At 39.9% G+C, this 117,720-nt stretch overlaps 5 protein-coding genes across 6 annotated transcripts; 1 reads left to right on the top strand and 4 right to left on the bottom strand.

Annotated features, from left to right (window-relative positions):
- Positions 1-358: 358 nt before the first annotated feature.
- On the bottom strand, positions 359-10,470 carry CLDN11 (claudin 11). The gene is made up of 3 exons (XM_005146885.4): positions 10,087-10,470; positions 7,190-7,354; positions 359-1,535 (listed from the first exon to the last, which is right to left on the bottom strand). The coding sequence occupies exons 1-3, from the start codon at positions 10,310-10,312 to the stop codon at positions 1,303-1,305; spliced, it is 624 nt and encodes a 207-aa protein (XP_005146942.1). The 5' UTR covers positions 10,313-10,470; the 3' UTR covers positions 359-1,302.
- A 3,720-nt stretch (positions 10,471-14,190) lies between these two features.
- Positions 14,191-34,171, bottom strand: SKIL (SKI like proto-oncogene). Its single transcript, XM_034064127.1, has 7 exons — positions 34,054-34,171; positions 31,393-33,331; positions 25,488-25,585; positions 23,826-24,064; positions 23,376-23,617; positions 22,140-22,364; positions 14,191-19,251 (listed from the first exon to the last, which is right to left on the bottom strand). The coding sequence occupies exons 2-7, from the start codon at positions 32,497-32,499 to the stop codon at positions 19,090-19,092; spliced, it is 2,073 nt and encodes a 690-aa protein (XP_033920018.1). The 5' UTR covers positions 32,500-33,331; positions 34,054-34,171; the 3' UTR covers positions 14,191-19,089.
- A 5,392-nt stretch (positions 34,172-39,563) lies between these two features.
- On the bottom strand, positions 39,564-68,509 carry PRKCI (protein kinase C iota). Its single transcript, XM_005146881.4, has 18 exons — positions 67,884-68,509; positions 60,415-60,536; positions 56,416-56,505; positions 55,047-55,097; positions 53,813-53,898; positions 52,331-52,471; positions 51,419-51,473; positions 50,645-50,703; positions 50,086-50,262; positions 49,448-49,545; positions 48,379-48,465; positions 47,590-47,725; positions 46,363-46,450; positions 44,834-44,959; positions 44,648-44,727; positions 43,565-43,654; positions 43,162-43,277; positions 39,564-42,152 (listed from the first exon to the last, which is right to left on the bottom strand). Exons 1-18 carry the CDS (start codon positions 67,997-67,999, stop codon positions 42,065-42,067), a joined length of 1,806 nt encoding a protein of 601 aa, XP_005146938.1. The 5' UTR covers positions 68,000-68,509; the 3' UTR covers positions 39,564-42,064.
- A 4,530-nt stretch (positions 68,510-73,039) lies between these two features.
- PHC3 (polyhomeotic homolog 3) lies at positions 73,040-106,701 on the top strand. The gene is made up of 14 exons (XM_031047095.2): positions 73,040-73,187; positions 73,924-74,082; positions 75,478-75,555; positions 77,413-77,571; positions 79,759-79,857; positions 82,574-82,814; positions 84,260-85,134; positions 86,802-86,952; positions 88,032-88,285; positions 89,122-89,278; positions 93,692-93,806; positions 95,274-95,424; positions 95,516-95,747; positions 98,592-106,701. Exons 1-14 carry the CDS (start codon positions 73,062-73,064, stop codon positions 98,744-98,746), a joined length of 2,952 nt encoding a protein of 983 aa, XP_030902955.1. The 5' UTR covers positions 73,040-73,061; the 3' UTR covers positions 98,747-106,701.
- A 226-nt stretch (positions 106,702-106,927) lies between these two features.
- On the bottom strand, positions 106,928-110,239 carry GPR160 (G protein-coupled receptor 160). Of its 2 annotated transcripts, none has more exons than XM_005146879.3 (2): positions 109,930-110,239; positions 106,928-108,531 (listed from the first exon to the last, which is right to left on the bottom strand). In XM_005146879.3, exon 2 carries the CDS (start codon positions 108,476-108,478, stop codon positions 107,459-107,461), a length of 1,020 nt encoding a protein of 339 aa, XP_005146936.2. In that variant the 5' UTR covers positions 108,479-108,531; positions 109,930-110,239; the 3' UTR covers positions 106,928-107,458. The 2 variants fall into 2 exon arrangements, with proteins under 2 accessions (XP_005146936.2, XP_030902956.2); XM_031047096.2 differs by lacking the exon at positions 109,930-110,239 and adding an exon at positions 109,619-109,822.
- Positions 110,240-117,720: the final 7,481 nt, after the last annotated feature.

Here is a 117,720-nt window from a genome sequence, read left to right as displayed (position 1 = left end):
CTCCAGCATGCCCAGGCAGGACTGGGGGTACATCTCCACCACGCGAGTGGGTTTCTAGGTCTCGCCGATATGAAGGGTACTGCAAGTCTGTACCACTGCTGTAAACGCTACTGGAGCATTGAAAGAATGAATGGGTAAGGCAGTGGTCAGTACCATGCAGGAAGAGTAATCATATTTTAAATACTTAACAGCAAAAAAGAACAAACCAAAAAGGCCAACTGAATTCCACAGCAAAGTAGAATCTGACACCTGAAACTGCTATTAAATATATATATATTCAAAATCATTGGGGAACCCCTGCCATGGAAAAAGCTAACTATGAAACACACAGCAAGGAAGGAAAAAAAGAAGCCAGTGATTGCAGGTACTCTGTTATTAATGTACAGCGTTTCACTGAAAGTACAAAGGCATCATCAGTATTCACCAGAATTGTATTGTAACAGGTACATTATAATGTGTGTTAAAATGTGCTACTTTAATGGTGCAAGACAGAACACAAATTTAGAGGAAGAAACCAAAAAGAATGTAAAAATACATTTTTAGTAACTGATCTGTACAAAGGAAAAAAAAAGGAAAAAACAAACCAAGAGTACGGGGATTAGAGCCCCCAGAGTCATTTAAAACTATATAGAAAGGCACTGTTATCTACCATGTAATTAGGACCATTGGGTTCTGTTTCCTTCATACTGATGTCCGTGGGGGTGGGGGGAAAAACTGTTACTGAAATGATCAAACTCATACAAAAGTATTTACAGAGAAAGGCAGAAAAATCCCCCTACTCTTGTTCCAAAAGAGAAACATTTTCGCAGTTGGAGAGTACAGCCTTCTTCCCTCTGGGCCAACTGTGCCAAAAGCAGTTGACCTTGAACAGGGGAAAGCAAATACTGACATGGTGGGAGAAACTCCCAGAGTCCTTCTAACAATGGGAAAGTGTCTCTCTCATTCTGCTTTATTGCTTTAAACTCTCCCTTTTATCAGCGGAGCTGGAAAATAAAATAAAAGCCCTAACACCCCCCATGGACAACCCCAAACCATCTGAGTCTTCCTGGCTGCAAGAAGATGGGGCAGGAGGTCAGGACAAAATGAGGAGGACCAAGAGGTAGGGCTGGCTGCAGCTTTCTTTCTAGAGAAGGGGGGAACAGATGGGGAGACTAATGCTTCAAACTACCAGACATTTGTGCTGCTTTTCTAAATCTTCCCCTGGGAGCCTGACAGCGGTGTGTGTCAGTAGAAGCAGACCCAGAGCACACCAACCCATCAGCCAAAGCATCCGACAGCAGCCGTGGGACATCCCCAGGATGCTTACACGTGTGCGCTCTTTGCATGGGTAGGGGAGCTGGATCCCGAGGCGTAGTAGAAGCGGTTTTCACCAAATGTCTGGGCATCTCCTGAGCAGCAGACGATGACGCAGCCCCCAAAGAGGCAGAGAGCAGAGCCGATCCAGCCCGTGTACAGGGAGTAGCCGAAGCTCATAATAGTGGTCTCACGGTGGGCACACACAGGAAACCAGATCGTAGCAACAACACCACACATGGCTGGGGAGAGAAGGAAAGGTAATGTCAGGATGTAACCCCACCATGGGGACATAAAGCACGCCAGCAGGTGAGGAAGGCTCTGCAGGACAGGGGATGGAGAGAAATCCCATCCCTCCTCCCTTCCAGTCCCATGGTGGGACTCAGGAGCATCAGCAGCAGGACTTGGTCCAAGAGAGCTCTGAGCAGGAGGCAGGATAGAAGTCTGGTCAGAGAGGGGTTAGATCAAGAGAGAACAGTCATCTCTCTCACACACCAACAAACAAGAAATGAAAACAACTGCTGCTCGACACAATCTGATATGTTTATTACAAGGGAAACAGATTTGTTCCCTAAAAATATCTTTAAAGGGAAGAATGAAAGTCATCCCTGAAAACGATGCTCTGAAGAGCTGCAGAATTAGGAATGGATTAGATATGAAGCAAGACCACAAAAGCTGTATGCATCATTGAGTAAAATCAGTGGCTTAGAGTCAACTGGTTTAAATCACTGTTTCTGCATGAACTCACATGCTATATCCTCAGCCCATGTCAATCAGCATCACTGCAGTTGCTCTACCGGATGGTTGTATAAGCATTAACAAAATATCCCAGAACTTAGCTAGGCAGAGCAGGGTTTATATAATAAAAGTAGAAAATGGGCAGGGACAAAATAAGCATCAAACATTTTTGGGTGTTTTGTATGGAGGAAGAAATGTCTTACAACTCCGGAAAGCAGATTCCACTTTCCTATGGAAAATTTCCCTACACCAAGTAACTGGGACAAACCCAGCAAGGCTATCCAAGAACCCTATTGAGTTGAATAGAAATGGGACCTGAAAGGAAAATGGTGTTCTACCTGCAGTCAACAGCAGGTCAAAAGGTGACTGCAGACTTCAAGCTCTGCTTGAAATTCCAAGTTTTTTTCCATGAGAAGCAGGAAGGCTGCCATGGTGGTGCTGTGAGGACTGCTAGGCAGGTGACATGTGAAGGACAAACCCTTAGGACAGTAAAAGCAGGTTCAAATTCAGCACTTTGAAGGCAGCCAGGCTGGGAACAGCAGTGTTTCAGTGTGTGGCACACATACAGGATGCTCCAAGCAGAGAGAAAACGTGCCCTGCTTTGTGCTACACAAGGTCACACTTGTTACCCTCATCACAGGTCCTACCTCCATCCTGCAAAATCCCCACATATACTGAGGGCAACAGGAGTTAATGGTGTTAATCACCTCACAGAAGCAGGTCCTAAAATAATACTCCTTTATGGCCTGTACATCCGAGAAGAATTAATCTGTCAATATTTACTTGCCTCTGGGACAAGCTGCGCAGGACTCCATCCTTGTGGCTATCAGAGAATCAGAGCAAAACAATAACAGGACTGTGGCAGTGTTACAGATTTCCACCGACCGTGTTAAAAGGTATCTGGAGGCAGTGTCAAAAAGTTAAGGTTGCAAGAGAGGGGAAAAAAGGGATGAGATTAAAACTAAAAATTGTTTAGTTAAAGCAGAGAACAAACCAGAGCTGCTGGCCGGTACAGCAGAAAACCCATCCCCAATAGCTGCAGTTATTGTGAGAGAAAATATTTTCCTATGGAAAAGAGAAGAACATTTGAAGGATGCTAATAAAGCCAGTAATAATTTGGGACCTCCTCAAAGTAAGGGCCCCGCAGCTTTGGAAGACATTGCTGGAGAAGGCAGGGAGGAGACAACAGCATTTCCCCTGTGTGTGGATCAGTTCTGCAAACTGTTCATGAGCATCAATTTAAACAAAAATGTATCAGTTGGGAAGCCACAAAGCATTCTCATGGGCTCCGGGAAAAGAGCTTCTTTGTTGCCCAGAAAAACACAATCATCTTTTCTTTTTCTGTCAGCAGTAAATGCATATATATTTATATTTACATCCACAGACTATAAGAGCCTTATCTATACAGACTCTCCCCCACAACACAGGACTGAAGAAAACACACTGGAGCGCAAGGAGCTCTCAGGGATACTAACACAATGGCATCTCTTATGCCTGTGGCTCAGCTACATGTAAAACCACCTTATTTTAATGCTGACAACACTAGAAATCTGTGAAACACAAGCCAAGGACTTTGCATGGGTTAGTTTGACCTCTGTCTTTGGAGGCTACCAGCTGCTGTCAGTCACCAGTGACCCCACAGCTCAGCAAGAGGAATGCCCTGAAACAGGACCAGATTTCATCACTTTGCATAGATTAGATTGGGCTGTAAATTGTCCAAGAAGTTGTGAAAAGGACAGTCTGCAATTGCGGTAGTTCTTGGTGAACTCAAATTTTGGTCTAGCTGTATCACCAGAGAAGGCTGAAAAAAGGTTGATTTACCAGGAAACCCAAAAGGATTAGAAAAGGCATTTTAGGGCAAGTTTCAAGTTCTAAAATAGCTGCCTACATGGAAAAGGTGTTAGAACAGAAATTATTACCCCTTCTCTTTTGTGCTAATGCAGACACCCTTTGCCTCTCTCTAACTAAGAATGTCATCAGATAGTAGAGCTGCTGTAGTCAATATAGTCTAGCAGAAGAGTAAGATAAGGTCTGCAAATAGAAGGAATATTTTCTCTCAGACAGAGAAGGTTAGTTGGAAAACCAGGCATAGTTTGGGGCACACACATACTGTAAAGCTTGCCTGCTTTATGCAGCTAGAGAAGGCAATCCTATAAAAGCCACTGCTTCTACCTGTGAAAGCCATTTCAGTAACACATGGTATGGTTAACCTTGCTCCATCAGATCACTGGGAATCCACAGGGATACATCTCAGGCTTCCAGCATTTCTAAGTCCTTTGGACCACGAACTTGCGGTAGCTCAATCCATTGATCTGAAACTCTTAATGTTCTACGTTACAGGCATATTTGAATCAGAAGGAAGCACACACACACAAAAGCACAGAAAGTGCTTGCGGAGGTGGGGGAGATAGAGCAGGATTACTCTAACTCAGTGGACAGTGAGGCCCTGCCAAATTCCTTTAACAGTAAGTAAAAGGCTTTCTGCAGAAGAATACTTATCTTTCACAGCTACATTTAATTATTCTGAGCTGCCTCAAAGTCACACTGATTTCTCTTTCAAAGCATTTGGTTGAAGTAATAGATATCTGACATTTTTCCTTATGTTCAAGGCATTTTTTTATCTTTATGGTTTTACAAGGAAATCTCATGCAGTGTCCAGGAAACCTAATCAATAGCCTTTATTTAGTTTAAGATATCGAATATGGTTGCTTTGCAGCAGTAATTCCCAATAACTAACCTATTTTTAATCTGTGTTTTCCAGTGTCTTGAGTCCCTCACCTCCATTAGGAAAGTGCCTGCCTTGTTACCAGCAGGGGGTCCTCCCAGATTAGTATCAACAACACAGGATGGGCCAGGGTTTTTCCATCAACACTAGTGTATGAAATGTTTTCATACCGGCTCAGAGCAAGCCTCTGCTCATGGTTGTTTTCAGCAATAAATCAGTTCTCTTGGACAGGTACAATCAAGCAACGACATAAATACATCAGCAGGCAGGATAGGAGGGTCTGCGCACAGGTTGCTCTCTGCAGCCTGCTGTTATCAGTGGACAAAAAAATCAATGGAATATTTGAAACCATTGTTTTTCTGGCAAGTTTTCAGCTTTTTTCCTGTTCTTTTTTTTTTTTTTTTTTTTTTTGGCCGCATGCTGTGCTTCAACCCGTTTTCCTTTTTAATACATTTCAATGGTAAACCACCACCTCTCTCCTAAGCAATCAGTTAAGTTGGCCACGGGGCCAGCTCCCCTGATCACATCTCCTCTCCCCATTTCTGCCGTGTTAGGTAGTGCTTTGGGGTTTGTTTTCATTTAACTAGAGCTCTGGGTGTTGGTCTCCACTGAGAGGAAAAGGCTGGAGCCCATGAAATTGGGGAAAACCATGAATGAGAGTTCAGTGGCCAGAGGGTAAATAAGAGTAACCCAGGGCATATTACTTCAAGAATATAATGAGTTTTAAGTCAGTATTTTGTCTTTTGAAGCCTGATTCATGCTTATTAGATGCTCTGAAATGGTAGCACCTCATTTTGCAGATAATAGATCATTAATCAGCTTAAATAACATAAATGTCCCAAGCTCTGTACGTTATTCTTCAAAGGGGCTGTCTTGATCAGCCTGGAAAAATCTGGGGCTTATAAAAACAAATGTGGGTTGGTTTGGGCTTTTTAAGAAAAAAGGAAAATAAAACCAGAGAAAGAACCCCAAACCTACACACACACGAGAACACCCTTCTCCCCCCCCCCCCCCAAAAAAAAGCCCTTAAGAGCAAAAGGAGCTTATTTATTCTTCATCTGTGGACTGACAGAAAAGCGTCACTGCAATTGTGACTAAAACATTGTGACTGGGGTGCTGTTCCCAGCCCAGATCTCTCAGAACATCAGGAACATGAGCAAATCACTTCACCTCTAGATGCTTTAAAACTCACAGGCGTAAAAATCAGTAAGAAGTCCAAATCCAACCCAAAGAGCACTCATCTGCCAATGTCTCTTTCTTTCCTCACAGAATCTACTCAGTAGCAGAGCAGACTCCTCCAGCACTAAAATTTCAATCACAGACAGAAAAAATAAACCACTTTTTCTTTCACTTTGCCAAGCCCAGATACGTGACTCAAGGCTTTGGGACAGGGATAGTCACATTCCAACAGCTCTTTAACATAGCTGTTCATGATCAGGACATCAGGCCCTATAAAGCTGATTTTAGGACTTCCAGTTGCGGCAAGGTGCCCTTATACCCCACTAGCATTGAAAGGGCCCCTTGGTCTCAGCCACTTAGATTTGGGGTGTACTGACTCATACTAACAGTTTCTCACCAAGACACCAGACAAGGGACTGCTTGCAAGGAAGGAGCATCCAGAGGACAGCCCCTCTGAGCACACAGCTATATCCAGTGCCCACTTGAAGAAAAATAAGGAGCAGAAGAAGAAAGAAGATGGGCATGATGTCAGTGCTGGCTGCCAGCAACCAGCAGAGCCACACAAAGAGGCCACTTTCCCTCACCCCTCCTCCTCTGCCACACAGACGGGTAAAAACAAGGCACCGCAGCCTGTTGCTGAGATGACGAGGCATCAAGAACATGCAGGTGTTGCACTGGGGACAATGAGCTCCACAGTCTGTGCTGCTCAAAACAAGCTCCTCCACAAGCATTATTGACGGGAAGAAATTCCCAGGGGAACTTGGAGGCCAACAGCAAGGCTGACCAGAGGGGGCTGGGAGGCATAGGGGACATATCATCCCTCTTCCCAGGTCCGTGACACCTCATTGCTCCTTCCTCTGCTGTTTCCACTTTGACCTGGCTGTATCTGTGGTGCCCAGGAAATTCAGAGGTTATCTATTCCCTGCAAACACCTTGGAAGTTTAGACCCTTCCAAATATAACATGGCTTCCACAGCAAACCAGCAAAACCAGTGCCTCTGGCCCTGCCTGAGGACTTCACAAGACAATACACAGTAGGGGTTCACAGCCCTCCCCTGCTTCACTCCCTGTCTTTGTTCTCCCATTCCTGTTCTTGCCTTTTGTTCACACTACAAATTGCAGCGCTGCTGGAGAGCTCCAGGATCAGCCCAGCCTTGACAACCATCCTTTTAGGTGAACATGCTCAGCCAGCTTGCACTGTGCCCTCCTGGCACAGAGGAAGACCTCCAGCCCTCCACACGCAGGGACACCTTACCCAGGAGGATGATGAGGATCCCTCCCAGCTGGGACCGCCGGTACTTGGCAGCTCCAGGCTCATGACCCATCCGGATGCAGGGCAAGACTGTTATCAGCAAGAAGATAGCAGGAAGACCCAGGACAGAGGCAGCAATCATCAGTGCTCGACAGGCTTGGACATACCCTGTTGGCAAAGCAAGGAAAGAGGATATTGGTTATTTGGCACAAGAGGAGACCTCCGGAGAAAGGCTCCCATTTGATTAGCTCCCAAGACTTGCACAGATTATGGGGGACAGGTTCAATCCTTTGTGTAAACATTAAGTCTTCTCTAGGCATAGGCAGTGACACTGCAGTGCAGTGGGCAGTACATGAATACAGGATGTGCAGGATCAGAATTTTCCAATGAACAAATAGCACTGCCTGGAAAACACAAACTCTCCCAGCAAGACACTGAGAAATCATGGAGCTGGAATATAGATGAAGGGAAAGCAGGAGAAACAGCTGAGATGGAGGTTTCCTGTATCTTTTCACATAGAGAGCTTTGATTAAATAACAAGAGTTTAGATTCCAAGAGCAGCTTGCTTTGAGCAGAGGAGGACCAAGTCATCCGTAGGAGAGCTGAATAGTTACAGACTAACCACAGAAACAGTCAGGTCCATGAGATACCACAAGTAGCTGCCCTGAGAAGTTGAGGACTGCTGACCTGGGAGGAGCAGGGACACTCGCCATGTCCCAGTACTGCACCTCAGGATTCCAGCCTGGCAGAGGAGTTTCAGAGGAGACCCATGGCTTGAGCCAGTCACTGGGACATCTCTTCCTTAGAGAGAAGAAACAACCGCACTTTGCAGAGGTGCTTGGGTTGCCATAACCAAGGGCCACGATATTCCTCTGCGTCCCTATGGACATCACAGGGTCCCCTGGCATTCCATCAATTACTGCCTCTCTCCTGCCTGTGCCTGAGCAGCAGCAGCAGCTTGTCACAAGGCAGCAAGGAGCTACAGGACCCAGGTGCTGTGGCCACAATGCACAGGGCCATGATGTTTCTATCACTGTGTGAGGGTCTATGTATAATAATGTCTTGTTTAAAAATGTTTTTTTATATAAATGTATATACAAAATTTTATTGATCTATATAATTATAGATACTATATTACTTTTATATATCAATAAATAAGAACAGGTCATTACTTGCATTCAAAAGAAAAAAGAGCAAGTGTCAGATTTGCTCCAGTGCCTGGTGAGCCTCCACCAGCTCCCACGACAGTCTCGGCAAAGAGAGTATGCTGGCTCTGTTTCTCCTCTCACTAACAAAATGAAGCTGCCACATGCACACGTGGAGTTTTGTGATGCCTCAAACAATACCAGTGAAGAGAGGCCTCAAGCAAGTCCCACTGACATACAGGTAAGACACCAGGAGTGAGGATTTTACTGTTCCTGGAATTACAGATTCTGTGTATATTGAATATTTGCTTGACTTTTGCAACAGAAAACTTAACAAAAGAAGTTAACTGAGTTCAGGGCAAAAAACAAGACCTCAAACGAAGGAGGTGACTGTGCCCAGTATGGTTCCTATGCAATCAACCCCCATTAGAAGAGAATACAAACATCCATTTTAAAAGCTTGACTCAGGCAGTGAAAGACTAAATACATTTCAGCGATCAGGCACACCAGGATAAATCTCCCTTTCATGGAAAGCTGTGGGTATCAAATAGGTTAGAAGCACAAGCATTTGTCTTGTGATTTGTTTCTGCTGGAGAGATTTGTTTCTGCTGCTGAAAGACCTGTTTACTTATTCATTACATTTCATTCAACTGTTTCTTCAGGCGAGCTTTTTCTCTTTCTTCTCTGCTGGATCATACTGAGCAACAGTAGCAACAAGGAAGGCAAACCTACTAAAAGAAAAGTATACACACACACAGAAAGGGAGAACAGGAGCTAGTCTGAGACATTCAATATTGCTAAGCACTGTACGACACAGAGTAGGCTCTGTAACAGAGAGAAATTCAGGACTCATCTTTCTAAGCTCTTGCGACATTATTTTCACAGCAGTTTAAACAAATAAACAAGAAAACATATAAAAGGACAACAATGAATGGTTAGCTCTACCCTGTCAGCTTTCTAAGAGGCATCTCAGACATGCTAGAGGAGGTGCAATCTAAAACATATCAGAATGGAGAAGCACTGCAGAGTTAACTGATTGCAACGGGTGAGATCACCAACTAAACTTACAGGGACAAGATTTTGGCATGCTTAATTAGCTCAAAAGATGCATTAATATTGATTAAAAACCTCTATTTTTGCTTTGCATTAAATTAAATGGAAATTACTATATAATTAGAAAAGATCAAGAAAAACTAAAGAGTTACTTCTGTTTGCCACGTAAAAGTTCTGTCTTGCTTTAGAACATGTGGGAAGCACAAGACCATCAAGACTAATGACAATGTTCCAAAAGATTAAAAGCCATAGCAGCATTAATAATAGATGCTGAAAGATTCATTATCCTCAAAATCACTCCAAGGAATAGAACCTTCACATTTGTAATAGTTCATCATCATCTAAAAGCAAAACCTGAAACACTCCATTATACCTCAATATACTATATACGTTTTGCAATGCAATCTATAGCTACAAGATGCGAAAGGGCAAGCGCCTAAGAGCAATGATTAAACTTTAACTGGACCTTAACAGCCACAGATAACTGATGATATCCAGTACAATTAAAACTAAGTATTAATTTAAGGAACTCATATTAAAAGCTATTTTTTACATTCCTTAGTGTATTTTGTGAACCATCTCCTGCGCTGCTGAAGTTGAAGGAGCTTCGCCATCAACTCCTCTAGCAGCAGGACCTACACTGCTCAGAGTAAGGCTTTGCTCCTCACCTCCAGCAGAGAAGGGGAGGTCGGGCACACATACCTGGCAATATGAGGATGTCCACGAGGGGCTTGCAGTGATAGAGACCTGTTGCCATGACACAGTCTGCCCACAGCCCCTTGGACCCCAGCTCATCCATTTTCCTGCAGGTGGTAATGGTGTAGCCACAAGTCACCACCCAGTCATTGGTGGCTGTTGCCACAACCACCCCGATCCACCCTATGAAACTGCAGACAAATCCAGCCAGGTGCAGGCAGGTGGCCACCATGTCGACCTCTTGCTGGGGCAAACTGGACAGGAGAACACCTGAAGGGTTTCAGCAAAGCCAGCTGGCAAGCGTCCTGCTGTGGATCCGGTCTGCTGGGACTTGCTGCGAGCTGGAGGGATGGGGGTCTGGTAGGACGAGGTCTCTGATCTGCTGCAGGCACTCACTGCCACTGCCAGCTCTATCCCTGGGAGGGGTTAGAGCTGCCTCCAACCCTATAACACATGGGAGGAGCAAGCGGGGAGCCCCAACTTCTGCCAGTTAATGAAGAGAGTCAGAGGGGAAGGAGGGTGTGGAGAGGAGGAGATGCAGAATTACACCCACTCATGCTTGAAAAACAAACCAGGCTGCTTTATTCAAATGCAAACAGCCTGACTATTCAAAATACAGCATCAAGGGAGAAAAAATAAGGCAGCATTTTTGAGTTGAAGACAAATGATCACACTAGTACCTCTTAATGGAAAAATATAGGGCAAGAAGTACAGTGGACAAAGTTACCCAAAAGGTGGAATTGATAATCTCATCAAAGCCATCAGCACGGCTGCAGTAAAAGGATAAAATCAGTCTTGAGTTTTTCCTGATGTTTTCAGTAACTGCAAAAACATAAGAGGCCATCACTGTACTCTCTGCTTCTGCCTGGGGTTTTAGAAGTATTAATTAACACTCATGGACTCTCAAATATGTGTTTAACAGCACCTATTTCCACTTCTGAGTGCTAAAATTAGAATGAGATACTTTTTACTTGGATTCATTATATGTGTGAATTTTAGTCTATTTGACAGAATGGGGAACAGCTACTTCAAAATGTCAGGAGAAACTTCACAGCCCGCTCTGCATCAGGAGAAATAGGCAGGCAGGGTATTTTCCTGTCTTTACTTTGTGCTTTCACAGACACATACATATGTTAGCGTGTGCCAGCACATTCCTAGTCACTGCTGTCCTCCAGCGCTTCTGACTCTCCGAAGGGAACCTTGGATCTACGCAGATGAAACATGCCTGGAGAGACCACTAGTGGAGAGCTGTTCCACTGCACAGAGGAAGGGCGAAACTGGGCAAGAAAAGAACAATAAATTTGATTCATTCCTAGAGCTGCTCGTGAAAAAAAAATACTGGAAGCAACATGGCAAGATATTTTTATTGTTTTTTATTCTACTCCAAGTGCTGAGAAAGAAAACTATCTTGCTCTTATCCAACAGTGTTTTATCCCACTCTTTAGCAAATAAAGTGAAAAACATCACCAATATCACCCTGAGCTCCGTCACATATTCCTTACAGTCAAAATTCAGGGACATGAGGCGACAGTTTTGTTTTGTCACAGCTGTGGACACTGGAGTTACAACATAAATAGCTGAAAATTACCTTTGGAGAGTAGCTTTCATAACACATAGGAATTTAACCGTTGTTTTTGTTTTATATTGTGGGGTACTCCTTACCTGGCTCATGGCATTTTTGTGAGGCCTTGCTGCCAGCTGGCCTTTCATTGGCTTTCCCGATGTAATTCCATCTTTCTATGAAGCTTATTCTTCCACTGCACCCACTTCAGGTGAAGCCTATCACTCCTCACAGTCGACCACCATTTTTCATGTTGTCAAGGGTTTGATTCTAGATCGATTGAATCTTTCCCCAAACAATATTCCTGCTTACTTGTTCTTCAGGAGATACACTAGTATATTGTAAGGACAATACACACAAACAGACACATTCCTGCCTCTCTCCTTTGCTGATATAGCTCGCATTTTTTAAAGTGTAGAATTTCATCCACCTAACTTTAAGTAAGAATACTTACCCACTTTGGGATGAGCGACCCCAACCTCTGTGGTCTAACAGGAGTGTCTCCACACAGTCCCTTTAAGTTAAAACCCATGCATATTCTCTGAAATCACACTTAGTGTGAACATACTTCAAAGCATTTTGGGTTTCTTCAAAATACCAGAAAATTTTGCAACATCTTGATACCCCATTTCACTCCAAAGCTGAGATTAGAAGCATTTTATATGGTGAGTGTGCCAGCACATCCTAATGCACAAAAAAAAGACTTTTGTAAATACTGAGAGATATTAATGTGCAGGCCATGGGCACATCCTACCATAATTCAGTCCCCTACAGTTATGGTTTCATTAACCACATAAGCTTTTAACACTGACATGTTTTCCTTCATAAATGTATTTTATTTGCCAGAGTGTGCAGCAGTTCAACAGGCAAGAAGTAAATTTTACGCGTTAGTAGCTAGAATAACTCAACAGTACTTGACCTGGCGCCCAGTCTGAAATATTTCATTAACGTGGCTAGAGACAGGAAACATTTACTATTTTGTCACTGTTATAAATACCACCGACATTTAAGTAAACAGAAGTATGCTACAAGTGAACGATTCACAAGATCAATAAAATAAGAAACAAAGAATGACTTCCTAGCCATATGCTAAATAAACTGATACACTCAGGGAAATACCCTTAAAACTTGCCATTTTAAAAGCTATTCATTTTGGCAAGTGTGAACAACTTAAATATCAATCTTTCTACCCTGTCACCCCAGCAGATTTCCCTTGATCAGCAGCATTGTTTTCTCTGACAAATGATATGCGTTTCAATTAGTCATACTTACACAAGTTATCAACACCCTGCGGCTTTTTCTCATACAAAATGACTCACCTTGAACTTGCATTTTGCAGGTTTTTCACCCTGTTAGCTTCAACCTCACTTGAAAATAGAGCAGGATAAAAATACAACATGGGATGCTGAAGTCAACAGGTTTAAGTGAGACAGCTAGCTGTTAATTTTCTTCCACGCTAAGGGCTGAGATCATCAAAATATTACAAAATTCATCTTCAGCCTGGTTCATTCTGCTCATTTCTCTCTTCAGCTGTAAAACACAGGCAAGTACATAGTAGCAGTAAGGGTTTGTGATAATCTGAAACACCATCAGGATTTCCTGCATGCAAGAGCAGTACCTTGAAACAAGGACAAAGTGGTTTTGGTCTGATTTGAGAAGGAAAAAAATCTCGTGTATGTGAGCACACTTACGTATCTGTCAGGAAAAACCTCTTTGAATAAAATAACATAGAAAATCTCAAAAATATCATTTGTAGTAAAAATTGTAATTTTTACTACAATGTGTGTGTGGGGGGGGAGGTTAAGTGACTAATACAGTATAGCTTGCTGTTGTAAGTGGTGGAAGCTTAACCTAAATGGAAGTCCCATTCACACATAGCTTATAGGACTGCTCCCACTTTCCTCCTGGCTGCCTCCTCTCTCCTAATTTTCTGCTATTTAGGCTCCCTGATGGTACATAGAAATATTAAACAATGCAATCATAGCTTACAAATACTAAGAACTCCTGAGAGTCACTGTCGGGCATGTTTTCTACTGGGGTACTTTTTCAGCCAATTCAGTAGAATCCTCATTTCTGATTTTTAACTTTGTATAGTCTCCGCATTTTATCTGGTGTGATTTTTTTTTATCTTGTTCATTACTAAGCTATTAAAGGTGTGAACAACTCAAACATAGCTGGAATTTCCAGCAGCAACAAAAGCTGAGCACCAGAGTACAACCCAAATATGCAACTGGTTGTACTTACATGTACAGACACCAAATTTATGTCAAGATACACAGAAATCTTACTGTCAATAATCTCTTTGTGGAGTCGTAAGAGCTTTAGGAGTCTTCAATGGACTGACAAAGAGGGCAGGCCATTGTCAATTTGCTAAATATACCCTTTAGAAAACCGAGACCTGCTGGCAGGCAGTGGGAGCTCTGCAAAGAAGTCAGTGTAATCAGGGTTTAATTTACTGTGTCCAAAGCAAGGAAGAGTCTGTCTGTGTTGTTAAACACCTCCCAAGAAGTCAAGTTTAGAAGTCAGTGTTTAAAGACATCACAGACAAATGTTCTGACATTACAGTTCTTTATTTTTTTGAATCCACAATCTATACAGGTATTTACAAAGCATGAAAATGGATAACAGCACAAAATACAATTGAGGTATAAGCTAAGAGCACAGTATGTCATGTTTCAATAAATATAATTTAAAATTTGTAAACTAAGTGACCAGATAGATGCATCTTGTTTACTAAAACCATATAAAATATCTGTTAAATCTCACGTGAGGTAGAGGACAGTTTTGTGTGTCATGTAATGCAACCACAGCAACTCTTAACAATATGACTGTACATCATTGGCAAAGTACTAAAAACTGTTGAATGCACTGATCATTTTTCACAGGCTTTTACTATGGTTTCAGAATAGCCGTCCAACATGTTGCCTTGCGCTAACACAAACTGTTGTTTTGCAGCTACTTTCTGTAATTTGAGATAATTACATATTGCCACGTCAGCATCAATACGTTCAAGAGTATGAAAACACAAAACCAGATTTTGTCAATCACAGAAAGCAACATAACGGCAACAAAGTATTTTAGACTGATTTTTTATTATTTCCTAGAATTAGTTTAAATACAGTACAGCTGTGCTTTCCTTTAAGTGAGGTATCTATATTCGAAGGAAAAAAAATCAATTGATAGTTACATTTAATCAATTTTCAAATAGCAAAATTTTATACCATTTGTTTGCTGTGCTTGATGAAGTGCTTAGAACTCATTTTTCAAGCATTTTCCAACTGAACCACTAACCCTGAAAAAACAATTTTCCAAGTAATGAAGACACAATACAACATGGTCGTGCAAGTTGTAAGCAGTAACTGCTATCACAAAAGCTAAAAGAAAATTGGTTGTCTTTTTGAAATATGCAACAAATTGAAAATTCTACACATTTTCTGTAATGAAAACCGATGAATACACAAACTGCCAACATAATGAGCAAAAAGAAAATTAAAATTTGCAGCTTTCTTCTGCTTACTACTGACAGCTTAAATAAAGTTACTGAAATATTGTAAGCACAGATTAACAGGTAGGTGTAATTATGTCTTTTGTCAACTTCACCACACTATAGGAAACTGTTGTGTGGGTCAATTACATGAATTAAGTGCAGAAAAAATACAAAGTCGTTATCTTAACTGACAATCAAAATATATATTTTACAAACAAGTGAATTCCAGGAAGCTGACCATGTCAGCATGGCAAGGCCAACTTCATACCTAATCCTAGGAAACTTTTCCAAAAATCTCTTAACACGTTCTAGCTATCCCCTCCCCAACAGAAAACAAGAGTGTATGAAGGAAACATTGTGACTTCTAAAATATGGGCCAAGGTGTATTCTTTCAGGCCACCAGTAGCTTTATGCTCCCACTCAACTTCTCCTACTTCACTAATTGCTTTATGCCTTTACTATATACAAGTGATTTGACACCTAAGCTATCAATATATTAAATATAGAATAAAATTAGTTTAAGAATGTAAAACATAACTACATTTATCTAAATACTCAAACTGAACAATATGATTTACAAAAACTAAAACACAGACTAAGTCTGGAGATTTAGATAAAAATCTCTTGTCTCGGGATACATCACTACGCTGCAAAAGAGGGTGCTTTCAGACTGCTGGAATTGCAGGAGTTTTTCAGCTTAGGTTTTCTTGTTGATTGAAGTACACAAAGCAATGTGAAAGCTCTCTTTTGAAAGAAATACAGGAGGAAACTAGCTATTCACCTTGAATCCTACTTACTTTGTTCCAGAAGGTACACTAGGCAACTCTGATCTCAGTCTGGGTATTTAATAATGCAACTTTCAAGATTATAGACAATTTCAGGATTTTTTCCTACAGGTTTCACAACACAACTATTCAGGAAAATTACTTCCTGCCTGAAAGATCAGCAAGCAATAATTGAAGACAAAACAAATATTAATACAGAAAATGAGCATGCTATGACTTAAAGGGAGGGCCTAATGACAGAATTAGTTTCTGCCATTAAGTGTGTACTTAAATGAGGGCCCCTAAATGTGCATTCCAAGTTCCTATATTAGGCTGTAAAATAAACCATTCAATGTAACTAGCATAAGGTAGAGAAAAAAAGGTCGACAAATTTGTTCTAGAACTGATACAGCATTATTTACAATTTACTAAAAAACTATCTTTCAAAGGCTGTGAACACACAAAATCTATGGCACATTTATGTATACATTATTACTTAAAATCAGTATAAAATTAAGTCTACACATATGAAAATTGCTTACGTTAAAGAGCCTGAAAGTAATATTTAAGAATTTTAAGAGTATTACAATAATTTAAAATGTATTCTAACTTCAGATGACCTAAATGGAGTATTTACAAAGCTACTTTTATTTTAATAAATGTTCTATCAGCTTTTTCAGCCAGATGTTTTTAAATTATTAGGAGGACATATCCATAGCTGGAATTGCTAAAAATTCATATAGCTGCTTCAGTTCTTGAAACAGTGAAAATTATGGACACCAGCATTTTAGTAGTCTACAGCCTAAGCCAGTTAACAGCTGGTTGATGCAGAGTAACCTAGGCTATGCCACCACTCTGCTGCAATTGTCACTGCTGAAGATACACCAGTGCCAAAAGGGGAAATTTGAGCAGAAGTTACATAACACAGACAAGACCTGAATGGAAACAGACTATACAGTATTCTAATATAATAGTTCCATGAGGATTCCATAAATTAAACAGCTAAAATATAAATACTGTGGTAATTTAGTTACTGCAGCTGTATTAAACAAGTCTGCATGGCCTTACCTTTACTGACAAAGAAGTCTGGTTCAAAACACTGCTAAAGCAAATAGAAATGCTCTCTTTTACTCCTTTAGTAACTCTCAGCTGAAATTTTTCTGTTTCCTAGGACAGCATTTTGCTTCTTGCCCATCTAACTAATCCAACATACGTTCAGTCCATCAATGACTACTTCAAGCTCCATTCCCTAACAATCACTTTTATCACCATTCTTGCCTACTCTTCCTCCCTATAACCATGGTTTTGGTGCTTGTTACAGTAAAATATTGTGTTTCTCAAGCAAGTGGTCTGTAAACAACTGGAACCATCTACAGTCAGCACCTTTCCTGCCAAACCATGCTGCAAACACAGGCTTTTCCCTTTTTTTTAAGCAAAAATTTAGAGATGCAGGGAAAAAATGTAATAGTTTCTGATCAACACTGACAAAGAAAATGGTTTGTTTTTTTTTTTCCATCTAACCTGTTTTAATCATCAGTGTAAATTTGACACAGAGCTCAGAAACAGAACTGTACACAGCTATAAAAGAATCATTCTGTGACTCCATGGAAATTTATCACCTCATTTCTCATCCACTTTAAAGAGTTGTGCAATTTTACCTTTCTCTGTGATATTCAGTCCTGTCATACCACTGAAACAGAAACAAAAGTCAACTCAAAAGTTTTCAGTTTTACTAGTTAGGGGGAGATTAAAAAATACAAAAAACCCACCACAATGTAGGCTTTACTAGTGGTTTCATCCCAAATTAACTGAATTATTAAGAGAATGCTAAACCTAAGCACCTCAAAAACAGAAGCTGAAGCACAGGTTAAAATTACATAGTAAAATGCTAGAATTACTAAAATATTCCTAATCACTGACATATATCAGCTAATGTCTGTCAGCTGTATCAAACTTTTTGGAAAGAAGTGCAAACAGTATTTCTTCGTCCAACTTTGTAGTCATGCGTTTAATTCACTAGGAACCAGACTTCTGAAGTACTCAAACATTATATATACATAAAACAGCAATTCTGTACAATCACACACTTTCAAATGTTATAGCTTAACAAACATGCTGAATTTCTTAATTCATGGTAACACTACCATGCCATTCAAATACAGAGACTATCAAAATGGTTTTCAAAGTGCCGTATCTCAGAAGTTTATTTTTAAGCTATTATCGCAATGTCAGTTAAGGCCTGTTCTATGTAATGGAAGAAAAATCCACAAGTTGGCAAGAAGCTCAAAGTGTGGAGGCTTATAGTAGGAGAGAAACTAATACATATTTTTTAATAGATATTACTTTTCTTGAAAGCTTTACTATCTGAAAACCAGTTAAGTCAAGCTTCCTCAGTTTGTAGAAGGAAAAGCCCCACCTCTAAGCTTTTTATTAACATTGCTTTCATACCTACTAAATAGAAGAAAAAAAGTAGTGAGCTTTAAATTCCCAAAGATTCCATTATAACTGTAAATTTTTTCATTTACAAAAACACCCTAGAATTTTCTTCTTCCAGCACGGCAAGCAAATGCTGGCTCTAAAATTCTTTAGATTATTAATGAGTTGTTAAATAGAAAATACTGAAAAATCAGCTTGACTTCACACAATGAAATGATGGGAAAAACTCATGCTGCTATATCACTTTTGATGATACATCATCTGTCTCTGGAAATTTTGAGTATTACCTTACATACAGAAAGCTGCCTTTACTTTCCCCAGTTCAAGAATGAATAATTTACACTGAAACCCAAACTACTTTTGTCCTTGAAGAATTCAAAATGTTTTAAATGTATTCTTATAGGTAGATGTGCAATTGATAGCAAAATAAAAGATAACATATATTTTAACAGACAATATTAAAAGGTATAGAGTCCTCAAGACTGCATTAGAAATAGACAGAACTGGTCACCCTAAATCAAGAGGTTTGCATTTTTCATTATTTGAGAAAAACACCAGTACAAATAAATGCAGATTTTCATTGGTTAGGAAAATCTAAAAATGTACACCTATCTATATTTATTTATATATATCTTCATCTTGACTTGTCTGGGAAATACAAATTTGCAGAGAATACTTCTCATCACACTAAACTGCTCAAAATTCATTAAAAACCAAAACACCCTGTTTGAAGGACTCAGTCAAGCTTCCTCTTTCAATTTCTATTTTCCTTTCCCATTCTTTGAAGATTTCAAGATCTGCAGCTTCAGCTCCTTTATCATCATTTCTAACTTTTCTCTTGCCTCTCGTTCTTGTCTCAGTTCATCCTGAAGCTCTTGTCTATCTGCCTCTGCATGATCCAGTCTCTGTCTCAATTCTGCTAGCTGTAAGAGACAAAAAATGACAAATTTTAGCAAACTTATTTGTAACATCAACTATTCACTTCAAGACACCACTGATGACTACCCTATGCATCAGATGAAAGGACTTCATTCACCAGTTATTTATCAGCTCCTCTTTTACTGTTCTCAAGAATCATGCAGCATACTACACCATTAGCAAGTAACATCAGTATGTAAAGCTGCATAAACATCATATACATATAAATTGTAGTTATATTAACTGTCACACTAGACCATGTAATAATACATGCACAATCTGTTAGGAAAATTGGCATTATGTCAGAATCAGATGTTTCACAAATCACAGAATAAAGAGCACTTTTCCATTTATTAGCTTCTTTTACTGACAAAGTATTACTCCTTTATTTCAAAGCCTGAATACACTTCTAGAACAAACAAAACCACCAACAGTGTTTCAGTACCCTTTAGTATAAATAAAACAGACTTACCATAAATGACATTCAGAAAACCTTGAACATAACGCCTGTGCATTTATATGTGTGTTCAAATATGAGTCCATGCACATTTTTTGGTGAAATGATTCATGTTTAAACACAAAAATTAAGTAGTATTTTTCATCTTTGGAGTACAGTAAAACTTAAACTTCCTAGTTTGTCATCAGAATTTATTCACAGCGAGGTCTGGAAATGACTGATGAATTTTTCAAGTGTGGGAAAGTTACTGTCAAATTGCTTATCCATATACTACCAGCAGTTAAACAGGGAGGAGACTGGAAATCAATTCTTTTCTCTGCCACTGGTTATAAGGAGTTATTTCTTAAAAAAAAAAGACAAAAAGCCTCACTGAATCTAAAAAATTCATCTGCCTTTATGATAGGTATCTATCTGATATAAATCATCAGTCAGCTCATGAGAATGAAAGACGCAGGAGTGCGCAGGATCACTGGTGCTCACCAACTGCTGTAAAACTGCTGGGCAAAGGAACTGCTGTGCTGATTTTAGAGACATATTGCATTCAGCAACCTTCCTCTCCACTTGTATTATCCAAAATATTTAAATGGTTCTTCATCTAACCAGAAATACTGAGGCAGTTCTTAGATATTAATGCAAGTCTTTTGACTCCACTACTCTGATGAAGTAAACTGCTGCAGTACAATAATGCCCAATGCCTACATGTTGCAACATGTACATAAGCATGTCTCTGGCTGACTTTCAATTTCCAGCTCTAAGGAAAGGGTTCAGTTGTGGTTACACTACTTCAGTTGACAGGGTAAAGCAACAACTAAACTACACAATTCATTAAAGAAGTCAAGAAAGGGGAGAGGACACTTAGTGCATCTTCAGACAGGCCTAGAAAGAACAGACATTTAAGCAAGTTGCAAACCCCAAATTACTCATTTTGCTTAATGTAGGACAGGGTTCCTCCCAATCCACAGTTCTCGGGCAGAAAAGGCAGCCTGGGCAGCTGCTTCAAGACATTAGATGAAGGCTTTTTTAAAATGCTGTACACGCAGCTTGGGGAAGTTGCCTGTTGCCAGGACCTCTGTTTAACTTGGGTATTTTTGACAACTGCTTGGAACCTAGGGTCCAAAATCTATTGTAAGATGTGATAAACAGAGAAAAAGGCTCGAATTATATGTTGCCAATAGCTCTATCACACAGGTAGTAACAGAGTAAACTTTCTTGAAAGGAACATATTTAGTTTCCAAAGTCTAACTTCAAAAGAAACAATCAACCAATCTCTGTGGGGAACAATGTATGATTTTTATCCTCTGAACAAAGTAAGCTACACAAGCCATATAAAGCATGCTATACATGATTATCTTCATAAATTAGAACATGTTGGTACTTGCAGTAACAGAGCTTGTACCAGATGTTTAGTAAATCAGGCCTTAGAGAGGATTATTTCTGGCAGCAAGGCCAGGAATCTGTAGAGTGGGATGTCATCAAATTAAATTAATGAGAAGGATTTACGATTCTAGTCTCTGCCCTACTCCCCAAAAATACCAAAACCTGTCTCTCAAGTACTGCCTGTTTCTTAGTTTGAGACAGCAAGAACAGGAAATACACAAAGCTACAATCAAACGACCACAAATCTTTCCTGAGCTGAAGTTTTAGTTTTGTTTACTTCTGAAAAGCTGTGAAGACTCTTTTCCTGTGACATGGTACAAAATACATCACTGTACATCTAATCATAATTGCAACTGATTTTGAAGACGCATTCCAAGGCTCCTTTGGGCATTAACTATGTTTTTCCCATTGGAATAGCATGAATTATCTCCAACTTATGCTGGAAGCAGTAATAGAAGTTGAAAAAAAGTGAAACAATCTCCACAGGTTTTGACATATAAACCCAAGAGGCAGGAATGAGAGACAAAAAATGGAAAATTTAATTTCCAAGAGAACTCTTGCCTGAATGCTTTGACAAGAGCATAGATGGGGGCTCTATCAGACAGTGCAGAAGATTATACCACCAAAGATCAGAAAGAGCACCAAGGTATGCTCTTTATCTGACAAAAAGGTGGTTGAGAAGTTTGGATTTGTTTTTTAACATACAAGGAAGAAAAAAGAGAAATAGCTTATTTCTATAGCCGAGAATAGTTAACTCTATAATACGGGCAAGACTACACACATTAAAAACACAATTTGTTTTAAATGAGGAGTTAACAGAGCTTAGGTTAAAGATTATTACTTTGTCAATAACAGCACGTGTCTTTGCAAGCTGCATTCTACCTCAGTTTCAGTCAAGGAACAGGGAAATAAATATTGCTGTCACTGTGACCTATTTTGGTATTCGTCTATGGTATCAAAACACACAAAGAAGATGAAACCTGAAGGTGGCTGAGCAATAGCTTCACAATTTCCTGATATGTTAAATGCCATTTTTATGAAGCAACTTTCCCTTCTCACCTGTGCTGCATATTCGGCTTCTTTGTCTTTTTCTAAATTGGAGTCACAGCTACACTTCTGCTTCATCACTTGGTCCAGTTTCTTCTCCAAGTCTCTCTGCTCAAAATAAAATTCTTCCATTCTTTGAGCATGCTCTGTTTGCAGACATTCAAGTTCTTTTTGTAAATTCTGCTGCTCTTCGCTTAGTTCCTTCATAGATTTAGAGTTGCTTAACAATTCCACTTCCTGTCAAGAAAAACCAGGATCATATACACCTTGGCTCTAAGATAAGGAAAGTACAAAGCTGCATTTAAATGTGTATCTGTAAACAATGAGGCCAAAAAGGGCACATTTACCTACTGATAACAATAAACTGATAATGGTAGGTATCTCCTTGATGACAGCCTGGAATTCTGTACCAAACATTTCACTTTTAAGAAATTATTTATAGACAGGACTTCTAGAAACAGATTCACAACTACCAACAATGAACCTCAGAAAGCAGCAGCACTGATTTACTAAAATATACTCTGAAGATGTAAGAAGTACATTGTGATAAAACAGAATAAATGTGTTTATTTTTCCATTAGCATCCTGGGATTTTTTTTTTAATTTTTTTTTAACTTATTTAAAATCTTTACCTCCAACAGCAGAACAACTTAAAAATAGCAGCTCTAGAGGATTCTGGTCTATGAATGTAAAAAGCAAAGACAGTGTATACCTTAATCTAGAAAACAGAAAAGAGGCAGAATCACAAATGAACACCAGCTTCTAATGTCATCTATTATTAAGAAAGGCTAATAAAATCCTCCTAAAAACAAGACTTATCAAACAGAAAAAGGAAGGTGGTATTCTTTTTCATATAGGTCAGCAATAAGACCATTTCTAGAACACTGATGTCTGCATTTTTAAAATCTTGAAAACTGAGAAACTTATAGAGGAGTTAAGCTATATTTGCCAAAACACTTAAGTACTTGGGAAACATTCTGAAATTGAAGAATAAATTTGAATAAAACAAACAAAAGAGCTGCTTGAACACAGTTGCAAACTGAAAAGACACCAATTATTAGTTAACTCAAATCTAATGAGCACAGGGGATATTAAAGATTTGGTGTCTGGATTCAAGCTGGAGGGGAAATTATCTGTGTGCTTTGTGTTTTTAAATGAATGTAATCTGCAATACCGATCTAAAACCAGCCAGCCAGTTTTCTGACGTCAAAAGTAAAAAAGCAAAATGCACTCAGATTGTCACTGTACCATTTGAAGCTGCTGTTTTCTCTGCAAAATAGTATTTAGTTTTTCTTGCTGTTTGATGTAGGTTTTCATTACTTCTTCCATAATCCTTCCCTTGTCATCTTCACAACTGATGTCCTTCATGAGAGTGGGGGACAAGGTTCGTACATCATTACCTACTTCAATACGGCTAGAATCTCGGGTGATTCTGGAAGAAACACGTTCAGATCTTCCACCTCTTGCAGAACGAGTTGCCACAGGTGGATCTGTAGATAAAAGAACAACACAGCATAATAATCACTGAAAATTAAACTTCCAGAGTGAAGAAAAAGCAAAGAAAACAGAAGATGATAAAAAGGTCAAAACCATTTTTGGAAAACTGAAGTGACATCACAAAATAATAGCTTGGTGTTGAGCTTTCCAAAATGATATGGTATAAAAAAAGAAGACTCCAATGAAATTTTCACTACTCACCTAAACGTTTATGCTGCTCCACACCTGCTTTCAAGTCAATTTTTTCCTGTTCTTCCAGAGAAAGGTCTGGATAGGAGGCCGCATTTTTGTGCTTTCCACTACTGAGCTTTCTCTCTGACTGTCCAGGTGAGGATTTAATTATTTCTGAAGCTCTGACTGCTGTTTTTGCAACATCCTTACATTGTGATGCAAGAGATACATTTGGGGCAACCACTTTATCACACATATAAAGGTAGTAACTGAAACAGTAGAACAGTAAAATTAAGGAAGAAAGGTAAGACATAACAGACCATGACTAGCAGAGAGCGTAAGTTTAACTTTATATAATTTCAAACTGTAAAAGCTTCAGTGAAAAATAAGCACGCCCTTTTAAATTTTTCCTATGCAAAAGGAAATCCTAACGATTCACTTAATCTTCACTGAGTAGATTATCCAGATAAGGTTTTGGGACTATCAAACAAGAGGATTTTCCAAACATAACTGATTAAAAAAAATGCATAGAAAATCATGTGAAGTCTTCACTTACATGCAAAAGGTGAAATTTTCTGTCTCTAGAATCCAGACTCTCCAGCATTTTCATAATCTTTATATTAGCAATGGAGGATGGGGTAAGTGATCAGTGTACTGGGAACAACATTCTAAATAGCAAAGTTGCGTGCTGACAGTGCTGGGGTATTATCTGAGACCAATGCTGGACCTCCTTTCCCACATATACTGAGCAACACATCTGTATTTTCACAGCTCCTGGAATCCTGGGAGCATCCTTGTGTACCACCCTAACCTAGTTACTAGCTTTTAACTAGTACAGAGAATAAAGAGTACCAAATGTGCTAAGGTTAGGGCCAAAACAATCAGCATCACTATGCTGGAGTTCTCATTGCTGTGTTCAATGCCTCCCTTTCTCCTAGTTCTGAAGGAAGGCACCAAAAGAAACAGCAAACTGAAGGACCATGACAGAAGTTCCACCATTCATGTGCTTGCGTGGGAACTGGTTTGATGTGTGTGTGTTGCTCTGATGCATGCTGCTAGCCAAAAGAGTCTGATCTCACCCATATACGGTAAATGCACAACCACACAGGGAGGAGGGGAAGAGCTATGTTGAGAAAAACTTCCCTCGCTGATGCAGATGACAAACTGTGTACTATGTTAAGGAAATGCACTCGGTTTCTAAAACCAGGAAACTAATCAACAGACAACTCAACCACAGCCATTGTTCCAGTGTGAAGAAAGCCTTCAAACACCCTTTAAAAGTCTTTTTTTGAAAGGGAATTAAGTTGCACTAATGGCAAATATGCCTTATGCATATTTCCACATGCATGCACTGTATTATAATACAAGAAATCAAAAATTACCTTTGGTCATTTCTATTTTGAAAAGGGAAATTGTAACAACATTTCAATTGTATTGCCTACTGAAGAACACTCACAGATCACAGCCTGAGTCTTGTACCAAAACCCCCCTCATAAGCAGTTCATTAATATTTACTCTTAAGAAATGCATAAAAAGCTAGGATTCAGTTACTCCTGTGAATTATCTTAGAGTTTTCCTAACTATTTAGGAGGCAAGTACATTATTTTCATTTTGAATTATCTTTAAGTCCCCACAGCTATTTAAATACTTGTCCATACACTGCTTATAGTTCTACACAGGAAATTGAGTTACCTTGGATGGATAAAGGAGGGTGGCTGAGGATCAGTTTCTGCTTCCTGCTTTATCACTGGATACCACTGGGATAATTCCAGGGTCTGCTGTGATTCTGCCTAAAGAAAAGAAAATAAATTGGTAATTGGAAGATGGGTACATGTTACCTACATTTTCATAAATGTTCCTCAGTGAAATGGCATTTACACCATAAATACATACACACTACAGATTTGGGGTAGTGGAAAATGGAGCACCTTTGGTATAAATGCAGGGTGACTCAAGCCACTGAAGTTTCCTCCATCTCCAGTTTCCCATGTTAAGCAAAGTAGCAACAAAATTAAAAGAAAATCTTTCTACAAACATATACAAAAGCCCTGCTGAGTTTCAAGAACTCTGCCAGGGGCATGCTAAAAATGTTTGGGAGACACAGAAAGCAGAAATTAAGATTCCCAAAAGGTGGTAGGAGCCTTCTGCAATAAGGTATCCACATCATAGTAAACACTTGCCAGATACATTATTACAAAATGAAACCTGTGAATAAAATGGAAGAATTACTGGTGTTCCAGACACAGAACTGTCTTCAGTTGTCACAAATTCTTATTACCTTTATGACAGAACTGGGCAAAGTTGCTGCAGTAACATGACAACTCCATTCCCTTTCGCAGTAACAAACAAATTAATTCGGGTGCATCAGAATACATGATCTTAAAAAACTTTTGTGCATTTTGTATTTGGATAGCACTTCTTGTTCTGTTTGTCTCAAAAAATATTATTTGAATTACTCTTTAGACAAAGTTACAGGATACCTTGTGCCCCACTGCAAAGTTACTCTTAATTTCAAGTGAAAGGTGTTTTGTCATATACGTAAACACGACACATAGCTAAGAAATTGGTTCTTAATTTCACTGTATTAAAATTGCCTTGGGAAGCAGGTTTTGGTCTAAGGTGTTCTTGGTTGACCCCAGCCAGCAGCTAAGTACCCATGCAGCTACCCCCTCATACAGGCAAGAAAGCTCCTAGGTCAAGATAAAGATGGTCTAATAGAGAGTATCTCTTTGGTCACAAATCCAAAGCACAGCACCATATGGGCTGCTACAAAGACAGTTAACACTACTCCAGCCAAAACCAGTACTTTTTGAAAGTTGGTCAATTAAGAAAAAAATTTAAAAAAAAATAAAAAAAGCCTATAAAGCTGAAAAATAAACTCAAACAAAAACCCCAAACCAACAAAATACCCCCACAACAACAACAAAAAAACTTTTTACTGTATCAAAGATATGTTATCAGGAAAGTCTGTATTTATGCACACTGAAATAAACTGTCACAGAACTTCATCTATGGCAGGCAAGAGAGCTCCCCGTTACACATGTGTGGCTTGTACCAAGGTCTGTAGAATCAAGGCCCACTTGACTATAACAGAGACCAAATCACACCTACAATACTCTGGTCAAAACTTCCAGCCCACTAAATTGAGTAGCAACGAAACTGAAATTTAACTCCACCCCTGCAGTTGCTCAAATGGGTTCCAACACAAAGAGAAAGGAGGGAGGGTACAAGGAAGTTAAGCTCCAAAACAGTAAATTCATAATCAAGCCTTTAAGTAACAAAGATTTGAGATAAAGTTTATCATCTCTAGAAAAATGGCCTCATCCTGACACTCCTGAAGTTTTTCTGCTTATTCAGATCACTCTAATAATTTAAATAATGTACACATGTTCTACTCATCCTGCAGTTAGTACATAAGTAACCCAATTTTTCCTTCTGAATCACATTTGCCCATTTAACAAGTTTATAGATTTACATTTGAAAATGTCTATTGGGTAATTGTATTTTCAAGTTATTTGGTCAGATTTTTGCATTCCCACCTATTTCAAATGGCAACTAACTTTACTGTCTACCCATTAGTGTGCATTTTGCTAATGAATTTCATAACATGAAGTCAACTTTTTACTTAGGAAAGGAAATGAAAGGTAGCCATGAATAAGCATGAAGTCTTTTTCTAATTCTATTCTTTCCCCATCAGCCAGGTTAATAAAATAACGCATCTACTTCAATATATACAGGTATATTACATTACCTAACAATCTGTTTAGTGTAGATACTCTTAAAGACTTCTGTAAACAGAATACAACCAAGTTGAATCAAAAGACTTCTACCCAAACTCTCTGGAAGGGCTACATGAAAAATGTCTTAATTTTCTTCTAAGCTAGCTGAACAAAGCTGCTGTTTAAGGAAAAAAAGGTAAGTAGTGGTTTCAGCTAATCATTAAGCCGGTAGTATTAGCAGAGATGGGATTTATAAAAATGCTCAGGAGAAATGTCAACTATCCACACTGCAAACTTTTCCACGTGCAGAGTGACCAACTCAAGGAAGTAGTCTGAGAAGGCCAAGTTTTAGTACAGAGCAATTATCAGAAACTGTCACAAAGTCAAAGTGAATGAAGATCTGACAGCACAGACGTTAGCAGCAATCGCGGCAGCTGTTCTGTTGAGAGCAGGTGGATGTTACACTGCAGTCTAGAACTCAACCGAAAATGAGAAACTCAGTGCCAATCAAGCATACAACTTACAGCCTTCTTATTAGCACAAAGAACAGAAATGAGTTAACCTGGTAAGTACACTCTATGCTCTTAAAAAACTGAGAGCAAAAGCCTGTTTGCACTGTGAGGTGAATAAACTCAGTGAAATGCTAAGGATAAAGGCAAGGCGGATTTAGGATGCTCCACAGACTACAGGATTTAACTGATAATTTATTACTACTTTATAGACAAAGAAATAGCCAAAGGCAACAGTTCTTCCTGGGCCTTCCACCATAACCTCAAAGATACAGCAGCCCTTCAGAGGCTGGTAAAGGTGGTAAAAGTTAAGGTGGTAAAAAGGTGACAGAACAGTAAACAGCACATCCTGCAAACAGACTTTACTAGGAGTGTAAGAAAAGGTAATGTCCACACATTGCACCTGCTACCCCTCTCACACTACAGAAATGAGGGACAGAAAAGCTGACTGAAGCAGCCCAAGCTGCCCCAGGCCAAGAAAAGAGGCTGTGCTCCTACACTGCTCTATTAAACTCTTCTTTTGTACTTTATGGATGAATATTCATGAGACAAGAAAAAAAAACCAACAAAGAAAACAACCCTCTGACACCTTCATCTCTGTTCAAGTTTTCAGTTTCTCTTATTCTGATTTCATATGCTGTTTTATAAAAAAGAACTATACAGGTCTGCAAGGGAAGACTAGCAAGTTTTTGTCTTTCATTTGCACCACTCCAGTCAAAAGCACTGCTACTGCCAACTTCAGCTGGGTTTTTTTCACCTGTACAGAAGAGATCTAGCAGGCTGAAATCTGCTACTGTGAAAAGTCGAATTTTAAGTATGAATACAGAAACCTATTTTCACTGATGCATCCACCATACTAGAGTTTAATACCTACACTGGCATTGCAAGGATAAAGACTGTCATGCCTTTATCAGATGAGAAGCAACTTCTCCTTGCTATTCAGTCAGGTGAAGTTCCCAACAACTGGAAAAAAGGAAATATAACCCCCATTTTCAAGAAGGGGAAAATGGATGACCCAGGGAATTACAGACCAGTCAGTCTCACCTCTGTGCCTGGCAAAATCTGGGAGCAGATTCTCCTGGAAGGCATGCTAAGGCACATGAAAAACAACAAGGTGCTTGGTGACAGCCAGCATAGCTTCACTAGGGGGAAATCCTGCCTGACCAATTTGGTGGCCTTCTATGATGGGGCTACAAAAGTGATGGACAGGGGTGGAGCAGTTGATGTCATCTACCTGGACTCATGCAAACTTGTTCAACATCTTTGTCAGTGACATGGACAGTGGGATTGACTGTGCCCTCAGCAAGTTTGCCAGTGATACCAAGCTGTGTGGTTCTGTTGATACGCTGGAGGGAAGGAATGCCATCCAGAGGGACCTTGACATGCTTGTGAGGTGGGCTGATGCCAACCCCATGAAGTTTAACCATGCAAAGTGCAAGGTCTTACACGGGGGTCGGAGCAATCCCAGGCACAGCTACAGGTTGGGCAGAGAAGAGATTCAGAGCAGCCCTGAGGAGAAGGACTTGGGGGTGTTGGTTGATGAGAAAATGAACATGAGCCAGCAGTGTGCACTCACAGCCCAGAAACCCAACTGTATTCTGGGCTGCATCAAGAGGAGCGTGACCAGCAGGTCAAAGGAGGTGATCCTGCCCCTCTACTCTGCTCTTGTGAGACCTCACTTGGAGCATTGTGTGCAGTTCTGGTGTCCTCAACATAAACAGGACATGGAACTGTTGGAACAAGTCCAGAGGAGGGCAACAAGGATGATCAGGGGACTGGAGCACCTCCCATATGAAGACAGGCTGAGAAAGTTGGGGCTGTTCAGCCTGGAGAAGAGAAGGCTGCGTGGAGACCTCATAGCAGCCTTCCAGTATCTGAAGGGGGCTTATAGGGATGCTAGGGAAGGACTCTTCATTAGGGACTGTAGTGACAGGACAAGGGGTAATGGGTTAAAACTTAAAAAGGGGAAGTTTAGATTGGAAGTAAGGAAGAAATTCTTTACTGTTAGGGTGGTGAAGCACTGGAATGGGTTACCCAAGGAAGCTGTGAATGCTCCATGCCTGGAAGTGTTCAAGGCCAGGCTGGAGAAAGCCTTGTGTGGCATGGTTTAGTGCGAGGTGTCCATGCCCATGGCAGGGGGGTTGGAACTAGATGATCTTGAGGTCCTTTCCAACCCTAACTATTTTATGATTCTATGATTCTATGAACTTACCTGCACCTTCAACTGATTCAGCATGTGGAAGCATGCCAACTTGGATGGAAATTTTCTGCTGAAATCCTTTCCTGAGGACTGGCACAACTGTAAAAATACTTATTACTACTGTAAGCCTTTCTGCAATACTAACTTTTCAAAGGTATACCCTGAAAGGTATAAACTTACAGCACACCTTTTTGGGCTCAGCCATCTGGATTGCTCCTGCTGCTATTTCAAAATCCACCACAAAACATCTTGCAAGCAAAACTGATATATGATCAAATGAGTAGCCATCAAGCAGACATATAAATGCCAAATACACTGAAAAGAAACACAATCATGGGCCAAAAACCACTTAAAATCCTCTTAACATTCAGACTATACCCAAAGGATTGTACCTTCTATGAATGGAAACATGTATGATGTTCAAAATTTATCTGGTGCTTATTATTTAAAGTAGGAGCTCTCTAGGGGAAATGTGGTATTTTTGAACCACAGCACAGACTTGCAGCAGCATTTTAGGAAAAAACATGACATCTATTATTAACCATTGTCAAGATACCGGCCTACAGCTCATTACTTGGGCTGCTTAAAACTCCCTCTTTTGGGCCTATTTCTCTATACAAGTACTTTGAACAGAAAGCTATTGCTGAACAAGCAGACTTTGGGCTTCCAAATAGCAACTTATCAATGCACCATTACCCTGCTCATAGTCATGAGATGGGTAGCTAGCAAGCCAGGTCGTCATACACCATACATGTCTGGAGTAAAAATGACAAACGTAGAACTAGTTCCTAATACTTGATTTTCAAGCTCCTTTCCGCTTTGCTCAGCTGCCGCAACACATACCACACAAAGCACACTCAAAGGTCAAATGGGAGAATGAAAATTTCCACAATAGCTCTGAATTTTCCAGAGACCGTGTACCTTAGAACAAGAACCAACAAAGCCAAACCAGCTCAAATTAAGTTACTTACAGCTCAAAACCGAAAGAAATTACCGCACCTTTTAATGAGAAATGTATTTCCATGGTGAAGCTCTCCCACAAATTTAACTTAGGCTTGATTTGACAAGTATTCCCACTTGCAAAAGGCACTTACAACGTGCTTCCAAAACAAGTATTTACATGTGAGCAAAAAGAGATTTAGGAGTTTTACAAGAGCAGGTGAACTTACTTTGGACCGAGCTCTTTTCTGATTTTTTTCGCTAAATTTCTCCTTCATTTCCTCCAAGAGATGCTTCAGTTCCCGCTCCTCCGATGTTCCCAAGTATTTTTGGTTAATATGCAGGTAGCAGTGCCACTTGGACGATTCAAATCCCCAGTGACAGGTCCTCTTGTCCGGGGATCTGTGCGAATGCATCACAAATGTCTGGGGTGAGAACATCCCATAGCACTCCAAACACTGGATACATGGATCATCAGGCGCAAGGTAGAACTGAGGTGCAAACAACCCCTGGCACTTGCCCAGGCATTCATGCTCTACTTCAAAGGCACTGCCAGTCTCTTTCAACTGGGCCAAGGTATTCTTACCAGGGAGAAAACTGCCATTTTGTGGAAAAGTGCGAGGACGCAGTAAAGCATTGCATAGTCTCTGAGCATCAGTCAGCGTAATTAAACCACAAGATGGAGCATTAAATGGAAGAATTCCCAAAACCTTCAAGATATGAAGCTGGTCGGAAGTGCACCTCGAGCAGTATATATATAGTTCATCGCACACCGTGTTGATCTGTTGCAGTGAGAAATCTCGGAGAACCGAATTCAACACTTGAGGAAGGCAAAGTCTTTTTTCTCCTCCAACTTTAAAACAAGAGATGGACTCCCCCTCCAGAACAGTCTGGGTGAGTTCTGTGGAGCTGTCCGGAGGAATGAGCAGCGGACCAGATAGTATCTGCGGTGACGGAAGAGGCAAGAAAACAGCAGGTGACATACTTTCCTGGGAATAGCGAGCTGAAAAGGCTGCTGGTCCACCAAGAGAACTTTGGCTGCTGAGGTGGAACTGTGCCAGTGTGTGTTTCAAACCTGGATTTAAATTCAAAGGCTCAGAAAGCGAAGTACTGTTTGGCTTGGCAGTTTCCCCATCAGCCTCCACAGGAGTTTCATCATATTCGTCCAAGTTCTCCTTCTTTATGGTTGGCAACTTATTCATTACAACTTCAACTTTGCCATTTACATGCATCTCTGTCATTGCTTTTTTTAATGGAGGACTTCCATCCTCTTGAATCCCACTCCTTTTTTGGTCTGAAACCAGACCTAGAGGGAAGTTTATTTGCGGGCTTTCCATTGCTGAACACCAGAAGTTTAATTAATTAAAGTCTTGAATGTGCATTTTCCTGCTTGTTCATAGAAAAAAAACCCAAAGTCAAGTGCTCTTGATTACCAAGCTCAGATGCACCAAGTTTTGCACCCCTTTCAGTAAAATGTTAGTTCTTCAACCTCCAGAGGTAAAAACTGTAACACATTTTGCACATTGTGCCATAAAATCAATAAAGGAGCGCTGCGCAAATTTTTCTAATTGAACAGTTATTTGTTCAATTTTCTAAGATAAAAAACCCATGCAATATGTATAAAAAAGCTTCCCTTCATACCCTTCCCACTGTTTCACACAGTAGTCTAGTACAGCAACTCAGTAAAAAACAACGTGTTGACGCAAGTGTGCATCCTTGATCTTTTTTCCCTGTAAAAAAATATACTGCCTTTTCAAGTACGTCCCTGTTTAAATATTAAAGTAGAAAAATGGTCTCGGTTCAAAGAACGCCGATCTTAACACAGCTGATCCAAACCATAGTTTAAGTTGTATGAAAATTTAATTCGGCACTTTCTGCTCCTGAAGATGAAACACAACCTTAAGGGTTTACTTTATTGTGCTGCCAACTTCATGATTTCACCGCTGCCACGAGAGTTACTATGGCAGTTCACAAATAAATCCCCAAATTAAAGGCTGGTCCAAATCGTCGTCAAAAACTGAACGTCCTTCGAGAGTCACCTTTTTCACAGATGTCACTGGTTTGTGTCAGAATTTTCCCACCCCACGTTATTAGTAATGGAGGCAGGATCCAGGCCATCGGCTCAGTGCATGTCTGGTGCTAAAGAAGAGGTCAGTCCTTCCAGACAGCCTGTGAAAAGGGGAACAGGTCAGGCACAAGCCACTCCAAGACACGAATCTGCTCGGTCGAAAGGGAGGAGATACCAGTTTCCCAGTTAACCGCGGGAGACCGGCGCGCACGGAGCTCTGCTCCGAGACCCTCAGCCCCACCGCCACCCCGGCGGAGCGGCACCGCCGGCGCCAGCCGCAGACAACTCCCGGAGCGCCGCATTCTCCGCTGGGCGAGCAGCGGGCGGGCTGGCGGAGGGGCGGCACCGGGCCGGCTCTCTCCCAGCGCGCACACTCTGCAAGGACGGGGGCTCCGGAGCGACGGGAGCCGTTCTCCATCCCTCCCCTCCGCCTGGGAACCGACGCCTCGCCCCGCAGCCCCTTCCCGGAAGGGCCCGGGACACCGCATCCCGCCGCTCGCACCCTCCCGCGCCGTGACTCACCTCAGCCCCAGCGGCACTGCTCCAGGCACAGCTCTCTCCTTCTCCCTCCCCCTCCCGCCGGTCTCGCCGCTCCACCGAGTCCGGCTCCCCGGGGGCACAGCCCGAGCCGCTCCGCCGCCCCTCTCCCCACCTCCCCCTCGCTCCCCCGCCCGCACCCCTTTTCCCCTCAGCCCGCCGCCGCTCCCTCCGCCCGCCACCGCCCCATCCCCCTCAGGCGCTCCCGCCCCTCCCCCGCCGCGGGGCCAGCAGCGCCCCCTCTGTCCCCCCTCCCTCCGCCGCCGGTATGTCCCCAGCTCCTCACCCGTGGCGGCAGGGCTCCGGCACCCGGGGAGCGGAGCAGGCGCCGCGCACGCACCGCCCACCCGTGACCTCACTGCGGAGACGGTGGCGGCGGAGACAACCACCGAGACGGCGGCGGCGGCGGCGCGCGGGCACGAACTGCCGGCAGCGCGCACCGCCCCCTCCCGCCGCCGCCGTAGCTCCGCCCACTGTCTGGGGCAGCGGCGGGAGCGGCTGCCCTTCCCCCGCCTGCTGTCGCCTCAGCGCCGGGAAATCCTCCCTCAGCTCGGCCCGGCTCGCGCCCGCCGCCGGCAGGAAGGGGAGGCATAAAACCCACAGAACATACAATAACGGAGTCACTCATGCCGGCCGTAGCTTGCCGCCCCACAGCCCACCAGGGCCAGACACAGCCGCGGCCGCCCTCCCGCCGTTACAGCCCCAGGGGTTGCACGGGGCCGGGAGCGCCCGGGGAGACGGCGAGGCGCCGAGAGCCGGGGGGGGGTGGGGATGGAGAAGCCATGGCAGAAAGAGGGAAGGAGCCACGGCGGGAGAGGAGGACGGAGGCCCGGGAGTTGACGGGCAGCTGTCAGGCGAACCGCTCCCCTGAGGCTCGGCGACGTCCCTCAGCGAGGGTACCGCAGTTACTGTGCCTCAGTGACTGCCCTTCCCTGAGCGCCTCCCGGCAAGCGTCCCCGTGAACGGTAGTGTCCGCTCTGACACGCCATTGCTGCGGTATGGGGGAGAGTGGGCAAACATGATGGTGTCTGTCCCCGACGCAGTTTCACAGACCTTTCCTTCCAGTCGCAGGCTCTTCATACAGCATCGGGAGTGAGGAGACGGTGAAGCACAGAGGAAGGTGTCAGAAACATTCCAGAGTCTGGCTGGGAAACAGTGCAATCAGGTGTGCAGAGGCATTTACACGAGGGGCTTCTTCCACTTCGGCCTTGTTACTGGAGGAGGAAGATGCTCTTAAAGGATTGCTTAGTACAAACAGTTAATGTATGACAAGTTTCTTCTGTCTGCAAGAAGTGTAAAGCTTTTTGGTTTGTCTTTGTAAAGACAGCGTTTCAGCTGAGATTAAGGCCCAATGCAATTTGCCATTGCCTTTTATCCCGTAGAGTTGTATGTTTTGATGCGATACAAATATAAAAGCATAGCACATGAAAATTGGGCAGTTGAACAACCAGGAGGCACCGCTTAACACTGGCCAGCACAGCCCCCAGGGGGTGGGCTCACTCCCGTGCCACTTCCTAACACCATGCCAGAAGGATTGCCACAGAGCCCACAAAACCTGCCTTGCTGCTGATCGAGAGAGGGGTTTGATAATGCGTGACTTCACACCTTTGATACAGCTTTTGCTGATGGAGGGGCCGTTGAGAATCGCTGCAAAGCTGCTTCTCGAATCACCTCTTAACTTGCTTTTAAAACACCACATCAGTTGTGGTATCTAAGACAGTATCTGCATTCCTTCTGATGATGGTTGGACAAAGAGCTATCTGGGTTTGCTGATGCTGGTTTGTGTGCTGGTTTTCCCCTTGTTGCTAACCTTAGATGGTCACATTTGTAGGTAGAAGTTATCCTCTCTTCACAGCAGCTCGTGCAATCCTGGGGACTTGTGACGCTTTACATTGCAAAAATAATAAACTGTTGATAAGTAATAGAGTTATATATATATGAAAAGATAGATAAGTAAATATAAATAGCAGTGTATACATATGTGTGTATATATATATATATATATGTAAATAGCATTGCCTGGGCTTTTAATGGTAACTCTGTGATGGCAAAGACAATAATGGTTATAGCTGCTTTTTAAAACCTAAAGAAAACCACTTGACCTTTCTGTTATGAAAGAATTCAGGTATAGTTGAAGGAATTGTAAGCTGAAATAGAGCACGACTTCAATTTTTATATTCAGTGGAAGGTGTGTAAGGACTATCATGTTACTATTGCCATATTGCAGCAGTTGGACAGAAGGCTTTCCTATAAATGAAGGGGTACCAAAAAGAAACTTTAATTTTGTCGAAGGATGTAGACCTCCAAATTAAGTGTACTTTTTTTAAGCTGCTTGAAATTAACATTTCATAGAATGCCTGTAAAAAAAAAACTATAACTTTGCTTTTCACAGAAGGAAAGGCATAAACTTCCCATCCATGTAGACCAAAGCAGAGGGAAAAGTGTCCCCAAAACTGCAGAAGAATCTTAGAAATACTGGGTTGTTTGGGTTTTTTTTTTCTCCCTTAATAGTTAAGCAGACAACACAAGGCAAAGCAGTTTCAGTACAGCTGCTAGCGTTAATGAAAACATGAACTGTTTTTGTGCAGGGCAGGGAGACAGAGAAAAGTCTTCCTGGAAATCAAGCATCAACAGGAATATGCAAAAGTACATGTTTGATCTCAACTGTGTTTAAATTCTGTTTAATTCTTAATTCTTCTGCAATAAAATGTTTGAGGGTAGGACAACAAATAGCTGTATGGAAAAATTAACACCTTTGTGAAGAATACCAGCACTTACTAAGCAGATACCCAGTTTGTTGAAAGGCTACAACAGTACAGCTAAATAAAACAAGTTCCAGATCCACAAACGAGCTTTTGGAGCTGATCCTGAAAGAACTTCTTCCTAGTATTTAATCTACATCTATCCTCTTTTCTGGACATTCCTCTCTTCTTCAACCTTTAGGAGTTTAGGATCCAAATAAAAAATAAATCTCTTCAAATGCCAGTCAGTGAAACACACTGTCATATTTCCATTTTTAATTTATTGAAGAAAATGCAAGATTTATTACACCAGAGCTGGACCAATCTATGGATGTAAGGAATGTACGTAGGCAGATACATTAAATCTTATATTACACCTACTGAGGTCATAGAAGCTTTCACTGGTATTATTTAATTTAGGGGGTTCAGGTTCTGCTGCACATTATCCATTTCAGGTTGCAAATTGTGGTAGCTATTGTGCTGTAATGATAGTGTTGCTATAGAGCTACAATAATCTGGCAATGTAAGACAAAGTTGGTAGGTAGAGGACTGTCTAAAAAAAGACGTTAACTCTGCCTACAACTTCTACTGTAGACTGTGAAAAGCAGTTCCAAGGACACTGTGCAACTAAAACTCAAGTTACAGACATTTGCAAGATGTAATAAGTTAAGCTAACAGAGCATAGGAGGAATCTTTCTTTTATTATTAACACCTCTGTATTTTTAAGAGGTGCTGACACTCTTTGCAAGTGTACAAAATTAACATTCAAGTTGGTCTTAAGATGTAATGCACAAATGGCACCTTCACTGGTTGGTTTCAACACTTTAGGTTTAACACCAAGGCAGCCTGTACTCAGTTTTTGTCTTTAAAGTCAGCTCTAAGGAAAAAAGAGTTACAATAAAAAAAAAAATAACTTTACAATTAAACAGTGACTATGAAAGTTTCATTCATAAAAAAAAAGAGGGATAAGTAATAAAAATATGGGAATGTATATAACTTATTTCATGTATTTCCAAAATAACACCAAGCAGGACACACTCAAAACCAGACCTCCAAAATACCATTAAATAAAAATCGTGTGTTTTAAAAACAAGTCCTGCCTTCCCCTCACACATACCCCTCTGAATTCCTTGCAGACCATCTCTGACAGTCCCTGGGGTCGAAACCTCTTCCACTTGCACATTAGGAAGAGGGGCAAATGAATCTGCTTTCCTGAGTGCAAATAAATTCTTTTGAACTACTGCCTTCACAGTGAAGTGCCAAATACCATGTTAAAGCAAAATAAAATTATCTTTCAGTTGAGCTGGTTAACATAGACACAAAGTTGTTCATCAAACTGCTAAGTGCATAAAGAATTTTGTCACAAGTTTTAGAAGTAAGAGTCAAGTTGCATATTGATGAACACGGGGGGTGTCTACAGAAAGAAGCATTTATTTATTTATTTTTAAGCCGTTCCCATAAACACTCTGAAGATGCCAAAAAGCACAATTTAACACTGACCATACAACAAAAATTGTGCATTTTATTCTCTGAAGATACCAGATAAAGCAAAAAAAAAAAAAAAAAAAAAAAATAACCCCATTTCTGTGGCAGTTCTTAATGGTAAGTTGTAATACTTAGGAGAATGCTTGTGAAGTCTCCTTTGATATTAAATAACATAGGTAAGACACAGTATTAGATACCTGATCACAGATCGTATACACACGAAAAGTTGATACATTTTAGCATGTGTAACATCTTACAGGACAAGCTACTTTAAAAGAGGGTCTGTACAAAACAGCTAATGAAGAACTGTACTTTATCTCTTACATCTGAAATCACAAATTCAGCTGCGCAGCTGGACACCTCGCTGTCCAACACAGGAGGGGTTCGGCTCACTTTGTTAATCTCAGAAATCAAATGCAGACACAACAGGTTTCTGCTTCCATTTACACCTGACAAAGCCCACCACCTCCAAAAGCCAGATGGATCTAGGAGGTAGATGCTTCCCTGCTGTTAATCATCGGTGATTAAATGGTAGAATCACACATTTCAAGTATGCAGTTCAGATCCCTTTATCATAAACAGAATTAAAAAAAAAAGAAGTCTTAAAACTCTAACAGAACTGTTCACAAGAAGATGCAAGATAGGGTAAAATCCCTTTTCTCTTTCCACCTCCCTCTTTCCAGGAAAATTATAATCTACAGGCAATTTCAGATAACTTCCTTGCTTAAACTGCTTATGCCATCCATCATGAAGTGAGGATGCATGCTTAGCAGTTAAGGTATCAAGTATATATATAGATTACACAAGCTATTAATTTCTTTTAGAGAGTGTCTTAACATAAACAATTGCTCAGACTGAGCCGAGAGCAGTTGGCCACCAAACTGAGCAGAAACAAGAAGCGTGCGTGGGGGGAGGTTAAGCATTTAAGATATGCAACCATCTGCAGCATTTGCCTAGGACTGCTGATACACACTTTTAATAACAAGCCAGATTGCAAGAGGAAATCTCTTTTAAAATATAGATACGATATGAAATACAGATATATGGAAATAATGGTAAGTGCCCTTGCCTTCCATGTCAGAAATCTGAGCAAACACAGGGGAAGGAGTTGAAGAAACAAAGAAAGAAATCATGCAGAAGTAAGCACAGCAGAGAACGTTGCTCCAAATCCCTGGCTCTGGCAGCTGAGATGACGTCTTACAAGTTCCAGCTGAAAAAGGTTCTTGGTCAAGCAAGCTACAAGTATTTTACTTGAAAGCTTTCTGTATCTATGCAGCTGACTGAAGCCTTGCTGTTTTTGTCTCACCACTGCTGTTGGAATAAAAGAGAACCTACAAGGCAGATGAACATAAGGCTGGCAATCCACATTAGAGAGGGACCAGCGTTCTAAGATACATTTGGGGAACGTAGGCTGAGTGAGATGTTGCTTAGGTTGCTGTGGTCATCCCAGTGTTATCTTCTAGAAGAAATTACAAGATTAGAATAACTCTCCTGTGACTTGGATAGTCAAGGGTCAGATGACAAGCAAAGCCCATCATTTCACACAGTTTTAGAAGTTAACACACAGAGGCCTAATACAAATATTTTATTTAAAGTAAAAAGTGTGCACAAATAAAGGGAATGATTACACAACATTCAAGACCATATTCCATGTGAAACAGGAAAATAGTAGTAACAATATTAACTAGCAGAGTACCCATAAGAATCCAACTCACATACAAAAAGGAGGTAATTCCACATATATACATCATGCTCCTGATGCAGACACTTTCTCCAAAAGACAAAGCCTACGGCACTGGACTGTTTACACTCAATGTCCCTTCTGAATATTTGACCATTGCTATATACTTAACAATAAAAAAATAACTGTTAATATCATGGCACTTTGAAGAAAATTAAGGTTCAAAAATGGATTTACAGTCATTTAAGATGTCTGTCACTTAGCAACATTCTTAATGGTTACACATGTACATAGAAAAAGTACATCCTCTGTGACATCTGTAAAAAAAAATTAATTTCTGCTTTAAGCACAGAAGACAGTGTTTTACTCCATTACTCTGCTGTGATGAATAGCAGAAATGCCCTTCTTTACGTAAAACCATCTTAATACCCCATATGAAATTAAGCCACTGTAGAGACAAGGCTTTTCTTGTTTGCTTTAAATAACTTCCAAGTTTAATATCTAACATTAAGTCCTGATGTCTAAAACTAGGCATGCAGGTGCAGAAGTCAGAGGCTAAACAATCACAATTTCAAACCTGCATGTAAGCAGTTCACTTGATATGAACTAAATGTGCTGAAGTTATTAGCTGCTCTTTAGAAGTAAGTTTACTGCAATATTTTGCATTTGAAAATATACAACTTGAATTTAAGGAAACCTGATGTTTAAGTGTGGAGGATCAATGCTTTCCTGAAACTGAGGCCCCTCCAATCACTTCCCAGTTTTGAAAAACTGAGCCTGATACTTAAAGTTTCCCATTCACACTGCAAAGAAAAATATCAACTAAATACTATGTACCATGACAGTACTGTGCATTTGTGCAATCTCTCCTTGAAGCTAACATGCAAGTGAAAAAAAAAAACGTACACTGCAAGATTTGTGCCATGGATTTACAGTGTGGCCATACAAGTATTTTCAAGGAGATGCAATGAGCAAGCAGGTTTCTTAGAAGTTTTAGGTAAGGTTTGCTAACTTGTGCTTACAGATACTTAGATCTGCTTACAGTAACACTCAGCTTTCCTTACAGCTCTTACTCATATAACACAGACTCTTTTCTTCAGTGTCTCTTAATCCCTTTTCCCCAAAATAATAAAAAAGTGGTACATTTGGCATTTCTTCAGCCCAAGACATCCAAAACTATTCCTTAAGCATTAAAAATAAGAATCATCTGTGCTGTATATTACACTGTTCACTAACCTGAAATGTAAGAATCACACCTGCCAGAAGTCCTAGTTTGAATGGTACTTTCAACTGATTCCAATTGTTTTCCTATTAACTTTGAGTCTATTACCAACATTCAAGGTTTGATTGTGGTCATAAACCGCCATCTGCAAGTGGAGAAGTGAAGGGAATTATTACAGACAGCACCTTTCCCCCTCTACCCCCCCAGTGTGTTTTTTCCACTGGCAAAGTGGAATGAATTTCCAAAAGCGTGGCAGTAAGATTAAAAAAAGGAAACAATGCCCTTATCTAGGCAGTGGCTGTAACATGTGCAGCTCCGATATGGTGCGGACAGGAAGTATAAAAGCAAGAAGTAATAGCATGATGTTCTATGTCAATATTAGCTGCCCATTACCACTAACCTACATGCTACAGATTTTAACTTTTCAAAAGTATTAAGTGAATTCCATTTATTTAAACTGACACTTTACAGCATGGACAACCCTCACTGAAAGGGACAGGCTCAGAAAGGCACTCTGCGTTTCAGCGTGCTATTCCTAGCATGTAATTTTTGAGCAAAGTCTATTGATTCTAATAATCATCTCCTTTAGAACAGGATCAATATATCCTGTGAAAGCAGCCATTCTTGACCTACTCAGTTTAAAAACCTGCTCTCCTTATTGTCTTTTCAACTTGAAGGGCAGTAACACAGCTCTAAGTTCAGAAGAACAGGAAATCAGATATTCAGAGAGGAGAGATTTAGGATGACGGAAGTCATAAGGTCTTACTTCTCTTGCTGGAAAAATGGAAGTCCTTTAATGATATTTTACTACATCCCCTAATGCACCTTGTGTTCTTAAAACAATAAGAAAATTTTCCTTTATCAGAACACTGTATTGGCAGATTATCCTTTTGTGCAGTCTGGAGCCCCAGAAACCAACTGTGATCTTAAAGTTCAAGTTTGGCAAGACTGTTGGAAAGTTGAACATTTAAAATGTGGCAGCTGAAGGTTCAGCATAACAACTGTCCTGGACGAAAATTAATACAAAAAGAAAAATTAGTGAGTAATTCACACTACATGGCAAGGGTAAAATGTTCGGTTACTCATTTTATGCAAGTGCATCCAAATGAAGAGATGTTTATCCATGCAGAAACAGAGTAACAATTGGCACAGTCCAGAAGTGGAGAATTCAGACACATTCCTCAGCTGACATCAGAAGAGGATTTATATATTCAAAGCCTTCAAATTCTGACTGGTCAATCTTCTTCACAATGTCACTGTTAAGATTAGAAAACAGGCATTAGTTCAGCAAAACTAAAAAGGTAACAGCATTAAGTGAGTTGGTCTTAAAATTTAGACCTATACAGAAGATTGCAATTGAGAAAAACCTACTTTTTGTCCCTCTCTGTTTTCCTCACAAAGCAATCTACAATGCTTGCCATTTTGAAACTTCTAAACCAGTAATTTTCGTAAAAAGCTGAATAGAATGTGATAGATACTGCATCTGCATCAACAACTTATCTAAATTTAGTTTGTACATTTTGCATTTGAATAGATGAAGAAGGAAGTTGGATCTCAGACCTAACTAAGGTACGTACCTAACATTTTATTTTCACTGTTTGTGTTTCTGTATTACATGAACGATATACAAAACCCTAGAAAAAGTCCTAAAATGCGAAAAAGTGGCTCTGTCAAACTAGAAAGGTCCTTCCTTTCTCATCCCAAATCGGGGCCCCTCAGGAGTAAGGAACCACAAATCCACTGCCAAATCAAATGCATTATCATGCATTTTATCAAGAGTTTATCAGCCAGCATAATCTCACTTGGCTAACTAATAACTTAAAATGCCCAAAAAGCCAAAGCATCGGGTCTTGTTCAGAACACCCAAGATGAATTCAACTTAAACCAAATATTCTAGAAGTATCATGGCTTAAAGTACTGCAAAAATAAACCATTTGACAAAACAGGTCTTTTCCTTCATGTGTTCACTTCTTGCAGAAGATACCACTGAAACTTGTAAAATAGCACTTTACCTTTCCTTGAACTAAGATTCTTTATAGCAACTTTCCCACTGCTAATTGGTTTTTACATCTTGCCAGAGTACAAGACTTAATCCAGCCATGCTAAGTCTATCATGAAGACATATAATAGAATTTTTTCCAAACTAACACAAAATTATATTTACTGCTTTATGTATATTCTACGTGCTACAAGTAGAGCTGTTAAATGAAGTTTTACAACTTCTTCACTGGCTTATCAGAACTTTTTAAATTCTACAGTACTTACTCATCATCTGGAGTGAGTTGTACAGGTTCATTGGTGAATTGGGAATCAAAGTTATCCAGACCAAATTCTCCAGATATATTTGGTTTAAATGGAGGCACCACTTGTTTTTGCTCCATCTAAGAATAAATGCAGTTAGTGACACCAAGAATGAATTACAACGTGTGGAATTATTTTTAAACAAGGCTGGAAGTCACTGTTAATTTTCTTTTGTATACTTTGTACAATCATTCTATTAGTCTACTATACTTACTGTGTGCAAAATGGTTAATAAAAGATTCTGTGTTATCATTGTGATACATTTTAAGTTAAGAGCTTAAGGTTTTTGAGCTTAAGTTCGTCTCTGATCTCAAAACAAGTTGTTAAGCCATCACTGCATATGAAGAAAATAAGTCAATTCACATACCAGATCCCAGTCAACATTGCGAAAGAATGGATGTCCCTGGATATCTGCAAATCCTGTTTGAGGATGGCAGCCTAAACGTTCCTTTGGATCCTGTGCAAGGAAGAAAATATTTCTAAATGAGTGCCATGGCCTACACATGAATAACACGCAAATGCTACAAACTCCATGAGAAAGAAAATACCAGAGTTAGAAGGGACATTGAAGAACTGAGCTAGCGTTTTTTATTTTGGAAACTCTTTCAATTTACTGTCTGAAATAGATATGAATATATAGAAGCCATTAATTGAAATTTATATGAACAATCATGCTATCTCTCTCCATTTTTACTCAGACCTGTTTAAACGTAGTGTATCTTTCAGAGCAAACTTGGTTAGATTACAAGTGAATGTGTTCCTTCCCTGCTCCTCCCTGAGCAGACTGCACCAGGCAATCACACTGGAGGAGTAATTGCAGGTTATTGATAAATACAGTGGACAGAAGGTCATTTTAACAAAACAGTGCCACCTCCACGTATGTGTATCACATGCTATCGAGGAATTGAAACTGAAGCACTGTTCTTGAAAATATTACTTTCTTAGAATAATATAACGAAATCTATTTTCTCCCATGCCTCTTTCTCCCCAGCATGTTACACTCACTAATAAAGGCTAGGACTAGTCCACTACCACATATGCACCTTTTGACTGTCGGCAAGTGTATACAGCTGCTGCAGTTCCCTTGACAAAGTCATCAGAAGTTGTCAGAGTGATTTGCTGCTTCTCTTTAGGAAACAAGATAAACCTGGTAAGTTTGTCCAGTTCCCTAAATTAATCACTTGGAATATTCCTATTCCTTTCAATTTGAAATTTACTCACAATCCCAGCCAGAGAATATAGATTACAACACAAGTATCTAGAACAGGTCTACCAGCTCCACTGAAAGTCTGCGTTAGGTTCACACCTTTTCTACCCATTTTTTTTTTCTACCCAGATGAAGTATGTGTGCCTATGTATGATGCCTACACATCAATTAGTCAACTGATTAAAAAACAAAACAAAATCAGCTGCTCTTACAAAGTCTCAAATAATCCCATTTAGCTCTTACCTTATTAAGGAAGCTCTTTAGAACACCTGCTGCTTTAACAGAAAGGGATCGGGGAATTCGGATCTGTTTTTCCAAAATTACTGCAATAAAACAAGGTTCTTATAAGCCTTCACATCTTTAAAGTTTGATTATAGTTAAGTAGAAACAAAGCCCTAGAAGAGTAGAAACACTACTCAGGGTACTTACCTTGGAAGAGATAGTCTTCTGTGTTCTGATCAGGATTGTCAGAACTCCCAACAATATCAAATGGTGACCGGCCCGCCATCATTTCAAACATAAGCACACCAAGTGCCCACCAGTCTACACTGAAGCCTAGAAGTCAGAGGAGAAAATGCCACTTAAAGCATTTTGGAGCAAAAATGCCAATGCTGTGGGGACTAAAGACAAGCATGTTTTGAGAAAAAATAATGATTTAAAAAAATTTAAGTACTGCCAGTTTTCTGATTATCCAACTAAACAGGCAGTGATTGTTGTCGTGGTTTAAATCAAGTCCATACACAGCTCATTCATTCACTCCCCCCCTTCGCTCCCCCAACTCCCGGAGAGTTAGGAAGGAGAATCCAAAGAATGTAGCCCCCACGGATTGAGATAAGAACGGTTTAATAGCTAAGGCACAACACAAATCACTACTGCCATTACTACTACAAATAATGATGATAAAGCCAATAACAAGTGAAGAGAATATAACACCTCACCAGCCACTGACCCATAACTCACTCCACCCTGCCCGACTAAGCATCGACCGTTACCTCCTCCATCCCCCCAGAGCTCCAGCCCTCCCGGGTCTCTCCCGGTTACATCCTGGGTATGATGTGCTATGGTATGGAATACCTCTTTGGCTAGCCTGGGTCAGGTGTCCTGTCTCTCCTTCCTCCCAGCCTCCCCTCCTCCCTGGCAGAGCATGAGCTGAGAAAAGGCCTTGAACAAACCGAACACCCGAGCAGTAACTCAAAACATGCTTGCTATCAGCAATCATTCTCAGCCCGAAAGTCAAAACACAGCACTGCACCAGCTACCAAGAAGGAGAAAAATGACTGCTACTGCTCAAACCAGGACAATTGTACATGATGTTACTTGGTTCATTATGTGCTCTATAGGAGGGGATGCTGTACAAAGAAAAGGAAATGCAGAAAGTTCAAAAGTTGATATTAGGACCTTATCAAAGGTTTAGATAATATTTAAGCTAGGCATTACTAACAGTGCATTATCCAAGGCAGGGGACAAGGGGGAAGTATGTGATTCTTAATGGTAGCAAGACAGTCACCTATGAAGCTAAGCACAACTACTCTGCTATTCACTGCTAAAGAAGAATTCCAGTAGCTAGGCTGGGGCTGATACAGTCTGGGTGGCCTAGAAAGTCTGTGATAAGGAAGATGTGAAGCCAGTCTGGAAGAGACATCCCACAGGAATAAAATGGTACATTTTAAACAAATTCTTTCTGTTGTCTTGAGGTTTTTGTTTGTTTTCTTTGGGTTTTGTTTTGTTGTTTGGTTGCTGGGATTTTTTAAATGGAACAAGATGTTAACAGGTTTTACAATTAAAGAGATGTTCTCTGCCTTTCCTTTGAAGGGTTCACTTACTTTTTCAGACAGGATGCTTAATTAAGAATGATCCCGTTTCTAACTGAGATTTAGACTTTCTACTGTTGAACAACTTGAGTCAGTTGTAAGAGACAAGGTAAAAGTTACATGGTCGCAGTGAAAAATTCAGCTTACCGTAATCCTCTCCCCGGAGAATTTCAGGTGCAATATAGTTTGGAGTCCCACAGAATGTGCTGGTTGTGTCACCAGGCCTCAGGCCCTCCTTTAAGAAGGAGGGAAAGAAAATACTTTACAGTTAGCCAAGGATCACACATTCCTCTGCTAAGAACCTGATTTGGAATTAACTATCCAGAATAAACTGCTTTTGTTTATTCAAAATTAAACATTTTTTAATTTATTTATACATATTTTATGTTTATTTATGTATTATAGTTTTACTAAAAAAGTAAATATTCATCTAAAGTTGCAGGAGGATGGCACATACCTATTGATGACAACATCTTTTAAGCTTTTCAGTAGTAAGCCCCACCACCTCTCCAATGATAGGCAAACGGGAATAACTAAGGCAGGGTGGAACAGCTTACATGACTGAGGTGTTGCAGTGGACAGATACAAGGTTTACAAAGAAGAGCATGGGATGCAGAATGGGGAGGAAGTTACCCAAAGAAGTTCTGCAGTCTTCATCCTTGGAAGTTTTCACAGACAAACTGAAAAAAGCCCTTAATAACCTAGCCTGATAGGACAGCTTACCCTGCTTTGTGCAGGAGGGTGGATTAGACATCCCAAGGCCTTTTCCAATCTGTACTACTTTATGCTTTTCATTTCCTTAGCCAAGTTATAGCATTTAAAATAGTTCTAACAGGTCAGCATAATGGCAATTCATGGCAAAGTCAAACCTGTGCTCCAGTGTCTTTGTAGTTTTGAGAGAAAAGGGGAAGTGTCATATATCCTCAATGGGAGCAAGCGTGACTGATACATTTCAACATCTTGCTCCTCTTGAAATCAAGCTATCTTGCTCCATCCCTGGCAGTGTTCCAGGCCAGGTTGTACAGGGCCTTGAGAAACCTGGTTTAGGGTGAGGTGTCCCTGCCCACAGCAGGGGGGTTGGAACTGGATGACCTTAAGGTCCTTTCCAACCCAAACTATTCTATGATTCTATTTCAGCCTGCCCCTCTCGGTCAAGTCAATAAAGCACCTTTATAAAAATCATAAACATATGTAGTATCTGTATTTAGGCTATATACTTATTTCACTTCTATAAATGGAAGAAAGAAAAATGCCAATCTGCAGTGTGTATAAATTAATATCTTGAAATTTTACATTTTTAAGTGTCTGCATCTTTTAATTTATGACAATTTCTTAACTGTTGATATTATTGGTTAGCAATGAACTGGAGCTTACCTTGCACATGCCATAATCTGTGAGTTTAATATGCCCTTCAGAATCTAGTAGCACATTATCCAGTTTTAAATCTCTATAGATTATCCCTCGTTCATGTAAATAGTTCAAGGCTAGACTGATTTCAGCAGAATAAAACCTAGTGTAGAAAGGAGATATTGATTACTCAAATAATCAAAACCCAAACCACAATAGTCTTTGTAGTGTGATACTTCTCTAAATATAATCACATGTATTGTTATTTTTCATCAGATAAGTGGATAAATTGCTTATAATTATACAAATGCTTCCATCCACAGTCACTTCAAAAATTATTTTTAATTAATATTAGTGTCTACTGCAATCATTCCTTTCATCTCACCATCTGAGATGAAGCATATGCACCAAAAACAGCATTTGCCAGGACAGCTGGTAGTGGTTGTTTTAAGAGAAACACATTTGCTGTCACATCATTAGAAATTAAAAAAAACAAAAACAAAAAAAAAAACCAAAACCAAAACAGCAACCACAACCACAAAAGCATTTTTCTAGAGAAAAAAAAAAAATCAGAATCAGACTGAAGTCATGTAGGGTAACGCTAAGACAAGCAATACTGAAGAGGTTCCTATTTCAGTTCCTCCTTGAAACAAAAATATCATAGGTTGCAACATTAAAATGAGGATGCAGTTTCCTACTTCCTAAATCCTTAACATCTGGGGAGGATTTGCTAGCTCATCATCATAATCTCGGCACTACCACACTGTGCCAGAAATTGAACTGTTTTGCTGTAAAAAAATCTGAAATTAGACATACCTGGCATGCTCCTCTGGCAGCTTTCTCTGTCTCTGCATATGAAACATTAGATCTCCTCCATTCACATACTCTATAACGAAGAATAACCTGAAACACAGGGGGTTGATATAGGCTGAAAGAGGTTTGAGATGTTACAGGTCTGTTACTGAACAATGTCAGTTCAGCTCCTCCCACCTCTCTGCTAACATGGCCAGTTTCAGCGTTTGGCCTCCCTTTGAAGAAATTGTCCAGTTTAAAAGTCAAATATATGGAGTTTCTCTAGATAATTCCTTTATTGCGAAAGAAAAGTAAGTAGACCTTCTTGCATTCCTCATCCATTAAAGCTACTCCTTGCCATTATGACATATGTAACGATATAAATAGATTCACATAAGTTTCTGTGCACAAACCAGAACATTTTTTTCCAATTTTCCATCATTATCCCTTTAATCTTCTTTGTTCAGAGTTAATACTATTGGTATATTACAAACACTTCTTCTCATTTCCCTCCTCTAGCTTGTCACCTTTTCAAACAGCAAGAATACTGTTTAAATATGTAACTATATTTTATATATACTGAAAGTCATTACTGTATAGAATAATAATTAATCTACTGCAATCTCTTCTACATATAAACACATAGAATAACAATTTTCATCTCTATTACTCTGTTTTCCTTTTAAAAATTCAGATACTGTTTTCTGAGTCTTGCTCAGAACCTCACCATCACACAGTCTATCCCAGTATTTTTTGTACTTCCGACTTCTCTCCCTAAACTTTTTTTTCCATCCATTCCAGGCTCTGTCTTCTACCTTACATTCTTAAGCCTTTTTTTTTTGTATGCTAGCTGCACCTCTCTTCCTGTCCAGAATCCTTCCCATCACACCTACTGGTAACTTTGCATTCTGTTGCATCTTTGCAATCTGAAAAGCTTAGATGATGAACATGGCCATTTGCTCATAAAATGCTACGGTACATTGTCTTTCACTACCTACCTAACACTTAATGATTCAAATAGGCCTTTGAGGTGCCTAACAGTATGAAATATTTTTCAAATAAGATTATCTTCTTATTATCTTACGACTTTTACCTGCTTTCTGTCTGGAAGCAAGAGTGTAGTCCAACAAGAAAGGGATGATTTGAAGCCTGTTCAAAGACGTGTTTCTCTGTCTGAACCCAATCAATATCCTATTTATTTAAGAAAAGTGACATTCAGAAAAGAACTGTTGCCATTCTTAGGTTAAGTATGTATTAATGACAATTAGCAGAAAGATATTCAAGTGTTTTGCTGTCCTCATTTTACTTAAAAGAAATTAAATATATAGTTTTCCAATGTGAAGTAATACAATGCAGAATACGGGGGGGGCTGTGGGTCTTGTCTTAAGCATTCTGTACTTTTAGCCTCACTGTGTGACTACACTTGTGAATGAAAACACACTCATCTATAAAAGATAAACTGGTGCAGACAGATGCAAAGTAGCATTAAAAAAAAAAAGGGCAAAACAATGGTAGACAAAAGTAAATACAAAAGCTCTTGGACAGCAAACCACAGACACTCAACTCTTTTCAGGGAAGCCTAAAGAAACACAAGGGAAATCTTTGGTAACAGCTTGTGTTCAGCAGCGTTATACTGCAATTTCTGACAAATTTCCACTAATCTCCCAACTTGAGGGAAATACTGAAGCTCTTTGGAAGAGTTGCCTGATTTATTGTAAAAGGCTTGCCTACCTCATCATCATTGACAAGCTCTTTCTTCACCACTTTCATTGCATAAATGCGTTCAGTTTTCTTCAATCGAACAAGCAGTACTTTAGCATAACTGCCTCTTCCTATAACTCGGAGCAAATCAAAATCCTGAAGACCCAGACTGGAGGAAGCTTTACCACTTTCTCTAATGCTCATTGCCTATTGGTAAAGAAAGATACTTTAAAATGAGTAAGCAAGTTCTCCAATTTTAACAACTGCAAAAGTCAGCATTTCCAACAAGAACAGCAAAATTAATATAAGCATGTAATTCAATTAACACTTGTTATTCTTAAAACTGCTTTGTCTTGGAGAGGAATGTGAGGGGAATGAAAGGAGGCAGAGGAGACTTGGCATGCAGAAAACAGATGAGATTGAAGGATTTTGGAATACTTCCTAAATAAAGCACATCTCAACTCATGGTTCAAAATAAAACAGCTTGTAAGCTGTTCATTTGTGACATATTAAATTAGGAAAATATTGAAATTGACAGACACAGGCTTTAAGGTCTCTGAATACACATTGCGTAGTTAAGATACTTTACCTCTTTTTCTTCACCAACATGGTCCAAGCTTTCATGACTTGAGGGATTATATGGAATAACTAAAGGTGCAAAAAAACCTGTTAGACCAATGTGACACAACAGTATTTTCTTTTGCCTTGAAATTTCCACACAAAAGCTCAGAGATATACACAGTTTAAACACTTCTATTACAAGTATTCAAAAATGCTGGGTTTGGGGTTGTTTTTTTTTTTTAAGTGCAGGAGAGTAAACCATCATAATCACTCTTTCCGAATACTGCATTAGCAATCAGTTATGGCTAATATAAAATCCTGTAATTATAATTGGAGATCTCTTCAAGCTCCACACACAGAGAATCTTGTGCAGAACAGTGGTCTGTTTTTTAAACTGACCATCATCTATATCCAAATTCAAACATTAGGCCTATCACTCTTATTTCTACAACAATGAACTTGTTTGGCTACAAATCCAGTGGACACACTGCTAGTTCTGCTAAGGGGTTTTGTCTGTTTGATTTAAAGTACATGGCTTACTGATGGTAACATTTTGACAGCCTAAATTCCTCCTTTTTAGCCATGTTTCTTAAGCTGGTAGGACATGGAGAACAGGAATTTTTGTATTTATACCCCCCTTATCATTAAGAAGAGGGATACAAGTCTTAGTTTTCTTGTTCTATGAAAAAAGTAAAGAATGTTTTTAAAAGTAATTTTAAAGTTATTTTGTTTCATTTTGAAACCCAAAGTTCATGTTTCAGAAACTTACAGTAATTTAAAGAAGGAAAACTATTCATCTTACCTGATTCTACGTTATCTGGATGCACTGATGACGGATCCATAGGCATTATTGGCTCCTGCAAATACAGACAGGATTTTTGTATTAGACTGTCCAAGTATAAGAGACATTATTTTAGAGACAATAAATGATCCCCAAAGAATATAATCTGAGCTACGTTTAAACTTGTTTAATCAATATACATACTCTATATATGCTCTAATTCATATTCAATAAAAGAAACCACTGCAGGACTTATTTTACCAATTTTCTGGAACTTACGACATGCTTCCAGAAGCTGGTGAAGTGACAACTTAGGACAACAGAGAAAAGAAGTATAGCAGATGAGAAATGAGACAGAAAAGCTCAAGTACTTCAGCAGTACACGTATTAGTCAAATGAGTTCACAAAACGTAGACTTGTAGTTGTTTGCTTTAAATATTAAGCCAGGAGCAATAATCATCTAAAATTTTCTGGGGACTTAAGAACTAAAGGTGATTGGATTTCTTGGGAGAAAAGACAAAACCTCTGCACTTCATCTTCCTTTTCTGTAAAATGAGAAATAATCTAATAATTTAACAGATATTTAGAGTATTTCACCTGTACTTCACTTCAAAGATGTAAAACAATGCATGTGTATATATAGAATGTGTGATGTGACAGAGCAGCAAAGAATGAGATAGACATCACTTCTAAGCTTATATTAGACGCTAGAAAAATACAAGATGTGAAAATTAGATTCCTGTCTTGCCACTAAACTGCCTTTTGCTATGTGAATCCCACACTTACTTGCGAAGTGTTGCTGTAACCACAAAGAATGATGTTTCATCTACTGTGATTATTTGCAGACTGTAGTTCAAAAACCATTAACATAACATGGAGTTTGGTTGGTTGATTGGTGGTTGTTATTTTCAGGACAACTCTTGTTTTACTTACCGGTTGTAGTGTATGTCGGCCACATTCAGTACTGACAAGTTTGTGACACTTCTTGTGAACAAGTAGTTTGCAATTGATGCATTTATATCCTTGGCGACCCAGGCCCCATATTCGATCAGTGCAGATGGCACAATGAGCTCTCTAGAAGGACAAATCAACAAAACCAATTAAAGAGCAAAATTAAACAATGAAAACTAATCAGCCAGATTATCATCAACAAAACCCATGGGACAAGAGATCAAAGAGATCCCTGCTAACTTGCCACTATACCAAGAGTGTCTATCTGAAAACCTTGAGAACATGCAGATACAATACACAGGAGTTCAAAACCTACAACTGAACAATAAGCAGCAACTGCCATTCAGAAAGCCTGCATCTACATGGAAAGGTGCAGGCATGGCCAGCCTCTTCTGCTGCACACAGCCCCAGGGAGGCATGAGCCAATCAACTCCAAGTCAGAACACTGCAGCTGAATCAGTAGGCTGCTGTGACTGAGCTAATTTGCTATTCATCTCCTCATCTGTGTAGATGAGTTCTTAAATTTGTACAGAGTAAGGTAGGAGAGCAAAAGTTTCAACACATTAAACCACCAGATAATAGGACATGGGAAGATTGCTGAAGGACATTCACAGAACAACTCAAAGATCCATGAACACAGGGTGCCTATGAAAGCAAAAGTAGAAAGTGATTAAGCTATGGTGCCTTGACAGCCTTTGACCAGGAAGAGCTTGAAAAAAAAGATGGGGGGGGGGGGGGGGGGAAGGGCTTAGAAGTTAGATATGAAGGATGCGCAAGATAAAATTTAGTGGAGGCAACCTCAAGCATTAAGCACACAATACACTAAGCTCAGAAAAGAAGGAAAGATTATTGAAGTTGTCAAGGAACCTGGCTTATTCCAGTATTTTGGGTTTGCTTTTTCTTGTTCATTCTTCTAAACATAACAGAAAGCCTTCTTGGCCCTCAGCTAATTGTATTTGACCATTGCTTCTTGAAAATACTACGGTTTTTTATTTTCAGTTGACTACATGCCATCACAAGCAGGCTCTTTGGACAAACATCGCAGTTTTCTAGTTTAAACATCATGAAAGAAAAGTCTGTGCAATGTAAGCAAGCTCAGATGTTTTTAAGCCCAGAACTGAAAGAACTAAAAATGTATTTTCAGCTCACAGCCATCTGATGCCAGTGTTCAAGTCTGACCTCTGCAAAGACTTTAAGGGAACATAGGAGCTTTTGTATAATCAATATCATGTTTTCATAGTACATGTAAAGTGAATTGCAACCACTTCATTTTTCTATTATAATCATTACTAATTATCACAAACTTAAGTTTCCTGAAACTACAGGGTTACCAAAAGTGTAGCTACTACAGACAAACAAGAATGAGAATAAAAACACCTTAGAATTTTTCAAGGAAGTGACATTGTAATTACAAAAGTAAGACATCCCTGGATCGTGGTTTCAAGTACCCAACAAGAATCTCACCCTGTTAAATCGTTTGGCTTGGAAAGTGTGACCATTTGCACAATAGAGCTTTCGCCACCGGCGGGCACCTCGGCGATAAATGGATTCTAAGAGGAAAAACACAATTATATCCATAAAAATAAAAACACAGAACTACAACATCTTCCCGTGGAGGTTTCTGTGTAGAATGATTTGCAGAGTACATTTTCACTCCTGTACCTCACAGAAACACAGAGTAATGTTTCAAGTATCTTTTTTATTTTTTAAGTTTTGGAGCAAATCTAAAGCAGAATATCCCTATCAACTCTAAATTTATCCTGCTTTTCCAAAGTTAAAAGTAATAGTGACTGAAGAGAAGTGAAACTGCCTAAACAATACAAACACCTGTGTGCAAAGTATGCACCTATCTTAGCTAAACTTGAGGAGCTGAGGGGAGGAGGAAAGAATGTGCATTTCAGCAGCATGTCCTTATTGACAAGATTGGTTGCACAGATCCTCCAGTGGTTTAGATCCACAGCTGCCACTGTTTGGTTTTGATTTTTACTCTTTATTAGTAGAGACATATCAGGAACCAAAACTGAAAACTACAATATGCAAAACTACACTGAGCTGTAAGTCTATTTCTAATTCATCCTGCAACCTCGCTTTTTCAGAAAAGCAGCATCACCCATACTGCTGAAGTTAACTTTTAAGCATGCACATTCACATTTGTCACACATGGATGTCAAGCTGACAGATGTTTGTGTGTGCGTAGCATACGCATGCTCTTTTACAAACCTTTAAGACAGAGGGAAAAATCACCTATATCAGTTAACATAACTTGAGAGGTTTCCAGAGAATACTCCTGGTAATACCTAGACATCAATTTAAAATTAATTAAGTGATCTCTAAATGGCGAAACAACAAGTCATTACCATTGGTAATGTTCACACTAATCAGCCAGCAATCTGGTAACTACCAAAGACAGAAGTAAGATAAAAAATTGTCACAGTAGAAGAGGCAAAAGCAAGGAAAGCAGAGTGACATGGATAGTTAACAGGAATGTGAAATGCTTATTAACAATGATTCAGAAGTGATAAACAACATTTAAGTTTAGCAAGACTTCTATTCCTTTTAAATATTTAATTTGTTGATATTTGATTATTACTAATCCTAAGTGTAGGATAAAAAAAAAAATCACAGAATATCAGTATTTCTAAAAAATGAAACCTGAATTCTTGATTTTTCCTATTTTTTAACTAAAAAGCCTACTTACTATCTTCTCCAGGACAAGGCATGCCAGGCCGTTCTGGTACACAAGGGAATACTGTAAGACAGACATTAGCATCTGATTAATTTTTATTCTGAGAGTAAATAAATCTAGGTTAAATACAACACTTCTGAAAGCCATTCAACCATTTAGGAATTCGGCACATACTACATTTTAACAAAACCTTGTGCAAAAGCAAGTGAGCTGAAAAGCTACCACAAAACCCAGTTGGCTGGACAACGCAGTGACATACATGAGAAATACGACCAAGAAGCAGAATAAACCAAGTTCTTTCCTAAGGAAATTAAGTGGAGAAAAGTAACAATTTTGGTTTCTCATGTGACTAATCATCACAGTCAGTATCTGGAAATCTTGACTATAAACTTACTATATTACAGTGTCCGAACAGCTACATATGATCTTGTCTACATTAGCCTTTTTTTTTTTCATTTCAGTTTATTTAGCTTCAGCAGTATAACTGGCCAGAGTGCACCCTTGTGCTATTTTAATAAGAAGCTTATCAAACACAAAAATAAATGGAAAAACGGCAGATCAAAAAGCATGCTGATGTAATATATATGGAAAGAGTGAAAATATATATAGCAAAAGATTACATTCTTCTTCGACTTTTTAAAAGTCTGTGGGTAGCTGAAAAGCTGTCCCTTCCTTCCAAATGAGCTGTGAACTAGATTTTTTGCATCCTTTTAGAGAAGGACCATGTTAAGGCACCCTAGTGTAATGCCCCCACTAACGTGTGCTTTACAGTGATCCTCTACTTTTCTGTTATTATCTCTGTTAAACAAAAATCTATCTTCTACTTGTAAAAAGATAAAAACAAAATTTACTGCAGAAGCTACCAAAATAGGTGTATAACCTTGAAAAATAAAAACTGAGCTATTACACATAAAACAGGGGCACAGTATTACTAGATTCAAAACTGTTTCATTTTAGAAAAATCAAACTTTTGACTAATCTGGCATCACAAATTGAGCTCATCAACTTTTTTTGCTAATATAGGTGCTGCTCTAAAGCACTTACGAACAACAAAGCATAGGACACTGTCCTGTATCTCTTCCACTATTCGTTGCCAGCATGCATACAAAGACACTTGGGATGAATGAATGAAAGAGACAGGGTCTGTCTTTCATTAATAAACTAACAGGAAGTATTTTTTCTTCCCTTAATTTAATAAAGGACAATGACAAAGTGCTGACAGCAAAAGAGCACAGCGCGCGCTCTTCAGCATCCTCTTTGACAGAATGTCATAACAGGCTTTCATCGAGGAAGCTGTCCAAAAGATGGAGATAAGTCAAGGTAAAAATTCCACTTATTCACGGTAGAAACAAGAGAAGCAATATATTAAATGTCACCATACCATGAATTAGAAGCTCAGAATCCTTGTTTAGTTCATATAACCGAAAGGCCTCTTCTAACTCCAGCTGAGAAGAAACTGTACATGGATCTCCTGTAAAAAGGAGAGAAAACAATACAAAACCCAATCCAATTAGTTCTGTACCACTCAACACTTCTCTCACAGCTGGATCCAGGACAATTAACATAGGAAAACAGAACAATATTCTCAAGTATAGTAGCATTTACTTGCAATGCTGTTCAGAAAGAACACCTGAAAATACAGTCATATTGAATGATTTCAGGAAAATAAAAATATGAGATATTCCCAAGAAGCAAGCATATCATAATCACAGAACACCATTGGTTTGATCTGCTAGAAGCATGGTTACACAGTGTTTCAGTACAGGAGATGCAGGTTATCTTCTTGCACCTGAAATCCTTCTAAGATTCCATTGTATTTTGTGGATTTTTAATTAGAACTGAGTCAACTTCTGTTTTCACAGCTGCTTCAACATTGCCAAAACTTTAACCAGGAGGTGCAGCAGCAGTCTGGCTTCCAGTCTTTCCTCAAACCTCAATCAAGACATTTGTCAAATCATGTAACTTAAATGAAAACACTATTTTTCTGATTTTTAACTACTTTCACCCTCACAGGACTATCTGAAGGAAAAACCCCTAAAGAAAGGGCATTAAGGCAAGGGAAAAAGCATTGAATCTGAGTCATCACAGCCCCAAAGAAAGAAAATACTTCTGGCTACCAGTTCAACTTTCCCTCCTCCATCCACCTACACAAGATGATGTCTGTGTGATTTCTCTTTGCCTGCTCATACTCCAGCATGTCAGCAGAACAAGCTTCTTTCTAGCCAAAAATTCGTATGACAAGACTACTTTCACATAGCATTTCCAGTTTTTAGCAGAAATACTACTTTCCACACCCTTAAGTGGTAAATTGGTTGTGGGAAACTGAATTGGAGGGAAGCAGAACAATTTCCATCTCAGCTGAACTAGATCCAATGTGAAAGTTTTACCACTTTGAGTCTCTAGACAAAATCATGGTTTGGCAGTTAACTAAAAACAGTCTATTAACTATTCTCTTTGTTTTGTACTACAAGATACCAACATTAATACAGGTGTTGTTAAGGCTTCAGTGGAACCACCCCCTTAGCAGGCAGGAAGAACATTTAAACTCATCCTACAGGAAGTTTAAGTTAATTTTTGTCTCTAATGTATACATTCTTTTCTATTGCTAAAATATTAGCAATAATTTTAAACTGCCCATTCGCAACATTCTGTCTTTATTCTTTTTTGCGTGTCATAATCCTCAGAATGAATCTCTGAAGGTAAATGTAGTCATTTTTCACCATACCACTTCCCCCCTATAATTTAGCCTATCTGGACATCAAACTGCCTACTCACTGCACAAACTTATACAGCATAGAGCACAGGGGAGGAGAAGGAACAATTGTATCTATATCTACCCAGGCTGTCTACGAGAATCAACAAACCAGTTTTTCTTCATTTGTTTCTGACACCTGTGCAAACAGCTTCGTGTTTCTCTCTGGCAGAAGAAAAGGAGGCTCTCAAGAACACACAACATATTCGAAACTAGAAGCAGAAGGTGTATAGACATACGCTTTCAACAAGTGAAGAATAGTAGTACAAATTTTGCAGCCAAAGACAGCTGGGATAAGTGTCATAGGAAAACATTTACCTTCCAGTTACACAGCTAGAAACAACAGACTGAACACAAACATAAAGCTAGCGTTCATCCTACAGGCCATTTCAGAAGACAGGCAAGACAAACTGACTGCATACAGGTAAAGTAGAAATTTGTCTAAAATTAAATCAAGTTTGCTCTACTTTCCAGTTGCATCTGAGCATTTTTTGAAGTGATTCCACTCAAATTAGGTCTGCCTTGTTTATCACTCCCTCTATGAAATAAAAGTAGTTATTCATGATGCTCTGCATCTTGCAAAGGCTAAAAAGACATTTAGCATATGACAAATAAAAACCCAGGTGACATGGCAAATCTGGTTACATCACACCTCTGATCAAGGAGTTTAGTCAGGAATTAGCGAAGAGATGGCCTAGACCATGTTTCTTGCCTTGTTCTATGCAAAGCACAGGTAGTAGCATAACAGGTACACAGTATACGTATTTCTTTGTGCTATGACTAAAGAGTAAACTTCAGCCTTAGCAAAGAGGATGTGCCACAGGAACTCTCCAAGAAAGACGATTATGGGTTTCTAGAAAGAATACCAACTGAAAACACTGAAGAAAATCTGGGAGAGAGGAAGAGAGGAGGCAGGGGTCTTGGCAAGAAGCCATGCATTGCAGATGCAAGAGTGACTCATAATAAAGTTGGGGAGATTTTTTTTAAACGCACTCCTTGTCACCAAGATTAACTTTTTCTCCACTGACATTAAACTGGAAGTCAATGACTAAGTTAAACAAGGATTGTTTGTGAAAACTGAATCCTATGACTACATTGTTTTCATATATTCACAAACTGCAATGTTCCTTTTGAAAAAAACAAAACAAACCTCTCTAATTAAAGAGCAGAAACTGAGAGAGAACAAACTGCTGCTTCAAGTAAATTACTGACTCCACACAAAATTTTCTATAAATGTTTTATTAAAGCAAGATCTGTGCTTCTTACTAGGACTGATACTGCAGACTCTTCAGTGAGATGTCTATCTTCCTCCTGGAGATCAACCAAAGCAGCCAGCTTATTTACTATTTACTTATTACTGTGAAGTAAATGTTCAATCCAAATAGCACCGCTACACAGTTCAGTCATAAACACAGTTTATTTTACCTTACTGCATCTGCCTGGTATAAACAACTTTGGAACAGCAAGAGGAATAAAGAAGGAAAAAAAAAAGAAGGCAGAAAGAAAGAAGGAAAACCTGCTGAGGTTCCCAAGAGTACATGATCTTCAACACACCTGCCCATAGAGCACTTCCAAAAAATCAGCACTGGTCCGTGTTTAGCTTTAAGCTCTGACTAAACCGGCAGTCACTCAATTTTGAATAGGAAAGCCCTGAGAAGGGGAGGAAACAGTTCTATAAGTACCATTTATGCTGATCACTGCACACAAATACTAATCACTGCCAACAAATCACTGCACATTATGGCCTTTTATGTATTGCATCAAGTCCTTAGCATGCTAAAATAATTCAACAGCTATTTCGTAATTTAGATGTCTCTTCCATATAGTTCAAAACTGCATATAGAATACACCAATTCCACAAAGAAAACAGGAACTACAAATAACCTTTTCAAAAAATTACTAGTGTATGCACACAGCTCAGCTGGACTACATCTCTTAAGAGGAAGGGAGAACAGACTCTCAGCTCTTTTTTCATCTGAGGTAAACTCTTACATGGATAACTTTAATGCTAGAGATGACAAAAGTTCTCAGCCAAGACTGTTACTGCGCTTTGATGAAAAGTTACTATGTTATCATTTGGACAAGTAATTCCTCTTTTAATATTTTGAAAGAATTTTATTTATAGCTATGTGTTAATAGACTTCAAGTTGCTAAAGTAACAGCTCATACAAACACTCAAAATATAATGGTTTTGCTTACACATACAGTTCGGCTATATATTAAATTGTGTCAGTATTTTAAATAAATACTGTAATTTGCATAATTTAAGGTTAGTTTAGATCTTTTTCAGAGATTTAAGACTTAAGGGAAACCACAGTCATCTTTAGTAGTATAATTCTTTCATAAGAAATCGTAACACTGAATTCACATTTTGATAGTCACTGAGGTTTTATTCTATTAAAACAGCATGATACACACTAAGCAGTTTGAAGCCACAACCTTTTCATTAAGATATATTTACAGAGGCATTGGATAACCATTCTTTTTGGAGTCAGTTATACTATTTCTAAAAATACACTTATGACATACATTTCGTAAGTTTATCTTACAAAGATAGAGGGAAAGGAAAAGATGAAAGAGAGAGGTAGGCTAAATGGCTGAACAACATATTGATCAGCATTGATTTACCTTCTTCATCAATCCATTTCATGGTGAAAAGCTGCTCATTGTCAAACGAGCACATGTCTCGAACTTCACTGCATAGTCCCTCAAATGATATGGAAGGTTCAAAATAGGTTATCATTATATCCCTGAGAAAGAGAAAAACAAATCAGTGAATTTTTGTAATATGTAGCACTTGATCATCACCTCTAACACTTTTCATGTACCACTAATATAAAACCTATCCCTGCTGTAGCCCCTAGAGAAATATTAGTCAAGCACATAAGTTCCCTTCCTACAGCAGTCAGGCTCCAGGTTGTTTTTATTACCAATTATTTGACATTGATTCCTCCAGGTATCTACTTAAGAAAAGTAAGATTTAAATGTCCAAACAGTTGAAGTGAGTTGAAGCAGATATTAACCACACACATAAATGAGATACATTACATACCAGTGGAAACTGAAGAATGAAATGCTACAAAAATTGTGAAGGACCTTATTAGCATGTAATAGCTGGGTTTGTGCTTTAACAGTTACTTTGTTATTAGCAAAATGTTGTTAGGAATGTACATGTGTTCAGCTACATTTTGATTATGTAGATGTTATGAAAAAATTAATGAAAACCATTAAACAGGTTTCCTAGCGGACTGGGGGAATGTTCCAAGTACTGAAATTGCCTTTAAAAAAGGAACCCACAACGCTTCACTGCAGTGATGGGGAAGAGTTAAAATCTACTACTTTACTGTTATGCAGAATAGGTATTTCTGTTATAATTAAGATTAAAAGCTAAGTTAACCAGGTGTTTAAAATGTGTTAACATATAATGCTGACCCATTGTCTTGGTATTTGCTGGGCCTTGAGGGGGAAACAGGTGACTCAGGGTTGCAGTTCTTCAAGAAAAGGATTTCAGAGATACAGTCCAGAGGAAGGCAGAAGGCTGTTTACCACACTACTCTTCAAACATCTTTTATAAGCCAAATATGTGAGCTATGAGACTAATCTCTCCATAAAAAGCTCAGCTAGTTGGGTTTTGTTTCAGTTGGAGCCAGCCACCAGCAGTATTTGGTAAGAGGTGAGAGGGGAAATATTGAAAAAACTGGCAAAGCTTCTAGCTGGTCAAAATTTACATCAACATTCCTGCCAGGCTGAAATACACATATACAGCAGGTTAAACACCTTTAAATCATCCTGTGTGCTGGGTGGACTGGTGTCAAGGTGGTGACTTAACATGACATGCTGTGGTCACTGAACCTGAACCACTTTCAGGAGTGGCAGGGAACACGCATGATAAACATACCTGCCTGAGGCTCTTTTAAGCTCAGCAGCATAATTAAAATAAACTAGCAATTTCTAAGCACTCAAGAACAGCAAACCTACTTCTGGATTTAAGAGCACAGAGTCAGTGTAGTTACAGGAAAGCCTCCAGTAAGGAAGGCAATGAAATGACCCCTCTTCAATAACCTAAATAAAGCAGTCAAAAAGCTGCTACGGTATTTGGTTAAGGAATCGCTCCTCCTCTTTTCACACAAGAAAAAAAAGGCAAAACAAACCAGTATTTGGATCCCAGTATTTAGACACAGTACAGCACTTCAGGGCAAACTGGGCTTTGTTTGAAACACCTGACTGTGACTATCCCACAAGGCAAACCGTGTTGTCCAGTAAAGGTTTCCCTTCACATGCTCTATCAAAATGCACCAACTGCAAACCCAGTGCCAACATTTGTCTCTATGAACAGAGGTGGATTTAACAGTGTGTTACTGTTACCGACACACAGGCATCAACCAAAGACAAACCCACGAGGCCCTATTAGGAGGCAAAGTCTTAACCTGTATTTCCTGTTTTTCAGGGAAGGAAATGAGGCACTGCTTACTTAGTAGCTTCACTGATTTTGTGCTAAAGTTTACTATCCCTTCATTTATTTATATTTTAGTGCAGATATATTCACTTTGGAATATTTGCCTAAACAAAAGTTAAGTTCTGAAGGGCACTGAGAAGTCAGAGTTAAGTATTTCAATTACTGCAGTTCATTTTGTGGTTGAACTAGTATATAATGAAACAGGGTATGTTAAAGTAAGTGGTGACTACATGACTTATTGTCAGACAAGCAAAGAGAGTTATGTGACAGAGAATAATCTCAAGAGACTGTCATCACTGATTTCTAGCAAAAATGAAGATTAAAAAGTATATATATATTAGCAAAGACTATTCATCAGGTTTTCAAACTTGATGATTCAAGTTCATTTAAAATAGATTTATTTGTACTTCAGTGAAGAAAAAGTCACAGCATACCACAGTGAGCAGCCCCGTATCTGTATCTATAAGGAGAAACTGAAAAACCCTTTTCCTATTTGTTGCTACTTTTAAGTAGCAAAATAGTTGCCCTTCGAATAAAAGGAAAGTTCAATTATTTCAGAATTTAAGCAAGTTCCCTAAATTATTACCCTAATCCTCAGACGGGACATGTATTAAATTACAGGACACAGGACAGTTATTAAACCCATATGGAAGATGTTACCAGCTCTGTTACACCAAACACTAATCAGGCTTTCGGGGATCTCCAGCTAATACCAATATGAATATGAACAAGGTTCCATAAGCAACGTGTAGCACACTTTTCCCAGAGATGTGAAGCCAGCTTTACATAACACAGAAACTGAAAGATTACAGGTTTTCCTATGAGCTTTATTTTGCCATTTTAACTACACTGATAACGCTGACATTTTCTGCTTTCAGAGTACTTTCAGAGTATTTCTGTTACCACATCTTTGCATAATTTGGTGTTTTCCACTCTTCTTGGACCAGAAAAATACACTGATGATGTCTTCAACAGAAAAAAACCCTGTAATCATTCAAGCTAAGACAAAGTCAAAATTCTACTGAGAAGAAATTTGGCATTTTAAACAAAAATTAGGAGGCCAAGTTAAAGAACAAAGGAAAGTTAATGCAGACCATAGCCTGCTGCCTTGCATTAAAAAATACAAAATGTTTTCCTTCACAAAGACATGGGCAAACATAATCTTGACAACAGCCCTTTCTTCTTATGAAGATAAGCTTATAGGCCACTTTTAATAAGCATGTTTGTTATAAAGCTGTTCTAAAGCATAATATCCTTATTTGTCTTCTCATGATACACACAAGGAATTAGAAGAAAATCCAATTAAAGCACACCCTTTGCATCACTACATCTGGATGTGACAACTCTTACTACAGAAGCACCACAGTTTTTAGAACTTGTTTTAGGACTATTATAATAGGTCTTAATCAGGGACTTGAGAGTAAGAAACATGCAAATAAACAAGACAGTACTTGTCCTGAATTACTGTCACTTAGCATGCTGTCATTTATATCTTCCATGAATATTAATAAAGGATCATTTTATTCACACTAATAAAAGGCCTGTGTGAATCCCTACCCTGCAAATCTAAGAATCAGTAGAAGATAAACCATAGGAAGACTGAGAAAATGACAAATCTAAACACAAATGCTACAAAACAAGTTTTAAATATCTCTAGAAGACCATGAACCCCATCACTATCTTCCTGACCTTTCCTGAGATCAGTTGTCCTCATGCCTTTTATTTTACAGATCATACAACAGTCATAATATCCCTTAAGCAAAAAAAAAAAAACCAAAAAAAACCACAAAAAAACAACAAAAACCACACAAACCCAAACATAAACAAACAAAACGCAACCAGAACAAAAATCCCAAACACCAATGCCAACAGTTAAATGCAATTCAATATCTGCATCTCATTTTTCACTTCTGAAGTTAAACTTCTGAGAGAACAATCACTGTAAAAACAGACATCTCAAACTGCCTGCATCCATGATCTATTTCTGGAAAAAGTTTATCACCAGAAAATCAAATCAGTATTGAAACAGCAAGAAGGGGTGAAAATGTGTTCAGAGGCTTAGACCAAAGCTTTCCCAAGCTGAACACTTCTATGGAGAATCAGATCCTCAACAGACAACAGAAGACATTGAGCTGAAGAACTGATCAAGAGGAAGCATAAAGGATGTGTAAACTCAAAAATTCTTAGAAAATTAATTTCCTGGATTTAAGTTTAACATGTATCATGAGAGAACTGTCAGGAGCATTCTTCCTTTGAACCAAACCAAACAGAAAACAAGCAAAACACTGGTAATCTGTGCCTTTAACTATATTAGAAGTCTAACCTACATTACAGCCTACACAGAGTAAACAAAGAGAGCAAAATCTACATTGGGCACTGAAAGCATGCAAGATAGCAGTCCTAATCATGACAGAAAAATGGTTCTTCAAGTTTGTTGCGTGGTTTTGGTTTTCTTTTTTTAAATCAACAGTGTTAATTCTACAGGATTTCTAGAGCACAAGCAGCGTATTACTCCTATCTGCTCTCTACTACTACCATGTAATCCTGCCTTAATCATAGTTTCTCATATTGAACTGGCAAAAAAGCATCTAGAAGAAATGAGATAAAAGGTAAACTTGGATTAATATTAGAAAGCTTAAATGGTTTTAATTACAGATGCTGTTCACCTTTGAAGCAGCTACACTTTGCTACTGTATCAACAAAAAGTAGGTAAACGTCAGTGTAACCACAAATCCCTAAGAACTCAGTGTATTAATACACTGTGCAGATTACCGTAACTCTTTAAAATTGATAACACTGTTTCCAGCATTTCAAACAACCAGCCCCCTGAGAAAGATAAGCACGGCTTACCGAAGAGAAGGAAACAGGCAAACAAACTCAACCTAATGCCTTAATTTCAAATTCCTGAGAATTCCCCATCCCCTTACTGTCATCATCACTGCTCATTTTAGGAAAATTTTCCTTCCTGGTTTCACATATTTCATTAATTAAAGAATTACCACTGCACAGCTGAATGAAACAAAGGCCTTTCAAAGTGTTCTTCATGAAAGCTTTTGTCTTGGCTGAGAAAAGCAATTAGGCTCTTGGCCAGCCTAAGCCTGTTTTGGGGATTCAGGTTCAGCTCTTTGCTCTAAGTCAGTAAGCAGGCATCTCAGGCCCCAGGCGAATATCCCAACCTATCAGATTCCCACTATTTCAAGAACAAATCTGTGCTTCTGAGTTACTGAGTTTTCATTCTTTAACCAGAAACTCCTTCCGGAAGATGAAAAGACCTTCCTGTCAAGATTTCCACAATAACTTCTACAACCTACTTAAACGCTTCTATTAAAATGAAATTAAGGGAGATTAACATTTCCTGATTAACACTATTTCCCATTAAATCCTCTCTCCAGCTCTAATCTTGAGACACGTTATTTGACAAATGGGGAAAATACTGCCTTTAATAATCAGCATTTGGAGTCGCAGTCTCCAAGCTGCTGCAGTGTAAGTGCAGGTGAAGTGTTTTGCTTTGATACCCACTACCTGATAGATCTTCTAAGCCCAAGACAATGGAATGACACCTTCCATTGTAAGGAAGCAGAAGGAATAATTTATTTAGCTCTTGAAACAAATCATGACTAAGGCATTCAGCTTGTTAGTTTGTTGGTATTTGCAATGATTAACCAACACCCTACGTGACTCAGTATCATTATTAAAAGTAAACTTGATAATTGCATTAACAGATAAAAAGTCAATAGATAAGACTCAAAAGAAACATTCCTCTCTCTGTGAAATTATTACCTCATATCTAAAGTGTCATGAGCCAGCATTCCTGTCCAATGTAGCAGTTTTCCTCCTCACTTCCACAACCCTGAGCTGCTTTCTCTGTTCTTGCACCACAGCTTCCCTGTGCTAAAGAATTCATGTGATTGCATGCGGAAATGATCAAGATTAAAACTGACCCAGCAGAAGAAAAATTAATGGTTTTAACCCAGAACAGCTCCCACTTTAAATTCACTGCTGGACCAAATGAACAATCCCACCAGCCAATAGCCAAAGACATCTCCACCTCCTTAAGAAATGGTGGATTAAAAGAACTGTAAAACAGAGTTTAGTATTTCATGTAGTATGACTTAGACAGTGTTTCACTCATCTTTTAAAGCCACAGACCATGCCAGTCTCTACAGAACTTTTAGAGATTTCTGACAAGAAAAGCCCCAAAGCAGACACAAGACAAAAATTAAACACTCAGCATGATTTCTGTATCTCTCTTAAAATTACAAAAAAAGAGATAACAAATAATAAATACTGTAAATGCAATAAACCATTTCTTGTACTTAACTCAGATAACTGGAAGGAAGCTGTTGAGAGTATCATATGTTCACTCTTAATCCAAAAACAACCTACATTTTTTTCTGCTTAGATCACCTTCTCTCAAACTTAATGGCCCAATGAACCACCATCAACCCTTGCACTCAAGACTTTTACAGTTAGGTCCTATAACTGTTACTATTTAATAGTGGCTTGTGATGCCAAAACAGATGCTTCTCCTGCCTTATATGTAATTGTTGGAGAATCACTGAATTAGACCAGCAAAATTCAGATTTTCATTGTGCAGACCTCTAGCACATTGGGTTTTGTTTGGCTTGGGTTTATTTATTTGGTTTGGTTTTGGATGTTTTTTTGTTTGGTGTTGGGTTGTTTTTTTGGGTTTTTTTTTGTTTTTGTTTTTTTTTTTATTTTTACACTGGAAGCATAACTAAGAGTAGATTCATCTTAAATTACCATTCACAGACTCCCTCAGAAGTCACTCAATCCCTGGGAAACAGCCTAAAAACTGATGAAATAGGTTTTCATCCAAACACCCTAGTCCTCTAGACCTGAGTATCAATTAAAACACAGGGACCAGGACCAAAGCTAGACTCTCAACATATTTTCTCAAGTATGAATTTTGGCATGTGTTCTGCAGTGAGATGTTATGAACGAATATGTAGTCATTACTGACAAGAGGTAAACAACCAGAACCCTGGGGTGTGTGAAAGCGGGACGAGCAGGGCAGCGGAGGCCCCTCTGGTATAGCCATCCTCACTACCCGGCAAGGCTACCACGAGAGGGGGGGGGGGGGGGGGGGGCTGTGCCTGCGCTCAGCCCCCCTCCCCCCCCGCTGACACCCAGAACCCCAGGAGAGACTCCCCCAAACAAATCCTCCAGATCACCTAAGTTTAGAGCAGCACTGGAAGTCATTTTAACAAGTTCTTTAGTCTCAGAGGGTGTTTTTTTCCGCTCCCCTCTTCCTTTTTTCCCCTACAAGTAAGGGCATGTCCAGGACTCGAAATGTTAAAATTACAGTAAGTGCACCGAAAAACTCTCATTCGAGGAGCCACCAATGACAGAAACCCGCTCATAGCCGCGCCTGGCTTCAGCCCCCGCCGGGGAGGAGACGTTCTCGACCCACCAGATCCCGCACTAGAGGGGAGCCCGCTCCACCCGTCCGACGGAAGGATCGCCTTCAGACCCACGGCCAGGCATCCGCCACTCCCGAGGTACCGGGCAGGGCAGCGCCGGCGCCACACCGCTCCGCCCCAGCCGGCCGCCACCTCTCTGGCTGCCCGGGCCCCACCTCCTGTTCCCACCGCCTTCGGAGCTCCGCGCCCTCACTCACCCCTTGTAGTAGGCTTTCACCCGGACCTGGTGGGCGCTGTCCCCGCCGAGGCCGCCCCCTCCGCCGCCAGGAGCCGACATGGTGCTGTTGCCACTGCTGTCCCGCTGCGTCGGCATCCCCCCACCCCGCGGCGGGCAGCACCTCCGGGGCGGCAGCCGAGAAAAGGGCTAGGGGAGCGGTAGGCGGCTGCGCGACCACCGCCGCTCCCCGCCGCCTCCTCACAGCGCCAGGCCGGGCGGGTGGGACCACAGGGTGGGGAGCACCAGAGAAAGGGCAAGGGGTGAGAGCGGAGCCGTGCGGGACGGTGCAAGAGGGGGTACAGGTCTTTCCCCAGCAGGAGGGAGGAGCCACACAGCCGGCTGCCGGTCAGCAGCTCCGCTGTCCGGGAAGGCGGGCGCTACGCCTCCTGTGTACTCCCCCCGCATACGCGTGCTACGTGGGCTCTTCCCCGCGGGACTCTGCGCACACCTGTGGAGCGGAACGCCCCACGCCAAAGAGGACAAGGGGAGGCGGCGGCGCACAGATCGCAGGTATTGCAGTAGCGAGGCTGCCTGACCGGGTCGCTCCCGGCCAAGCTAGCCAAAAGCCACTCGGAGGCCCCTCTTCACCTTTCCCCTAGCCCGGAACAAGGGCACGTACGGCTCCTCCTCAACATAGGCACTTGGTACAGCCCGCCGCGAGGCATGCTGGGGCTGGTGGGCGGCTGTCCGGCGTTGGCGCCGGCGCGGCGGGAGGGCGGTAGGGCGTGGCGTCGGCAGTGCGGTCGGTAGCAGGCTGTTAACAAGCAGCTCTTCTGAGGTACAGGGGCGGGCTTCTTGTGGCAGCAGCTCCTTCCGCAGGAATTCACACAGCCGGAGCTACGTTTGGGGAAGGAGCGAGAGTGGAAAATTCGTCACTTTCCCTCGGTACCGAGAGGACTGATCCTGCTCTGAGGCCTGAAGATTCAGCAACGCCCACAGCGGCACTCTATGGAAAGCGGCTATTCTGTGGGCAGTGGAAGCACAGCCGCCGACCAGGCTCTCCACTTGAGAAGTGGCATAAAACCAAACCCATCACTACTGCCTGAGCACCAAGAAAACCAGACTTGGACACATTAACTGTGCCTTTTGTACCGTGATTCCTGTATCAGTTTTGTCACTACCCACCCGGTCTGACAGGTTAAAAATTCAGGATTTTAGCACAAAGCCACAGCAGAAGTGGCCAACACAGAGCTGATGGAAGCAGGCCCCTCAGCAGCTGTGGCAATGTGTTTCTCACTACCTCTGTCGACAGAAATACTTAACCTGTAAGAATTCTAAAGAATCCATTTAACATGGCCTGTCTGCAAGATAGTACATTCAGTTCTGTGAAGCTTTAATTACCTATATCAAATGGCCAAGGTTTTAAGATAATATGAAGGATGCTTTTTAACTGGGGTGTGTGTGTGTCTGTGTGTGAAGAGGTGTGGTAAACAAAAGGTGCTCTATTAAAATTTACCAGCCACTTAATCATTTTAAGTAGTGTTTCCTTCCAGCCTGGCCTACTAATATACCAGCAGCCTCTTCAATAACACATACTACCCAATGTCTCCTGCATGGACAGATATAGCTAGGTAATTAGGTAATCCTAATACATAGGGAACCCACGTTTTCTTCTGTTACAGCAAAAACTAATTTACAGTTTTTTCCACTACTCCCTGCCATGCTCCAGTCAGCATCACATCTGTATATAACACCTCAGAGTTCAGCTTTATACAAGATCTACACTTTCCAATCCGCACACCTCACTGTGGTGAGCTTCCTCGCCGCTGCCCGGCCGCGAATCCCCGCTCGGGCTGCTGTCCGCCCAGACCCCGCCCGCAGCACCTCACGAACGACACCGCACTTCAGCAACAACATGGCGGCGGAGGCCGTCACGTGCACGGCGCCGGCGGCACCCAGTGCGCCTGCGCGGCACCTCCCCTGAGGGAGGCGAGAAGATGGCGGAAGCAGAGTGAGCGCCTTGTCCGAGGCGAGTCTCCCGGCGGGACGCGCGGAGGAGGGGGAGCGGCAGCGGCAGGCCCCGGCCAGGCCGCGGCGGGGCGCGTAGGCGGAGACCCGTCCTGACAGCGCCCAGCCGCGGGCCGGCCCCGCGCGGGGAGCGGGCGCCGCCCCTCCCGCCCACCTTTTTCCCGCTGCCCGGCGGCAGTTACCGCCTGTGGGGCTGCTGGGGGCGGTGATGCTGGGCTGGAGTGTGGCAGCCGGGTCGGGAGAGGCCGCGGCCCCCAGTACGAGGGGCTTAGGGGATGGGTCAGCCCAGCGGGCCCGGCTCTGCGGCCCGAGGCCCTGCCGCTGCCCAAGGAGTAGCCCCGAGACTCCCTCTGTGGCCCAGCCTGTCGGGCCCGAGCAGCCCCCCCGCGGGGTTGCGCCGTGCCGGTTCGCGGGCAGGTTGCACCGCCCAGCGTGGGTTGTATTTCCACAGAACATAGTTGTAAATTTCCTGGTTTTCTTGTTTTTTAGCGACCCCAAGGTTTGGACAAGGTTGGCCTTATCTACTCGAGCTAGAGTTAAGGGAAAGAGGATTTATTTTGCTTTCAAGCATATGCAGGGGTTGAGCTTAGAGGACATTTTAGTTGTATTTTCTGTGGTGTGTACCCCTGAGAGTTGTAAGGAGAGGTCATGAATGGAAAAAGTAAGAATAAGCTTTATATGTTAAAAACAAAGCTATTTTCAAGTACCAGTTAACAGCTGCAATATGTCAGTAGTGTTTGTTATTGCCGTGATGTTTACCAAAACTCAAATTCTTAAAATATGAGTGGTGACATTTGTATCCACTGTGAGGTAGTTTAACATTATTGGCATAGTAGGTTTGGATTTGTTTGTTTCTTTTTTTTTTTTTGCTTCAGGCAATTACTTTGACAAAAAAACATATAGACTGACAAAAATTCTCAGTGTTTACATTATGCAGTGTAACTTGAAATTATGTGATGTCTCATACTGTTACGGCTTGAACAAATGCTTACTTTCAGTATAGTTTTCTGTTACACTTTGTATTTTGGGCTTGCTTAAAATCAATAGTGGCAGTTTAGTCTGTTTTCTAAAATTTGCTTTGCATTACAGAGGTTCTTTTGAGTTGAAGTTGCTCATAGGCAACATGACTGTGAGGAATTCGTCATATGTTTAAGAAAGTTAATTTTACTGTAAGGTAGGAGTTTTGCCTGTTTGGTAGTTGAGTACTTGATGAGCAGTGTCATATGATTATTTACGAAGTTTTTTTTATAACTGGTCTCTGCATGTAGTGTTGTAAAGTCTGTGAAAGAGACACCGTAAAGGCAGTATGATTTTAAAGTCTGTAATGGTTTTTGCTCGTTCTGTCATATAATAGTCATCTGCTAAACTGCACTGGATTCTTGGTTGCCTTGCTAAAGATAACCACTTTTAATGTATTTCCCTTTCTCTCTTAAACATTCCACTTCTCTCTGAAAGAAAGAAGAGGCTTCTACCAGGTCTCATCTGTTGGAACACTTTGCTGTTCCTTCAGCCAGAAGAGGGCACGCTATTTGTGCGTGGTGGTGCAGTGCTGTGCTGTGTTTGTGTTGCGGTAGGACTAAGGGCTGCAAGTAAGCGTCTCTTACTTAAGTCCGGGGTTAGAGGAGGATTCGAGATGCAACTCAGCGCCAGGCCATGCTGAACCGAAATTTAGGAGCAGATTCCTGTTCTCCACTGTACATCCATTTTAGGAGCAACTTGGACAACTGTTTTTGAAAATTAGGCACTTCCAGCCTAAAGGATTAACAGCTCTCATGGACTGAACTGATGGAATAGCTTAGTAGGCTGGTATACACTGCACATCTCACTAATAATACATCTAAAACATGGCTGAGAATGAAGGAAATAAAACATCCAATGTTGTTTTCTTAGGCTGATTTAACTGGTTGCATAACTCTCTGCTAAAACTAGCTAGACAAGTTGTAGGTCCAAGTATTTTTGTTTGCTTTTAGTGTTCTACGGAGGGGGATGGGACTTTTTTTCAAGGTACTTTTCATTAACGTTATGTGAAATTAATGAAAAGTGGTTTTAGAAGGGATGCTGGCTTTATTGCAGTTGAAGTGTTTAACCCCTGAGTGTTAACTTGTGCTCCAATGTAGGTAGACAAATGGCATTGATAACACACAACAGGTCTGAATTTTTAACAGCAAACGCATATTTTTTTCCTTCAGTGTTAATAGTAGGGAATATCTGCTTTTAAAGCATGCTTTATTGCCATGAATGTTCTTTGACAGCAAAACATAGAAGTATACAATACAATGGTAGGTGTGAGGTCCTTAGATAACATCTATCTATTAAAGTTTAGTTATTCCAAGTACTCAGGAGCTACAGCATTATGTGCAGTTATTTCTCTACTTGCAAAGCAGTTGTGTTTTGAGAGGTGAAGCTAGGAGCCTGGCAACATTGTATTCTACTTTCAGTTGTGTGAGTTGAAACTGGTAGTTATGTTCCTGTTTGATGCAGCATCCAATGTTAAACAATTGGTAATGCTGCATTTTTACTAGTACGTTGCAGCTCTTTCTGAGTATTTTTCTGAGCCCTTATTTGTTGTAAGAAGGAAACATATTTTCTTCCCTCAGTTTTTTAACATCCTTTTAAAATCAATAAACAGCAGCTATACTATTAATTGTTAATCATAATACTAATACTGAAAAAGAAACTTAAATGTTCCTCAATATATTAAGATACGTGAATCTTTTCAGTTTTAAAGATGATATTTTGGCAGAGAGATTTCACTCTGCAGCAGAGGGAAGTATAGTGCTGGGGAGGAATCACCAAAGGTGCTTGAGTAGGTAGTTGTTTCTTTGGTGCCTGCTGTATTCTGTGAGATGTTGCTGTAAAAAGTAAAAGCATTTTTGCTTGCATCTTTTCCACCTTTTTCCATGTCACGAGTGATTTTTTGCCAAGAACATGGTTTTTCCCATGTACAGAATGATTGGCCAGCAGTCTCAGTGCTGTGGGGAGAAGGGATGTTGCAGTATTTCTATATAGCTTGCTAGAAATCATAGAATAATCTTGCATGTATTCCTAAATTGGTCACCTCTTGCTACTTTTGATGGGTCTTAGAAGATTTTTTCTTTTTTTTTTTTTTCATTTGTGTGTGCTGTGCTGGCTTCTGTTTGTGAACCGCTTTTATTTCGATTCTGCCAGGCTGGACGAACACTGCACAGCTATGGAGAATGAATCAAACACCACAACATGTTCTGCATCTACAACTACTATCACTACCACCTCCACTTCCCGGACACAGCTACCACAGATATCTGTCTACAGTGGCTCTGACAGGCATGCTGTCCAGGTACTGAGCTCTTTCCTGTCCTGTATAGGGCTCTCAAATACAGTCATTGCATGATACTTTACACAAGATTAACTTTCCATTGCTAATTACTGTCATCTTTCTCAGTATGTGACTTATTTTCAGAAGGTGTTTCCTACCAAAGGGTACTTAAGAGTAGTGCAGGGTACAGGCCTGCCTCCCAAACAAGGGAGAGGAGAAATGCTGAGCTGGGTTTTTTTTCCATTCCCTAAGGTATAGTTTATTAACATAAACCTATACAAAGTTACACAAAATAAAGCTGGCAGTTTGGCCAACATTGACTACAGGGATATAGAGGTAGCTCTGTGTTACAGCTGCTTTGGATCCAGCCCCATCCTGCTGTTCTTTTAATTGGGTCTTTTCAAATTCTCTATGGTCTGTTCTGTTGCGTTTGATGATTCTCACACGCTATCCTGATCTTTCAAAAAGCAAAATGTTATGTAGGATTTGTTGGCAGGAACCTAAGAGGCTTGGGTTTTTGTGTCATTGAATGATGCTGTATTACCAACTGATTGTCAGGCTTTTCTTGAAAATGTGAATATATTTATGTTGACTGTATTCTGTGACTTGGGTGAGCACAGTGATGGAGCAAGTTCAGTATTACATGATTGGTATGAAAAAGATTTATTTGGTTTTATTTCCTTGTTAAACTTCCACATCATCTCAATGTGGTGTATACTTTGTAATTGTAATTAATTAACCTACTAATTCACCACAGGTTATTCAGCAGGCCTTACATCGTCCTCCTAGCTCAGCTGCTCAGTACCTCCAGCAGATGTACGCAGCCCAACAGCAGCATCTAATGCTGCAGACTGCTGCTTTGCAGCAGCAGCATTTAAGCAGTACCCAGTTCCAGAGTCTGGCAACTGTACCACAGGTGAGAGTGAAGATTGCTGGAAAAGAATGGTGTACTACTTTCGAGAGCAGGACTGTAATTTTAGAGCATTGTCAAACATAATAACAGCTTAAGTGCCTGAGCTTAATGCCTCACAATAAGTCTATTTTAACAACTTTGTTATTTTAAATTGTATCTTCCTCCAAACTCTTTGGAAGATTTTGTCTAGTGTTATACATGCTCCAGTAGGCTACCATTCCATGCTTCATTGCATACATTATGATGCATCATGTAAATCATCAGACAGTAGTAAATATTAAAAATAGGCCACTTCAATCTTCATCCCATTATTTCCTCTAAAAGTTGATGGGGAAAGCAATGAATAGCAATGTATCTTAGTGAAAGCAAATAAAAATAATGAACATCTGGTATCTTAGTATGTTTTGCCACACGTCTGGCTGTGTTATAACTATGGCAATATTTCATTTTAACTCTGCATGTGGAAACATAGGAAGAAAATGGCATTTCATTTCTGAAGCACAGCTTTTAACATTAGTGAACACTGGAGGAGAGACCCATTTTCAAAAATTCAAGCAGTGGAAAAGTTTCCTTTGATCTCATTTGACCTTGGATTAAAAATACTGTTTTGCAGAAATAGGTGGTTGTTAATGATTTTACAATGGAAATGCCAAAACAAAGTTTAAGACTTCAGGGATAAAGCAGTTTGTTGCTAGAACTGGCACTGACTCGTCTGTGCTCCTGGCTTTTTCTTCTATAACTTTACCATTAAATCGTGGTATTTTTTTTTTTTTGTGGTGGATTTGTATGTGGCCTATACAGTTGCAAAGACAGAGCAAAGCAGATCAGGATGGGGAAGGCTAAGAAATTTTGGTATGCAGTCTGTTAATACATAATCTAGATCACTGCCCGGGTGTTCATCTGAAGGGCTGGAATAGTGTACTGTTACAGACAATAGGTATGCATACATAAGTTATCGTTCTAGAATATAAGGATATTCTTTACAGCATTTATAATTTTTGATTTTTTTTAGATCACTCAATAATAAAAAATTAATGACAGCTTTTAATGGTCACATTTTAAGTTCCGAGCACCATAGGTAGTGAGCTGATCAGTTAGCTCCATCATTAACTGGTTGATAGACTTTACCTCTGATGGTTTTTGTTCAAGTCTTGATCTGCAAGATTCTGAGTGCCTGAAATTGGATAGGAATTCAATGCATTTGCCACCTTGCAGATAGCATTTCGTAGTGCAGAGTGAACTTTGCTGTAAACTAATTCTGCTGAGTAAAGAATTTTTACTGTTAACTCAGAGAAAAGGTAATGGTAGAGAGGGATGTTTCTGATGGTTTATGCAATTATATGAACATCACTTAAACACTTTTGATTTCAGTATTTGACACCTATTCTTGCTATTTAGGCAAGCCTGTCAGGTGGGAGGCAGTGTACTTCCCCCACTGGGAATGTCACTCAGCAGTCAAGCATGTCGCAGACCTCGGTACGTAACTGAACAAAGCCCTCCATCCGTTCCCAAACCCTCTTGGTTATTACCTACTTAGAAAAAGAGAAAAGATTTTAAGTTGGTATGGTTGAAACTAGTATTACAGAAACAGTAAATAGAAGTAAGATAACTCTGTAGTAGGTGATGGCTGTGCTTCCAGCATTCACCAGTCATCCTGACATGTGGTCAGCCATCATCGTTGGCCACTATTGGAGGCTTCCCCGGTTCCAGACCTGTCTTGGTACTCCGAGGGGCAGCTACCTTCTCCATATGCACCAGTGACTGTTAGGCCACTGCAGGAGTCAGTCACTCACTGAGCTTTCATTTCTCACATGATTTCTTACTGTATTTTCACATTAGTTTCTATATTCAGGGCACTACTGTACATTAAAATCATTAAGTGTGTGTCAGCAATTAAAGAGCACCAAATCTCAAGATTATAAGTCAATACTCACAAATGTGTAATAAACTGATTAAATATTTATAGCATTCATTCTTTTATTGATTATCATCTTATTATCATGCATCTTCTATGCACTTTCAATTATTTTATCCATATTCTAGACATGTGCTCAGGTTTCAGTTACTAGCAGCTCTGTGTTCAGTTCATGCTGTATTTCTTTAAGTGGCATCTTCAGACATGTAATTTGCAGTTTATGTGCAGTTTTACAGTTGTCTTGAGTAGGATTTTGTGAGTCCTACAGACATCCTGCTTATTAATCATTCCCTCAAGCTGTTCATGACTTCAGTGCATAGCTTCAGTGACTTAACTGTATAATTTTTTAAGCTCTCATAGCATTGCTTTGGCTTACTGCTGTTAGAAGTAAAATCATTCATTCATTAAATTTAAGAGGGAAAATCTTTAAAGATGTCTGATGCTAAACTAACAAAATAATTGGGCTGGGATTTTTTGAGGAAATCTTTTGAGTAAGTGATGAAAAAGAGCTGGGCACTTAACTCTGTTAGACCGGTTAGGGGAAAAAGTGGAAAAAGAGCCCACCAAATCAAAATCACAATAGCTTTTGTTTAAGTGCTATAAAGAGCAATTGCTGAGAAACATTTAATATAAAATTGTAGAAAGTTTTAGTCTCCAGTCATATTTAAATGTGCATATGTAGAATGAAGAATCAAAGTCTGTGTATGGTGACACAAAGAAGTATCCTGATCAGGCTGCATAACAAGCATAATAGAAGGTACCAGTCCAGTCAATTAATATTAACATTTAAAGATGCTTAAATATTAAAATTCAAGTATTTTTTAAGAAATTTTGCAAGCTCATGCTACATACTCTGCAAACATGTACTTCAATGAGGTATAATTTTCAGGCTTCAAAATATCATTGTTTATACTCAACTGCTTATGTAGTGATAGGAAAAGGGGTAACAGGTTGAAACTTAAACAGCAGAGGTTTAGACTGGATATAAGGAAGAAATTCTTTACTGTGAGGGTTGGTGAGGTACTGGAATGGGTTGCCCAGGGAGGTAGTGAGTGCTCCATCCCTGGCAGTGTTCAAGACCAGGTTTGATGAAGCCTTGGGTGATATGGTTTAGTGTGAGGTGTCCCTGCCCATGGCAGGGGGGTTGGAACTAGATGATCTTGAGGTCCTTTCCAATCCTAACTATTCTATGATTCTATGATTATTTACTGGAAAACATTTGCTTGCAGTTCAAGATTTAAAATGTACAACCTTGACAGAATCCAGTGTTTGCAGCGATTGGCTCAGTATGGGTTTTGTTCGTACCTCTACAGTTCAGAGATTTCGGCTGCCCCTGCCGTTTTTGTCAAAGGCTTTCTGGCTTTAGATCCTAGTGTGAATGAATTTCCATGACAGAAGCAATATTTTTGTTTCCATAGATTAACCTCTCCACCTCTCCTACACCTGCACAGATAATAAGCCGTTCACAGACCTCCAACACCACCAGCAGCAGTATTACCCAACAGACTATGTTGCTGGGGAGCACCTCTCCAACCCTGAGTGCAAGCCAGGCTCAAATGTATCTACGAGCTCAAATGGTAAGTTTTGATTACAATTACAGCCAAGCTGTGACAAAGCTTGGCTTTGGTCCCTCCCTGAGGTCTCCATGTACACACCACCCCCTTAACATTTTCAGGTTTATTTTGTTTCTAGAAATTATTTATAAATACTTTTCTTTAGTTTCAGGTAGCATTGAGAACTTAGTTACCAATCTGTGAACACATATCTCCTGAAACACTGTAGACACCAGAAGTAAAAGGATTGCTGTAGCTTAGTTCTCTGGTGAAATTTGCTCATGTGTTTTAAGCCTGGCTGTACCACAATTATTAAATTGGTCATATGTGGGGAAGAGCAGAAAGAACACCTGTTTTTTTTCTGGCTGTGTAGAAGGGCATACTGGAGCCTTTCTATGTTCAAGGTAAATTGCTTTCCGAGACACTGGTAACATTCAGAATTCTGACTCTCGATTAAAATATTCTTATATTTAACTAAGATTGTTCTTTGTATTACTGTCCTCAAAATTCAGGTTAGATGCATAGCTTTCATTCTCTTCAGACTGACATGAAACATTTTTGGGGGGGTTGATTTGTTTTTGGTTTTGTATTGTTGTTTGGTTTTTTTTTAATTCAATACTCGCTCTAGTTTCATATGAGTTGAACCCTACAATCTGTGTGGGAACTCATAGAAATTGCTGAAGTTGTACATGAATGCTCAGGTACCAATAAGTACTTTGTAAAGACCAAAGGCTGTATTATGGCTTGTGTGAGTTGATGACCAGAGCGCTGGTTCAACTACATAACATAGGAAGAATCATTGTTACACTATGCTGAGATTCAGATCCAGAGATCTGTGACTGCAGTGATATATAAAATTAGATTCAGGCATGAGTTCCTGCAGGAATTGCACTGAAAAAGCATGTTTGGGAAAATAAATCCTTTGTTCTTTTTCTGAAATTTTTCTTAAAGATGTGCAGCAATGCTGTTATGCCAAGATGAGGGTTTTATTCTTTCTCTATTCTTTTCCTACATGTTTATTGGAAAAGTAGTATAACTTGAAGGTAGGGATTTAAAGATCTAATCCTTTCCGTTTGCCAAGGAAAGGATTTCTTGAGTCTGTGGATTGAAAGCAAAGCTAGATGCTGAATGCACTTAGTACTTTTTAACAGAACAGGAGCTACATATTCATTTCATGTCCCTGGCTTTCAATATGTGTTAACAACTTAGTAGCTGAAGCAATATGAGGATGCCATTGCTGGGTTTTGTAGTAGCAGTCACTCTCAGTGACATGGATTATTGATACAGTTTTCCTATTCTTTTACGCTAAATTTTCATCCAGACTCTCAATGTCAAATCCCATGTGTATTTATAGCCCAATTTCAAGAGCAAAGCTTGCCCTATTAGTTTCTGTTTAGAATGCTATTGCCAGCCTTGATAGTTCAAACATCATAGTTGTCTTTCAGTGTTTCTGGCTAACATGAAGTATTTTTTTATCACCAAGATTTTTTTATAAAAAGGTCAACTCGTATCTCTAGCTAGCTGATGATACCAGCTTCATCACCAGATCCATTCAGTTCCAGACAAAAACCTTCATGCTTTTTTTCTTAGCTGCCTCTTTGCAGTTAAGATCTCTTTAAAAATGTGGAAGACTAAGTAATGTTCTCTCTTCAAAGCTTTCCATAAAACTTGTCTTTGCTGTATTGCCTATAAAGAAATTAATGATAGTTGGGTGTGCTGGTATTCTGAAGTTAGTAATTTCAGGTTGGTTTTACGATACCTGTTCTCAATATGAAACTAAACTAGCATAGTTAAAATCCATATAAAAACTCTATTTATTAAATAACATTTTGACAGATTGGAAGATCTAAGTTCTCTTTCTTTAATATAGCAGATATTGGGCTGTTTTATTGACTTTTTCTTGCCATTGTTTCACTCATTTTAATAATGGAGGGAAAGCCCTCTAACATGCTTGTATTAAAGATGATGGGTGTATGTGTATATGACAGATTTTTCTCAAGATGTAGAACAAATATGTTAAACTATTATTTTTATTCACTTAAAACAACCGTAAGTTGTTCTTTTTGTAAGTTAATCTAAAAGTAAAATGTAAATCTTGCAAGCTGTATATCACTACATGTAAGTTATGTGTATCTCTTTCAAATACTGTTTCTTTCACATATTTTCAGAGTTTCAGTCTCTTACAGATTTATTTTTTTTCTTGCTTAACAGCTTATTTTCACTCCTGCGACCACTGTGGCTGCTGTCCAATCTGACATTCCTGTTGTCTCATCGTCTTCCTCCTCTTCTTGTCAGTCTGCAGCTACTCAGGTGAGTTTGTGTAAGTTTATTAAAAGTATGTCCAATAAAGTGCGCCAAAACCGAAAAGTAGAGAAACATTGCACTTAAGTTTACTCGCTTGTAAGAACTACTCATGGTTACTGGTTATATATAACTTCAGTGTCTGCTCTTTGCCGTCATCACATATTTAGAGGTGATTACGTATATATGTAAAATTTTGAACCTGGGTACGATATTTTAGGTCTTTGTAATTAGTTCTCATTTTTATTACTTTGAATAACTTCATGTTATCAGCTGAATTTGTACCACGTTTTCACTGCTCACTGTTTTTCTTTGTAATTCAGAAAAAGTACACATTGTACGTATTGCTACTGAATGTATTAGTCAGTTTTCTGGTGATGAACGTCCGTCTAACAGATTTATGCTTTCGTGAAGGAGCTTCTTATTTATCTTAGCAGTTTCTTTAAAAGCCTTTGATTAACTGACCTTGCTAGAAACCTTTTAGAAATCCAAGTAAATTACACCCATTGAATATTCTCTGACTTTATGCTGACCGCTTTGGAGGATTCTGATGGATTTAAAGACCTGGAAGATGGGTCACTTCTGAGATAATTCTAATTCATTGAATCTTGTCTTCCCTCTGCTTTTACAGTAGGAAGGTGAGATGGGCAGAGCTTGCTGGAATCCAACTGTGTATTTATGCAGGATGTTGCTGAGCAAGCTCACAATGTTAAAGTTCATCAGTTGAGCTTTTATTGAAAAGACAGACTGCTTCTTCAATCATAGAGTTGTCCTCATAATCCTTTATCACAGCTGCCTGTCTTCCTCTGGATTTTGCAGATAAAGTTTGAAAATTTGGACAGGTGATTGGATGTGCTAGCAGCTTTTCTTGCATTTGTATCTTTGTCTTTTGCATTCAGTGTAGAGACATCAATAAAGCTTATCACTTTACAGTCTTGTATGTACTTCAGGGTTTTAGAGGTCTGTTTTTGCACAAGCATGCCCAACTGTGCAGTCTCCTGAGACATTATTGCAGGGGAAAGTGGAGGCTATAGAGCATTTATCAGATGGTCTGCTGTGGTGACTCTGGCAAACATAAGCCTTTCCTCTCCTCTGGCAATGTTCCGTACTGCTCTATTGCCAGATGTTAACCTTGGCTGTCTGGTAGTTTCTATAGCAGCAATGACATTGCAAAGATCCCAGTTTGGGAGCAATGGAAAGCAATGGAAAAGCTTTAACACTGGTACACTTCATTTTCCTTACCTTGTTATAAATACGTCCTTGGTGTTTCAGCTGGGTTTAAAGGAATGTCTTTGTTCACTGTATAAGCAAAACTGAGCAAGTAGGCAGTGCCAGTAAATAAGAAAAAAAATGCATTCAGTTATAGATACTTGGTCTAGTGGAAGGAATCCCACATGGCAGGGGGTTGGAACTGGATGATCTCTAAAGTCCCTTCCAAACCAAACCATTCTATGATTCTATATACATAGATGTTTATGTTACACTTAGCCAAGATGTTTGTCATGGTGCAGTGTAGTGGTCTCACAGTATCATCTTCCATATAGAAATTCCAGAGAAATGCATAGGATCATCAGTAATTATCAGGGTCTCAATTGCATGTCTAACATGGCCTATTAGATGAACTGACACTTCTCTCCTACTTACTTTTCCTCCCTTTTGCTTTCATACTATTTTCTTATGTGTCCCCTCATGTATGACCTGGACATCTCAGGCTACCTTATCTGTTAAGGTGTACCGAGGTTGATTTGTACTCACAGATGGGATTGCAGTAAATGCTTTATGAATGCCAATAAAGAAACACCTTTGTCTTCAGATCAGGATTTAAAAGCATCCTGTGTTAAGACACTGAATAGTGAGAAATAAAATGTAAACTAGCTGTTCATTGTACACATACTGACTGTTGAATGAGAGAGGGATGATGTAATAGTGGATGGTGATAATAAATAGTCTTCTTTTTCATGTCAAGTATGATGTAAATTAGTGTTACAAGGATAGTCTTTATACTGGAAAATAAAATTCTTGCTCAACATGTGGGATTGGAAAGCTCAGATCATTATGTATGGAATCTGGCTGTGATAAAACAGATATTGGTGAAAACAACCACTGACTGATTTACACTTCAGAAGGCAATCCTTTTGTACCTTCTTATCATGACACATGAAACATTAATATCACTGTAGAAATTAAGGGCTCAGGTTTGTTAGGACATGGATAACATACAGCAGATTCTGGTCCCATTGACTACTGACTGCCTAAGGGTCTGGTTTATGTTAGTCTCTGGAAGCATAATTAGACCACTGCACATCTGAAGCATCTGTATAAAAGTAGTACTGCATTTGCTTAAGATGCTTTTGTCTTTCGCTTTGAAGGCACAATAAAAGATGAAAAAATGCAAGTTTTAAGTCAAATTAATGTAACAATCTGTTTCTTTTGAAAGTTCAAAAAGAAATTATAATTTCTGTATTTTCTTTATCACTGAAGTAATTTATGATCTCCACTCTTTAAATTTTATGGCTTAAAAGATACTTTGATATGCGGGTTTTTAACTTCTCATGTATTGTGATCACATGGGATGAGGAGCATTACATAATGGTGGTTTTGGGTTGGGTTTTTTTTTGCTATTTTTTGCTGGGTGTTTGTCGTAAGTGTTCATATGTGGTGTTTTTTCGTTTGGATTTTGGTTTTTTTTGGTTGTTTTTTTTTTCACATTTTGCTTGTTCCCCAGGTTCAGAACTTGACACTGCGCAGTCAGAAGTTGGGCGTATTGTCAAGTTCACAGAATGGCCCACCAAAGAGCAGCAGTCAAACTCAGTCGTTGTCTCTGTGCCCTAATAAACCTTTAACCAGTTCCAAGGGCAGCCAACCAGATCCTTCAGAAAGCAATAGAAAAGGCGAGAGCCCAACTCCGGAGTGTCGGAGTACACCAGTCACACGGACATCAAGCATACATCACTTAATAACACCAGGTAGGATGAAGATGGAGCTGTAAGAAATATACTTTTAAGTTTTTTTTGCATATTATGACTGTGTTGGAGTCCCATGGTCCCTGACCAGGTTCTTTTAGGTATTCCACATAAAGATAGTTTAATGTTTCATAGTAAATTTACTAATTTGTTGATATTGGATGTGATGCAGAATTTTGATTTAGCAGGGTGATAATACAGTGTTTTTAAATCACAGCATGGTGTAGTTGCAATACACAGTTGAATCACAGCACAAACATAATTCTTACTGTACTGGTCTGTATGTTATCAGGACATGTCTTGGTCTCTGGGAAGCAGTATGTTGGCTGAAACCCCCTCAAGCCTCTTGCTGTCATCAAGATCTCTTTTGCTGGTGGTTTTTTTGTTTTGTGGGTTTTCTTTTTTTTTTTGTGTTGCCTGTATTGTCAGGATGTTCTTATATGAAGTACTTACATAAATCCATAGGTGGTAGTGCCCAACAATCTTAGTGGTTTGTATGAAGAGAAAAATCAAAATAAGTGTGCAATTGCATGCAGTGTATTTGCATTTTTAGCTTCCTTATTTTGAAAGAGTAACAGTTGTCTAGACAATGGTCTGAATTCTGTGGAATTTAGCTTGGCTTAATGGTAGCTTTTAGAGGAGTGAGACCACGAGGCAGACATTCTTGAGGTATTGAGCCCTAATACTCTTCAAACTCACTTCTGTAAGGAAAAAATCCATCTTCAGTAGCAGAATGAATACTAAAGACAACATAACTGAGTTGTTTCTCAAGTGGAAACAAAGCAAGAAGAGGTTCACACGTAGAGGAAAATATGTGTGCGTGTGCTATAAGGAATTACTAATGAGTTGCTGGTTCACTTAAAGGTGGTGTGGTATCTCTGGAAGTTACTTTAGGTTCATATTTTTCAGTTTGTGTGCTCAAGATCAGACAAATACTTTGAACGGTTTAAATTCATACTGAACTCTTGGAATTTTGTTTAGTCTCTTAAAATGGTGTTACCTAAACTTTGACATAGCAGTTATCAACAAGTCCTGTTGACTGTGAAATTCTTATTTCTTCCAGTCTGCTACAAAGCAAACATTAAATACATTTAAAAGTTGCATTAAATATTTAAATAAGTGAAGGCTGGATCAAGCTAACACCAAAAAGATAAGTTTAGGTACTTTTATATAGAAGGCACCCGTATGTATGTGCATGTACATGCAAAAAGCATGGCTGTATTCCTTTATTAATTGCTATGTTTTGCATTGGAAGTTGATATATTCCTCTAATTATTCTTGTGTACTACATGCTGTCAAAGAAGATATTTCTAAACATAGGTCAGAGGGTTGCAAAAACTGTGCTGGTCTTACTTTAAAGTAGAAACTTAATTTCTTTTAATATTTTAATAATGTTCTCCAGACTTAAAAGAATAAATATTGATTGTCACTTTTTCCCCCCCTCACAGCTTCATATTCCCCATTACCTCATTCTCTAGTAAAACATCAGCAGATCCCACTTCATTCACCACCTCCAAAGATTTCTCATCATCAGCTGATACTGCAACAGCAGCAGCAAGTCCAGCCAATTGCACTTCAGACTCCTTCGGGTCAGGAACCCCCTCCATCGCAACACTGTCTGCCACTCCCAAGCCATGGTCTTCCTCCAGGTCCCAGCAGTGTGCAGTCTCATTGCTCACCTATTCACATGCATCCTCCACCTCTAACACTATCTCCTACTCCATCCCAGTCAGCGCAGCAGTCAGTAGTGGTATCCCCTGCACCTTCTCACTCCCCTAGTCAATCACCCACAATAATTATTCACCCTCAAGCACTTATTCAGTCACAGGCAAACTCCCTTGTGCCAGCAGCTCTTCAGACAGAGCACACTGCTCCGCAGCAAACTACTGCCAGTCCAGTTCGGCCAATTGCACAGCCACTTAATCTTCCATCACATCTTCCACTTCCATCTTCCCCTGCTGTACATACAGGGTCAGTAGATCAGCCCAGCTTAGTTTCCCCAGGCCAACAGATCGTGCCCTCGACGCCGCACCAGCAATATTCAGCCTTGCAGTCTGCACCTATCCCTCTTGCAGCTCCTCCTCAGCTGTCAACATCTTCAACCCAGATTCAACAACTGCCATTGCAGTCTGTACAGTCTTTACAAGTGCAGCCTGAAATTCTGTCTCAGGGCCAGGTTTTGGTTCAAAACACTTTGGTTTCTGAGGAGGAACTTCCTGCTGCAGAAGCGTTGGTCCAGCTGCCATTTCAAACTCTTCCACCACCACAGACTGTTGCAGTAAATCTTCAAGTGCAACCATCAGTACCAATTCAATCTCCAGTGGTAAGTGGTAATTCTTCAGTCCTTTATTCTTTATCCTCAGCTTCTCCAAAGAGCTGTAAGTCTGGCCCATTGGCTTCAGAGGGAGCTAAACCAAGTGCTAGACAGAGGGCCATTAGAAACCTGTTAATAACAGAAACAAGTTTTAAGAAAGCGGACATTTTTTACTAATTCTTGGGTTTTGGGGTTTTTTTTTTGGTTTTTTTTTTGGTTTTTTTTCCTTTGGTGGGAGGCTTTTTGTAATGGATCATCAGTCAAAAATACCTATCAAGAATCATGGAAGTCCGACTTTTGGACCTAAAAATCTTCTCTCTAAATGAAATGGCAGCATATCTAAAGTTTAAAAAGTGCATAAATATTATGTCAAAGCTTAGATATTTATGTCAAATTGGATTTTGATAAATATACCATATGTACTGTAAGCTTTACCTCTTTATGTTAATACAGATATAATACTGGCAATTGAAATTTTGAGTAGCAGAATCATCTCTACTGAGTGCCAAGTTAAATAGCATATTATTAAGATAATAGAGTTCTGGATAATTAATTTTGTACTAACATTGAAAATATCATCTTTGTAAAAGAATAGGGTAATTTTTGATGCTGTCTCAGTGTTCCACATCACTGCCATTTAATTTAGCTCATTATTAGTCTTGGATGTCTTCAACTTGGTTCAGCTGAAGGTTTCAGCTTCACTCATTCTGAACTAAAATAATATGCAGTGAAATATCAGTGAAATAAAATTATATGCAGATAAAGCTGATGTGTAAGTTGGCATTCCTAGGCTTTAGTGGTAACATGCTAATGAGATTAATGCAAGCAAGAGAATCAAAAGATCTGGTAGGCTTTTTTCAGTCTACCAACAGATTGAGGAAGGTCTGCTGTTTGATTTACGTTAAAAGGGTAATAATAATCTCAGCTCTCTGATATTTCATATAGAAATTGGGTGACAGAAGAAGCCAGGTTTGCTTTCAACAAGGTGGTATTTTACATCCTAACCTGTTAAACTGGCTGTCAGTAATTCACATTTATTTCAACCATTTTCAAGAAAATACCTTAGTCTAGCAATAGCTTGAAAGCCTTGGTGTACTCTTCTGAAATCCTCAGTTTGATTACACTGCTGTATAGGATAAAGAGCAACTTGTAGACTTCTCAATATGTTTCACATGCTCTAATTCCTCTTTCAAGGCCAGGTTGCACAAAGCCTTGGGTGACATAGTTTAGTGTGAGGTATCCCTGCCCATGGCAGGGGGGTTGGAATTTGGTGATCTTAAGGTCCTTTCCAACCCTAACTATTCTATGATTCTATGTTACAAAGCTTGCATTTTTCAGAACTGTTTAAATAGTTAGAAGTGTCTGTGTGTAGATAAAAATACAGCAAACTATAAAGATAAGGCAAGATCTCTGGTCTGTTTGATAGAACCAATGTCTCTTTATATTTTACTATTTACAAAAAATACTTCTTTTTCTCTCTATTTTTTCTCTCAAAGATACTGTGATGTCCTCAAAGTTCATTGTTTTGTATGCAGTTTGGAAATCGGTATTTTACTAGATTAGCGTATTTTCACATTTTAACTGGTAATTTGTTTAAAAAACTGTATTTATGCAACTCTTTTAAGGTATTAAGATAGAATGGAACTCTCTCTAAAGCAATAGTTTGTTGGATGCAGATTTACCAAGTGGAGAATGTATGTGAAGAAGAGATGCCTGAGGAATCAGATTGTGTCCACATGGCTAGAACACCTACACCACCCACTTTGTCTCCACCAGCCATAAACTTGGGGAATGGAGAGGCACTTAATTCAGAAGATCCATTGTCAGGTGAGAACAAGTATCAAACTAAAGTAGCTCTACTGCTTAGAAACTCGTACTCATTATTGATGGTTTAAAGGAAAAACCTGCATTTTTTTTTAATTTAATTTGGGGATAAATTTTTTTAAGTAAAAGAAACCATATGAAATATGCTTGAAATCCATGTGATAGAACTAATGTTTTGGTCCCAGATATTATCCAAATACACATAAAAGCTATATATGTAGCACAGGAAATGCTTATTTGAGCTTTTTAGTATATACTTTTATACAAAAATCTTAACAGGAATGTAAATCTCCAGTTAATCTTTAAGTGATAGTTGTGTGATATCACCAAAATATGCTAACTGCTCTGGTGTGAATTCGGGTCAGCAATCAGAAGTTGCTGTTGGAGTGGTTGACTACACTGTATGAGTCTTTTTGGCACAATTTCTTTTCATATATACCACAGTAAGGAGCTATTCTAATGCAAAAGCTACCAATGCAAATTTTTCTTCTTCACTGTATTATACAACATACATGCCTGTATCAATCATTGTCCTGCAAACTGATGTAACTTCCCTGATGTGCTAAATATCCAAATATATACCCTCTCTCTCTATGTGTTACAGGATGTATGTGTTTATATATAGGTAGATAGATATGCCATGGATATAATTGGGTGCTTAGAGGCTTGATGTTGTGTATACCTGTGACCCCACAGGCTACTGAGGCTCAAATCATGTCTGAAATTCTCTCTCTAGAAATATTTCAGCTGCTCAGTCTTGAGAATAGAATGTTCAAAAATACTGGGTTCTGCTTTTGACTTACGAATCTGTGATTTGTGTAGGTAATTAATGGCCAACTAAACTTACAGTTCATAGATGCTAAGTAAATGAAAATTCTGTGATAACTGCTTGTGGAATAGTCTGATAAGGAAAAGCATGTTGGTTTGAAGGTAAAATCTGTAACCCGTAGGGAAGAACCTGTGTTACAGGATGGTGGGTGCAGGTGTGGGTGTGTTCATCTCCTCTTATTTCTAGAATTCTGAGCCAATGGTTGGACATGAGTGATAAAACCACAAAATACTTTGTTGGGTTTTTTTTTCAGAACATGGGGGATTACCTTCAGTGACATCATCAGTCAGTGCCTCAGTAATTAAATCTCCGTCTGATCCTTCACATGCTTCTATTCCACCACCACCTCTTTTGCTTCCAGCAGCAACAACAAGGAGCAACAGCACATCAATGCCCAATAGTATTCCTAGCCTAGAAAATAAACCTCCACAGGCTATTGTTAAACCACAGATCCTGACCCATGTTATTGAAGGCTTCGTGATTCAGGAGGGTTTAGAGCCGTTCCCTGTAAGTGTAAAAGTTGCTATGATTTTCTTACTACTAATTTTTGAAACAGACTGGTTTTAAGGGTGATTTTTTTTGTGGCTAGTAGCTATTTAGATCTTGAATAATTTTTCACATGTTGGTTTTAACGTTTTTTCCACTGACTGGTTACGCGTTTCCTACAGCATTCAGTATACTTGTATACTGTTGGTATTGTCTTTCATATATAATTGGAATTTGTGATACCATTTGGCTTGCCAGTATCACTGGATGACAGGGTACTAAATGAAAATGGAAACACAGCTAGGTTACAGGCTGTATCTGGAGATAACTGCAGAGAGTGATTTTTAGGCTAGCATTTGCAATAACTTTGTTTTACATTCCTCTCCTAGGTACCTCAATTTAACTGATACCTTAATTTAAAGCTCTGAGTATGAGTGTGTTAAAATTTTACAATGTTAGAACTTTGTTTAAAGCAGTGGCAAGCCCCATGCTGAGCTCGGTGTGATTAGTACTGTGTCTGGTGAGAATTACTGTCGAAAATTTTAAATCCACAAATGGACAGTTTAAAACCTATGAGCCTGCCTTATTAACTAATTTAATATGTCTCTTATTTTCCCATTCCTTCATTTCTCTAGATAAAATGTGTTTCTTCCTTCATTTAATGTAATTGCAAACTGCAGAGCAGGAGTGAGTCTTTGGGAAATGGTATTTAGAGTTTTGGCACTATATAATAATGATTCATTGATAGGGAATAGAAACTGTGATTCTAGTCTCAGTTACAACTGCTAAATCACAAATACTATTTTCAGTTATTCATTGTTCAGTTAATCACTGTTGCTTTGCTTTTATTGCAATAGGTAAGTCGTTCATCTTTGCTGGTAGAACAGCCTGCAGAAAAAAGATTGCTAGTGGAGGGTCAGATCATGAGTGTTGTGTGTGTTGAATCAGACTTGCAGAATGCAAAACATGCAGACAACTCATCGGACACAGAGATAGAGGATATGATTGCAGAAGGTTTGTAGTTTTTGTTTAAATACCCATGTTACTTCCTTTTAGTTCTGTATGTATTACCGAATCCCATCCCACCTGTACTTCTGGAACCTTTCTCCAGTCTCTAATAGAAGTGTTTTTTACTAGCTACACATCATAATGACAGTTGTTGTCAATGCATACAGATGTTGCTTAGAATACAGTGGTCTCCAGCACAATGCATGAGCTAATTTGAGTTCCCCATGCAGTATCCGACATAATCATCACCATGGATTTTTAGAACTTGGCAATCAAATATTTTGGATGTGTTACACCCCTGTTACTGTTGAAGCCCAAATATAGGTAGCCTCATGAGTGTTATGAAATGGAAACTAAATAATGCCATGGCTCAGAAAAACAAAGTTATTCTTCAACTTATTTTTGTATATATTCATTCAAGTTTTAAAAGTCAGAATTTTCAGCCACCTCTGGATTTTCTGTTCCATATCTTGAGCAATTGCACAAGAGCTGGTTTTGGTGATATGGTTAAATCTGTCTTAATGCAACTCTTAGTTTTGTTCTTTTAAAATATTTTTTTCCCTCTTTCATACTGAAACTGTATTGGGCAGGTTAAGAAAGGACAAATACAGTGCCTGCTCCTTCCACAGGTCTGCATCAGGGAGGTAGCTGGGACAAGTCAGGAGAGCATGTCCTGGGCAGTAGCAGTTGTCACTGTAGCTGGGCTTCAACTGCTTCCCACTCCGAGCATTGTATATTGTCATTTAGTTAAAACAATGTCTCACCAGTCTTGTCTCACAGGAACTTTCAGGGTGGCAATTCTGATGGCAGTTCATTACTTACTGTGGTTTCTGCCTCAGTGAATGGGACCGAAGTGCAGTAGGGAAGTTGGCTGCATCCACTGTGTATATCAGCAAACAAATGAGCTCAAGGGATCAGTATTCTAGATTATTAGATTCTGTTACATTATTTTTTACCACAATGATTTATATCTTTTTCTGCTGGCAAGTGTATTGGATCAGACCCGGGTCAAGGATTGCAGACAAGGTAGAAAACTTGCTTTAGAAAGCATTCTGAATTGAAGAAGAGTATTTGTTGGTAGTGAAGTCAAGTAAACATGGCTGAAATTTTTTTGCGTAAGGCTCATATATTTTTCCGGTCATGCAGTATGTATCTCAACTGAAAAGTATATTTTTACTTGTACCACCTATTTTTAGTAGGAGTTGATTTAGATTGGAAGGACATCACTAAAAGGAAATATTTATGGGTTGCAGTCCTTGTACATGTTGCTATAACATTTGTGCAGCGAAGTCAGAAACCATGGAAACAGTGCCTGAAAATGAAAAATAAAACATTATTTCCTAAATTATGGCTGACTATATGATTGCATTTACTAGCATATCTCAGATCCCTGCTTCAATTTTGCAGTAACAGTCGACTTCAGGGAGTGGCAGATATTTGAAATGCTGTGTTTTGTGACTGTAACTTTCTTTTGCTTATGTTGTAGTTTGTCTACATAGAAAAATGAAGAAACAATTTTTACAGAATCCATTTTTTAAATGTATTAGATGATACTCTACTGGAAAATAATTTGAGGCCTGTACCTTACTCTTCACTAACCTTCACGTAGGCATGGCAGACTAAATTTCAGAAGGCAAGCATCTGTCATATTAATAGTGGAGGTTTGCAGCATCACTGGAAGTTTTCTAAACCTTTATTTCATTTAATTTGAAATTGCTGTTATTTTTTGGTATAGTCTCCCAGTTCTTTGAGAGGGAAGCCCTTTGATGTGAAAGCATCAAGCACAAGAGCCTTCAAAACAGAAAAAAAAAAAAGAAAAGAAAAAAGTAATCATTTGGTAAATTTTTACTTGTTTGACATATTTTGGTTATTTTATAGCTCAATTGAGTTACACTACTTTTCTACTACTTTTCTAAAAATGAGACTGGTAAATCCCTTAGCTCATGACTATGCTCAGTAAATTGCTATTAAATAAAATTGCTTTCATGATCAAGAGTACAGCTTTTTTTTTAATGCCTTGTTTCACCCAGTATATTTCAAACAAGAGAAACTTTTTGCCATCTGATGTGTCTTCTGTGAAGCTCTGTTTCCAACACTTATTTTGCCCTTAATTTGTTAGAGTAGATCTTAATTCAGTTTTCAATAGCATTCCCTAAGAACTTTTCAGTATTAACACTATGTTGTTTCTCACATTTCAAACAGCTTGCTGTCATTTTATTGAAACATTCATGGTTTTGGTTTTAGTTATTGTTCCTGACAGCTAGTGTTAGGTTTATATATGCATTTTGCAACTCCTTGTTAGATGAGCTAGTAGGAAAAATCCAACACTGAGACAGATCCATGTGTGTAGAAGTTGAGCAAAGGAGATTTTCTGATACTAAACCAGGGTATGATTGCTTGTAGGGTAGAAACATCTAATATGCAAAAGAAAAGGCTCTTAATATCAAATTTCACTTCACTCTGTTGTCAGTTTTTTCCACATAGCATGACCTGACTTGGCAGTGAGTGCTTTGGGGTTGTTTGGGGGGTTTTTTTGAGATATGGTTATTTATTTGAAGGATGCATCTCTGGTATTTAATTTCATTTGGTCAGATTTGGTATGTTTCCCATTTAGAATCATAGAATCAGCTGGGTTGGAAAAGACCTTTAAGATCATCAAGTCCAACCATTACCCCAGGACCACCACTAAACCATGTCCCTGAGGACCTTAGCTACGTGGTTTTGAACAACTCCAGGGACAGTGATTCCACCTGGGCAGCCTGTTCCAATGCCTGCTTACCCTCTGAGTGAAGAATTTTTTTCTAATATCCAATCTAAACATTTCCTGGCACAGCCTGAGGTGTCCTATCACTTGTTACTTGGGACAAGAGACCAAACCCCACCTCACTACAGCCTCATTTTGGGTAGTTCTAGAGAGCAGTAAGGTCCTCTTGAGACTTCTCCTCACCAGACTAAACAACCCCAGTTGTTTCCAGTTTTTATTTCTTGTGTGATACCAACTTACTCTTTTGGAGACTTGCAGCCTGGTAATTTTCAGACTGCCAGAAGATCTGTTGACTTCAGTTATATCCTCATACATGAGATACATTATTCAAATACCTTCTTTAGTATTTTGATCTCTTTGCTGCACTAGTGCTTATTCTTAGCTAGTCAGTGCAAGCAGTTTAGTGAGTTAACATCTCTGTAACAGACTTACATGTTCATAGTTAAAATCTTTCAATTAAACTTTGATATCTGCATTTATATTAGCTGACATCAAAGCTTTACAAAGAGCTTGAAACAAAAAGCTAGTTTGCAGTTTTTTCAACTAATTATATAAAATTAAAAGTATGAATGTGGAAGTAGAATAGCAAGAGGCAAAGTATATGAAACAGTGACTGAGACAAATCAGAAGTGTGGAAGAAATGTGTGTTTGTTTAGGCCTCTAAAATTCTATAGAATTTTTGAGCCATGTATTTTGTCCATGATTACAGCTATGTGGTGTGCAGATCTTTCACTTGACCTGAATGACCACAAAATGTTACATTTCAGTTTATGCCAGTTTCACTCCTTTGCTCCTTATGATGTATTTCACAGATGATATGTGAGGATAAGGGTTGGTTTTCGATTTTTTTTCCATGCCAGAAGTCAAGTTGGTTTGCAGATATGGTGGCATTATTCTAAACTATGTACAAACCATGCATTACCCACTAAATGCACTTCTAGCCAAAGAGAGCATAGACGTTCAGCATGTGATATGTATGCTGCCTTGACCTGCCTTCTTTTGAGCTCTTTTACTCTTTTACTCATATTTCTCTCATCTGGTGTTTGAATTCTTCCCGAGGAGCAGGAAAAGTGTATCCTTATCTCACCAACAGAGAAGTATTCTGTAACAGTAGACTAAATTAGTAGATGCTGTAACTGTGGGAGGTTTTTTATTGTATACAGATTTAACTTTTTGATAGATAAGATTCATTGTCTTGCTTTCACAAGTCCCTTTGGTTGTAGCAGTTGAAAGAAATTATTTTAAAAAGTTAACATGTTATGTCATTACAAGAGAGCTTGAATTCAGACCATGGGTGCTCAGTTCTCTGAATGAACTCTTTATAAACAATTCAAGAGGACTGTAACACCTCTTCTTAATTGTTTGCTATGTTTGAGGGTGTACTTGCTCATGGATGGCTTGAAAATTAACAAAAGCGCTGATTAAGTTCATTGAATAACTCAATTGAAGGTTCAATAAGGTTCAGTTTGCTCAAGATCTATAGGGATTGATATGTTACAGCTTGCTTAGCTTTTCACAGTTTTCTGCTAATCATAGTACTTAATTAAATGTGTGAGGTATTTGAAATTCTTCTGCCTGCCTGCTTGAGATTAGAAATTTGAACATAATTTTGTGTCATTGAAGCTGACTTTCTTATGTGTAACTCCTTTCTTTAGAAGGACTGGATGAAATTGAAAATGATCTTCTGAAGTGTGAATTTTGCGGGAAAATGGGATACTCCAATAAGTTTCTACGGTCAAAAAGATTCTGTTCCACATCCTGTGCCAAAAGGTACTTCGCCTAGTTAGTGCTTAACAGTATCTGGTTAATGGAATAGCACCCAAACAGTATATGGTGTTGAAAGATAAACAATAAATCATGACTGCCTGCTACCTGCATTTGCAGAGTATATGAGTGCGAAGAGTTATGGTAGATTATAATATATTTTAAGAAGATAGACAAAAGGGAATTACAGTAAAGTTGTGGACCTCTTTCCAGAGGGTGCCATGCTGTTGGGATTATGGGAAGGTGATGAGTGTCATGGAAGAGAAATTCATTCAGTATTATTAAGTTTGGAAATCGGTGCAGAGGTTCACAGGCCACCAGATTTTATAGATTTCTCATGTTCCTGTTGTCTTCCTCTTGTTGTTGGGCAATGTCAGAGAAAGAATACTTGGGTGGGTGAGCTTTCTTACACTGTTTTGTGATACTAGGGTAAGAAACACACTGAATTTATCTTGGCATAATTGAAATGCTGCATAGACAAAAAAAAACATTCTTAATGGTTTTAATAACAGTGTAAAATTTGTTTATGTGCATGAAGTAAAATAGAAATATTCATAAGCATAAATAATTTTGTGTTTTCTGAAGCTCCTCCTTTCCTGAAAATAAGTTATGCCATTTGCTTGTGTGTGGTTTGCAGAAGAAACAGGCTGGTTTCTGTTTCTCTTTTGGTTTAGAATGCTGCTTTTATTTTGGTTTGGTTGAGAGAGGAGGGATTCATAGTCAACATCTGAATGTAAAATATTGCATCATTACAGCTAGAAAATTTATATTTAACCCCAGATGTTTAGAAATGGTAAATAGTTTAATTTCACCACTTAGTTCTTCTGTTGCATCAGTATGCCTAGAAACCACCTTTCTCTTATGTCTGCTGCTATTTTAATCCTCCATGTGAGACATTCCCATTTTAAGTAGTGGGAATGTGGTTTTTTTATTTGGTATGTGTTGGGACACTACTAGCAAGAGGAGATTTGTCCCATTGATGTTAAAATGAGATTTTTTTTTTGTCTCCATCCTCTTTTAACTTTTCCTTACCTAGATATCAGCTAGTTAGGGAAAATGGAAGCAAAAGATACAACATGAGATCAAAATAATAAAGAAGGTATTTGAATAATGTATCTCATGTATGAGGATATAACTGAAGTCAACAGATCTTCTGGCAGTCTGAAAATTACCAGGCTTTTAGCAGACATTTTAGAGAAGGGATCAGCCTACATGATAAAATGCAGAAGTATTTCTGTCATGGAAGAATGGAAAAGATGGGCATCTTCCAGGGATGATCTAGATTCAGTTGATCTTGCATCAAGACAAGGGGTTTGAGTAAATGGCCTGTGAGATACTTTTCTCTTGTGTTTCTGTGACAACTGTTGTCTTTAATTAGGCAGCATTTCTGTAACACTGTATTTTTTTGATTACTTGATTGAAATCAGTCCAAAAAACTATTAGTGTGTTACTGAATATATCTTGCTTCTTCAGGCACAGCCTTAGTTGCACTAAGAAATTTGGGCTGTTTACATCAGACAAGAGCAGTCGCTGGAATCGGAAATCAGATAGCCAAAGTCTAGGGCGACGCGGGCGTCGACCGAGTGGCCCTGATGGGGCATCACGAGATCATTTTCTTAGACAGGTCTGTGGAATACTTGCTTTAAATTATGGCATTGTTTGGGGAGTTACAAATAAAATCTAATACTGTAGCGGATTTGTATTGCATTTTCCAGCTTCCCGTTACTTATCCATCCCCAGAAGAAGATATGGCTCCTCATGAAGATGCTGTTCCAGCTGCCATGACCACCCGTCTGCGAAGACAGAGTGAAAGAGAGAGAGAACGTGAACTTAGGGAACTAAGAATTAGGAAAATGCCAGAGAGCATTGACTTGTTACCAGTGGTGCAAGCTGACCCATCAGTATGGACTGTTGATGAAGTTTGGGCCTTTATACATTCTTTGCCTGGTATGTAATGCGCTATAACTCATGCCGGTTTTCTTTTTTAACAGTGAAGTTCCTTGCTTTTTAACACCAGTGTGATGAGGTGGTGTGGTAATAGAACTGCTGTACTCTTTAGTTGGTGATGGAAACTGGAATGTGATTTGTTTCCTCTTACTTGTTCCTTCAGCACAAATTCCATGTTGATAGAACTAGTCCCACTCCTGCTGTTGCATCCTAGCTGATGGAGATTAGAGCTGTTCTCCCTTCAGTCTGACTTCTCTTAAGAGGTCAGTGAGAGATCAGACACACTTCCTCCCTTTTACACGTGCTTTTCTTCCCTCCTTACTTACTGCTTATTTAGTAGAAAAAGGAGTTATTTCCCCTTATAAAACTGAAAAATTTGAAAGACCTGTCCTAACATAAGTCATTAAAAAAGAATAAGCAAGTTTCATCTATGAAGTTAAACTGCTTTGCATAACTTTGCTCAGTAACTGAAATGCAGAGGACTTCTGTGTATAGACTCTGGATACTGGTAGATGCAGTCTGTTCTCAGAAAAAAATAATCTTCTTTCTCCTTGTTTACAAACCTTTTCTTTAGCTCAGTGTTCACAGTTACCTTTCTGTCATCTTCAGGTTATTTGACACATCTTGTTTCCTAACTATCCCAAGCTTTAAAGCTTCCCTATCCCTCTTTTCCAAGGATGCCATTCTATCTGATCAGATACTGTAACCCTTCCAGCTAACAAGGCAGGTCTCCACAATAGCAGTCATGCAAGAATTTTTGTTGCTTACCCATGTAACTCACAAGTCAAAACATGGTGAAGTCTGTTCCTGATTTTCTACTTCTGGAATGCTAAACTGTTCTTGTGTGTGTGTATCCCATCAGGCTGATACCTGTAAGGAATTCATTCCTAAGTCACATGCATGGTTATGAAAAAAATCTTTTATAAAGTGGATCAGGCAAAGAATTGAGTAAGGGGTGTCTTAAATCAGCAAAAGTGACATACTTAAAGTATGACAAACTATGAAGTATGTTTCTTGTGATAGGTTTGTAATTAAGTTACTCTTCTGTTTTGTGAACCCGCAGTGATGTCTGTAAAACAAGCAAAGCTCCTTAAATTTGAGACATGGTCATTCATGTTTCTGTACTTCAGCTGTGTTATTGGGATGTAACTATAATGCTGATGGTTTTTTATAGATTTGAGGCTCTAGTTAATTCTGTAAATTCCCGATCCATGGTTCTGCAAAGAATAAACAGTAGTTCTTGTCCTAGAAAACTTAAAATACCACATAAACACAATTCATTTCCAAGGATGAAAACAAAGATATTATTGTTAAAATGTGGTTTCACTTTTGAAACCATTACTTTTACAATACTTTACCACTACTGGATCTAGGTTATCTTGGTGTGGGTTTTTTTGTATTCTATAAACAAGTTAATTTTTTATTTTAAGCAGCTTCATATTTCTCTGTATTTAATGAAAATTTATTGTAATTATTCATTCCCATCCATATTCTTTAAAAAAACCCAGAAGTTCAATAGGTATTTAAAATGATATTCAGAACCTGCCAGAACTTTGTTATATAGCTACATTCATGTTGTTTGGCAGTTTGAGGGTTTATTGTGCTCAATATATTCTCAAGCCACTCTCTTGAAAAAATATTATTCAGATGCTGCCAGAGTTGAATGATACAAAAAGTAATGTAATTGACTTTCATTATGCTATTTTACAATATATACTTGGTGCAGTCCATGCAGACCATCTGCCATGTTGTAGGAGACAGTGATTTGTCAGCTTTTTGTAAACATTAGGGACACCTGTTTTAATTTACTGCTTTCTGTGTAGAGTCTGTAGCTGAGACCTAACTGCAGTTAAGTGTTGTTAGGATTTCCATTAATTCCTCTGAAGCCTTTTGGAGAACTGAAGTTTGTGGACACTACTTTCTTCTGGGGGAAGAGACAGCAACAGTTTAAGCCCTAGTGGATTTGTTCCTCCTTTCTTCAGCTGCAAGCTTAATGGTCTTTCACCCACTTCCCATCCTTTTTTTAGTTAAGTTATTGCACAACAATCAATTGGTAAAGTGCTTAAGAATACACTGTGTGCTTGGATGAAGGGACTTAAATACATTCAACTTTCATCCTTTGCTTTTCCAAAATCAGTTTGAGTATTTTAGGAGAAGTTAATTGAAATGCTTCATATCCTGCTTAAAGAAAAAAAACCCTGCAACTACAACCAGTAATCTATTTTAACAGGACCACTTTTGCTCCTAAATGTAAAACCTCTTGATCTCTGTTTCTTTGTAAATGCTGTGGTGTGACAATTGCCATGTTCAGGTCTCAAGTCAGACATAATTTTGTCTGTTGTCAACATATAAATAATAACCTTTGTTATGATGTTAGAATTCTTAAGTCCTCCTAAGAATGGTCAATTGTCTTAAGATTTGTCTTCATGTTAATGGCAGCATTATCTTCACTTGGTAGCTGCAATTTTTAGTGCTGGAAAGACCCCACTTGAATTATGCTCTTACTTGATTGCTATTTCAGCAGTATTTTGCTAGTTTCTTCCAACTGTGAGATCATGGTGGTTGTTCCTCTTAAGGAAATGAGAATGATGTCTTTGTTAAGACTTGAAATTTCCCATGAGTAGTTGTCCAATAATTACAATACAATTAGAGGCTGTAGTAAAAATTACTTTCAGATTATCTCAGAAGTTCCCATCCTAATACTGAACTCTTGCATGTGTCTTAGGTCAAGCTGAAGGGATGAGCACTGGAAATTGTGTGGCTGAAAAGCTCTAGTGTGGACAGTCATTGCATCTAGGAATGCACATTTCCAACCCAGTAATTCTTTCTTCTGTTTCCTTGTAGGTTGTCAAGATATTGCAGATGAATTTAGAGCACAAGAAATTGATGGACAAGCTCTCCTCTTGTTGAAGGAGGATCACCTTATGAGTGCAATGAATATTAAGCTTGGACCTGCATTGAAAATCTGTGCACGTATCAATTCATTGAAAGAATCCTAGGGGGTGAACATGAAGGTTTAAACAACAGTTTCTCAGTGACAGAACTGACAGTAACACACCAACGTCTTCACTGTGGCATGAGTGTTACTGTGATGTTTTGTTAAATACATGGGGGTTTCCCCACATAAAGACTTTAAAATGTACTTTTGATTATACCAGGTTTATACTCCTATACTCCGTAGTTTCCAACAATTAATAGGTTCATGGTAAACCCTGAGTAATACTTTGAGTTGAAGTGGTAGTTCATGGAAAAACATGAAGTGAAATATGCTGTGATAGGTTAAATATTCCCCAACATGTACTTTATAAGTTTAACACCCCAGCACCCACCCCAGCCTAAACACCATTTAAATTGTGTTGCTGTATTCTGAAAGATTTTTGCCACATACAGCATGTTTTGGACTGAAATAACAGAAGTGTCCACAGACCTTGTGGAAGTACTAATAATGGTAAAATGCTATGCATTCAGTTGTTTCTTTTAGTCTCGAGTAAATTGTAAGGGGTAGGTTGGCAGCTAGTTTTCCTTGTGTAGGCTTACCCTCATCTCTGCCACTGTAGTATTTTCCTGAAGTCTGGAAATACTGTAAACCATGTAGACACCTCATCAAAATCCTCATCATCAGGCTACTGAAATGCAATGGCTTAACACTCTTGCCAGAGGTAACTGAAGCACATGTTACTTTACTCGTTGTATGCTGCTATGCACTGAGAGGGCATTAAATTGTTAGGTTTGTAGTTCTGCATGCTGCTAGTTAAACTAGACCAGCAGTTCTCAAATGGGGGTTCAGAATGGATCCTGAGAAGGTGTGAGAACACTCAGGGTTCAGGTTCCAAAATGCCTAGGTGTGACCGGCTGAAAACTGCAGCCAGAATTAACTCATGTTGAGACAAGCGTACTTCAAAGACTGGAGGTAGAGAAGGGATGGCATAGCTCAGATGCTCTTTTTCTTGATACCTCTTCTAACTTGTCTTTCTCTGTAGTGCATTCCCATTGCCTCACTGGAAGCTTCCAAGCACCTTTTATTTGTCCACTGGCCAGCATGAGCTGGGCTTGCAGTAGTCTGAGGAAGGAGCATGGTGAGTTGCTCTTTGAGGTCCCTTCAGAGCTGGGTGTAGGAGTGGCTGCTGCTCCAGTGAGGGAGCCTGGAGCGAGCTATGGGTCAGCAGGAGTGCTGTCCCTAGGCAGCTCTGGGGGAAATCTCTGGGGGCCCTGCTTTGTCCTTCTAGCAGGAGATTTCCATGTCAATGCTGCAGCCCCAGGCGGTGGGATTTTAGTGTCTCCATCTTCCCTCTCTTGCCTGCTGTGTAGAAAAAATATGAATTTCCCCAGTTACTGACACTCTCAGAAGCTGCTTGGGCTCTGAGGCAGCAGCACCTTCTCAGCTTTTGCTTCCCATCATATGTGTCTGGATGTTCATGGATGTATTTTGTACCTTCTGTTCCCTCCCTTTTGCAGCTCCACTCCCCATATGTACAGACCAAGATCCCTAAACAGGGAAAGAAGGGCACATGTGCTGATAAAGTTGTTGTGTATATTTGAATTAAATATGTGTATGTGTCTGCAAATAATGTATTTTGTATTTTATGCAAATTAATGCATAATATATGATTGTGTAGGAAGACATTCAGGGTGACTGTAAAGTATTCCTGAAAAGGAGTAACTGATCTAAAGTGTGAGAACTGCTGACCTAGATCAAAAGGAGTCAATGCACATACACTGGCTGAAAGGAAGGTTTACGACAGGTAGATTAATATGTATATTACTTAACTGATGACCTTAGAGAGTAAATTGGGATTACAGAAAACTCTGTGCTTCATTTTCCTTTAATTAGACTCTTGCTTTGTTTCTACTAACAAACTTTCTACTGTTATCTTCCAGAGATGAACACTAGAGTCATTGGTTTTAATTACAACTGTTTGAGCTTACTAACAGCAGGTGTTCTTAATAATTTATTAACCACTGAAGCTCCAAGTTAGGAGAACCCATTGCTGTTACATGCTGATATGTAGTGAGAGCCTTATTAAAATGGCACCAAAGGCTGTAGAGAATTAATTGATGTCTGGGTTTATTTTGGAGGGAAGTTGCTAAGCACTTTCTAATTTGTTTTCTCTGTCTTCAGTTACTGTTGTAAAATAAACTTCATAGCTGAAGGTACAACGTTTGGCAATGTTCATTGGAAAGATACTCAAATGATGGAGGCAGTAGGTTCCCATTTGTAGCATTTCTGTAAGATAAACCATGTAGCATATCTGTAACATACATTCTAAAGGATATGTTCTGTTTTAATGAGCTAATTGAAGACTAAAGATATCTTAGATACTTATTCTTTGGCTTTTGTCTTAAAGTTATATTATTTTTATATGAAAATTTCACTGGCTAATTTTTAATCTGTCTTCTGATTGTACTGCCCCTTGGCAATGTAAAAAGCAAGTACACATAAATGTGATTTGGTAATGGCTTAAGGCATATTTGGAAACATGAACTTAAGTCTTATTTAGACCTGCAGTTAACCACAGTGTTACATGCATGAAAATTTCACAGCTGTTCTAATTTGCTTTATTAGACAGCTTCAGGAGACCTTCTACAGCTAGTGCTTATGTACAACTCTTGGACATAATCACTGACAGATGCCAGGAGCTCAGAGGAGACCTGATTAATGCACATCTGTTCTGGTTCTTCTGGTACGCTACACTTCCCGTGGTTTTGGGAGAGCCACAGATAGTGAGTTATGCTTTAAATATTCATGAATGCAGCAACTAAGAATGTGGGCCTTATGTATCCTCAAAGCTCTTTCTCCTTCACTGATTTTGGCATTAAACAGGAACTTACAAGCAGACACAGTTGCACTTACCTCTACTGATAGAAATGCATGGGTGTTGGAGTGGTAGCCAGTAGAGCTGTGTCAGTAAAATCAGTTTTAAAAAATGCCACAGCTGTACGTGCAAGTTGCAAGTACACTGGAAAACTTAAGTGCAACTGAAGTCTACATCAGAAGCTTTTGAGTTTACTCAGAAAAGCAATACAATACTTGGAGTAATATTCCTCCAGAACCATTGTACATACCAGTCACTTGTTTCTGTTCAGATCCGTGAGGCTTTCCCAGGCTTATGGGACCATTTCCCATGGCTTTCCCCACAAATTAAGCTAGGCACTCTTGCAAAGAGGAAGTATTGCAGATTTTAATTGAGTATTTTTTTTTATCACTTGCTTCTGCTGAGTGTGTCTGCAAGAAATCCTGTTAGCTTTATTTCCTGGGGTTTTGTTTTTTGTATTCAGACTGCTGCTGTTGCGGGCTACATCTCGTGCTAATCCCTGCAATATTTCAATTCCTATAGAAAGGACTATAGGATACTGTAGGATCTTAGCTCAAAGGGGAGGTATGTTGGATGGCTTTTTCCCTTTTTCTCCACTGGTCTCCTTCCTAATCAGCTCCTTAATGCAGACTGCAGAATTAGCTCAGGGTAAAAACCCTTTGGCAGAGCACTAGGTGGAATGTGACTGTAAGGATCTCTTCCAGGAGAGTTTTAACTACTACACTTGTCTTGGCTTCAGAGTTTATTTTTTAAAGAAATGCACCTGAATAGCAAAATGGGTATGCAGACTCCTCTGCTTAATCTAGTTTTTATCACTCAGCAACCCTGCTTTGCAGCAGAAGCAGAGCACTCTTGACAGGGAAGCTCAGCCACCTCCTCTGGGAGCTCCAGGCTGCTGCTTCTTCAAAAACAAGCATTGCCTCACATTTGGCACATTTATAAGACCTTTATCACCTTTGCTTATATTGAGAGTAAAAAAATAACCATCTTGCCAAATTAAACCGCCATTTGTCTTGGATCACCAGGGTTTTCAAGGAGACTGCATTGTATATCCATCCTTTACCTGTTAATCCAGCATACTTTTTTTTCCAGAAATGAAGCTGTGTTGATGGGGAGGGTAAAACTTTTGCTAGATTTGTGTCAATGAGGTATCTCAGATAGAAATTTTATATTCTGCAAGCATCTATTTCCCCATTTCTTTCCTGTGAAAGCAGTTTTTTTCCCCCAATTTCTTTTTTGACAAATCATGAGTGGGAATCCAGCCTTCTTGGTAGAACAGATAGTCTGCAGGTGTGGCAGGAAGGGTAAAGGAATGGAATAAAAGCAAGTATTTGAGCAGGTTTATGACAGCTTTTGTGTAACTTCTTTACCTTGATCTTAGCTGTAAGGAAATGTTCACATATAAAACAATTTTTTTTTTTATGTAGTAAGACGTTGCTGGGTGTAGTGTGTCACTGCCTGGCATACCAGTTAAAACTGCTGCCAGTTTCAGATGACGCTTCTCATCTTAATACCACAATACTGATACACTTATATATGTACTGATACACCACACACTGATGAACTTACAGCTCAATAGCTTAAGAAATTTCTTACACATTGACAAATGTGATCAAAGAATTCAATGACAGCTATATTGCAAGTCCTGGTTCTGCAAATAATTAGACATTCACATAATTTATAACAAGAATAGTTCTCCTGATTGTATTGAGACTATTCATACCAAAATTAAATGTGTATAACCGTTTGCGGGGTATTTTCTTAGCAGTATTGCATAGAAATGTCACATATTTGGTTAAGTGACAATTCTGTATCTAGACTTTTACTCATAAATTGCTCTAGGTTGCAGATAATGACTCTGCAGAGGAATCAACTTAGGATTTTAAATATTTACCCATATTAATTTATTAGACATGGAGAGAAACTAACATTTTAAAGTATTTAAAGACACAGTTTCTGTTGAATGCCAAGTAGAACAGGTAGGACGAAGCTATAAATGTGTAATTTCAATGTCGGGTATAGTATTTGCTTGTAGTGAATTAATTTCTGAAAATGCTTTTTTGCCTTGATGGGTATCATCTATGTTGGTTGGAGTGTTTTGTCCTCTACTTGTCTCCAGGGTCTCATGCTCATCGCTGCCACGTGTATTCAGGGCCCCATCCTAGAGCCACTCTGTAGGTTTTTGTAACCTCTGCACTGAAACTTGCACACGCCCACTCATTCCCTTGAAGGTTGCGGGTATTATTTGCTGATCACTTACAGTGATGTGGAAGGAAAAAGAAGGAAATAGGAGATATGTAGTAAGCTCACAGTCTACCTTTTGTAACCACTGATGTAACTTTTCCAAAGCACAATGACAGGAGTAAGTGTTACAAACAGATTTCAAGTTAAAGAATGTTAAAGCTTCCTGCTGAATTATCCCAAATTACTGTGCACAATAAGGAGCTAGAAAAAGGAGATCTAAAGGGATTTTTTTTCCATCTAGAAAGTATAATTTCAGCAGAACTGTACATTCGTAGTGATGATAAATATCGTTAATGTGTAACATGAAACACAGCATTTTAATTGGGTGTAAAAAGCACTGTAATATTCTGTAAGGTTGTCAAAAGGCTTACAGTATTGGTTGTAGATACAAAAGCATGTATGCTTGCTATTATGGGATTAGGCTAAAACACAAATATAATTGATTCATGAAGCGTATCTACTTTGTGAGTAAAGCCAAGTCAGCCTATGGTAAGGCTTGTGCATTGTCCTCAGCCACCTGGGTAGTGTGCTAGCAGCCAGGACGCTGCTGTCCTCTAGCAGCTTTGTGCAAAGTTGGATGTTTGAAAAAACAATGAGGTATTATGCACACTCAGGCTCCTTTTTAAGTAGTCTTTGTGTCACAGTGTTAACAAACCAGTATTGATCAGGAAAGATGTGTGCAAAGAATGAAAAGATTTATTAATGAGTGCCAAATACTTCTATTTAGGATTGAAAAGGCATAGAATATCTCATTAAAATTAATGTGTGGGGGGTTTTTTAAGGGATCCTTCACAGGAGAAAAGTACAGAAGTTCCTCACAAAGGGTTAATACTTTAGCTGCTGTTGCCATTAATATCAAATAATCCTATAAGAATTAAAGACTAAAGTGTTTGAATTGTATAAGGCCATTAGATACTGGCTCAGCACAAGTAATGTACTGAGGAGATAGCTCAGTGGTTGTCTGTAGTTGTTTCCTAGCATGGCTTCTCTCCTCTTTCTGTCTGGCAATGAAACTGAGATCCTGTTGTAGAGAGTAATGGTTTATGGTTATATGGCTGGACTCAGGGTTCTCTTAGGACTTCCCAGAAACAGACAAAAGAAAATGCACAGAGAAAAGACTAAGTTATTAGGAAGGATCTCCCTCTACTAGAAAATCAAGGATAAAAATGGGCTTACAAGGAGAGCTGCTATTAATATATTTTGAAATAGCTACTTAGCAAGCTTAGGCACCACGGCTGGATGCTACGTGAGGACCTGCAGTGCCACTACAGCCAAAAGGTTTCCTCTTCGGCCCTTCTTCCCCAAGGGTATGGAAGAATGGATTTGATAGTGATACAGTGCTGTAACATCACTATGTTAATATTTGCTTTAGCTGCATGTTACGACTTCCTTGTAAAAGCTAAGATTTTAAAACTTTAAAATGGCTTTAGAAGCACTGTAGCAGCTATGGGAGTTAAGCCACAGCAAGATAGATGGGGTTGTGCAAACTTTAATTAGGGGTTGATAAGCCGGACCACACTGATAAATAACGTCAGCAGCCTTACTCAGCTGGAACTGCAAGAAGTGCATCACCCACAGACCTTAATGAATCAGAACAGTGAGACCAACCACACAAAACAGAAGCATCTGAAGTGTTTTTGAAAGTAACTTTCCCTTCATCTGGTGTTAAATTAATTTTAGATTAGGAGTTTTCCCTTGCCTGTCAAGTCTGTAGGGATTAGTTATTTCACTATCTGCAGTGCCTGGTGCATTGCTGTATTTGAGATATTTGTCAGTTTTTAAATAGAACTAGGTTTTATGAATATTTTGTCAACCCCATTTCAGTGGGTGTCCAGTTCATACAAAACCTAAAGAAATCCTATGTCAAAAAAATGTATTTAGACATGGCTTATCCTATAGCATCTCAAGTGCTAAATAATAGCAGTTGCAATTTGAGAGAACGGCAAGCGGTTTCTTAAGGTTGCTTTTTCATGTTAACATTGTCTATTCTTTCCTGCTTTTAACATAGAATTTTTGCCAAATATATTTTTCAGCAAAAAAGGACGAAATAATCGGTGGTGCCAAGCACTGCGAGCTATGTTTCTAAGCATTGTCTCCTCTTACTGCGCTAGTTTTAAAATCCAGTTTGTGATCATCTATTATCCTTTCTATGGCCTTTTTAACAGATTTTACCCAATCCATTTTCTACTCCTTAAAGTTACATCACCGAAACCTCAGAGAAATTTACCACAGACTGTGGGTGAAAGAAGCACTATGTGGGGTGAAGTAATAAATCAGAATGGCAACTGGACTTTGATATATTGCGAAACTGTAAGACTAATACATGAATGAGATGTGATTGTGCATTTACGGAGTGATATACTGGAATATTCTTTTCTAGGAAATTTTAGCCCATGGAGCACTAAATTCTACAGGTAAATCTTATGTCTCTAATTGATACATAGTAATGTACATTATAACCACAAAATGAAATTTTACAGTTGAAGAGTACATGGTGAACTATGTAAAAACAGGATCTTCACTTTGGGAATCTTCTTTTGTAAAAAAAGCACTTTCCTATTACCAACTGGCATGTGAATGAATTTTAGATTCTCTCCTTTGTTATGATCCTGTAGAAGTGAAATCTCTTTAATCTGCCTGTTAATGGATAAATCCATCATACAGATGTTGAAAAAAAGCACCTTATACTATGCTGCTTGAACTTGCTTGTACTTGCACCTTTTGTTACCTGCAGATTTTTCTTAATGAGTATTCTTGTGTGATACCATTGTTCCCTGTGGGTCTGGGTGAAGGATTAACCAACCTGCAGCATCAGTTACTTACAGTTTCTATTTCAATACAACAGTGTATTGTAAATTCAGTGCTTCAGAAATAAATGCTACTTCCATTTGTCTGGTTTGGTTGTGTATCACTTATTTCTGTTCTACAAAATTAAATCAAACCTTCTTAGAACTGAAGAATTTGAAAATTAAGAGTATTTTTGCTAGAAGCTTGACACATTCTTCCCCTACTGCAGTAGTCCCACTTCAAATCTAATTAGTATAAAATAATTTTGGCCATTCTTTAACCTTGGGCATGTATTTATCTATAGGTATAGCAAAGAAATAACAAAACATCACCACCTTTCCTATAGCTGTAAAGTTGCTTTACATTAACTGAAACAATTTATTTCTCTAGAAACAGAAAACGACCCTTAACTTCAATCAAACTGATGAAAAGTCACACTTTAACAAGAAAATATGCTTCAAAAACCCACAGCAGTTGTTTGAAGCCTTGACAGTAGGTTAACATGGGGATGTAATGTGGATAGAAGGGCCCCAGCTTTAAAGGCTTTATTGCATTCTGTACTACAAAACCTGAGCTCATTCCATTTAAAGGAAGTGTGAAATCCTAGTCAGAAACATGGGCCTTATCTGAAAACTTGTTTCATGCAAGTAGTGGTCTCCTCAAACCTGTACATTCAAGTCAAGTTCTCTGAACTGGCAGGTATTCCCTGCCCACTGGAACCCAGTGTGTCCCAGACTCTGGTGCAACATTGGTGGGTACTGGACTTTTCTCCATTGGTTGTGGCTCTGGAGATGTTTCCTGTATTATCTGTAAGGACATGCTTCTATTGTACAGCACTTATTTGCAGTCTTTTCAGTCAGCAGCACATTAGCAGATTACAGTTACTGTGCCTGGCTTATCAGCTGTCTCTGTGCTTTCATTGTTAAATGGGATAAAGCAGAATTTCCAGCTGACAAATGGATCCCTAGACCACATCTCCTCTGTCAATTCAACATCGTGACACCGACACCAGTATGCTACTGCAATGAGAAAGCTGTTGATGAAGTACAGCCAGGGCACATTCATCTCCATGTAGGCTGGAATCTGAGCACCGAGAAACAAAATGATGATTTGAAGAACAACAAAAGGTGCCCAAGTGCCAAGAAAACAGATGAGGAGTCTGGTCAGGAGCTGCCACTTAAAGCAAGTGCTGTTGTTGTTGGACACATAAGAGAACATCAGAACAGGCTGACTGGCAAAGGATACTAGCCTGACAGATAGCAGCATGGCTGTAACTTCCTTCCGACAGGCCACGAGAGCTGTGCCTGTAAGTAGCACCATAGCACAAGAGACTGAGTAATTCTGCAGGCTGGCATAGAGGGGACACCGATAAGGAGAAAAATGGTTCTGAGTATCTAGTTCTTCGTAGATAGCAGGAACTTTCAGAATACAAAAAAACCCTGAAATCCATATAGTGACCACAGCAAATATATAAAGTAATCTTTGACCTCTTTTAGGAAACTGAGAAATTTGGGCTATAGTTATGTAATAATCCAGGCCAGCCACAAGATACACTGGGTAATGAAGAATACCATAGGTAAGAGAAATCACCTGAGTGAACAGGCAAATGTGGTACTTTGTAAATCGCACACCCCAGAGTGCAAAGTCTTCAAAATAAAAAATGAAAGAGATACTCAGCAGCAGTGTGAAATCAAGAAGCGCCAGTGAAACACAGAAGTATCCCATAAAACTGACTTTCACGGTTGTTTTCTTAACTTGCAACATGAAGAAATCAAGGAACACTTTTCCGAACATAATCAAGAGCAGCATGCAGCTGATCTCCAGCGGCTGGTTGACCTGGGTGTAGGGGTGCTGACCAGGGCAATTTTCACAGAGTATGGCAGCCATCCTCCAGTGGTGGGACCAGCAAAGGAAGTATCACAGGGCACAGTGCTTCATACCTGGGAAATCAAAAAGAGATTTGTAAAAACTTATTTCTGGGTACCTCTACCAATTAATTAATTCTCCATCACAGCAACTACCACATTTATGTCTGAATTTTCCAGGCTCCTTAATTAAGAGTGAATAGGCTCACTAACACATCATTAAGTTGTCCTGCCTAAATTTTATGTTCTTCAGATATACATTCTTGAGAGTTAAAAGGTCATCATAGACCTACGTTACTTTTCCGGCTACTTTCCTAAGGAAAGGTTTAGAAAGTAAGTCTGTGTTCCTTTCCTTTAGAAAGCATGGGGGGTCTTTCTGCCCAGCCAGGCAGAAGGACAGGTGTTTTAGGACTCTGGAACACAGACTGCAGAAATATCCTGAAAGTAGAAAAAGCATCAACCCAACTCATCCTTTTTCAGATCCAAAGCACACACACTTCATTAGTTGATAGGGCTTTTTTGTTCATCCTTCAGCAATGTATGATCTACTATGATAGACACCCAGAACAGATGTTTTTCCACTTGGTTTTCCTTATGATAACTCTTTTCTCTGTTTTCATTCCTAAGGAAAATGAACACAGGATTGCTTCGTGTATGTCAGCAAGACATATTAGACAAAGCTGTATGTGCTTTCTTCTCTTTACTAGAGAAGCAGGATGGTGCCAGCATTCTCAGCAACAGCAGAGGAAAGCTGAGAAGCCGAGAAGCCAAGAGCCAGGATCTCTGTTACCAGTGATGCACTTGTATTTAAACAGACACCTACATTTCATTACCAGCTTGCCAGAACTGGTGAACATTGAGTCAGTGTCTCCTGTAAAGCAGAGTAATAACAACCCCAAGTACTTGGCAGTACAACTCGAGAAGCATCCACTGCGCTGTTACAAGGGCTTGCCGCTTCACTCTTCATCTGCACATTTCACCCTCTAAAACCAAACACATTTTACACTACAACTTAAAACAGGCTTCTGTGTGTATTTTCCCTTTCATATACTGATGCTGCACTTGCGTATGCAGAAAGGAGGCAACCTGCACACAGAGCAAGGTCATGCTATGTAAGCAGTAACTCAAATCCGTTTGTAATGTTATCATAACGCAAAGTCACCTGTTCACAGGTTAGGCCTTTCGTGGGCTGTGCGAAGCTGTGGGCAGACCAGCAGAAGCGGAGTTAACTCCGCCGCAGAACGGCGCGGACCGGACCCGTGCCTGCTGTCCCCTCTGCACTCTCCTGCCGGCAGCCGCGGGCTGTCAGCGCCTTCCCGTCTCCCGGAATCCCCCGCCGGGCTCAGGGACAGCGCCTGCCCCTCCCGGCCAGAGGGAGCCGGCGGAAGGGACGTTCTGACGGGGGCCGGGGCTGGGAGCGGCTCCCGCGAGGAGTCCTCGCCCAGGCCGGCCCCTTCACGCCCAAGAACCCACCTGCTGCTGCCGCCGCCCCTGCGCGCTGCTCCTCGCCGTGTGCGGCGGTGACCTCCGGTGCCCCCTCAGGCTTCAGCCGTGTGCGCCGCTCCGCAGCCCGCGGGCACCCGGACGGGGTGCGCACGGAGCGGCTGCGCTCGGCTCCGCTGGCCGCGCAGGGCAGGGCGGGGGGGACCAGGCTCCCCCGCCCGCCCCGCACTCAGCGGAGCCTGTCCGGCCGCTTGGCGCCCGGCAGCTTCCTGCTGGGCTCCTGAGCGCACAGCGCCGGCCGGGCTGGGCTCTTGCGGAGGTGAGGGGCTCGTGCTGAGGGAAGCGCTGTGCTTAATCCCGCCCTCCGCACACCTGCGCTGTGGCTGAGGGAGGTGAAACGGCTGCGGGCGCGGGAGGTGAGCGCCGGTCGTTACCTGAGCGGTGAGGGCGGGGCACGTTCACTCTGCGTGCCAGACAGGTTTCCGTTCTAACTGCGGGACCCGCGGGGAGCACAGGCAGCGAGTGACGGTGGGGAGCTGAGGGCGCTGAGGGCGCCTCGGCGGGTGCAGGCGGAAGCCAGGGCCCTCAGGGTTGGGCCCTCAGTACTTGATGGCAGAGGCCGGCTTGTAGCAGGGACCACGGGGGTTGGCTCACGAAGCCCTGTGTTGACGCAGTGCGTGCTCACCCACCCGTGCCGGCCTCGGGACTCGGCCCTGCTGGCGAAAGGGCGCCGGTATCACCTGCACGGAGTTGGGCAGGATGGGTGCGGATGTTGGGCCCTTCCAGAGATGTCCGTGGAAGTACCCTGAGAACATGGGGGAAACTGATGTCTCTTTCTCTCCTGGTCTGTCAGCTGGAGGAATGCCCCTGTCCCCATCCACGGAGCCCTCCATAGGCAACCATGTGGGCACCTGTAATGCCCTTGATCTGTGGGCTTCCACATGCCTGTTACCCTTCCCACTCTGAACGCAGTATGCCTCTCAAGACATGACTAGTCACCTTTTTACAGCATAGGTCTACTTTTATCACTGATTAAGCCATTAAAAAATATTAATAGGAATTCTTTTCACCATGAGAGCAAGCAGCAGCCCCCCCCCCCGCGGAATAATCTCCCCAGGGAAGTGGTGGATTCCCCAGCATTGAACACTTTAAGGATTCAACTGGACAGGGAGCTGTGACATCTCATCTAGCCTGTGCTTTTGACAAAAACAGTTGGACCAGATGGTCCTTAAGGTCCCTTCCAACCTGGCAGTGTATGAGTCTGTGGTTGCAGAAGTCAGCCACTGGTGTATTTGCAACACAGCTCAAATTTTTAACATCATGTAATGGTTTTATAGAACACTCCTGGCTTTGAATTACAACACAAAATTGTACAAAACCTTCAGTACTGTATATTTTCTCTTCCACAGGGGAACTTAATATTTAACTGGAAACTACATTCTGGTACTGATATAGCTGAAGGCCTATACAGTAAATATTAAGCAATATTTTACTGTGAAAGTTATCTTGGCAAAAAAAAAAAAATCTTACAAATGGCTCTCTCAACTCCATCTTCCTCAGAGATTCTTAACATTTTAGTGTAGGAGAGAAGCTGGGGAATGCCCATTATCTGTTTTACAATAATGATACTTCAGTAGATGATCCTGAAGGTGTGTATCACATCTAAATGGGCTGGCTTTTTAGCTTGTCCACCCTGTAGCAATCTGCTTAATAGAATTTAAAAATCCACAGTAGCAGCTTTTTGCCTCTTCAGATCAAAGTAGTCATTTAGTTTTCCATTTGTTGTTTTATTTCCCATCTACGAGCATGTGTAGGATAGGAGCGCATCCCAAGGAATGGCTTGCTGAGAGACCTGAGCTGCGCTTCTCAAGTTAATGGGCAGTGGTTTCCTGATCTCTGCATGTATGCGATACAGCTTTTTCCCTGCATGGTTTTGGTAATTCAAGGCTAAATCTAACAAGAGGCTTGGAAGCTTGTGAGTTCAATGCTGTAGCTCTTGCCTTATGCTGAACAGCCTGGAGCCCCATCCTGCCACTCCTCTGCCTCCATGGGATGCTTGTCCAGACTCATTTACTGGGCAGGTGTTGCTAGTGTGAATCTCTAGATGATCTGGGAAAAATAGTGTCCTAATGTCCTGCCTTTCTCAAAAAATGAGGTACTGATGGGAATAAATTACATCATTTAGATACTTCCTGCAGATTGGGCCGCCTGAGAAACTGGTTTCTGGGACCTCACAAAGGGAGCTAAACCTTTAGGAGCTTCTTGGTTTATTGTATGTCATTGAATTTAACCTGTCTTGTTGGGTCTAAACTTGCAGACCAGCTACATGTTTAGCATTATCTAATGTCCACTGGGAGGGAAACATTTTTTTATTGTCCTTCTTGTAGGATAGACTGCAATCCATGTCTGGTCCAGCTGTGTGTGACCTGTGTGTAGAAAAGTGGCTGGTAGGACCTCTTCTGAAAGCAACTAACCCTATGGAATTAAATTCAGATACAAGTAGAGCTTTTTTTCTTCTTTTTCCATCTTCTTCTCTGTCCATGGTTCATCTCAAGGATTAAATAACTTCAGGGAGAAAAAGAATTGGGTTTTTTTGGGTGGAAAACTGTGATGATCAGTATTCTGAAAAGAAATGTGAGTGCTTAAAGTAATCTGAAGCAGCTTTCACATTCACACTGGCAATATTTACTTATTTAAACTGTACTTGCTAGGACTGTGCGATATAGTAACAAGATGTTTACACCTGAGATGGGTACTGTACATGCTGAGCAGCTAGTTTTATTTCTGATCCAAAGTAAAGCAGTGACAGTGGGTTTCCCAGTGGTAGTGAAGGAATTGTTTGGATGGTATCTTCCCAATGTTTTTTTTTTTTTTTTTGTTTCTGATCGTGTTTGTCTTCGTGACTGCAGAAACTATGGCACTGGCCTGTGTGGGGAGATGCCCTGGGCAGTGGAAATGAGCAACCAGGAGGGGATGGGGACAGTTCAGACAGTTTTTTCTGCTGATAAGAATCCTAATGAGTGTGGTCTCCATAGTGCACAGCACCGTACGTCTGCTCCATCCTCAGTGAGACTTCTGAGCAGGCTCCTCAGTGGGGCCCACAGGAGCACTTTGCTGCCCAGGTTACATCCTGTGTTAATGCCAGGACTACTTCATGGCTTCCCTTTCCCTTCACCAAAGCCCTCTGTGCTGCTGCTATGAAAGTTTGCTTATTACTCACTGATTACTCTCAGGGTGATTGTTTTCTGCTCCCGAGTATAACATGTCATCTTCCTGTTTTTCATAGAAATAATATTGTGACATGGGATGCCCTAGGAAACAAAGGGCTTAGGGCTGGCAGGTCCTTCTTGCTGTGCTAGAAGCTGCTTACACTCAGTACTGGCTCTTTAACATGGGCTCAATTTGCAGCTCCAGGAAAACTTGCAGGTACTTGACAAATACCATGCTCTGTAAACAATGCCTTGAGCCCATCCTGCTTCATTGAAGACACTGCATTTATATTGTGTGCAGCAAGAAACAGGCTTAAGAAGTTAATTTATGTTTGCATGCAGGCAGCTGTGTGTGGAAAATAAGACAGGAGATGGCCTCCTCCAGGAAGAGGGTTCATGAAATGATACAGCAAACCTCTTGTGAAATCAGTTTGTGTAGTCTTCAGATCATGGTGTTGTGGTTCTGTGTCCCCTGCAGTCACAAGATGTTTGCATAGATGCTTCCTTCCTTCTTCAAGACTGTTTCCTGCTGCTGGTTGCTCATATTTTTTGCTTAACTGTAAGGATGGGATTTTAGGACAAAAGGCAAAGAACCAAGAAAAAAAAATCCCTCTAATTTCAAATCTAACTTAAGGGTGGCCAAACAAAGTTAGTGTTCTCAGAGATCAGATCTTGGTCACTGCCCTCTCCTCCCTTCTATGACGGAACTCAGCATTGCAGCTCCACTGTTCACTATGGCTCTTGGAGTCTGTTAGACAGACCAGTGGGGAACAGCAGTTTTTGCTTGTTGTTTCTGCTTCATCCTTGGTGCTGGCTGATTTAGAGCCAGGAAGTTTCCTGCAGACATGGGCAGGTGTAGATAATGAATGTAACTTCTTTACCATTACGTGAAGGAGTACAGGTTGTGCTTCCTATGTAGTTAGAACTGAATCTTTACTTTTCTCCAGCAATTTCTGTCTGGGATCTGTTGTGCTTCAGAAACTAGTTGCCATCTGCCCCTTTATTCAGATGAGCAGAATAAGGAATGAATGTAAACCTCACCTTGTGTATTTCAATAAATCTTAGGTTGACATTGTGGACACCTCGAGCTGTTTGGGAGCAAGAATGGGAGGTCAAATACGTAGTTATGCCTTTTGTTGTCATGTGTGGGGAAAGCTGTGCTCTGCAAAGGGAATTCCTGGAAAAACATTATTATGGAGGATCAATGTCCTCAGCAGCAAGGAGCTGGACATGGCTCAGGCTGGAGATGAATAGACATGACAGCTATGAGCAGAGCTAGCAATAGAGTGTGTTGAGCGCAGAATGTAATCTCTGGAATATATTTGTATGAGGAGATGAATGCCATTCTAATACACCCTTTCCTGTGCCCTTTTCTTTTTCCTGGATGTGCCTTTAACTGGGTGTTGCCTTGCTGAGCATGTTTAATGCCCTGTTAGATTTTATGCCTTGTCAGCACAGGATTAGCCACTGGAGTTTTACAATGGCTGATGAGCAAGCAGCTGGGGAGTTACTGTTCCTGAAAGGCTGCATGGTTCATAAAGATAGTATGGTGTCTATGGAGATTTTAATTCTTTATTAAAGTACTTAACTAGTAATGTGCATTTGGATCTTGATTTGAATCATTTGAGGTGCTCATCTTAAAAGAGGTTTGTTCTTAGAAGATTCTTGTTGGGAAGAACCTGTAAATATTTCCATAGTAATTTTCGTTTGGAGGCAGCTTGTTAGAGAATTCTAGCTCTGCTTATTCAGTGAAAGTCTGGTAAATGCAGTACACAGCTGATGTTTTGTTGCATTTTTCCAAAGTAGTTTTTCCTTGATTTGTGTAACTGCAGGTGTATCCTTTCCCTGTGCTCATGATGACACTGCAGGTTTAGTTGGGTTTTGGGGTTGGTTTTGGGGTTTTTTTGTCTGTCTTTGATGCAAAGAATTTTTCTGTGAACCAGAAAGAAGATGGGAAGATCAAGGCTCTGAAAACTGTATCACATGAGCCAGGAATCTGTAAAACCCAATTCACAGCTTGCTGGGCACTATGACAAGAAAATAAAATAAGACTGAAGCCAACACAGCATACAAGGTGTGATCCTACTCTTGTTATGTTGCTCACAAACAATAAAGCAGCCAGTAATCTTTTGCCACCTTTTAGTGTATTACTACCTTCTCGCAGACTTCAATTTTAAACAAACTCTGTGCTTTCGTTTAAAAGGAAGATAAAAAGTAGGGGAAATGTAACTTCAATCCCACCCTCAATCTGAAGAAACAAAACTATATCTTGTGATATTACAATTATATGTATACAATAATATTATATATTGTAATATACAATTACAATAATATGTAATTACAATTACATATTATTAGCTGTAAGGGTGGTGAGGCACTGGCACAGGTTTCCCAGAGAAGCTGTGGCTGCCCCATCCCTGGCAGTGTTCAAGGTTGGATGAGGCTTGGAGCAACCTGGTGTAGTGCAAGGTGTCCTGCGTGTGGCAGGGGATTGGAACTAGGTGATCTCTAAGCTCCCTTCCAACCCAAACCATTCTAGGCTGCTGTGATTGCCAGCTAAGAGCCTTTTTTAATTATTGGTTGAAGACTCATATGCCAGGAAGATAAAATAAGGTGTTACTGTTAAGGCTAGTGAAAGTCACTCAGAACTCTTCTGTGTTTCATTTATTGACTAGTAAAGGTAAACTGCAGGAGTTGTCTCGTAAGCATCTTCATCCTTTATAGGATCCAGGCTATGAGGTACTTTCAGGGATCACTGGCTTAGCCTTTTCTGTATTCAGCTTCTGTTTACATGAGGATTAATAGTGGTTATCACCTGTAGAGAATACTTTGATCTGTATCTAAAGCATGATCAGTGTGTACTGAGTGCTGTTTGTTGTCTTTGTACTGTAACTTAAACCGAAACTGTTTGCATAGTGCTATTACTAACTTTAAGCTAATTCCTCTCTCAGAAGTTTTTTATCACAGAACAATTATTTTTCTGAGTGATCATTATTTTCACATGAAAAAAAACCCCACACATGGCAAACTGAGTGCCTGCTGTGTCAGCCAGTCAGTAATGGACTCTTTGTGGACATGATCAGGAAATGTGCCTTTTGTTTTCCTGCACCTGTGGCTGTATTACAAATAAAACCATCCAATGTTTTATTAAATAAAATGAGAAGCACTAATGAAATTGTACCAGCCATTACCAGGAAGTCTATTGAAAAACATTCAGCAGCTGCTTCAGTCTCAGTTCATGCACACTGATAGGATTGTTTTGTCCTTCTCCTTACACTCCATGCAAGAAAGCTGCAGTGCTGTGCTGGTAGATGGCAGAGCCTTGGGTCATTTCATACCACTCTCCTCTAATTCCCTTTGAAGTATTTGATAAGAATCTGTCATAAATCATGTTCAACAGTTATGTACTAAGAAAACTTTGTTAGAAGTTAGTGTCCCAGGTCTTAACTTCTGTTTTGCAAACATCAGCTCATATACCCTTACAGCAGAGTGGTAAAGCAGGTAAAGATCTACTGTATTATTCTGATTTTTTGGAGAGGGATTGATCAGAGACATTGAAAATCAAATCTGTCAGCCCTTCATATTAGAAAAAATACCCAGGTAGTCTGAGGAATCCTCTGGAGTGAGCTGGAGGTCAGCCTTGTTCCAGATGATAGTTAACTATCACCTCTCTAGTTAGGAGCTCTAAAGCTCCCAGCAAAATTGATCTCTCTGGCTTTTCCATATTTAAAAGTCAATCCATCACATTGCCATACTGGCAGGTACATGGAGACTCACAGAGTAGGTGGTAGTTCCTAACAAGAGCTGCCTTATTTAAAAGAGAAGGTAACCCTAGCAATGATCTCCTGCTAAATGTTGAGCAGTAGGTCCCAACATGAAAACTCATCTGCATTGTCACTGCTTTGGATATTGGAAACTGTTTGATAAAGACTTTCTGGTAAAAATAGCATCATAAATAATTTTGTTCAGACTTGCATGATTCAGACATTTCTAGGTTTGCTTTAAAAAAACTATGAGAAATAGTTGGATGAAATGACAGCCAAGCAGTAAGCAATACAGCCCCCCTTCCCGCAACAGCTAGGAAGTGAGTAGCTACATTCAGGGGCAGAAGGTGCTGTATGAGAACTCATGGTCCCTGAGCATCTCCTGCTGGAGCGTCCCTTTCTGATCACTGTCTGGGAGCAGAAAAAATTAACCACTGGTCTGTCTCCTCTCCTGTTTGTTTGATGCTACAAGAATTTAGACTCAAATATAAGGAAGCAAGGCAAATACAAGCTTTCTAGAACTCAACACTGTCTATGGAATCCATATGTATAGAACCTTCCTACTGGAAAAGTTGATCTGAAACTGTATGTTGCAATGTGCCTCAAGCAGCTGTTGGGGGCTAGCTTCGGCCTGCTGCAAGTCAAACCAGGGGTATTGCTGGCTCTTTGGATCCTGTGTCTGCTCCACTTTGCTTTTCTTCAGAAGCACTCTTCTTGCACCCAGCCTGCCAGTGCTGTCACCAGCTTGGGATGTCCCCTCTCACCGTCTCTCTCCAAGGGGATCTTTCACCTTCCCTTGCTAAGCCCTCCTCTCTCTTTTCTGAGGAGTGAAGGAGGGAAGCGAATTT

The sequence above is a fragment of the Melopsittacus undulatus genome, chromosome 6 (assembly GCF_012275295.1).
Source record: "Melopsittacus undulatus isolate bMelUnd1 chromosome 6, bMelUnd1.mat.Z, whole genome shotgun sequence".
Classification (NCBI taxonomy): Eukaryota; Metazoa; Chordata; class Aves; order Psittaciformes; family Psittaculidae; genus Melopsittacus; species Melopsittacus undulatus.
Note: the sequence above shows the minus strand (reverse complement) of the source record. Positions and strands in the feature narration are given on the sequence as shown.

What these genes read in the sequence shown, in the direction of transcription:
- CLDN11 (XM_005146885.4), bottom strand. Translation starts at nt 10,312, where the DNA reads ATGGTGGCCACCTGCCTGCACCTGGCTGGATTTGTCTGCAGTTTCATA. An exon ending in GGACATCCTCATATTGCCAG is followed by an intron (nt 7,355 to 10,086) that starts GTATGTGTGCCC and finishes CTTTGCCAACAG; the next exon opens with GGTATGTCCAAGCCTGTCGA. An exon ending in GATCCTCATCATCCTCCTGG is followed by an intron (nt 1,536 to 7,189) that starts GTAAGGTGTCCC and finishes TTCTCTCCCCAG; the next exon opens with CCATGTGTGGTGTTGTTGCT.
- SKIL (XM_034064127.1), bottom strand. Translation starts at nt 32,499, where the DNA reads ATGGAAAGCCCGCAAATAAACTTCCCTCTAGGTCTGGTTTCAGACCAA. An exon ending in CCCTCCTTTATCCATCCAAG is followed by an intron (nt 24,065 to 25,487) that starts GTAACTCAATTT and finishes CTACTGTTTCAG; the next exon opens with TTACTACCTTTATATGTGTG. An exon ending in GAAAACAGCAGCTTCAAATG is followed by an intron (nt 22,365 to 23,375) that starts GTACAGTGACAA and finishes TTTTCTTGACAG; the next exon opens with GAAGTGGAATTGTTAAGCAA.
- PRKCI (XM_005146881.4), bottom strand. Translation starts at nt 67,999, where the DNA reads ATGCCGACGCAGCGGGACAGCAGTGGCAACAGCACCATGTCGGCTCCT. An exon ending in AAGCCAAACGATTTAACAGG is followed by an intron (nt 52,472 to 53,812) that starts GTGAGATTCTTG and finishes TTGTCCTTCTAG; the next exon opens with AGAGCTCATTGTGCCATCTG. An exon ending in TCCAGATAACGTAGAATCAG is followed by an intron (nt 50,704 to 51,418) that starts GTAAGATGAATA and finishes TTGCACCTTTAG; the next exon opens with TTATTCCATATAATCCCTCA.
- PHC3 (XM_031047095.2), top strand. Translation starts at nt 73,062, where the DNA reads ATGGAGAATGAATCAAACACCACAACATGTTCTGCATCTACAACTACT. An exon ending in GTCTGGCAACTGTACCACAG is followed by an intron (nt 74,083 to 75,477) that starts GTGAGAGTGAAG and finishes CTTGCTATTTAG; the next exon opens with GCAAGCCTGTCAGGTGGGAG. An exon ending in GTCAGTCTGCAGCTACTCAG is followed by an intron (nt 79,858 to 82,573) that starts GTGAGTTTGTGT and finishes CTTGTTCCCCAG; the next exon opens with GTTCAGAACTTGACACTGCG.
- GPR160 (XM_005146879.3), bottom strand. Translation starts at nt 108,478, where the DNA reads ATGGCTGCCATACTCTGTGAAAATTGCCCTGGTCAGCACCCCTACACC.